Source organism: Schistocerca gregaria, chromosome X, assembly GCF_023897955.1.
Source record: "Schistocerca gregaria isolate iqSchGreg1 chromosome X, iqSchGreg1.2, whole genome shotgun sequence".
NCBI classification, from domain to species: Eukaryota; Metazoa; Arthropoda; class Insecta; order Orthoptera; family Acrididae; genus Schistocerca; species Schistocerca gregaria.
This window is the reverse complement of record NC_064931.1, coordinates 97,681,021-97,825,199: the sequence shown is the minus strand read 5'-3', so window position 1 is coordinate 97,825,199 and position 144,179 is coordinate 97,681,021. Positions and strand designations below refer to the sequence as shown.

The 144,179-nt window shown below is 40.3% G+C and overlaps 1 protein-coding gene across 1 annotated transcript; it reads right to left on the bottom strand.

Moving 5' to 3' along the window:
• Window positions 1-39,443: 39,443 nt before the first annotated feature.
• Window positions 39,444-128,421, bottom strand: LOC126298003 (vesicle-fusing ATPase 1). The gene is made up of 14 exons (XM_049989321.1): window positions 128,196-128,421; window positions 107,919-108,007; window positions 100,201-100,425; window positions 91,297-91,442; window positions 90,392-90,530; window positions 84,966-85,108; window positions 76,002-76,201; window positions 64,520-64,744; window positions 59,852-59,962; window positions 56,053-56,241; window positions 54,492-54,782; window positions 54,055-54,239; window positions 53,805-53,963; window positions 39,444-42,654 (listed from the first exon to the last, which is right to left on the bottom strand). The coding sequence occupies exons 1-14, from the start codon at window positions 128,217-128,219 to the stop codon at window positions 42,516-42,518; spliced, it is 2,265 nt and encodes a 754-aa protein (XP_049845278.1). The 5' UTR covers window positions 128,220-128,421; the 3' UTR covers window positions 39,444-42,515.
• Between the last annotated feature and the right edge of the window lie 15,758 nt (window positions 128,422-144,179).

Sequence of the window (144,179 nt, the reverse complement as noted above, 5' to 3'; positions counted from 1 at the left end):
GGGAGATGGGCGGGGTGCGCGCCGAAGAGGGCCAGGTAGGGAGGGATGTGGGAAGGAAAGTGGCAAGGATGGGGCGTAGGGTCTCAGGGGAGGGGGGGGGAGAAGGAGGAATATCCGCTCTGGGAAAAGGAGGGGAGAGGAAAAAGGGGGCCCTGGGGAGGGGGAGGGGGAAGAAGGCCAGGTTATAGTTGGAAGGAAGGGTAGATGTCATGGCGAAGTTCATCATCCGGGAGGGTGAGGCACTGGAAATTGCCCTGATGAAGGAGATGGAGGGTGTGGATGTGGAGAGAGGGAGGGATACAGCGATAGAGGCGTGGCAACAGGCGGGGGGTGGAGAGGATCTCCCTCCGATCTAAATACTGGCGGCCAAGAGGGCGCTGGTGGCGCGTTTCCTGCAAGTCTGTTTTTGGCCTCTGTCGATCTTCTCGCAAACTCTGTGTCGCATGGTGTGCTAGCACCAGCTTACACCAGCACAGCTGTGTCACCCATACTGTTTAGCTCAGCACAGTGTGGTAAACCCAAGAAATGGCGACGTGGTTGATTCAATTGCTGGGTTGGTAAAAGGGTGCCGCATGAAGATATGTGCTGCCACTCTGGATGTATGATCATAGAGACAGTATTGTTTATGTCAAAGGCTGTGATAATATTTCCTGGTTTGAAGAAATTTAGAAATGTGTATCTATACAGAATGCGAAAGCAGAAGGATGTCCTGCCCTCAAGTAGCTGAAGTAGAAGAGATACGAACAACATGGGTTTATGAATGATTCAGAAAATATACAACTATTTTTCAGTTGGCTTACTAATAAATAAACTGTTTCTTTAAAAAGCTTTGTATTTATTCATTCACTTATTATTTTCCACATCCTCACTTACAGGCTTTGGGTGAGTATTTAACTTACACATACCGCTGCACTCCTCATGAAAAGAAGAAGTGCCAGGAATTCCTTGCAAAGAAGATGTGTCATTAGGCAGGGGATATCGTACCAGCAGGCACTAGCAGGAATCAGCAAAAACAGACATGCAGCACGACTTTGGTTAGATACGCTGGAACATAACTGCAGTACCAAGTACACACAACACACAGAGGTATTGGATTAGAAGCACCATGAATACGCATGTAGTAATGTTGGATTTCACGTATGTGAGTATATGAACTACCGTTAACTCCTACCCTCATGAAGAGTGCATTCATAGTATTACATGCAAACATGCGCCTCTCGCTCTCACAAAAAGCATGAACGTCAGCGTTGCATACGCAGACTTCTGCTTCTCTTGGTACATGCATAGCTGCATCCGAGAGCATGTGCCACCTGTAATTAAATCAGCGCTGAATGGCTGCTGCTCATTGCAGTCCGATCAGCCATGACATTCTCCAGTTCTACTGTATATTGCTAATGACAATTTGTATTACACGGTCCTACCAAAAATTAAGCGTATACCATTTCAACGATCAGCTTGGCCACATTCCCACAAACGATCACAAAACACACCGCAAGGTTCCGCCGAGACTCGGACTCGGATCACAGGATTCAAAGTCCAGAGTGCTATTACACAATATAACCCCACGCTACTGCTGCCCTTAACTTCCGCACAAGATAGTGACAAAGGCTCTGGTAAGTGCACTCGTTTGTCAGTCAATGACAGCTTGATTCCAAGCATAATGTCACCACTTTTCGATGATGAGATAATACACTACTGGCCATTAAAATTGCTATGCCAAGAATAAATGCAGATGATAAACGGGTATTCATTGGTCAAATATATTATACTAGAACTGACATGTGATTATTCACGCAATTTGGGTGCATAGATCCTGAGAAATCAGTACCCAGAATAACCACCTCTGGCCGTAATAACGGCCTTGATACGCCTGGGCATTGAGTCAAAGAGAGCTTGGATGGCGTGTACAGGTACAGCTGCCCATGCAGCTTCAACACGATACCACAGTTCATCAAGAGTGGTGACTGGTGTATTGTGACGAGCCAGTTGCTCGGCCACCATTGAGCAGACGTTTTCAATTGGTGAGAAATCTGGAGAATGTGCTGGCCAGGGCAGCAGTCGAACATTTTCTGAATCCAGAAAGGCCCATACAGGACCTGCAACATGCGGTCGTGCATTGCCCTGCTGAAATGTAGGATTTTGCAGGGATCGAATGAAGGGTAGAGCCATGGGTCGTAATACATCTGAAATGTAACGTCCACTGTTCAAAGTGCCGTCAATGTGAACAAGAGGTGACCGAGACATGTAACCAATGGCACCTCATACCATCACACCGGGCGATACGCCAGTATGGCAATGACAAATACACGCCTCCAATGTGTGCTCACCGCGATGTCACCAATCACGGATGTGACCATCATGATGCTGTAAATAGAACCTGGATTCACCTGACAAAATGACGTTTTGCCATTCCTGCACCCAGTTTGAGTACACCATCGCAGGCGCTCCTGTCTGTGATGCAGCGTCAAGGGTAATCGCAGCCATGGTCTCCGAGCTGATAGTCCATGCTGCTGCAAACGTCGTCGAACTGTTCGTGCACATGGTTGTCTTTCAAACGTCCCCGTCTGTTGACTCAGGGATCGAGATGTGATCCGTTACAGCCATGCGGATAAGATGCCTGTCATCTCAACTGCTAGTGATACGAGGCCGTTGGGATCCAGCAAGACATTCCATATTACCCTCCAGAACCCATCGATTCCATATTCTGTTAACAGTCATTGGATCTCAACCAACAGGGGAAGCAATGTCGCGATACGATAAATCGCAATCGCGACAGGCTACAATCCTACCTTGATCAAAGTCGGAAACGTGATGGTACGCATTTCTCCTCCTTACACGAGGCATCACGAGAACGTTTCACCAGGCAACGCCGGTCAACTGCTGTTTGTGTATGAGAAATCGGTTGGAAACTTTCCTCATGTCAGCACGTTGTAGGTGTCGCCACCGGCACCAACCTTGTGTGAATGCTCCGAAAAGCTAATCATTTGCATAACACAGCACCTTCTTCCTGTCGGTTAAATTTCGCGTCTGTAGTACGTCATCGTGATGTAGCAATTTTAATGGCCACTAGTGTAGCATTTATCATTAGTGACTTACGCGAAGGTGAACATAATATTTTTTTCTGTATATGTATGCAATTTTTTTATGTTTCATATGATTATTACTTGTTCCTTTGTTTTTTTCTGCTATAGGCGAACGGATCGATACTGATCTGGCACAGCAGGTGTCAATGACTCCATTTTCCTCTCAGAGCCCACAGAAATGTCATCAGTCATCGAGAGGCAGGTTCATAAGTAGCAATATTACTACTTCTTCCATCAACATTAATAATTGTCTTTTTATGATTGCATACAGTCTTTTTTTGTGTTCACTTGATGCTGATATTGCAAGTGAAGTAGAAACAGAATTCAACCAAAAGCTATTACAACATATCTAATAGCATAATTAATAATGAGGATCATGAGTCACTGAAAGTACTTATCATCAGTAAACGTTGACTAAGTACCAGAATTAAATTATTATTGGTGGATGTGCTTGCCCATTGCGTGTATCTGTATGTGATATTGATCCGTTTCGTTTCTTCTTCCATTACAGACAGAGGTCGGCTCACAACACCTCCATTGGACCCATTGATGGGGCCATCAACGTCTGCGTCACTTCGGCCTAGCGGTAGCTGGGTGCCGCTGTCGACATCTGTGTCACCTCAGCTGGGGCCATTAGGCAACCGCCCCTAACCTAGCAGTAACAGTGTGGTGTCGCCAAAGTCAACACTGCCACCCCCTCTTCAGTACCTGAAAGCGTTTATCGTCAATGACTCTCAATGTAAGTATCAAAATTTAATTATTATGGTGGATATACATCTCTATTGCTTGTATCTTTGTGTGATACTAATTAATTTCGCTTCTTCTTCCATTACAGAAGGAAGTGAGCCCACAAAACTATCGCCGGCCCTTTCATTGATGCGGGCATTAACATCTGCATCACCTCAGTCTAACAGTAGCAGGGTGGTGCCTCTGATGTCATCGCCATTGCCTCAGACAGGGTCAAATAAAAATGGTTCAAATGGCTCTGAGCACTATGCGACTTAACTTCTGAGGTCATCAGTCGCCTACAACTTAGAACTAATTAAACCTAACTAACCTAAGGACAGCACACACATACCTGCCCGAGACAGGATTCGAACCCACGGACCATAGCGGTCGCTCGGTTCCAGACTGTAGCGCCTAGAACTGCACGGCTACTCCAGCTGACTCAGCCTGGGTCGTCAGGCTACTGGCCCCAGCCTAGTGGTAGCAAGGTGGTCCATCACCCTGTCCAAGTTCTAGGAGTAGCAGCTCCACACCCCATCTTGTTAACCAACAGCAGGTAAATTATGTAGCCACATTAGACTAGTCTGTGGTTGCTGTTGCTTTCAGGGATATGACCTTAATTGATTGATAACGTCAATGTTGGATTTCGAGATCTAGTTACCTTCCTTCGTGCATGCCAAGCAGTGTTGGGAAGGGAGCTCCCTGAAATCGTCAGTGCCTAGCTGTCCAACCATCAGGTGCAAAGCAGTTCTCTACTATGAGCTGTTAAACCTTCCCTGAAGGAGATAGCAATGATGCTGCAGAGGCAAGTATCGTCAACCTATGAAGAAAAGATGGTGCGATATCATGGGACATGTCAATTGCAGAGTGATATGGAACATTTACTGACAGCATCATACTAAAGCTTTTTTCTGATATGAAGGTAAGAGGACCTGGTAAGGCATTCAGCCGTATACACTAGCTTTATGTGTACTCAAACATTTTTGATTCAGTTAAGCAGGGGAGCTCCCGTTTCATCCCTCTCCAAGATGATATTGTCGCTAAACAGGTAAACAGGCATGTATTAATGTCCAGAATCTAAATGAGAAGGATGAATACTGTTTTGCATGGTAGCTTCTGGCTTGCAATAGAAATTATGCAAATGATGCATGTCATACAGATGAGTAACGGATATCTAACATCTGCAGGTATTTGAAGGCATCTCACTCCCTGTCACAATCCCAGACCTGTCAAAATTCGAGAGGCTGGACCCTGATTACTCAGTTCGCATTTATGATCTGCCTGTACATGAGAAGAAAAGCAAGCCAGAAGATGTGAAGCATAAGGTAGTTGGGCCCCTCTACTTTTCCAAAGAAGCCAATCAGTGTGCTAATCACGTAAATTTATTGCTCTTCTCCAAATGCGAGAAGCAACACTACATTTGGATCAAAAACAAGTGCCCCCCTATTTTCTGACCAAATGAGTAAATATGAGCATAACTGTCACTTTTTCTGCAGATACCTCAGTTCTTTTACTAAAGATGAATATTTAGAAAATGTCTAATTGATTGCTCAAGCCAGAAACCAGTATGTGTAGAAATGCCCACTGAGGATAAAAAGGTCTCAAAGTTTAAGAACGCCCACCACCAGAAATGATGTCCCTTTCTACTATACACCGACTCTCACATCACTTTCACACAATGGCATGTACCATGTGTGACAATGTATCAGATGGTATGCCCATATGATTCCAGTTGCAACAAATTTGATTCATTTGGCAGGGATAAACCTGCAAGATAGTTACTCTGAGGTTAAAAAACTTGCATGGGATGTTGATGGTCTTTATAGCAAAAATATTCCAATGTACACCTCACAGGAGAATGATTCCTTATATAAGCAAGCAGTTAAATGTCATATTTGTGACCACCTGCCTTTGGCTGGAAAAGCGGAAACTCCATGTAGAGAGAACTGTCATCTAATAAGAATGTTCTGCAGTGCAGCTCACAACACATGCAACCTGCAGTACAAACTGCTATGACATGTACTTGTCTTCTTCCATAATTTGAGCTCGTATTATTTCACTTTCTTGTTGAGCACTTGGATGCCTTCGGGTTGGAGAATAGTAAGATCAGTATCATACCTAACAATGTAGAAAAATAATTTCATTCTCCAAGTGAATGATGCCAAGAATATCAATCTGCTTCCTGGATTCACTATAATTTATGTAGGCATCTTTTGAGAAACTTGCCAAGACTATGCATCAAGAGGATATACTTATCTCTCGATCTGCATTTCCTGAGGATACACAGTTTCAGCTGTTAATGAAGAAATGGGTCTTTGCATTGAATACCTTGATTTGACGGAGAGACTCTGCGAAACCATATTTTCCAATATAAATGCAGTTACACATCACCAAGTCCTGTAGCCACATTGGACTACTCTGAGCTTGATGGCACTTTTGCAGACTATAGTATCCTGCCCACTTGTCTAATATAGGGTGCCTAGGAAGCTGTTTTCTCGAATCGCTAGACAACCATTCAAGCAAGTTAAATCGACAATACTTAACTTTGCATTTTCACAAAGAGGGGATGCCAGCAATTGATGACATGCAAATAGTCAATGTCTTTTGGTATATACAATTTCAATGCAAGTAAAAAACAGTTCATAAGTCATGGCTAAAGCGTTTGGATGATGGCTCGTCTTCGAGTGCCCCTGTGGCTAGGTGGAGCAGTACTTATATTCTCTTCATATAGGGGCCGCTCCTGTTGTGATGTCATCCTAGTCAGCTCACTATTAGCTGATATTGCCTCACAGCCCTCTCTGCTGTAATGTTCCAGGCCGACATGCTTGGTGTTACACCAGAACATTCCTCCCCCCCCCCCCCTACCCACCCACCCAAAGCGACAGACCGCGATACGTGATAATGGCAGGGGTGGCCGGAGGGTGGACGCTGTGCTGGACTGGAAGCTGTGGCTGCAGGGGATGTCAAGCCACCAGTTGTACCCCACCATCCGCCCTTTGCTCTGGTGGAAACAACCCCCGGAAAATGAACAGAAGGGTACCCACCTCCTGAGTACAATAACCAGATGTAGAAAGCATCAGCTGCTGTGGTGTGGGCAGGTACAGCTCCATTGGTAGGAAGAGAAGTGGTGGAGGAGGCAATGGCTCTGTCTCCATGGGGTCAATGTCTTTTAGTATATACAATTTCAAGGCAAGTAAAAAACAGTTCATAAGTCATGGCTAAAGCGTTTGGATGATGGCTCATCTTCGAGTGCCCCTGTGGCAGCTGCTGTGGCTGTGGTGTCCTTGGGATCTGTGAATCTGGAGGGAAGAGACATAGAAGGATCACCGTGTACATGACAATGACAAAGTTGACTGTGATGGCGGTGCTGCAGTCCGTCTGGACCTGAAATTAGATACATGCAAGCGCCAAGTTGACAGACAATTTCACCTTGCTCCCACCATCTGCTGCCACTAAAAACCCTGTAAAACACAGTATCATGCAGAGTGAAGTGATACTTGCAGTCTTCCTGTGGCTCTGGATGCTGAGGAGGGTGGAGCAAGTGGAGCAGTCTCCGATGGCGATAGCCGTGAAGCAATTCTGCCAGCGATCGTCCATCTCATGGGTGTGAACGATAGGAGGTGAGAAACAGTTTCCATGCTTGATCCCTGGTGTGTGCAGAGTGAAGTTTAGCCATCTGCTGCTTGAATGTTCTGACAAAACGTTCCACTTTGCCATTTGAATGTGGATGCTGCATGCCATTGTGTTCAAAGAATGTTTTAAATTCATTTGACGTCTGTCACTATGACTCAGGTAAACCTTTGAGGCAAAAATTAGAGGACAACACCTGAATAGTTCTATGTGATGTTGTTGAGTTCATTGGCTATATGAGTCAACCGCAATCAACCAACAAGTGTTCCAAAAAGGTCCTGCAATGTCTTTGTGCACACGTTGCCATGGTGATTGCGACTTAGGCCAAGCAGAGAATTTTTGTGGTGCAGCGGATTAATCTTCCACACATGCGTGACACTGTGACCTGATCTGTTCTATTTAGGTGTCCATACCCTGCCAAGTACAGTGTCAATGCGCTAACTGTTTTCCGTGAATAATCCTCCAGTATCCTTGGTGAAGTAACTGCAACACTTCTTTTTCCACAGTTTAGGTATCAACAAACATGACTGTCCACTTTCATTTTGATCAAGAATCACACCTTGCTATATTGTGAGTCTATGCTCAGGTGCAAAGTATCAGTGCACTACAGAGTTCTTTATGCTATGCAAGGAACAAGGGCAAGATGTGCAAATTTATGTTAGCAAAATGTTCAAATCTGAATCCACTTCTGTGACCTGTGCAATTTTCCTATAGTTCAGCAGAAAGTATTGAAGCAATTCAGAATCCTAAGTGTTGATGTGACAACAAGATGCAGCAGAAGCATCAAAGTCCACATCAAGCCCAATCAGAAGACCTGAAAGTGTGTCCACATACCATGTTAAGCTGTTGGATGATACACAATCTCGTACTGGTATCAACAAAGCCCACCTTTGCAATTTTTGGGCAGTTTGTACCGGAACCAGGTTCACCAGATGAAACAAGGGCTGCAAAGGCTTGTGATCCATTACTAAGTAGAATTTTCTGTCATACAAATAGTGGTGGAAGTTGGTGACACAATAGCCAATGCCTCTTTCTTAACTTGTGAATAGTTACACTGAACTATGAACAACACTTTTGATGTGAAAGTGATAGGTCTGATTTTATCACAAATTCTGTGCAAAAGCACTGCACTGATTCTGTAAGAGGAAGCGTCAACTTGCAGTACTACTGGTTTTTCAGGATCAAAGTGAACTAAGCATCAATCACTGAGCAATGCCTCTTTAAGTTTCTGGAAAGCAACTTGGCACTCATCTGTCCATAGAAAGGGGACATTATTATGATGCAAGTGATGCAATGAAGCTGCGATTTGAGCAGCATTCCGTATGAACTGAATATAACAGTTCATTTTCTCTCAGACTCACTGCAATTCTGTGACACTGTGAGGAACTGGCAAACCTTGTCTGGCTAACAAATGTGACTGAAGAGCATGTACACCTTGACTGTTTATTACATGACCAAGATACTGCAACTCAGGTTTAAAGGAATCAAGCTTGTCCAGTCTGCACTTTAGTTCTTCTCCAGATAACACATGAAACAAAGCACACAAATTTGCAATATGATCTTCAGGTGTGTGGTCTGCTACAACAATATCATCCAAACAGTTTGCAGTTTGGCACTTGAGCAGTCAGTTGTTCCAAATTGCACTGGAAAATGGTGGGTGCGGAAGCACTGTCAAAAGGCAAACACAAATATTTAAAGGACCAAATGAGTATTCAATAAACACACTTTTTGAGATTCTTCATCAAGCAATATTTGAAGATACATGTTGCACAAATCAATTTGAGAAAAGTAGTGACCAGTGCCTAATCTGCCCATGAGATCCTCTGGATGTGGCAGGGGGTAAGTATCAATCACAGTTTGTGGGTTGTCTGTAGTGAACACAGAGGCGAATGCAACCCAAAGGTTTCGGGAGCAAAACCAGTGGGCTTGCCCATTGACTAGCTTCCAATTATTTAAGTTCAGCAGCAACTTTGTCCCATAATGCAATGGGAACAATTCTGGGCCAGCAAAATTTTGGCTGAGCATTGTCTTTCAGAGTAATATGTGCAAAAAAAAAAATTATTAGGCTTGCCTAAACCTTCAGAAAATAGATCTGGGAATTCTTTCAGCAAGCTAGCCACACTGTCTTTTGCATGGATTGCAGACACTGACAACACTTTGTCCTGAATGTTAAAGCCAAACAAATCAAATGAATCAAGAGCAAATATGTTCTCACAGTCACATGATTGTAGCACCACAAAAGTCACTGTTCGCATATGCAAGGGACACATGGCAGCCAGAGTACATTTTCCAGAACGGGAATGTCTTGTCAACATTTCATATGTGTGACAATTCAGCAATGTAACAGAGGTACCTGTGTCCAACTGAAAGTTCACGTTTCCCACAAAGAAGCAAATAAACGAAAAGTATGTTGCACTGGTGCAGCAGTGAAGAAACTGCTCACTTGTTAGTTTTGCTCATTCCTGTTGCAGACTTTGAATATACTGCATTAATAACATAGGCCTTGTGACTAGATTTTTGTGAGTGGGCCAAATTCTTATGTTTGTTCCATTTCAAGCTTACAGATTGTACATGCTCTTTCTTGCCACAAGCGTAACACTGTTCTTGTTGGGGGGGGGGGGGGGGGCATTCTTGGTGTCTGTGCCATCATTAACACCAAGGACATGACTTAATTCTGTTCAACTATTTAGTGAGCTGCGTACATGGGATGGAGAGTTGTTTACAAGGCATGGCGAGTGCAAGCTGCTGCTGCCAAATGGGAAGGTTGCAAATAACGGACTCAACCTGGCAAATTGCTGGCTGCTCAGATTTATCAGCTGACAGAGAACCTGAATCCTACTGATCTAGTATTTGCACTACTTCCTGAAATGTTGGATCGGACTGTTTCAAAATCTGTTCTGCGAATTTGACATCAGTTACATTGTACACCATCACATCATGCAACATAACATCTGAACATAAAGCACAACAAGCACATTTGAATTTGCATTTCCTCATCATACCCTGAAAATCTGTCACCCACTCATGATAAGTTTGCTTTTACAATTAAATAATAGATACCTAGCTGCTACCACATACACTTGTTGGTCATAATAGTTAGTGAATCTACAACCTGATCATATGGAAGTTCACTCAGAGTGGTGTTAAGAACTAACTTCTGTAGGAGCTGGAACACTGCACTTCCTACCATAGACAAGAGATAGGGGAGTTTCAGAGTACCTGGTACATTGTGAGCAATTACATGGGCTTCAAACTGTTGCAACCATTGGGCCATTCCTCTTCTTGTTCATGAAACTGGCAGGAAGGTGGTATAGCATTGGGAGTAGGTGTTGCTTGTGCTGCATTAGTAGTTTGGTTTGCCAGGAGCTGCTGTACTGTGTTTAGCAGCAACGACATTTGCTGGCTCTGCAACTGAAACATCTGCATTAACTGTGTTGCATCTAATATGGCAGTTGTGGCGCCTGAGCAGGGGGGTGGGATAGGTGGAGTGGGCATGTTAGAAGAGACAAATGCAAGAAACAGACAAGGCAAGCACGAAAAATCAGTAGAAAAGCAAAGAAAATTTCTGCTATGCCCATCTGAAAACACTGATTAGCAAAAACACAATAAGAGACTGTTAAAGTAAGCATCCCTGCAAAGAAAAGACTAGAGAGAATTAAGGCAACAGCAAAACACAAAAGAAAATCCCATGGCCACCAGGCCCGGGACTTTTCTTATAATTGTTTCCAATGTAGTATCCTGCCCATTCGTCTAATATAGGGTGCCTAGGAAGCTGTTTTCTTGCCTCACTAGACAACAATTCAAGCAAATCATATTAATGGAGTTAAATTGACAATACTTAACTTTGTGAATTGACAAAGGTGTGTTGCAAGCAAATGGTGACAGGCAAATAATCGATGTCGTCTGGTGTATACAATTTCAATCCAAGCAAAACAATTCATTTTGTAAGTCACTGCTGTAGCGTTTGTATGATGGCTCGCTGTCCACTATCCCTGTGGCTAGGCAGCACGTTGCTTATATTCTCTTCATGTAGATGCCCCTCCAGTTGTGGTGTCATCCTAGCCAGCATACTATTGCCTGACATTGCCTCACAGCCCTCTCTGCTCTTCCGCTCTTCATCGCCCTGCCGGCACTTGTCATCACACCAGAACACATACACAACCTCACAAGCTCACATTGACAACACTAATGCAGGATACTGAAATGTTTATTTGTTCTGAAGCCATTTTGAAAAGGCACTTTCCAGATCTGTCAATGATCTACAGAATCCTGCCATTAAGTTCAAGGCAGTTCTATCTTGTGAACCCACACAATCCCCTAAAGCAGGGTAGTGACACTGTTCAGGAAAATAGCGTTGTACAAATTTGGGATACTAATGGAATGATTTTGTGGGGTGACTCAATCACACAGTGATTCAGCACTTTTACTGAGAATGTCACAACGAGCCATTTTTCTGAAATGTAGGAAAGAGGGACCTTTTAAGGAACTCAGCTGTGTACTCCATCTCAACGTTCTACACCTGATCCCTCTTCTGAAAAATATAGCCACACAACAGGCATGTATTAATGACCAGAATACTGAAGAGAGGGTGAATTTTGATTTGCATGGTCCCTTCTGGCTTGCTATAGAAAATATAGTGTTCATCCTGAATGTATACTAAAAATCAAATGTCTGTGAGCATTATAACTTCAAAGACATCTCATTTCCCATAAAATTACTGGGCATACCAAAATTCAAGCGGTAGTACCTGGATTATTCTGAGTGTATACTAAAAATCAAATGTCTGTGAGCATTATAACTTCAAAGACATCTCATTTCCCATAAAATTACTGGGCATACCAAAATTCAAGAGGCAGTACCTGGATTATTGTAGTCACATATAAGGCCTGTATTTAATAATAGGAAGCCTAAGGAAGGTACCCAGGAGCACACTGTGCAGAAAGAAGAAAAGCTTAAAATAGTTTTCAAAATTAGCCAGTCAGTGACCTAAACATATAGATTTGTTGCTATTCTCTGAGCGTGAGAAGGAACAATATATGTGGATCAATAACATGTGCTGCCTACTTTCCTCCCAATTCTCAAAAATGGAAAGAGCAAGATATTTCTCCTATAGATGCCTCGACTCCTTTACCAAGAGAGAGGAACTTCACTGTCTACTCTTGCCAAAACCAGTATGTATGGAAATGTCTGCTGAGGATAAAAATTCATAAAGTGTAAGATTGCTCACAACTAGAAGCAATGACCTTTCATCAAATATGCTGACTTTGAGTGCCTTATAGCTCCTGAGTGCATTGTGAGGTTTATCCCAATACCTCTCAAACTACCTTCACAGAATAGTATGTACTGTTTGTGGCAACATATCAAATTGCATGCTCATATGACAGGAGTCACAATAAATTTGAATTATATGCCAGTGATAATCCTGTGAGATTGTTGTGCTCTGAGCTTGAGAAACTTGCATGGGATGTTGACTGCATTTACCACAATAATATTCATATGACCAATTGCTGGAGAATGGTTCCTTGGAGAAGAAGGGAGTTGATTGTCATATTTGTAGGCTGTTGTTTGATAGAAATGTGGAAACTCAGCACAGAGACCATTGTCATCCAATGGGAAAATTCTGTGGTGCAGCCCACAATGCATTCAACTTGAAGTACCAACTGCCACAGCAAATACCTGTCTTCTCCCATAATTTGAGCAAGTACGATGCTCACTTCCTTGTTGAGGACTTGGGTAATTTCAGTTTGAAAGGTGATAGGATCAGTATTATTCCTGAGACCATTGAAAAGTATATTTCATTTTCCAAGTGAATCATGCCAAAAACAGCGCTGCGCTTCCTAGATGCACTATACATATATGGATGTGTACCTTCAAAAACTTGTGGAGGCAGTGCTTCAGGAGGATATGCATATCACCAGAGCTCCAAAGCTGATGATGGAAAATTTCAGCTTGTGCCAAAGAAGGGGGTCTTTCCCTACAAATATTTGGGTTCTATGGAAAGATGGCACAAAACCAAAATGCCGAACAAAACCACATTCTGCTGTAAATTAAGGGGCACTGCCATAACAGAGGTGGAGTGTGAACATGCAGTGATTGATTGGCAGGAGTTCAGCATCTCTGATTTAGGGGTGTATGCTATGTTGGACATGAACACTGATGTATGATTGCTCAAAGACATTTCTGAGGAATTCCAGAGTGTATGTCTGGGCACATACTCCATGGATCCTGCCTTCTATTACACCACACTAGAGCTTTCATGGGACACAATGTTAAGAAGAACCCATGTCAGCATCAAACTGTTGGCTGGTGTTGACTTGCTGCACTTCTTCAAATGTGGGATTCATTGGGAACTTTACCAGTGTTGCACAGGTATGTGAAGATGAATAACCTGTGAGTGAGTGAGGGGAAATATAGGTCATCTGATGGTTTAAGTTACATCCTGTACTTGAATGTAAACAACTTCTTTGGGTAAGCCATGCAACAAATTCTGCCATTTGAAGGAGTTTGATGCATGCACACAGGGGAAATCTCAAGACTGAAACAAAAAGTCCAAAATGTGGCTGCTGATTCTGGTGAAGGATAAGTTCTGGAAGCAGAACGATATATCATAACCAATTTCATGACATACACTGTGACTTGACACTGAATCTGGAGTGCCTAGTCCATGAAATGGTTCTGTTCCAAAGCTGTTGACAATATTGGGGAATAAGCAGCAATATATTCTGTACTACAGAAACCTTCAGCAATGTCTAAGTTTGTGGATGAAACTTGTTAGAATCACCTGTGGCATCTTCTTCAAGGAGCACTGCTTGTTGAAGGAGGACATTAATCTAAACACCTAACAGAGGGTCCTCCGCCATGTGGCTTTCAAAATGATTTTTACAAATTAACAAATAACTCAATTTTCAGAAAAGCTGTGGTAAATGTGAGGGAAAATCATATAATTATTTTATTTTATCATTAGGGGAAGGATGGGATGGTTGTTTTGACACAAGAGATTACATTGCCAGACAAAATTTCAAGTGGGTACCATTTTCAATGAAGGGCTAGTTGCTGTGGAGGAGGTCAATGTTTCAGTGCAGTACATGAAGCCTGTCTATGGAGGTATGTGTGTTCTGAACTACTCCAAACTCCACATGTACTGATTCCACTATGAATTTATGAAAACAAACTTCACCAATCCCCAATTTCATCTACTGGGTGAAAGGCTGTGATCCATATGAAGTAATTAGGTACAATCACGAAGAATTTGACATGTCCAGATATGTGGCCAACAGTCCTTTCAGAATAACTCCTGATGAAAGACTTGGTTCAGTGCAAATAACCTTACTCTGAATGCAAATAAAATAAATTACATACAGTTTGGTAAAATAATTTAGGATGAAGACATTAATCTAGAACTGGATGACAGTCTAAGAGAGCGAACCCAATTTGAAAAACTGTCATAAATGAGTATATATGAAGCTGTGAATTGAAAACACCTTGTAAGATTCCTTACACACAGACTTAACTCACCCTGCTTTGTTCTGAGAGTTATCACAAATTACTTTAGATGACATCAGAATCACATACTTTGCATACTGTTCAAATAATTACCCACAATCCTACACAAGCTTTTCAAGAAATTAGGAATACTTATATTGCCATGACACTGTATATTTAAATTTGCACTCTGAACCAAAGTAAATCTAAGCAATCTCCATACAGATGCTGACTGTCATAACTACAACACAAGGAACAGGAATAATCTCCACATAGAACAAATAAAAGACGTGTGTAATTTTCCTTCAGCTGCTGCTCCTAGTCACATTTCCCATATATTGTAAATGGAAAGAAATAAGCAGAAAGAAGTAACTGAAATGTAAATATTGTGTATAGGGACTGAAAAATATGTAAAAATAGCATTGTAAGAAATTGTAAATAAATTATTATTAACATATTGACTTGAAAAAAGTTAAGAAACCACAATTTAATATGCTACAACATTATTATTATTTTATAACCCTTTCCCGACAGAGAGAAAATTATTGTTTATAACAGACTACATCCTCTCCCCATGGTGCCCACCACTAGAATGAAGCCACCTACTCAAGTGCTCCAGTTGTAAAGGAGGAGAGGGTCATAAAGCCCATTGGTCCAGAGGGAGACCTACATTTTCCTGCTGGAGACCAAGTGATTGGTTCCCAGTAGTCCCTATCAGTGGACTGGACTGATTCAAAGCAGTATATCAGGTGGGCTGGTGGGAGGTTGGGGGGGGGGGGGGGGTGATCTTGAATATACCTAGTACAATTGCCTCATGTGTAACTTGATACCCCCTCTCAAGATCAAGACTAACCAGATACCAAAAGTTCTTATAAGGTGCAAGTGCTTGGGTACTAGCAACCCTAAATTGTAAGTAATTATACTGGTACAGGTATTAAAGACCAGCAAACATTTTGATTCATTATCTGATGTAAGTTGTAATAAGCACATTTAAAAGCTATTTTTGAAAAGTATTAGATACCAATGAATTTCATTAACAAAACTTATGTGTAAGCCATACGACAGAGATCAGTGCTGGACTGAGGAATGATAGGTGCTTTGAAATTGCCACAAAGGCATAAAGAGACATTATACATTTTAATGACAACCCTAGGCATTGCCTATTGACTGATTGAAACCAGAGAAAAGACATGTAGTCCTTGAAGTCATATATATTCACCCTGAACAGTATCTCCCCAGAAAATGGTATATGGTGAGTTCTACAAAATTGTGGCACCATAGACCATTTTATAGAGATGTGAGCATTAAATGTTTTGCACAGTCTACCAATGGTTTGAAAATCTCTTTGTATGTATGTAGATCACAAGATATCACTGCTTCATTGCTTCAGACACTAAATTTACAGGGTCAAATACCATAAAAGCATGTAAATAGAAATTGTTAACAGTGTTGGGTGATTTCACTAATAAGAAGGTTAGAACAAGCTCGGTGCGCTTTTATTTAACTGTAAGTTGCCTGGTCAGCTCTTGTGACTGTGTGGCGTGGAATGCTATCATTGGAACACGCTGGTATGGTGTGTCAACAAGCAGCTTGTTGACACACAGCTGCCAGGTGTCCGGGTGTGCCACGTGCCAAACACTGTGCAGCACAGTGCAGGCAACAGTGTGGTGAATGATGGCTGCAGCAGTCCAGGCTTGACTGAACCAGCTTTGGCTTGTGTGGATAATGCTTAGTGTCAAGGGGGACAGGTATTTCTGATGCACCTATTTGGTATTAAGAAGTGGTTTATTCAATGATGATTGGGGCTCATTAAGATTGACGTACTTAAGTCTCTCATGAGATGATAGTGATATGGACAACTGTGAACTCAGGCAAGACTTGGGGGGGGGGGGGGGGGGGGGTGAAACAAGATAATGAACCAGGATCATCAGCTGGCTGTTGCTTGTGATGGAAACAAACTACCCTGACATTTGAATTTTGTTAGTGAAAGTGTGCTGAGCATTGGAAGCAATCTCAAAAGATTTCTCAAACTTCAGAACTTCACTAACATAGGACTAGGATCAGATACGGCCAATGCTTTATCTGTGACTTACCTGTCAGGTATTAGGCATGCAACCATGTCACAAATCAGTAGGAAGCTTACAATTCTCACAAGTGAAACTGCCCTGTTGTGTGAGATCCTGAAAATCAGCAGCCCATGCTTCATAAGTCTGTCCATATTTTTTTATGACACTGATTAAATAGTAGGCTAACTGCTACAAGGTGTTTCTGATTACCATGGTATTCAGTTAATGGGGCACATGGTTCACAGAATAAAAAATGACTAGGGTTTGAGAGCAGTCATAACTTTTGTACCTCTTCATTCAAACAACTGCTAGAAGACAAAAATAAAGAACTTTATTGCCTAGCAGAAATACTATAAATAAGAAAACACTGTTCAAACTGTCAGAGGTATACTTCTCAGCTCTCTGAAGCATCGTCAAAGGGGGTGAATGGCAGTGGGGACATAGTTGTGACCATTGACTGATTTTGTTGCTGCTGTTGAGACAAGAGCTGCAGGGCAGTAGCTTGCTGTTCTTGTTACGGTTTTTGTTGTTCCCGGTGTTGCTGCTGTTGCAATGACAGCTGTAGTTGCCAAAGTTCCAGAAACTTCAGGTCTGTAATACCAACACTAGGTGTGAATGTGTTGCAGACTGCACACTAGGTTAAGTCATCAAGTACATGTACATCTACATACATCTCCACAAGCCACTGTACGGTACATGAGAGAAGGTAGCCTCTACCATTACAAGTCATGTTCTTTCCACCCCACTCACAAATAAAATGAGGGAAAACCACTATCTATATGCCTCCATATGAACCCTAGTTTGTCTTATCTTATCTTCATGGCCCTTACACAAAATGTTGCAACTTTTCTGGCCGCATACACTGTGAAAGCATAAATTGCAAACACAGCAGCAGTCATTGTAAGGTGTACACTGAATGCAAACCAATAGTGAAATTAAGAGAGTCCAGGAACTAACCAGGATTTTTGTTGTCATATTGTTATGTTGGTAGACAAAGTACTTCATACAGAACAGCACAATACAATACTACCTGGCCTGCTGTATTAGCTCCGTGCAAGAGTCATGGCCCACATGGCATGTCAGAGCTGCCCCTTCTGGCTACAGGTGTTGGTTGTCATAATGAAATAGAGGTTTCTTTGCAATTTCTATCAATACCCTCTGTAGATGGGGATACTAAAACTGAGATATCAGTTAAGAGGTATGATAGTTTATCTAACTGGAATACAAGGCTTGTTAGCTGCTGTCACTTGGGCAGTATGTGTTTTTTGATTATACAGCATAGTACTACATCCAGCTGTTGCGACCACTTTAGGTGAGTGGTTGTTCCATGTTTTGGAGAGATCAGCTATTGCTAGAGCTCTGTATATTTCCCAGTAAAGATATGAGCCCACCCTATTGTGTCTCTTGAGACATTCATTCCTTGTCACAGTGGGGCAACATGATATTATGTGGTCCATTGTATCAGAAAATACTCTACAAATTTAATACATACTGTATTGAGTAGTTTTTATTATTCCTTTTTGGTATTTCTTCACTCTTAAGAGTGGATCTTGTGCAGTTACTATTAGGAGCTTGTAATTCTGCTCTCATTCCTCCTCTTTTAAGTTACATATTTGTCTTATTTCTATCATTAAGTTTGCCAGGCACCCTGGATACTAAAAATGAAGTCATTTATGTCTATGTGATTATTTTACCTTATTCTGAATCTTAATTTTGATGTCATATTTTATAAATGAATCAGTACTAGTACCTTATGTGGTCTGTGAGATGTTTTTGCAATATTCTTAGAATGGGAAAAATTCATTTATTTCAATTTACCACCTCAGACCGTATTATTTGATGCACTGGCAGATAATTCATATGCTGGGTCACACACCTTCAAAATCCAACTATGGCATTATACACAGTCCAGTCACATTAATGTGACCACCTGTCAAAAGCCTGAATAACCACCTTTTGCAGTGCATATGTGTAGGAAGAGAGTCAGGAAGGTTCTGGAAGGTACTGATGGGGATGTGGAGCCATGCTAACTCCAGTGCTGTGACTAGCTGTGCTAGGTTCCTCAGTTGAGGATTCATGGCATGAACAACCTGATTGACGTGGACCCACAGATTCTTGACTTGGTGTAAATACAGGATGTTTGGTGGCTTGGTAGATTTGGTTAACTCATCCTGGTTCCGTTCGAACCTTGTATGTACACTATGAGCTGTGTGAGATGTTGCATTGCCGTGCTGGTACATGCCATCATGCTGATGAAAAAACAAACTGCACGTAGGGGTAGACATGGTCCCCAAGGATAGATGCATACTTGTGTTGGACCATTGTGCCTACCAGAATGATGAGATAACCCAGGGAATGGCAGAACATAAAGATGCCTCCTCCAACATGGCTGCTTCTCACAATCACTGCTGGGCCGTACACACCAACAGCCTTCTGAGTGACAGAGCATAAAATATGACTCATCTGCAAAGACCACCTGTTGCCACACAGTGGATGTCTAGCTGCAGTATTGATGTGCAAATTCCATCCATCATTGCCGATGAACAGTAGTCATCATGAACCAGGCAGCTGCTGTGGCGGCCCATACGGAGCAATGTTCGCTGAACAGTCATTGAGGAGACACTATCAGTAGCCCCTCGGCTCACCTCGGTGATCAGTTGCTCAACAGTTGCACATCTGTTCACCTGTACATATCTCTGTAGCCATTGCTTACCCCTGTGTGCACCACAATTGCTTCAGTACCAGTTTTGGATAGTGTCATGCATGGTATACTTTAACCAAGGCAGCATTCAAACATTTTGCAAACTTAGCAATTTTGGAATACTTCCACCCTTCTCACAACAGCCAATGATGATGCCATTTTAGGTGTGAGATAAATTGCTCTGTTTCCACATTAGAACAACAACTATGCTGTTTTCCATGTCCCCCTGGTGTGCTTTAGATGGCCTCCATTGATAGTGCTGTCACATACCATCTGTGAGTCATTATGGCATGTTGACATCTAACATAGGCAGTGGTTGTATTAATGTGACTGGACTATGTATAATAAAATACTGTCTGAAAAAATCTGACCAAGTATTCGATCAGGTCTTGACAAGATTTCAAAGTGATTTAAAGATTGGAAACTGGACCATGTAATGTGGTGTCTCTATTTGTCTCAGATTTTATCCTCACCCGATATGTCATGAATAGTCTGCCAATGTCAGCTCTAAGGTGCACAGCAATATTCATAGTGAGTGTACTATGTTCTTCAGGTAAAATGACTTCTTAGGTACAGTCTGCAAGATCAAAACTGTATTGAATTATAGGAATTGCCAGTGATCCTTTGACCCTAAGTTTGTTCTTGGTGTTGGACTTGGTTTATAGTACAATTTTTACTCTCCTGTAGTATTATTGAAGCATCTTTTCTTCACTGCCCCTTTGCAGTTTTGTTATTCTCTTCTGTGCCAAGGTACTTCTAAATCTCCTCAGGTTCTAGATTCCTAATACTGGTGTCTTCATCCAAGTGAATGTACCCTATCATCACAAGTTTCCCTCTAACCACTCTTAGTTTTGCACATTTGTCAGTGCCAAGATGCATGCAGATGTCATCATTAAATTTTTTCAGAATAGTTTCAATTAAGGTCTTGTCATTTCTTCTAAATAATTAAAACATCATCCATACATAAATGCAACTAATTATTTGCTGGTTGTTGTGGAGCTTATAACAAAAAGAACATCTATTCAATTATCTGGAAAGAGGAATAAGGCAAACACTAAATTAAAGTGGAGACAAAGAATCACCTTGAAATATTTCCTGCTTCATCTGTATGATAAATGACAGTAAGCATTGTTGTCCATTATTAATGTATAGCATGATGCTCTATCATTTGATGCTACATCTACAGAACTGAATCAATTTTGGAAGCTCTTTATAGAGTTCAAGACATTTCAGCATCAAATCATGTGGTACACTATCTTATGCCTTTCTGTAATCTATCCATGCCACACTTAGGTTTCACCTGTGTACATAAACTGGTAATATTATTATTATCATTATTCTTACTACATACCTCTTTAGGTCCTAAATCTTGCCAGGTGAAATATGGCAAGGTCTTGTATAATCTGTGAAGGAGTAGTGGATATGTTCCATTTCACAAGGTGTGATACCATAATGGATAAAAGTCTTTGTACACTCCTGGAAATGGAAAAAAGAACACATTGACACCAGTGTGTTAGACCCACCATACTTGCTCCGGACTCTGCGAGAGGCCTGTACAAGCAATGATCACACGCACGGCACAGCGGACACACCAGGAACCGCGGTGTTGGCCTTCGAATGGCGCTAGCTGCGCAGCATTTGTGCACCGCCGCCGGCAGTGTCAACCAGTTTGCCGTGGTATACGGAGCTCCATCGCAGTCTTTAACACTGGTAGCATGCCGCGACAGCGTGGACGTGAACCGTATGTGCAGTTGACGGACTTTGAGCGAGGGCGTATAGTGGGCATGCGGGAGGCCGGGTGGACGTACCGCTGAATTGCTCAACACGTGGGGCGTGAGGTGTCCACAATACATCGATGTTGTCGCCAGTGGTCGGCGGAAGGTGCACGTGCCCGTCGACCTGAGACTGGACCGCAGCGACGCACGGATGCACGCCAAGACTGTAGGATCGTACGCAGTGCCGTAGGGGACCGCACCGCCACTTCCCAGCAAATTAGGGACACTGTTGCTCCTGGGGTATCGGCGAGGACCATTCTCAACCGTCTCCAAGAAGCTGTGCTATGGTCCCGCACACTGTTAGGCCGTCTTCCGCTCACGCCCCAACACCGTGCAGCCCGCCTCCAGTGGTGTCCCGACAGGCATGAATGAAGGGACGAATGGGGACGTGTCGTCTTCAGCGATGAGAGTCGCTTCTGCCTTGGTGCCAATGATGGTCGTATGCGTGTTTGGCGCCGTGCAGGTGAGCGCCACAATGAGGACTGCATACGACTGAGGCACACAGGGCCAACACCCGGCATCATGGTGTGGGGAGCATCTCCTAAACTGGCCGTACACCTCTGGTGATCATCGAGGGGACACTGAATAGTGCACGGTACATCCAAACCATCATCAAACCCATCGTTCTACCATTCCTAGACCGGCAAGGGAGCTTGCTGTTCCAACAGGACAATGCACGTCCGCATGTATCCCGTGCCACCCAACGTGCTCTAGAAGGTGTAAGTCAACTACCCTGGCCAGCAAGATCTCTGGATCTGTCCCCCATTGAGCATGTTTGGGACTGGATGAAGTGTCGTCTCACGCAGTCTGCATGTCCAGCACGAACGCTGGTCCAGCTGAGGCGCCAGGTGGAAATGGCATGGCAAGCCGTTCCACAGGACTACATCCAGCATATCTACGATCGTCTCCATGGGAGAATAGCAGCCTGCATTGCTGCAAAAGGTGGATATACACTGTACTAGTGCCGACATTGTGCATGATCTGTTGCCTGTGTCTATGTGCCTGTGGTTCTGTCAGTGTGATCATGTGATGTATCTGACCCCAGGAATGTGTCAATAAAGTTTCCCCTTCCTGGGACAATGAATTCACGGTGTTCTTATTTCACTTTCCAGGAGTGTATATCTCATAAACTGAACATGCTCTGTTTAGCATCAGGTTTTTCATCTAAGGGTTTATAATTGTACACATAATGCATCATCAAAAACGTTTTCTATCAGACAGAAGCAACATAAAGAATTGAGTGACTTTGATTGGAGAATGGTTGTAAAAGACCACTAGCTTTGGCATTTGAGCAGAGAGATTTCACAGCAGTATGTTCCCAGGACTGCTTTATCACTGTTATCCTGTAGTGAAAACACTGAGAAGCATGAAACCTAACCATCTTTCTAGTAGATCTAAAAAATTAACTGATATAGACTGTTGAAATCTAAAGCATACCATATGAATTAAACATTCTAGCCAGCTATTGTAGTTGACTTACATTGAAACTCTGATACAAAAATTTAGTGACAGAATTATTTGTAGACACAAGACAGAACTTATCATTCAAGATTATGCTCCTACACAGAAGTTAATGATCACCAAAAGAATTGTGATGTTTCTTAGTATAGTGAATATTACACTGACATTTGTGGAAGAAGCTTTCTTAGAGTGACATAGCATCAAAGAGGGGCTGGCTAATTCTGGCAAACAATACTAACATTAGTGTGTTGAATGGAAGTGGTATGCACTGGAGGTTATGTGATGCTATGGAACTATGAGTACCTAACATTGTGCAGTGGTTAAAGCACTGAACTCCCCATTTGGCCATCCATACTTATGTTTTCTGTGATTTCCCTAAACAGCTTAAGTCAGATACCAGGATGGTCACCTTGAAAAAGAAGTAGAGAATTTTGTCATCTGCTGTGTTGAATTGATATGTTATTCAAAGACATTACAGTCTTTGTAGGTATAATGTGATTTCAAGTGTTTACAGTTCTTTTCTGTAATATAATTGGCAATGATATATGTCAGGTGAATCTGGAGAGGCAATACCCTATATTGTTTCCACAGTTGCTGCTTACCAATAACCAGCAAAAAAGGAAGGACTTGTTGACCAGTTGTGTGGTTCATTGTCTGCCAGGCTGCGAGCTCACAGTTACCATTATCTCACAGAATGTCCTAGCCAGATCACAACATGCTAACACCACTGAATAGGTGGAGAGATTTCCTTCACCATTTCCCATTGAACTGAGAATCACTATAATTGCAAAACAAGAAACCATAAGATAACTCTGTGCAGTGGAATTCTTATTCCCATTACACTCATTATGCTTACTCATATTGCTGAAAATAAATTAGCTCACTCTCATTGCTGAAAATAATGTCACTCACTCTGATTGCTGAAACTCAATTGTTTAATATCAGTACTCAACCTCATTGTGCTCAGTCTCAGTGTAATAAATCACCAAACTGTTCACATCAATGGCTTCATATTATTGTCAGCCTGTTGTAGTCACTTGAGCTTAAAGTTTTCTTTTTCAGTACTTAAACCATTTCTGGTTTTGGGCTATTGCATGCCCAACATCAGGTGGGATAATTTTGTGCTTTGATCCTGAGCACCATGATTGAGGGTATAGGATGTACTGTACCACTCCACCAGTGAGCACAGACTATGTGCTTTGCACTTGCTGGTGTACATCACTTCCTATGCTCTCCATCATGATGCTTAGGGTCAGGGCACCAGATGGTGGGCATGCAATAGACAAAAATTGGTCATGGTTTAAGGACTGAAAAATAAAAAAAAACCTTACACCTGAAGAGGCAATTTCAAAGTCTGCTATAATGCTGGGTTGCAGATGTTCCTCCAGCAGGATTGTTTGTCAGCCCATTGATGACTGCACTCACTTGCCAAGAAGTTACCTGTTTTCTTATAAACCCTGGAATAGGCTCAATGAGCTATTATGTCCTGCCTGTCAGTCAAGATACCATCAACTGCCTGCTGTTGTGCATAATATCAGACTGTATATCGAACTGCCTGTTATACCTAGAGCAGCATGTCAATACACTTGCCTTCAGCCCTTACCCTGACAAGAGCAAGCTCCATTAGGGGAAGGATGGTGAAGGAAGTTGGCCATGACCATTTCAAAGGAACTCCAACCCCCCCCCCCCCCCTCCCCTGCATTTGCCTTAGCAAACAACAGACAACTTTAATCCAGATGGCCTGAGGGGGAGTTCAACCACTGTCCTCCCAAATGTGAGAGTAGTATTTTATCACTGCATCACCTTGCTAGATCTGGCTGCCAGACCTAGGAAAATCAGCCTTACCTGTTGTTTTTGGTACAGGAGCAATGTAAATTCATGCAACATAATCACGCCACAGTTGGTATTGCTGAATAAATTTGTTTTAAATATAAGTCATTTTCTGTATCAATGACATAAAATCAATGTAAGAATCCAGTCATGACCATTAGTCAATATAATTGAAAGTCACGATCGCTATTTACATTTTTATTGTTTTTTAAATATGCACCTTAATGTGTTTCAGTCACACCTTCATCAGAATCTATCAGATAAACAGTACAAACGAGATGTGATACTTCTACAAGAATTACAATAATACAATTATGGAATGAAGCAAAGACATACTACATTTAAAATCTCAATATACTGTATCTCGTCAGTTCACATGTACACTTGCACCACAGACTAGTGCTCTTTATTGAAGCAGCCTACCTTATATAACAATCTATGACCATTAGGTGGTGTTAAATTCAATTGGACTTGTCATGTTAAAATCCAAAATAATGTCTGCAAATTCAGCATAAAGTCATTATATGGATAATCTCTACAAATAATGAATTTAACTTGTCATGTTAAAATTCACATCATTGTCTACATATTAAGCACACAGTCATTTCATAAAAAAAATCTATAAAAATAATAAAACAGACAACAGAGTTGATAAAAACAATTTAACTTGTGGCTTAAAATTATACACAACAGAGATTAATGTAGCTTTTCTCTCTAGTGTATACAATGTAAAGCTGTATTGCAACCCCTTCTTTTTTCTGCAAAAATTGTTAAATACATAGCAAGGGCATTAGCATAAAAGAACTATAGAGTTCAGTATCATTCCCATCCTGTGTCTGCTGCACTTACTCCTAGCATTGATGCTGCAAACATGGCATCTATCGCAGCCACCCCCCCCCCCCCCCCCTTTCAACTAACTGCACTGCTACACTAATAATCTTGGAAGATGTCAAAGCAGCAGTTTAAGCTGAAATCATTTTGTTTGTTAAGCAGGCACTGTGGTACTTTTTGTACTGAATAAAGATTGCCATTTCTTCTAGTAAATTTAGGATGTGGCTTTTGGGTGCCTTGTGTAAAATTTCTAAATTGGGTTGCATGTGGCCTGTTTTATGTTTGTCAGTGTTCAGATGATTACCAAGGCCACTCTTACTCTGATCATATGTGTGCTCTCTAAATCAAACAGCAAAGTGCCAGTTCACTTGTCTAACAAAAAAATTATTAAAGTATTGGCAGTTTAATTTACAAACACCAAAACCCTTAAATTTATAACTTTTCTCCTGTATTCTATGCTGTAGTCTTGCTTCCAAAGTTCCTTTGGTGTGAATGCCTACATTCACTTTAGCTTTTTTTTTTAATTATTCTGAGTGTGCTTCACTATGTCATTGCTCAAGGTAAAAAATATGTATCAATGATATACACTCAGGCACACTCAGAAAGAATCATACATAATTTTGAGACTACACCACAGAATCAATGAGAAACATAATAAATTCATGGATTCAGATGTTTATCAAATAAACTGCAAAGACTGTAATAAATTTTATGTTTAACATATGGGCAAGAACTTTGCTGTTCCATTTATATAGCACAGACATGATAAGAACAATACTGGCCCTGGTAATCATCTGAACACTAATAAACATAAAACAGACCATATGCAAGACAATTTAGAAATTGTACACATGGCAGCTAAAAGTTACATACTAAACATATTAGAAGAAATGGAACTCTTTTTTTGACGGCAAAAGAGAACCGCAACATCTGCTTAATGAACAACATCATTTCAGATTAAATTGGCACTCTGACATCTTGAAAGACTTATTAGTGTCGAGCAGAGACAGAACTGGCTGAAGGTGGTGCTTGCCTATCGTCCATTGTGTGTGCATTGGCCATGGGACGCAACAGGTATGATCATGTTTGCAGTGTCAACTCCAGAAGTAAACACAACCATCAGATGAGATGATACCAAAGTCTACAGTTCTTTTTATGTTAATATATTAATACCCTTTCTCTGTATTTTAATAATAAATTCATTATGCCTTACATCTTCACTTTTACAAAAAGAAAAAGAGGTTATAATACAGCTTTACATACTTTGTGGTAGAGGGAAAATTTATGTTAAGCTCTGCCTTGTATAATTTTAAGCCACTCATTAAATTGTTTTTATCAACTCAGTTGTCCATTTTATTTATTTTGTGAAACAATGGAAACACCAGATTGGAGTACTAACAACATTATAGGAAAAGGAGAGATTGCTACTCACCATACAGATGACATGTTGAGCTGCAGACAGGCACAATGAATAGACTGATACACATTTAGCTTTTGGCTAAAGCCTTATTCAGAAAAGAAAATGTTTTCTTTTCTGAAGAAGTCTACAAAATATTTTATTTGCTGAAGAAGACTTTGGCCAAAAGCTAAATGTGTAACTGTTTTTTCATTGTGACTGTCTGCAATTTGACTTACTGCTTTTATAGATTTTTTTTATGAAATGACTGTATACTTTTAACATATAGACATTAATTTGAATTTTAATATCACAAGTTCAGTTCATTATTTTTGTAGATTATTTTTCATGACATGACTTTGTGCTTCATTTGTAGACATTGTTTTGTATTTTAACATGAAAAGTCCAATTGAATTTAGTACCACCTGATGGTCATGGTTTTTTATTTAAGCTAGGCTACCTCGCTAAACAATACTAGCCTATAATGCAAGTGCACATTTGAACTGATGAGATACAGTGTATCTAGATTTTTAATGTGACATTTATTTGTTTTGCCAATGGCCTTGTGACAGTGGTAACACCAGTTCCCTTCAGATCACTGAAGTTAAGCACTGTCAGGCTTGTATGGCCCTTAGGTGTGTGATCATCTGGGTCTGCCAAGTGCTGTTGGCAAGTGGGGTGCACTGAGCCCTTTTGAGTGCAATGGAGGAGCTACTTGATAGACAAGTAGCAGCTTTGGCCATGAAAGCTGACAACAGCCAGGAGAGTAGTGTGCTGACTGCATGCCCTTCCATATCTGCATCCAATGATGCCTATTGGCTGATGGTGATACAGCAGTCCATCTGTGCCATTGCACCTTCCAAGGCCAGTTCAGATGGAGTTATTGTTGAATTATGTCATTGTTCCATTCTATAAATGTATTGTCACAAAGTTTTTAGAAATATTATGTCTCATTTGTTGTGTTTATATGATAGATTCTGATGAAGGCTTCGGCCGAAACACATTAAAGTGTTTATTTTTCAATACTTCCAAACTACCCTCATGCCCAGAAAATGCAAAAGGTAAATATTTGAAGACAATCAGACAAATATGACAAGCCAACTGCAAAAGCAAGTCTTCATTTAATAATATTGTCTCCTTCATTTTAGTAACAGTACTACATTAAATTATTTTTCAGCATGGGGCATGAAATTAATATGTTCTCTACTCTTCACCAGAGCCAATCATTGCACAATAAGGGCAATAATCAGGTAACAGCAGTGTGTAAACCAGTTGCAATCCAACATTTTCCATGTTACTGTTATGGTCTTCAGTCTGAAGACTGATCTGGTGTAGCTCTCGATGCTAGTCTATCTTGTGCAAGCTTCTTCATCTCTGCATGACTACCACAACATATGCTTTTCTTAATCCACATGGTGTAGTAACCAAAACCAACTGCGGGAACACCTTGGGCTGCAGATCGGAGCCACCAGGCGCGGAAGTCGCCAGCGGTGGAGCATGCACCACCGGGTAAACACGAGGACGAGTCGGACAACAGACCAACGACAACTGACAACTACCGACAACGACTGACTATGAACGACACAACAAGGAAGAGATAAACAATGGAGGCTTGTGGAAACCACAACACCAAACACCAACAGTAAATCCACTCGGAACCAGAGCCAGGCAAATGTCAACAACAAGCAATGGCCAGAATGCAGTACCGCTGAGAAAGGGAAGCAATCCAGAGCTAGTACCAGACTGACTGGACTAGGGCAGAGTGGGGCCCTATATACGAAACCGGAAGGAGCGGCTATTGACCGCGGTCTAGCAAGTGGTGTAGCGGTGGCGCCCTCGCTGCGCGAGAGTCGCTGCGCTGAAGAGCCACCACAGACGCGGAGCCCTCTATAGGCTGGCCACGTCCATTTGTTCTGGCGCCTGTTCGACTTCTGCGGTGGGAGGTACTAGACATGGTACGACTCCAGCCCATAAAACAAAGAACTCTGAACCATGGCTCAAATAAGATCATATGCATTTGATGAATTGGCCTTTACAAAACCAGATCTGAACATCTTTGGGATGAAATAGGCACTCTATTGTTTCCCAGATCAATTCATTAAAAAATCCAGGAACAATTCATCATGTTCCAGGAATAATGAAAACAAATTTCACCTTCAGGGTATCAGAACTTGCTAGACAGTCTTCTTATAACATTAAATGCCACACTGGTAGTGAAATGAGCTGCTATGTGACATCAGTTATACAGTGGGCACATCAGAGATATTTCATAAATATCGTCACATACTACTATTCAACGAATGAGCAAGAAAGCTAAAAGTAGAAACTTCATAAAAGGGTGATTTTGTGGTTGATTTAAGTGAATATATCTAGTGATAAGATTACAATGTGAACTGATGTTTCAGATTTTTCATAAGGTTTCATTATTTTTTCCATTATGTTTTGTATGTTGAATGATGTTCCTAATATTGAGTAAATCTGAGTATTACCCAGGAATAAGGAAGAGGAAGGGAGGGAGGGGGCAGCTGTGACAATTTACAGGCCTTTCTTGTGACATCTATGATTTTTTGATGTATTCATCCAGTTAGTACAATCTGTACACTGCACCTACTGAGTACTGCTGCATATATGAACCTTTTAGTGTGTGTTTACCTTGACATCAAGTTCTAGGATAGATACTATGGAAATTTTTTATTGAATGTGTGTGGACATCAATGCTAGTGACACCACTGACCAGAGAGTTTCCACAGCAGAGTGGAGTAACTGCAAGTTGCGTGAGTAAAGAAGTTTGGTTTAAAACGTAATGTAATGTGGTTATCTTGTATGGTGCTCTGTGCTAATAAAAATGGGTTACTGTATATTGTGTCACTTACATTTATGGTATGTCTCCTTACACCAATTAGGGAAGTCTACCACACATGCTTCCAAGATAGATAAACTCTAAATTAAATATTTGTCGGTTTTGAAGCCTAAATATGTAACTGTGTTCATCAGAATGACAGCTATTTCATTTATGTGATTTGATGTATGAGATCACGTCTCATAGACCTGAACATAAAGCTCTAACAGCTTTTTTGGATTAATTTTGACTTCCAAGGGCTACATCACTGAGTAATGTTCTCATGGAGTGTTGGAAGTCTCATGATGATGTAATTAAGATTTGATCCCAAACAAATTCTGTATATTGGTGTTTGGACAGGTCACATGTAGACAACAAACATAGAATTGGATCCCACACTAAACACAGAAGCCCAGCCTATGTGGGTTGGATAATACTGCTTGACTTTTCCTTTCACTGCAAAGAAGCCCTCATAAGTATGGTTTACGATGCAAGCTGGAGTGACACACTGTTGACAATATGATGCTATTTATGGTTGAATCTGATTCCGTGTGTAAGCTTGTGTCCTATCTCTTAAATATGTACTTGCTTCCCAGCTCAGACAGTGATGTTGTATAATATGTCTGCTGCCCTACTGTTTCATAACTGTGATGAATACAGTTCCCATAAAGATTCAGTGGTAGGTCACAAGCTTTGATTGAATCTAAAATTCAGCCCCTGTTCATTAAGTTTTCTGTCACCCTCATTATAGCAGACTCAGTAATTCTGCAGTCCCAGAAACTTGGAGTCCGAACCACAAAGTAGTCTGTAGTACTCATTTCCTGACAGGCATTTCTCTGCAAAATTTCATTTGCTTGGCTGCTTTTGTCAAGTGTCTCTCCGATGCTCAAGCTCTGCAGTAGTATCAGTGACATGGTTAAGGTTTTGTTGTGGACTTCTCCTCAGCTGTAACTTCTGCAGACTATGCAATATATACCTATATTTAAGGCCCAGGACAGTGATAATGTTATAAATTACATTTCCATTTTTTTTTTACTGATGTGAGGTACCCAGTATACCAATTTTCCATGAGTTTTCATAGATTTCTACTGATATTCCCAGTTATTGTGCCTGTATAAGGAGGATATGTGATCTATTTTCTTCCTTCAGTCTCAGTCTCTGCAATAAACAATGTTGATTTCTGAAATGATGCCAATCAATTTGTCAGCCTGAGTTTCCATTCAACAGATAACATTTCATAGGTTTGTCATTCTTCGGTAAGGCTTTCCTTGTATGACAGTACACAAGCTCTATGGACCAGGATCCAGAGTATAGCATCTCTTTGTGAAAGATGATAATTGTTTCCATTGTGTAGATAGAAATGGAAGAAGGAGATTTGTAATAGAGAAGGTGGACAAAAATATAGGAACACCAAAACCACAACACCTTACCATGCCTAATACAATGTAGGAGACCTGTTGTCATTGAAAACAGCTTCCAGCCATCTCAGAATGGTTTTCAGAGTAATATTATACCATTCTTCATGCAAAGTAGTGGCAAGTTCAGTAATGATGATGGAGGTGGACAGTCATCACCCATAAATAATGATCTCCAAAGTAGACCACAAAGGCTGAATAATATTGAGATCTAGTGACTTTGATGGCCAGGGGAGATATGAAAATTCATCCTAATGCTCACAAAACCAGGCCTGGATGATTTGAGCTGTTTAAACAGCAGCCCTGTTGCCTTCAAACACAGCATCCCCATTGAAAAACAAACACTGTAGAATGTGATGGGCATGATCAGCCAAAATGAGCACATAGTCCTTGGCAGTAATGCAACCTTGCAGAGTACCCATGGGGTCCATGAAATACTATTATATGGCTACCAAAATCATCAACAAACCCCCCACCCTGTTTCATTCTTGAAAGTAATCTCAGTCAGAAGTTGCAAACAGTGTGAAAAAGACTTTTTTGACCAAAGAACGTTCTTCCACTACTCCATGGTCCACGTTTTATGACTTCATCACCACATTTTCCTGTAATGGATATTTGCATCACTGGTGAGTTTTTTTTTTTTTTTTTTTTTTTTTTTTTTTTTTTTTTTTTTTTTTTTTGCTGTCAGTTCATGAGTGCAAAATTCTGTTCCGCCCTGCCTCTTGAAACACCTAACACTTTGGCTATCTTGGTTATAGAAGCACCCATCATACAAACGCCAACAATTTTTCTACATTTGAATTCACTTAACTCTGACATAATGCACTCACGACCACATGGAACACTGATCTGATGACGACTGACACTTAAAACATATTGAGCGACATTGTGTAGGTGCTGTTTGTTGTCAAGCACAGAAACACAAGCTGCAGGCTTTTCTAGCATATGCATTTATGTTCAGGAATGCATTTGTCATGGTCTTTCCCTATTTTTGCCCAACCCCTGCAAGCATTGTGGCACAGAGACCTGTTTCCTCTGATCTCATCCATCAAGTTGATGTTAGATAGGCGGCCCTCCTTATCAAATTCCCACATTAATTTTATATTAGGTGAGCTACTGCAAGAAATCTAAATTTTCCATTTTATATGGGTGCACCACCACAAATGTGACCACTTATAGAACAAAATGTATTAGCTTGAATGTGGCAGATTCTAGTGACTTTGTCTCAAAACATTCCATATGTGAATATGCTGCCACCATCACTGTAATGAGCTGTTAACCATCACCTAATTGTTTTTTTTTCTTTTTTTCATTATTACTTCCAAATCTGAAGTATACTGATGTGAATAAATGCCTAAAAAACTATAAAATGCATCAAATGTGTCACTAGTCAGTTTTAGAAGCCCAAACTAGTTGCTCAGTTTTCATGTCATCAGCTTTACAAGACAAAAATGAATGTAATTGTTAGAAGACCTAAACACCAACAAAAATAATTTCTATCAAACAAACCAAAAAAATCTTCAGATATCATATTACTTTTTCATAGGATCTTAAATTTCTCTACTCAGTTCACCTAGTAGCACTGATCACATATGACAACTTTTTCACTGACTTTCACCTTTACTGCCAAGCCAATACACAAAGGTTCCCAAACCATAGGCTTTCTGTGAATTGTGCTTACCTTCCTGCTAGTTCTCCCCTCACTTAACACTGAGTATACAGAAACTAGAATTGGACACAACCAGGAGGTGTTGCCACTGAGTTGGCAAAACACAGAAAGACAACAACAGTGATGGACAACCAACGAAAACACGATGATAGAATGACAAATGTGGGAAGTGAACCAAATCAAGTTTCTAGACGTAGACATATTAGGAATGAAGCACTGGGGAGTACAATGAACAACATGAGAGTGCAGTTGGAACGTGCCTGAGGTCTGGGCCTCTACACTGCTGGTTTTATAGCTCAGCCACTGGTGCTGACAGACACCTGGGATGTGGCCCCCACCTAGTGCTGAGGAGTGCCACCTGGTGGCTGTCGTCTAGGTCCATGCATTCTGATGCGCTTTCAGACTCATCGGGCTGGGATACAAGAGACTATTCGCCTGTGTATCTTTCTGTACACCAAAACTTTTTTCCCTTCTTGGGATAAATTCTTTTCCAATTGCTTGTTGACTCTGATTTTGCTTATTTAAATATTTATCTCTTCTAAGGTTGGCTTCTTTTGTCACTGAACCTAAATCAGTCTCCTGCTGAAGGCCTACTTTACTTTGTTTCTGTAATATTACTTAGTCTGCTTATCTCTTGGGCACAAGTGCCTCTGCTTATTCAAGTCCAAAAATTTTATCTTCATTTTTGTCCTGCCTTCTGCTTTTTTTTCTTTTCTTTTGAAGTACAATCTCAACTTCGTTAGTTACTCTTGCGTAATCTCTGCTTCTTGGATCATCCAGAATACAGTTTCTAAATCCTTAACCATAATCGAGTGCAGTTATTACCTTACTGTCTACAGATACCTCTTTTTCCATAGGTACGTATTCTTAAATTATCTATGAAAAAGAGATTGCTAATCTGTTATTATTACATTCCCTGGATCTACATCTACTTTGCAAACCACTGGAAAGTGCATGGTAGAAGATACACCCCATTGTATCACACATTAAGGTTTCTTCCATTCCACTCACATACAGAGCGCAGGAAAAAAAGACTGTTTAAATGTCTCTGTACACTCCATGACCAAACTAATTTTGTCTCCACAATTCCTTCAGAAGCAGTATGTATGGGGTTGCAATACATTCCAAGATTCCTTGAATTATACTGGCTTATGAAAATTTGTAAGCAGGGCTTTGCAGGTTAGTTGGCCTCTAAATTCAAGCATCTGCCAGGTTTCTCAGCAAAAGGTAAAACAATTTTATGACTATTCAAGCTGCCCTTCTCTAAATATGTTCACTATCCCCTGTCAATCTTATTTGGTATGGATCCCACACACGCATACAATATTCTAGGATGAGATATTGAACAAGTGTTTTGTGAGACATTCTCTTTACAGACATTTTCCCAATGACCTGCCAATAGACTGAAGTCTGCCATCTACTTTACCTACTACTGAATCTAAGTGATTACTTGATTCCATATTCCTACAGATAGAGAAACCCACGCATTTGTATGAGTTCTCTAGTCTCAGTTATTACTCATTGATATTGTAGTCACAGGGTGCTATGTTTTTGCATTTTGTGAAGTGCACAATTTTATATTTATGAACTTACAAATTTTTGCATCTATTTGAAATCTTATAAAGCTTTGTGGCTTTTTTTTAAAACAGTTTCTCACAGTGGAAAACTGCATCATCTGCAAAGAGGCTCAGGTTACTATTACTATTCTCTGCCACATCACATCATTAATATACAACATGATCAGCAAGGGACATAAAATTTTCCTGCACCACACCTTAAGTTACTTCCACATCTATTGATGACTTTTTGTCCAAGATAACTTCATACAACCTCCCTACCAGAAAACCCTCATTCTAATAACAAATTTCATTTGATAATATGTATAAACATACTTTCATTGTTAAGTCTTGGTGTGGTGCTGAGATTAATACTTTTTGGACGTAAAGGTGTACTGGATCTACCTGACTGACTTGACCTGTGGCTTTCAGAATGACTTGTGAGAAAACGGCAAGTTTGGTTTCCCATGGAAGAGGTCATTCTCTTCCTAAAACCTCATTATGTTTGAGCTCAGAATATACTCTAAGCTTCCATGGATGTCAAACATCTTGGACAGTACTTCTGTGGATCACTTCTATGAGGGCAGTCAAATGAAAACCCAACACCTGCCACAACAGGACCATGGAATGGTCCTATTCAAAAGTAATCATCATGCACATTCAGATATTTATCCCACTGGGAGATGAGACAATGAATTCCTGTCTTGTAGAAAATTGTCAGTCACTGACGGATCCACAACCATGCCCACTTTTGCATGTTGAGAAGAATGTTGCAGTGTTTCCCAACCAAATCACTTTGTCCAATTGTCAGTGGGGGGGGGGGGGGGGGGGGGCAGGTGTTATAGTGCAACAGGGTGATTCAGTGTGACAGCATTCTTACAGCATGAGGGGCAGGGCCTTCTGTTCAAGTTCCTCTAGTGTCAATGCGCAGCACTATGCAGAAACCTACATGCACCATTAAGTCAAAATGTTGGACAGAATCATCCTGTTGCACGATAATGCCCACCACCACACTGCCAATCAGATGGAGGCTACCTGGATCCTCCACCATGTGGTTTTCAAATCATTGGTGACATGAAGAAGGATGTGTGTAGACATCGGTTTGTTAGATGAGGAAATGCAAGAGTGGGTCCGACAGTAGCCGAGCACATTCTATGAACCCAATTGATTGTCTTGTCTACCAGTGGGATAAAGGTCTTAGCGCATGTGGTGATTACTTTTGAATGGAACCATTCCATGGTCCTGTTGTGGTAGGTTTTCGGATTTTATTTGACTGCCCCTTATAATAACCCGACAGTTTGGTGGTAGGTTTTTGGAGGTACGTGGCATAGATGTTTAAGCACAGGTCATGTAATTCACGTGAATAGTGTGCTGCTGATTTGCAGACTCAGTGATGGTGCCTGATAGTGACCCAGATGGTTTACATAGGATTTACATCAGGAGAATTTGGTCACCGAGACATCAATGTGAGTTCACTATAATGCTCCTCAAACCATGTAGCAAGTTCTGAGACACTGACACTAATATCTGTATCACACATCTTGCTGTTGAATTAAACTGGCAGGGTACTTCTGGATTCTCATTTGTAAAGGAACATTTGAAAATTGAGCTCAGCAGTTGTGTTTGTGTTTTGTTACTCTCTATATCGATCCCTGTGCCACCCTTGAGTGTCTGGACCTTGCTGTGATTGACAGCCATTACATACAGGGGCGTGTTGAAAAGTAATGCCTTCTAATTTATGTGATAGTTCTAAAAGCTTTTCAAATCAAGCAACATTATTAACATTCTGCATCTTTACTCTTCATGTCTACATATCTGCAGGCCTCTGTTTAACATGGTGGTGTGTAGCGTAACTGTTGGTGCGTGAGAAATAGCATACTGTAATTGAGTTTTGAATTTGAAGAGTTCGTCCACACATGAAGCACCCTCTCCTTCAGTATGGCAATGCCACACCACATGCAAGTGCTGTGACATCTGCAATAATCCGATACCTTGGGTTCAGTGTCATTGATCATTCTCTATACAGTCCCATCTTGGACCCACTTGATATTTTCATCAGTTTCCAAAACTGAAAGAGCAGCTTTGAGGACCTCACATTGATAGTGATGAAGTAGTGCTATCAAAGGTGAGGTGGTAGCTCAGTCAATAAAGGCAAACATTCTATAGCAACAGCATCAACAAACTGGTCTCTCATTGCGAGAAACATGTTTGTCGCCAAGGTGACTATGTTGAGAAATAAATATGTAGACATGAAGATTAAAGATGTAAAATGTTAATAACATCTGTTTTACTAAAAAAAAAGCTTCAAGAATTTTCACATAAAAATTTGGAGGCACTACTCTTCAGCACACCCTCATATGACCAGAATTTCTTTGGGTTTTGTAGGATATCTTCCAATAAGATTCTGCTATGGTTGTAGTTAAAGGCCTTAATGCACCACCCTCTTGACAGCCAAATGTGTTACACTCAGCATCTATCTATAGGCCTATGCTTTGTATTTCACCTATTACGTAGTAGTAACTTTCTTTACTAAGTTTCTTTGCAGAGTGTGTATGGTGGAGGGTCCCATCCATCACATACTGTTCTACTAGGTGCATACGAATCCAGTGACTGGTCAACTGTTATGAACCTGAGCCAGAGCTACTCTACATGCTCCTCCCGAGAGTTAAATGCTTTAAGTTCCTCCTTGAGTTGAGACTTGACTGTCTCTTTGTCTAGTTTACTGAACATATAAGTCTTTGTACGTGTTTTAGTTGCCCTTTGTACTCAATTATTCATTGTTGCTACAACCTTCTATATACTTCATTATTGCTTTTACTCTCTCATTAATTTTCTGTTGTATCACCAACTTGAAATATAAGCATTACTAATAAAATTATTGATATTAATAGATTAGTTGTAGTTCCACAATGAATAATTTCGTACTTGATTGTAACTTCCTTTGTGGCCCACTTCTACATACACTGATAAGCCAAAACAATATGACCACCTGCCTAATAGGTCGTTTGTCCATCATTGGAACAAAATATATCATGAATTCTGAATACCAGGGACCCGGCAGTTTGGTGATAGGTTTTTGGAGGTACCTGGCATAGATGTCTATGCACAGGTCATTAATTCACGTGAATAATGTGCTGCCGATTTGCAGAAACAGTGATGCTGCTCAATAGCGACCCAGATGGTTTCCATAGGATTTACATAAGAATTTGGTCACCAAGACATCAACATGAGTTCACTACAATGCTCCTCAAACCATGTAGCATGGCTGTGGTTCCAAGACACAGACAATTACACTGCTGATAGAGGTCATTGCTGTTGGGGAAGACATCAATCATGGAGGGATGCAGGTGATTTGCAGCTGTCAGCACATTTTTGATTACTACGACAGGTCCCATGTGAGCACAGGAGATTGTCTCCCATAGCATAATACTGCCACCAACAGCCTGCATCCATGGCATGCTGCACATTTCAAGCCATTGTGCACCTTGATGACAGTGTTTGTGGTGGAGACAAGCATCAACCTACGATAGCAAAAATGTGTTATACCCGATGAAGTGACATATTTCCATTGATGAAACGTCAAATCCTGATGGTAATATGCCCACCAGGTAGGTCTGCTGTGGTGCTCCATGTTCCAGAAAGTGTGATGAACAGTGTCCTCTAAAACACTTGTGCATGCACCAGCATTGTGCTCTTTTGCCAAAGATTCCACAGATCACCATCCATCCTACTTTACAGACCAGACAAGCCTCTGGACACCATGTTTTGTGAAGAGTCATGGATGTCCAACCCTTTAGTGCCTAGTGGTAGTTTCACAGTCCTACCTCTTTCCGTAGATGCCCATGACAGTAGCATGTGAACATTTGACCCGCTTTGCCATTTTCGAGGTACTTGTTCACAGGCTTTGCGTAACAACAACTTGTCTATTGTCAGAGTTACTTATCCCAATCAATTTCCCTATTTGCAGTCCATACCTTTACTAGTGTGATCTCCATTGTTCACCTGCAACACTTACAAACTTTTGTTACCATGCAGCACCAGGCAGCAGCATGATGGGCAGTGATGATCATGTTTTGGCGTATCAGTGTACATAGCCACACCAGTCCATATTGCATTTAATCTCCAAGTGTTCAGTGTTATTTATTTCAATTAGAATGGCTGTGTCAGTGAGATACCAATCTGAAGGTAGCCAGTATTGATAAATTGGTTTTAAGTGCTGACAGCAGTTTTCACCCCCCACCCCCATCCCTACATCTACTCAACAATCACTTACACAACTTGTTTAATTTGGACCATTGTATAGGAACAAATAGTGCCCAATGAGGTACAAATATATCAAATATGCCCATTCTTTGCAAACTGCTGTACATTCAAGAAAAGTTTGAGTGCCCCACTCTTTGTTGTTCATTTTTGTATATCAATCATTCAGTTAGTTAGGGAGTATCAGTACAGTTAGTAGTAGGGTAGCAGTGAGTCATGGAATAGTACACTGTAAGTTGGTGTGTTATGGTGTAAAACACTTAACTATCTGCCATAAAATTGTGGTGCTAAAGAATGGATACTAGATTTGTTACAGACGACTGGAATTTGAGTTGAAGGAAATAAAACGGCATGTTGAAATATCACGCAGCAGTGTCCTTATCTTTTACATACTAGCTTGATCATACTGACTATAAATAATATTGACGAAGATTTATGAGAACCAGGTAAGTACGTTTTTTAGTTTAAGTGTTATTTCAAACTTCCTTCTCACTTAAAATAGTTGCACCTAAAATTGTGGCGCAAGAAAAACTGATGACTTGTTAGCAATGGTGGAGGGATTTATGATAGTATGAACTGCTGTAGGGAGAACTTAAGAAAAAATGCTGAATTATTATGCTGTAGAAATTACATAAATATGGAACTTTCTTTTGCATACAACGTGGGATGGAGGATTTCTGGGTGTTTAGGTGCAGAATGTCTGGGTATAAGTATAAACAACAATTTAACATTGGAATTAAATAAATTTATTCTCCATTTCTTTAATAACAAATAAATTAACTGTATTATTTTTATTTACATAAGTACACAATGTTCCTCTAGTGAACAATACTTATACCAGTCATACTGTAACTTTTATCGAACAGTCAAAATCAAAACTGCTAAGGCCATTTCCATTGAGAAGAAACTACAACCTGTTATACAAAACATCTATAATTTATAGTTCTTTATCCAGTGCAAGTTCATTGCTACAGAATGTGAAGAATACCATTGTAACTTTAATGCAATCTTAATCTGTCATGGAGGTTGAGGGTGAGATCCAACGATATGTACTGAAGGAATTTACATTTAGTTAAGTAGAATAATTTTTCTAAGAATTTGACACATTCTGCACAATAAAACCTACCATTTAATGTGCTAGTACATCCACAAGAAGCATCTGACTAGAAGTTTAACTGGTATTTCTGCTGATAAGCAAAGCAGATCAACTACATAATCATCTGTTCAGCAGCATATATTGCATATATAACTGCAATTAACAAAATGGAAAGTACTCTGTTTTACTTAATTATAGCTTATGTTATCTATATCTAGTAGAATGAATAATACAACAAGTCAATAAAATAGCAGTGATACATTTCAAGTACAAACTGATAGGATTATATTATAAAGTATAATACAATTAAAAGCAATTACAAAATTTTTAGGACCTTTAAAATATTTTAAAGGCTGTGTGTAATCCACTTAAATACTGGTGTATTTTTTTAAAGAAATTATTAATTATACTATATATGTTACTCACTGTTTTTGTGAGTTTCTCATGGAATGTGTAAAGGAATGATTTTTTCCAAGTTACTACATCATAAAATGAGCTTTTTAGCATTACTGGACACTATTAACATTTAACTGTACATTGAGTGATATATTATTTTGAATAAATGGCACAGTCACTTTCTCTTCAGACACAGTGACAACATGAATATGAGAAATACAAAAATCAACACAGTAACCAACAAGACACATACAAAAATTATTTATACACCTGAAAAACAGTTTTAACAAAGATGTAACAATTATTTACATTTATTGGCATTTTATATATTATATCAAGAGCCAACAGTGTTGTTAATGATTACAATAAACTTCAACAAACAATTTACTATTTAATGAAGATTTTTACTCTGAAAATGAAATTGGGGACTATGTGCCAGTTTACTCTATCTCCCAGTAAAACACAATAGCACACACAACTAACAGCATGCAATGACTCAAAAACATTTGTCTCAAATGAATATAGAACAGCCTGATCTTTCATAAGCATGGATTTGCACAACATTTGCAGTGTTCATTTATTTTTTTAATTTTCTTTTATTCCTCCATTTTACTCACCATAGGAATTCAAGCAAAGTATCTAAATTACAGAGTGCAGCAATGAAAAATGACAAAACATGCTCAAAATAATTTCATGTGAGGTCTTTCTTGATAACTTAAACAACACTGGTAAGATAGCATAAATTCTTATTTCAACTTCTTTATTTGGAAAGTAACACAAATTTCTACACAATTATTCAAATTCATGGAGAGAGTACAGATAAAAGTTTTGCATTACCTATGGCAAATAAATACACACAGTGAAGACAAAGGAATTGGTATAGTGATTTTGATAAATACATGAACCCAGAACTTTATCACAGATAACCTCTTATCCCTCACATCAAGCCACAAAATGTATAGAGGAAGATGAAATTTAAGTTCTGGTGCTGGAAGACTCGCTAAGGAATACAAATGATTAATAAATATGCAAAAAACAATGAAGTAATGAGTGAAGAAATTTCACCTTGACAATGATGAAGTTAAAAGCTTCATAGTAAGAGAATTGAATCTATTAATAAAATATTGAGTACATGAGCACACAAGCTGAATGCAATTGTCAAATGATTCCTACCCTGATGCAGAATTTACCTCTCTCAATGACAAAATGATTTCCAGTTAACTAATAATAAGTAGAAGGGAGGAAGCTGACAAAATACAAAATTGTTAACCTTAGTATCTTCCTGGAAATCAAATGTACTTGTCATTGTAAATTTTAAGTAAACATTTTCAATTTTTCTTAAACACTTTTGTGAGAATGTTTTACTACACTGACTTACACAAATGTTATGAGAGCATTTCAAGTCAAACTTTTAAAAAGGCACATTTTGTAACAAATGCTGATTCTGTCTTACACGAGTGTACTCTGAACAACATTCATGTGAGATTTCTGTGACTAATGTCAAATAAAACAATCTTTTAGCACCTTTTTTGGTTACACATCACTAACGACCAGGTGTTTGATACACCTCTTGTGAATTTTAAATCAGAAGAAATGCAAATTATTTTAACAAAATTAAAATGTAATGTCATTTTGATTCAACACATTTTACCAACAGCTTTAGTAGCATAAACACAAATACAAACTAATTTAAATACGACACAGAGTAGTGGGTCACTGAGTAATTCTTCAGGAAAATGTTCTTTTCAGGTAATCTTTACACCATTTCCAGAAGTTATAATCTTTTGCATACTAATAAACAATGCATTTTAAAAAATTCAATCTGTCTGAATACCAGACATTCACACAAGCACACACACAAAATTATCACAAACATAGTACGACTTTTACATCGTTTACTATGTCTAGATTATTGGCATCTGTTGTGAGAACTTACAATAGTTAACAAAGAGTATAATCTACAGAATGAAAATCTGTAGTATAATGCTTTATGGTTTACACTTGCTTCCAAGTAAAAAGACAGTCTACCAGTCTCCATAAATTAAGTTCCTTCTACAACATTAATGCATGTAGCTGTCTCGACAAAATAATAAATTTTGTATGCTACATGGCAACTAGGATAAAAATACTGTTACACACGAATTTTACTTACAATACAGAAATTACATCTAGCTTATATATGTATGAGAAATGCACTAGTCTCCAGATATTATATGAAAAAGGGTTTGACACATTCATTATCATCATCTCATTTCTTAATGAAAATGTGATGACAGAACAATATCAACACCTTTTAATAGACACTACTGAAGACCACGAGAAGAAGATTCAAGGGCACCTTCTTCCTCCAATTTTGAAAGAAATTTTATAATTCTGTACTGTTCCTCAGTTTGTCGAGCCATATCAATTAAAGCCAACAATTTCTTAATTCCTATAAATAACCTGTGCAGAAGAGAAAGAGAGAGCAATTAATTCTTTTATTTCAAAAGGACACAGCAACAATCTAACTATGCTATGTCAGAATAAAAAATAAGATTTAATCACTGCTGTTTTATTTTTCTTGTAACCAAGAAATCAAGCAAAGCAGTTAGGTGTCAATGTCTAAATTTAAACAGCTTTGGTTTTGTACAGTAAATTGTATTTAATATCAATATAAGTTTTGGCAAGGCTGACAACACATACTCTAATAATGTATTCATACTATATAGTGAGTGAACTTTAGTCTACAGTAATTCCAAACATAGGGCTGGAATGAGTTTTTCGGTGTCTTATCATACAATATCTAAAGTAGAAAATGTGCACAGAAACTGATAAGCCAGAACATTATGACCACTGCCCACCATGAAGTTTGAGACCACTTGGCAGTGTTGTGGGCACATGACAAGGTAAAAAAAGTGAGTAAGCAGAGCAGACACAGACAGATCACCCTAGTGAAGCTATGGGCACACAATAGTGAAATCCTTTGAGATAAGTGACTTTGACAAAGGGCAAATTATCATCATGCAGACCCTGTGAATGAGTATCTTGAAAACAGTGAAGCTGGTCGCTTGTTCCTGTGCTACTAGGTGCTAAATGGTTGAATGTCCGACGACTCACAAAAAATGGGGTTTGGTGGCTTGTCTGCTCTGTGAAACAGGATAGATCATGATCTGTGGCATATCTGCTGAAAGAGCACAATGCTAGTGCACACACAAGTGTTTTGGAGCACACTATTTTTCATACATTGCTGAACAAGGAGCTCCACAGCAGACCTACATGTTTAAATTTTGACCCAACATCATCATCAAATATGACTGCTTTTGGCATAGGACCGTCAGGATTCAATAGTTCATTAATGAAAACATGTCGGTTCTTTGGGTGAACCACATTTTTGCTATCCTAGGTTGACGGTCATTTCCACAAATGTCCTCATCGAGGTTAACGATGACTCGAAACATATAGTGGGGCACAGATGCAGGTTGGTGATGGTAGCAGTAAAGACAGACAAACAAGCTATTAAGCAGGTGGTCATAATGTCTTGATTCATCTGCGTATGTAAGTACAGGGTGTTCAAAATGTCTCTCCGAAGTGCCGTATGATTGTTAGTTGCGCGTGCTGTACGATTGTTTGCCTGTTTAGGTTACTTCCCTTCAAGAGGACTCTGCCAACACTCCACTGTTTCATTTATCTCAGCCAGCGTCAGTAGTATCATTGGTGTGTGCCATTGTGTGTTGACATGAATGTTTAAGTTTAGTTCCTTTGTTTCATTTTTGTTACTGTTTAAATGCTAACCATTGAAGAACGTGAGTTTTAAGTCAAACAAGTGTTCAAAGCTGGAGGTAAATACATAGTTTCCATTTGTCAAACATTTAATTCAGTTTTCCCGGAGACAACACTCCATTGCGATACTGTGTGAGATTTGATTAACAAATTTCGAAGTACTGGTTCAGTGACAGATGCACCTTGAAGTGGTCTGAGAATAAACTACTCAGTATTTCTGATAAAATATCCATGAGTCTGAACAAGTCAGTAAGAAAACTCGCCCAGGAAATTGATGTTAGTGTCGGCACGACCCACACAGCTGTAAGGAAAAAATTTGATCTTTTCCCATACAAAGGGACAGTCATGCAAGAACCGAAAAATACTGATCATGGCAAGAGACTGCATTATTGTCAATGGTTCAAAAATTTCGTTCAACACAATGGAAGGGATATTCTTAATGAAATGTTTTTCACTGATGAGGTGTGGTTTCATTTATCCGGGCACATGAACTAGCACAATTCCCGTATGTGGAGTACTGCAAATCCATTGTGTATTCATGAGGAACCACTTCATTCTGTGAAAATAGGAGTTTGGATTGCAATTGCTAGACGTCGGATTGTGGGTCCCATATTTTTCAATGATACAATAAATGCACAACGATACTGCAGCGATATTCTGAACCCATTCATAGGAGAACTTATGTTAAGTGAAATACTAAATGGTTATTCTCAATGAGATGGTGCAACCTCACATACAGATCACATTTCAATGTCACTGCTTGCTGATGTTTTTGATGATCGCATAATTTTACAGGGACTTTGGCCTCCACGATCGCCTGACCTAACACCACCTGACTTTTTCTTCTGGGGTGCAGCAAAAGCAACTGTCTATAAAAACCGTCCAAAATCCATTGACGAATTGAGAACTGCAATGTCCACTTTCACTGCTTCAGTTACAGAAGAAATGTTACAGCTTGTGTTTGGAAACATGATTAGATGAATTGAATTGAATTGTGTATTCTACAACAGGGGGGACACTTTCAACATTTAATGTGAAAATTTGTAAGTAAAAATGAATCTTCAATAAATTAATAACTTTTATTTCATTAAGTTTCATTTCAGTATATTCACTGCAGCATACGGCACACGCGGCTAAAAATCATACGGCACCATGGAGAGACTTTTTGAACACCCCCTAGAATCTTGTTATCAGCAATCCTTAAGCATCACTAGCGGTAAGAGTACCGTATTTACTCGAATCTAAGCCGCACTTGAATCTAAGCCGCACCTGAAATTTGAGACTCTAAATTCAAGGGGAGAGAAAAGTTTTAGACCGCACCTCCAAATCGAAACAAAGTTGGTCCACTGTAACATGAGACACAATTTAGGTCTAATGAATGATGACAGAGCTACAGTAGTATGGTAAGAGTCGTAAACTTAACAGTTAAGCTTTACCAAGTAGCCATTGCTATGTGTCAGGTGCTCCGTCCGTATTTATATGTGTACCCTTCCTTTTTGATGTGCTTCGTCTGGTTTGAATTGATTGCTTATTTTGCTTTGATTTGATAAGTGTCGTTCTCTTTGTCATAGGTGTTTATGTTAGTAAGCTGAAAATGCATTATTATACTGTGTCATGCATTGTTTGTCACATTCTGATCATGATTGTTTATGACCTGTCGCTGCTCGCTGCATGGCTTGCTTTTGTGCATGCTACCACCACTATAATGATCAACAAGAACTAAATAATAAGACTATGTATGATAGAAGCTGTTCTGAACAAGAGTTTAGCGAAAAATTTTCTCTGTTTGAAAATCTTTGCAGACGTCTCTTTAGTACATTACATTCTGCACAGAAACTAGAGTCATCTTAGATTTAAAAATCTAGTCAGTTGCCGTGCATCATTTCTGACTGTATCACTATTCAGCTTAAGGATAATATGAATATAAACATGACATGATATGTATATTCTTTAGAGTTTGCTGTTGTCTCACTCTAGTTTCATAGTTTATTAGGCAGACAGGATTTAAATGAGATAGCAGCAAACACGAAAGAACACGTGGCATAATGTTAACATTCTTCTACCTTTCTTTTAATTTATTTAGGCCTACTAACGCAGAGGTTTTGGCGCCAGTATTTATCTTTGTGCCTGCAAAGCATGCCTGTGTAGCACTACATATATTCGACAGCAGAAGTTAGTTGTGGCAGCACCTACCAACATTTTTCAGAACTTCAGCTTACTTTGTACTCAATTCTAAGCCGCAGGCGGTTTTTTGGATTACAAAAACCGGGAAAAAATGCAGCGTAGATTCGAGTAAATATGGTATACACAGTTTTGAAAAGATTGAACTGTGAATTATGTGTTGCTATTTTAACACATTATCCCGCATAATATGACAAAGTACTCATATTAGACACCTATGTTGATCAAATACAATACAGTGTGAAGTAGTCCACTTGATATGTTTGCCTTTAGTATGAGTTTGTGTTTGTCCCATAACAGGTGCCAAATGATTCACTTAATGCATAGTCACAGTATGAGAGGTTGGATCTCATGTCCAAGCTACCCCTCTCCACTGTTTCACAGTAGTGCCAGAACACTGGATCTTTGACAGAAGTAGAAGTAACAGAAAATTCTCATCCGTTGTCTAGGACATGTGCCCAGGTTTTCTTCCGAGGCAACCCTGCCTTACCCAAGCTGCTGCAGGCAGCAGAATGTTTACACCTACATCTATACTCTGCATACCACCATGAGGTGCATCACAGAGGGTACGTTCCATTGTACCACTTATCAGGGTTTCTTCCTGTTCCAGTCATGTATGGAGCATGGGACGAATGATTGATTGAATGCCTCTATGCATGCACTAACTACTCTAATTATATCTTCACAACCCCTCTGAGTGATATGTAGGGGGTTGTATGTTCCTAGAGTAATCACTTAAAGCCAGTTCTTGTAAACTATCCCAAGGAAGTCTCATAATAAAGTTTCATCTTTAAGTTCAGTTCCTTCATTATCCCTGTGAAACTATCCCACGGATTAAACAAATCTGTCACCATTCGTGCTACCCTTCCATGTATACATTCAATATCTGTTAGTGCTATCTGGTATGGATTCCACACAGTTGAGCAATATTCTAGAACTGGTTGCACGAGTTATTTGTAAGCAATTTCCTCTGTAGACTGATTCTGCCAACAAACTAAAGTCTACCACCTGCTTTATCTATGTCAGAACCTATGTGATCATTCCATTTCATATCCCTACAAAGTGTAACACCCAGGTATTTGTACAAGTTGGCCAATTCCAACAATGACTCATTGCCATTATAGTAATAGGATACTATGTTTTTTTTTTCATTTTATGAAAGGCAAATTTTTCCTTTCTGAACATTTAAAGCAAGTTGCCAATTTCTGCGCCACTTTGAAATCTTAACATCTTATTGAATATTTGTGCACCTATTTCAGATAGTACTTCATTATAGACAACTGCATTATCTGTAAAAAGTCTGATTTTACTATTAATATTGTTGCAAGATCATTAACACTTTGCCATCCGCACACCTCATACAAATTTATTTGCTTGGAGCCAGCAGCGCTAACTGAGATTTCATGGCTTGTCACCAGTTTGTTTCATATATTTGTTTATTTGCATTGTCTTTGGTACTCAGTATTTCTCTTACATATGACATGCAACAAAACAGTCACCAAGATGAAATGCAACTCAACAAGACTTGCAAATTAAGTTTGTTGTGTTTGTTGTTGTTGTTGTTTTGGGAACATACATGGCAGTTTCTTCATTTTCATTTATTTGTTTCAGAAATATTTAGGCCTATTAGTTGGTGTTATTTTATGTGACCAGAAAGTCTGTTAGCCGGATCATGATGAGACATACACGATGTAGTGGCAACCTCCAAGTTTTGCTCCACACTGTCATCATAAATAATCGTATCGTCTCTTTCATCTGCCAAGATGAAAGGGCACAAGTACTTATAAGAACAAAAAACTTGTTTATGTGTGTAACTTCTAGTTACCTAAACAAAACACCACCAGAATGCAAAAGATACTAAAGTATTGTCACCGGCCACTGCATGATGCTATGCTCATGTCACCATTGTGGTGGCCATTGACCACTATTTCGCGTGTGACACCACTTTGGTGTTACCGGACAGCAGAGTGTTAATATACAACATAAGCATCAAGAGTCCCAACACACTTCCCTGGGGCACACGTGAATTTACTTCTACATCTAATAATGACTACCCACCCAAGATAACATGTGTCCTTCCTACCAAGAAGTCCTCAATCCCGTCACAAATTCCACTTGATATCCCATATGACCATATCTTTGACAATAAGTGTAGGTGTGTTACTGAGTCAAATACTTTTTAGAAATCAAGAAATACAGCATCTACCAGATAGCCTTGATCCAAAGCATTCAGTACTTCACGTGAAAAAAGTGCGAGTTGGATTTCACATGTTTGATGTTTACAAAATCCATGCTGGGTGGCACTGAGGATATTTAGTTTTGGGGATAACTTTTACTACCCTTCCCTTAGATGTGTGTGACCTGTGCCTTTTTCCAGAAACTGGGGATAGATTTTTGTTCGAGGGATCTACGATAGATTATTGTTACAAGAGGGGCTAACTCGACTGCAAAATCAGTATAGAATCTGACAGGTATTCCATCGGGTCCTGGAGCTTTGTTCAGTTTCAACGATTTCAGCTGCTTCTCAACACCATTGATACTAATACTTATTTCCTTCATCTTTTCAGTGGTATGAGAATTAAATTGGAGCAATTTTTCTGTGTTTTCCTTTGTAAAGGAACATTTTTAAATGGAGTTAAGCATGTCATCTTTTGCTCTGCTACCCTTAATTTTGGTTCCTGTCTCATTCACTAGTTATTGGACACTAATTCTAGTTCCACTAACTGCCCTTACATATGACCAGAATTTCTCTGGGTCCTGTGAAAGATCACTTGCAATATTCTGCTATGGCAGTCACTGAACACTTCACGCATTGCTCCCTTGACAGCCAAACGTGTTTCATTCAGCATCTCTCTACCTATAGCCCTAAACTTTGTTTTACACCTATTATGCAGTAATCTCTGTTTCTTTACAGTGACTGTATACCATGGAGGTTCCCTCCCATTATGAACTGCTGTTCTCAGTCCATATCTATCTATCCAGGGCATGGTTAACTATTCTTTTAAACCTGAGCCAGAGTTCCCCTACATTCTCCTGCCTTGTGCTGAAAGTTACATGTTCCTCATAGAGATGTGACACGAATATTTTTTTCTGCAATCTGGTTGATGCTGTATTTCTAGACTTCCAAAAAGCCTGCTTGTTTTAGTTGTCCTTTGTACTTTGGTCATTGATACCAGTTTTGAAGTGGACATCCTCAAAGAGGTCAGGTCTATTTTTTGGCATTAGATGCAATATATTTCCACCATGAGTGGGGCTCCTAGCTACCTGTTCTAAGCAGTTTTCAGAAAGGCATTTAGTATAGTTTCACAGGATGTCTTATCACGCCCACCACTAACAAAACTGTTAATTGTTGGATGATAACAGTCTCCACCGTATGATTGGGGAACTTACCTAGAAGTGAAATGAGGTTCTCTCTAATGTTTTTGGTTACAGAAATTATCATTTTATGCCCACACCAAATTCTGAGTCTTGCCCAAACAATCTCACATGCAGCTTCAATTTCTACCTCACTGGATCTAAGTTTCTTATCTACTGCAACAAATACACCACCTCCATTTCCCACTTGCCCGTCCTTTCAATATACACTTGAATTTTCCCCAAAAATCTCACTATCAATTTCAGGTTTACTAGAAATCCTGACAGTTTTCCAAACTTATGTTGAGCAAGTGGAAAGGTAGATAATGGCATGGTCTGCCCACCAGAATTGGGCACAGAGAGAGAGAGAGAGAGAGAGAGAGAGAGAGAGAGAGAGAGAGAGAGAGAGAGAGAGTGTGTGTGTGTGTGTGTGTGTGTGTGTGTGTGTGTGTGTGTGTGCGCTTTAAAAGTCTCAAGTAAGTAGAAAGGTAGAAGGAGTTGCATTACGACGCCTGGCAACCGTTTAGTCTAAAGCCTCTTGCAGTGATAAATGCAGGAAGCATCTCTGCCTCAAGCCTTTTTAAAAGGAATTGCTTTAAATTTGTAGCTGGGGTGAGGGGGGGGGGGGGGGGGGGGAATAAGTGTTAATGCATTGTTTGTGCTAACAGTAATAATGACAAATTTGTCAAATGAAAATTAAGGCTATAACTTTTCCTTTGGCTTTTCATTAAAAAGTAACCCTTGTGGTGAGTAGTGGGTGGTACTTCATGTACAACTATCACTTCATCCTTTCCTGTTCCAGCTGCAAATGGCGCACGAGAAGATCGACTGTTTACCAATTCTGTGTGAAATCTGTGTCTAATCTTATCTCTGTGGTCTTTCCACGAAATATGTTTAGGAGGAAGCAATATATGGCTGACTCTGCTAGGAACAGCTGGTCTTGGAATTTTAACATAAAACAACTCTGTGATGCGCAACACATCTTTTGTAGCATATGCCACTGCAACCCAATGAACACCTCTGTAACATTTTGCACTTCGTAAATGAACTGTGACGAAACTCGCTTCTTGTCTATGGATCTTCTCACTTCCTCTATCAAACCTATCAGGCATAGAGCTCAGACTGATGAACAGTATTCAAGTAATGATTGAATGAGGATTTTGTAAGATACTTCTTTTTTTTTGTGGACTACACTTCTTGGGGATTCTACCAGGTGGCTATAATTAATCTGACGGTGCTGCTGTGCAACCTATATATGTTGTAGGATGCGAAAACATTGTGGGTACATTCATTAATCAGTGCACTCGTGGAGTATGGTGAAAAAAATAGTTCCACTTTCTGCTACCAGGTGAAAATATGGTGCTGTAAGCAGTGAACGAGGGGTGTTGTGCAGGGAAAGGGCTGAAATGATCGAACACATGATAACAGTGGTTCTAGCACATTTATTAGGATATGTGTCACAACATGTTTTCAACATGATCTGTTGACTCTCCAACATGGAGAGCATTGTCAACAGTTGCTCGCAGCATATCCAATGTAATCAAAGTGATGCATCATCATATGCTATCCTTCAGATCAGAGACAGTCCAGATACATCCCTAATAGACATGACCTTTCCAATATCCCCACAACCAGAAGTCAGGGGATCTGGAAGGCCACAGACCTTGAAATTGCTTAGATATGTTGCTATCGTTACCGATGTTTCTTGAAACCAGTCTTTAACCAGGCAAGAGACATGGGGTTTCATCCTAGCTTGCACAAAAATAGTAATGTGGACACAGTTGTGATCTTGCAAAACTACAATCACGATGCACACATAGGTCCTTACAATGAACAGGTGTCATTACACCGAACAGGCCCTTGATGTGTCACCACACCACTCCGTCATATAAGCTGAGTGCAGTCTATGTTCTTGCACAATATATGGTGGAGTAGAACTAAATATGTGAAAGTTCTGTGCATTCATAGCACTGTGCAGAGTAAAGTGTGCATCGTCCATCAAAAGAATATTCCCTGGCCACATGTCAGCCACTTCCATGCAAGGCAAAAAACAAAGGGCAAAGTCATGGTGTTGCAACGTACTTTGGGCTCATTTGATGCATATTTGAATCTTGTAGTAATACCAGCGAAAATGCACTGTAAAATTCATTTGAACTGTTGACCAAGGGAGATACAGCTCTAGCACTCGCTGCAGAATTTGAGGCATGTGCTGCACAGTTGGTCATAGATACAGCATCTTCATGAACAATTGTCATGGGAATGGGCCACCTCTCTCTTCCTGCTGCCCCACCTAATTCACCCGTTTCTTCAAACATCTTGGTTGTATTCTTTAGTCCATTTATTGACATGGGATCTCTATGCAGCTGTTTCTGTCAGCGAAATTCCCACAATGCAGTGCTGCTATTTCTGCCATTCTGATAAAACAACTTTGCCAGTAGTACACAGTCTTTCCTCTCAATAGTTTCTGTGCTTCATACGGAGAACTTCAACCTTCTTAACTCTTTACAACAACAGTATGTAACAAAAGAAATTGACATGTGTCAACAAGTAACAAACAGAATACTGACATCAAATTAGGAAATATTTCACATTCTGACTACTTACAGTTTTTGCCTGATAGCGGGGAGTGGAACTATTATTTTTTTCAGCATGCTCCATAAGCACACAGTAGTGGCAGCTAACATACCTACAATGTTTCAGCATTATGCATTATATACAGCCCACACTGCAACACTATGAACACTGTCAGTTTAATTACAAGGGTTGACTGAAAAATAACACCTCCACCTTCATAACAACAGCTGGCAGCATTGGTACACGGCAAGTACTGACTTGTTCCGGAGCCTCTTCTCTACAGCTCCAGTTGGCGGGAAGCCTTAGCATTGAACAGTTGTGTTATTACAGTATGAAGAATGGAACCCTGTGCAGACGGTTGGTCAATGCGATTTAAACAGCATGCAGTCAGTGAATTCTTGACAGCAGAAGGTGTCAGCCAAAAGGAGATTCACGAGAGACTGAAAGCAGTTTATGGCGATTGTGTTGATGTGAGTACTGTGCGTCATTGGGAGAGTAAGTTTAAATATGTTGAGGTGGCAACATCTGACCTGGGTGACAAACAAAGATTTGGAAATCCTGTGACAGCAACCACCAAGTTTCACAAGCAAAATGTTGACAGATTGATTCAGGAGGATCATCGTATCACTCAGAAAGAAACTGTAAGCACAATCGGCATTTCACAAGAAGGTGTGAAGAACTGTGAGATTGTGGTTGCGGAAACAGTGTCAACTCCTTCCATGATGGCTTCAGAAAACTTTTTCATCATTGGCAGAAATGTATCCAATTGGCTGGCAATTATGTGGAAAAGTGAATATTGGTAATTGAAGATCACATTCTAAGATTATTTCTGCATTTGATTTATTAAAATAGTCCCATCCAAACCCAATTAATGAAGGTGGAGGCATTACTTTTCATTCAACCCTTATATTACCAATTATTAATCTCAGTCTCGCCTCAGATCCACCTGCAATTAGTTTTATATGATTGTTCCAATTTAAATAACTTTGTACACATACTCCCAGGAATTTAACAGCCGAAAAACCTATTTTTAAGGTGTAAGGGGTTGTTATCCTGCCCAGAGATTTACAATTGGATCACTACTCGCCATCAGGTGGGCAGAGACTAGATAGGAAGAGCAAATCTGAAGGTGCAGCATCACCATGGATTCCTTGCATCAGAAGTGCCAAAGACTTAGTCTCAGGTGCCTCAACAGCACCACAAGCCAGCATAGAGGCCTGAAGCCTGTCTTGGCATCCACCAAAACTTCAAACTGTTTCTGGACAGTGGCCAATTCTTCGCCCATCTGTACACAACAGGCACAGTCTTTATCTATCTAACCTAGGTTTGTCTATACCACAGAGAATATAAAATTAACCCAAGCAGTCACTAGATATGATGTAAGTACTTCTGCTATCATGTTTGTGATTATTAATACACTACAAAGCAGCTCAAGTAACACTGCTACTCTTCAAACATACTAACCACAGAATAAGTTTATGAGTGTTCCAGATGTTGTTCACCTTTTATCCACACAAAGATAGAAATACTAACTAAATCCTGTGTACAAATGGAAAAAAATAACAACAACAACAACAACCTCCGCCGCTACTGCAGTGCTCTCATATTTCCTTTGGCACCGATATAACTACCAACCCCGACCCCCTCCCCATCACCACTGCCTTTGCGCGGTTTTTGTTATTCTGTTAACAAGTGAAAACATGTTTAACAATGTTATCACTTACCGCTGGCCCTGTATTTTCCGACTAATCGTAGCAACATCTTTCTTCGAAAAAACATCAGTTTCTTCTAGCACAGCTATAAGGTGCTCTGGTTTAGAAAGATTTGGTACATGGAGTACAGCTGTGAAGGCAGACATCATTTCCATGTCTTCAAGAACTTGCCTGCAATAATTTCACAATAAGTAATACTTCAACAAAAGTGCCCAAAAGTTCTTCACAAATATTTTCAATCAAAACAAAGAGGTACATTTACCTTCTACTACTGGTGCACAGTATGAGGAGTTTCCTGCCTTTTGGTGGTTCTTTCTTCAGAAGCACTAAAAGTGCCTGGAGTGTCAAATTGGAATACCTGGGTCCAATAGGACCATAATCAAGTAAACGTTCAATATTATCAACAAGTATACAGCTGAGTTGTGATCTATATGCATCATCAAAAACCTGAAACACAGTGTATTCACACATATTTACATTTTTGTATTTGCACAACATTAATATCCCTCACTACAAATTTATACTTCCAACTGACATTCATATGCATTTCTGGCATAAATTAAACACACACTTCTGTAGACTATATGCCATAGCTTACATTCCTTGACTGTGGAGTATGATCCTACACGATTTTTTAAAAAAGCTCAACTTTTATCACACTTTAACATAATTTAAAGTAGTAAAAACATATATACACACCTTCCTGATTTGTAAACATTTTGCAGATTCTGTATAGCCAACCATTTCTTCAGGAGAACACACTTTGACAAATGGGAAATCTGAATCTTTTGCAAGCTGTGCAGCAATAGCAGTTTTTCCTGAATTAGGAGGTCCTTCGAGCAATACAGACACCAATCCTGATGTGTCTGTCATGCGAGCTTGTTGAATTAGAAGCATGCCATCTTCAAACACACCACTAACAGGTGTACCCCAATTGATAATACCACGTGACAAGAAGTGTTCCAGTACTTCTGCACTTGTACCAAAAGCCTGTAACCAAATAACATAATGATAATGAACGTGTTTACTACTGATAACAAATATAAAATACAATGAACTGCCTTCTAATTCCTGGTCAACTAATCTTTCTCACATAAATAAAACATTGTCAGAGACATTAAAACAGTTCACACCACAATTCGTATTTAGTGACTGGCTTCAGTTATATTACCATTCTCAGACCAATTTAATATCCACAGTGAGACAGTAGCATTAATAGTGAAATACTCTCTAGTAAGTGTCTGTCAAATGTTTAAAGGAAACAACTTCTCAGATATGCACGCCATGTTATGAGTACGGAAAATAATAGGACCATATGCATGTTGAATTCCAAGCCTTTATATTTGTGTCCTACACTTATCCCTGTGTTGGCCCTGGTTTGAGAGATCTCCAATGTAAAATTCAACTTCCTGTGAAACAATATTTTTCATTTAATCAGGACTATGGTGTACCATATTTGCAATCATTTAGAAGATAGTTTTCTTCAAAATTTATCCAAAGGAAAGTAGTCCTGTGAAAGGCTAGTTGTGTAGTGTGTTCTGTGCCTATAGAAAAGTATGAAAGAATTTTGTATGAGATCTTTTTGGTAACACAAATGCTCAACATGTTTATGTATAAAGGTGTAACAACTTCTTTGGGCTGTGACAGCTTAGCAAACTTCTCAGATAAGAAAGTTTTGGGAAACTGTGCACTGATGGACCTTTTTATCCTTCATTTCTTGCTGTTTGATGATAACCTTAGTGCTCAAATTCATTTTAATTTTTGAAGTCATCCAATGCCTTTAAGATACGTTAATATTTCCAAGATAAATATCCAGAAGCACAACTATGACATCAGTAACAGCAACCTCGAGAATTACATAAGTTGTAGAAATGTGATCCATTAATACTCTAAGTACTGACATGTAATTTATTACTTTTTCTGTGTAAGAAATCCTACAGATGAAGTTCAAGATATCAAACATTAGATCTGTTTCATCAAGGCTTGAAGCAAGTATCAGCTGCACTCTCATTGCAGAAGCGTAATTGCATAGACTGAATTAGGGGACTACAGCAAATGTATATCAGGATGGAGGCACTGACATTCAAACCTCATGCAATACTGGTGTACCATCTCAAAATCTAATTACAAAAATGAAATCTTATATTTTCCAGTTTATCTGCAGTGGAATTTGTTATGTGGAACAGACTGCTATGGCCTTTTAGAAAAGTTTTTATTCCCAATTCGCCTAAATAACCAAAAATAAATAATATTTTCTTACTGGCTTTATATCATGTTCCAATGCATGCAGAAAGTCTGATCTGTCAACCAACAGCTTCTCCATTGCCTCGGGATCAACTTCAACTTTGCTTGATGCTTTGATGAGTCTGTTCATGGCAGTTGATTGAGCAGCACGCACCAGACCTTCCAATTCAGCGCCACTGAAATTTTTTGTCAGTGCTGCAAGCTCCTGTAACAGCAAGGCAATAATTAAATAACACACTACGACACACACATTTTGCTGGGACATTTATACTTCCGATTTAAGTAATTATTTCATTCCATGACTGGACACTATCAAGCAAGCAGTATGGAAGGGTTTCATTGAAAAGTAACTGAAATGCACATTTCTGGGTTTTTTTTTAATGAAGCAAATTTCTATTTCATGTTCCTTGACAAAGCCCAAAATATTGTACTATACACTTAAAACAAGCCGCAACAAAAAAAATATTCAAACACACAGTTTTAATCTGCCCGGAAGTTTCATATCAGTGCACACTACACTGCAGAGAGAAAATCTCATTCTGAAAAAAAAAAAAAAAAAAAAAAATATTCGTTTCAAAGTTCATCATCTGGCAAAATTCAGCCAACACCTGTTTTGCCAAGGTTGTTCATCAACCTCCTTTTGAGAGGTCACTAGTCAAACAGCATTACTGAACAAGCCATCACATACAAGGGTAGGTAAAATGAATACACACTGAATTAATTGTGGAGGCTGAGTATACAAACTGTTTGATACATCCCAAATGGGTTCTCTCCCCATGCAACTAAGTAAAAAAAAGTGGGAGTGGGTGAAGGTCACACAGTGCTATGAGAAAATTGCAAAATAGCTGCAAGAATATGTTTTCACAACAGTGTTTATTGAGATATGACCGTTCAATGTGCATCATATACATTATTACATTCATAGTACACTTTTTTTTACATTAAGGACACCAATAGTGGCTTTTGGGTGTTCTGATGATTCACCTCAACATACCATAAGCTTAAATACAAAAATACAGAAAGGAGAAAAACTTCCTTGGAGCACTACGGGCTTTCAATTACCTGTCTTTTTCCATAACATTACTACATTGACCCCCTTTCATAAGCCAGCTTTCCTGCAATATCTTCACATCATATTAGATCATTTGATTTCTGACTGTATCCCAAACCATTCTGGGGTGGAAACTAAGTTAGAAATTTTTTATGCACTAGTAAATATAGTAAAACCCCTTTTTAACAAATCTATGGGGACCCAAATATTTTTTTCCTTCAACAACAGTTTGCCTTAAATCTTCTTCTTCTTCTTCTTCCATAGAAGGAGTGACCCCGAATCAGAATTCAGTCATGTTTAGGTACGGTAAGTGCTATTTAATTACAAGATTACCAATATCATGTGCTGCACATGTATAATTATTATACTTATCACGCAGCACATCCTTCAGTTTCTTTAAAAACAAAGATGACTTTTTTTTTTGGTCCTTCCAGCAAACTGTGGTGAAAGAAGTTCTAACTTTAGTTAGTTGATATAAGTTAAAACTGATTTAGTTACATTATAAGAGGAAAAATTTCTAGCAGCATGAAGTTGTTGCATCATACTAATTCTCATCCTTGGCATCATCACCAGCAGCTCCTAAGTCACTGTTGCTCCACATATATTTCACACATTTCACTTGCATCCATTTTGGATGTGGAAATAAGGAGATCAACATCATTAAGTCTTAGAATATCGCATTTTCATGAATACCAGTGATTCTTCACCATTCTCGTGGAAAAACATTGTTCTCAGCAGCAACTGATATGCTGCAGACAATGTTTGCGAAAGAATTTAACACAATCTGTAATGTTGAACAACTCCACGCAACAACCTCCTCAGTTACTTCCTCTCAAGAAATGGAATCTACTTCGGCACAACTGCTACTCTGTATTTGGCATTAACGAGTGTGATTCCCACAGAGACTTCTGAAGTTTGGAGGAACGAACATGACATTTATATGCCTCAGAAAATACAGGGCACCTGTCAATAATAAGTACAATTTTCCTTCCTACTGCACTAATCTTTTGATCTAAATGCCTAAAAAATCTCAGATTTCTGATGTCATCCAGGCACTGTTGTTGTACATGTAGGTACAAAGTAGTGTTTCTGCATTGAGGTGACAAACGTCATGAGATGGCAATACGCACATATAATGATGGCGACAGTATCACATACACAAGGTATAAAAGGGCAGTGCATTGGCAGAGCTATCATTTGTACTCCGGTGATTCATGTGAAAAGGGTTCTAATGTGATTATGGCCACACAATTGGAATTATCAGACTGAGAAGGAAATGATAGTTGGAGCTAGATGCATGGGACATTCCATTTTGGAAATCTTTAGGAAATTTAATATTCTGAGATCCACAGTGTCAAGAGTGTGCCGAGGATATTTAATTTCAGGCATTACCTCCCACCATCAACAATGCAGTAGCTGACGGCCTTCACTTAATGACCAAGAGTAGCAGCATTTGCGTAGAATTGTCAGTGCTAAGAGACAAGAAAGACTATTGGAAATAACTGCAGAAATCAACGTGGGATTAACATTGAATGTATCTGTTATGACAGTGGGGTTAAATTTGGTGTTAATTTGGGCTATGGCAGCAGACAATTAAGTTCCCAAACAATGATGGAATTTTTATGGATGGCAATGTGCCATGTCACTGGGCCACAATTGTTCACAATTGGCTTGAAGGACATTCTGGACAACTCGCGTGAATGATCTGACCATCCAGGTCACCCAACGTGAAATCCTATAAACATTTATGGGACGTAATCAAGACATCAGTTCACGCACAAAATCCTGCATCAGTAACACTTTCACAATTATGGACAGGTATAAAGGCAGCCTGGCCCAATATTTCTGCAGTGGACTTCAATGACATTGTATCCATGCCACACTGAGTTGCTGCACTATGCTGGGTGACAATATTGGGAGGTATCTTATGGTTTTTGCCACTTCTGTGTATATTTTCAAAAATCTGGGAATTTAAAATTTTTCTGTTATTAGTGGACATCAACACCTCAATAAACAAACAGCTGCACTTTTCACACTTCGTAGACTCACTTTTTGTGGAAACTAATTTCTGATTGGTTCCATGTATCTGCCAGTACCACTACAAGGGAGGTCAATAACTTTACTACAATCTAGGTATGTGTCGACTGAATGAATCTATTACTGTTTACTCCATCACACAACACACAGTACGGCATGTGTGAAACCGAAGTAAATCAGAGATTCACTCTGACATGTTAGGAATTGCATGAAAACTGGATTTTAATGTGTAGAATGTTTCATATTTATTTCTTAAAAACTGACTTTTTCTTAAAGCAGTGTTGAATAAAAGCAGAGAGGAATAACACTGTTCTTATGGGAGTTGCATCAGCACCAATGTAAATTTTCATTAAAGGCTGGTTTGTTAATTTAGGGTTTACTATAGGTCTATATCCTAAGCTCCAAGTGATGTAAACAAAATTTAACTGACATACAGACATAGGAATGAGCCTTTCTTTGTTTCAGTCATGCTCCTCTTTTCCATTCTCAATAACACAAGACTATTATTGAAACACTCACGAGCTCATATCCTTTTAGCAGCACAAATATCTAAAAACAGCACATACATTAAAGCATTGGTACATCATACACTTTTCGGGATAATATATTATGAGACTAAGTCTCTAAAGGAAATGAGTTATGGATTACACATACTAAGTAATGTATAAAGATGTAGATGGATGCATTATTAATTCTTTAATTAGAATTAACAACCCAATATGCAAACCTTTATGTCCACATCTGGTGCAAGCTTCTTGTGATCCTTCATTCTGCTTGTATGTATACTGAGGATCTGAAAACGCCCATTCTCATTTGGAAGACCTATTTCCATCTGGACCTACAACAAAAATAGATAAGGAAAAAAATTTAAAAATGCAGCAAATGAAGCAGGAAAAAGGTAATACAAACGTTTAAAAATCAAGACTGACAGGAAGTGTAAAATGGCTAAGTAGGAATGGCTACAGGACAAATTTAAGGATTGACAAGCATATTTCACTAAGGGAAAGCTAGATAACACAACAGGAAAATTACAGAGGCCTTGGGGGGGGGGGGGGGGGTGAAGCAGCTGTATGAATATGGAAAACCAGTCTTAAGCAAAGAGGTATAAGCTGAAAAGTGGAAGGAGTATATAAGAGTGTCTGTACGTGGGAGAAAACTTTAAGACAATACTATAGAAAGGGAAGTGGACACAGAAGAAGATGAGATGGGAGATCTGATACTGCAAGAAGAATCGGACAGAGTTCTGAAAGATCAGTAGATCAATGTTAGATAAAGACCCCAGGAGTAGATGATTTTCCATCATGATTACTGATAGCCTTGGGAGAGCTAGCCATGACAAAACTCTTCAATCTGCTATACAAGATGCACGGGACACGCGAAATACTCTGACTTCAAGAAGAATGTAGTAATTCCAATTCCAAACAATGCAGTTGTTGACGTGTGAAAATTACCAAACTATCAGTTTAATAAGTCATGGCTGCAAAATACTAACTGAATTCTAAAGAATTCAGAAGAATGGAAGAACTCTTGGAAGGTGACTTTGGGGGAAAGCAGTTTGAATTCCGAAGAAATGTACGAACGTATGAGGAAATACTGACCCTATGACTTGTCTTAGAAGATAGGTTAAGGAAAGACAAACCTATGTTTATATCATTTGTAGACTTAGAGACAGCTTTTGATGATGACTGGAATACTCTGAAGGTATCAGGGGTGAAATACAGGGAGCAAAGGGCTATTTACAATTTGTACAGAAAGCAGATGGCAGTTATAAAAGCTGAGGGGCATGAAAGGGATGCAGTGGTTGAGACGGGAGGGAAACAATGTTTTAGTATGTCCACGATGTTATTCAATCTGTACTCAGGACAAGTAGCAAAAGGAAAACAAAGAAGAAGTTGGAATAGGAATTAAAGTTCATGGAGAAGAAATAAAAACTCTGAGGTTTGCCGATGGAATGGTAATTCTGCAGAGACTGCAAAAGACTTGGAAGGGCAGTAGAATGGAATGGACAATGTCTTGAAAGGAGAATAAATGATGAACAAAAAAAAAAAAAAAAAAAAAAAAAAAAAAAAAAAAAAAAAAAAAAAAGGGGGGGGGGGGATAATGGAGTGAAGCTGAATTAAATCAGGTGATGCTAAGGGAATTTGATCACGAAACATGACACTTAAAGTGGTAGACGAGTTTTGCAACTTGGGTAGCAAAATAACTGTGAAGTAGAGAGGATATAAAATGTAGACTGGCAATGGCAGGAGAAACCTTTCTGAAGAAGAGACACTTATCAAATACAAATTAAAACATTAGTAAGTCTTTTCTGGAAATATTTGTCTGGAGTGTAGCCATCTATTGAAGTGAAATGTGGACGATAAACAGTTTAGAGCAAAAGAAAATATAAGCTATCAAAATGTGGTGCTGCAGTACAATGTTGAAGATTCATTCATCTACATAAACATCTACATCGATACTCTGCAAATCACATTTAAGTGCTCACACAGATGGTTCATTGAACCACCTTCAAAATAACTATTATTCCTATATTGTATATCTAACAGAAAAAAACCAACACCTACACCTTTCCGTGCAAGTTCTGACTTTCCTTATTTTATTATGATGATCATTTCTCCTTATGCAGGTTGGGGTCAACAAAATATTTTTGTAAGATTCTGCCACAGTGGTAAATGCCTTTGTTTTAATTATGTCCACCTCAAATCCTGTGCCAGTTCAGTGACACTGTCTTCTCTATTTTGTGATAATACAAAATGTGCTGCCCTTCTTTGCAATTTCTCAATGTACACTATCAATCCCATCTGGTAAGGATCCCACACGGTGCAGCAGTAGACTAAAAGAGGATGGACAAGCATAGTGTACATTACATTATCGTATTTACTCGAATCTAAGCTGCACCTGAAATTTGAGACTCTAAATTCAAGGGGAGAGAAAAGTTTTAGGCAGGCCGCATCTCCAAATCGAATCAAAGTTGGTCCATTGTAATATGAGACACAATTTAGGTCGAATGAATGACGATACATCTACAGTAGTTTGGTTTGAGTCGCAAGCTTAGCAGTTAAGCTTTACAAGGTAGCCATTGCTAAGCGTCAGGCACTCTGTCCGTATTTATACAGGTACCCTTCCTTTTTCACGTGCTTCGTCTGGTTTGAATTGACTGCTTATTTTTCTTTGATCTGATATGTGCCGTTTTCTTTGTTATAGCTGTTTACGTCACTCTAAGCTGAAAATTCATTACTGTACTGTGTCATGCATTGTTTGTCGCATTCTGATAGCGCGTGTTTACAGCCTGTCGCCACTCGCGGCATGGTTTGCTTTTGTGCGCGCTATCGCCACTTACAATTTAAACAAAAAATTGTTACTTACGCTGCTGCTTTCTTTGATAATGATCAACAAGAACCAAATAATAAACTGCGTATGATAGAAGATGTTCTGAACGAGAGTTTAGCGAAAAATTTTCTCCGTTTGAAAATCTTTCCAGGCGCCTCTTTAGTACATTACATTCTGCACAGAAATTAGCCATCTTAGATTTAAAAATCTAGTCAATTGCTGTGCTTGATTTCTGACTGTATCACTATTAGGCATAAGAATAATACGAACATAAACATGACATGATATGTATATTCTTCCACGTTTGCTGTTGTCTCGCTACAGTTTCGTAGTTTATTGGGCAGACAGGATTTAAATGAGATAGCAGCAAACACGAAACAATACATGGCAAAATGTTTATATTCGTATTATTCTTATGGTGAAGAGAATACTGCATGTGATTCAAAATTCATAAAAGTTCCTATTAGCAACCATCTCTTCTCACAGGTAGGAAAAAATTCAGAACGTAGAGCTGGCCATATTGACGAGTAGAGCTGGCCATATTGACAAACATCCCAAAGAGTCTTGCCAGTCGGATTTTCGTAGTACATTGAAATTCAGAATTTGAAAGAGTATTCCAGTCAACATTGTCAAAAGCTTTCTCTAAGTCTACAAATGCTAGAAACATAGGTTTGCCTTTCCTGAATCTAGCTTCTAAGATAAGTTGTAGGGTCAGTATTGCCTCTCGTGTTTCCATATTTCTACGGAATCCAAACTGATCTTCCCCGAGGTCGGCTTCTATCAGTTTTTCCATTCGTCTGTAAAGAATTCGCGTTAGTATTTTGCAGCCGTGACTTATTAAACTGATAATCCAGAGAACGCATTTAGCATAATTTTGGATTATATTTTATGCATACCTCCAAAATTAAATAAGTACTTTCACCAACATATCAAGGGTACATTAAAGTCACCACCAAATAAAATTGTATAAGTCAGGTAAGTGTTTGACATTAGATGGGTCAATCATATAACTATTGAGGAGGCACTGTATAGAATTGGGGAGACAAGGAAAGAAGGAATCAGTTGATAGGACACAGTCTGAGACATCACAGGACCAGTTGTTTAGTACTGGAGGGAATTGTGTGCATTAAAAATCTTACAGGGAGACCAAGATATGAGTGTAGTAAGCAGATTGAGAAGGATGTATGTTGCAGTTGTTATTCAGAGATTAAGAGGCTCACGCAGGATAGACTAGTATGGAGAGCTGCACCAAACCAGTCTTTGGACTGAAGATGACAACGACTTCCATAATAAATTTTTATGCACAGGTGGTGGTTTTTACATAGGTTTGAATATTTTGAATGACTTGTCTTGATTTAAATGTAAAATGGTTAATAATGTGTCTAATTTGAAGTTTTGTCAATAGCCTTTGTCAAACTTATTTTATACATCTTGCTGCAAAGATTTTATTTATTCCCTTTTTCCTTTTAACGCAGACCAGCTGAATCAGACTGTAGCTTCTCCACACATCACGTGTTAAATCTTCTCCACAGGCCTGAGGTAGCCTGAGAGCCCCAAACAGTGTAATTAACAGCAGAGGGAAATAATTATCAAGGTCTTATCACCCATACTCAGTCTAACCAGGTATGTTACACTACGTTCCTCACAGTACTGATGCAAACTTTGGTTGTTCATTGGGCACCAGTGTTTGCATATGCAAGTTTGGTTTATTGTGGAACTGGGCGAAAGAAGACAATATCCAAACCAAGCCTATACACACACACACACACACACACACACACACACACACACACACACACACACTATCTTACTACAATTATTTTTATTTTTATGTGTCTTCATTTCTTTCATTCAGAACTTTCAGATTCATGATTTGGAACAGAAAAATTTCATAAAATAGTAAGTAAATGGCAACAAGCACTTAAAACATTCAATTTCCTGTGGATACTATTGTTCAGAGATGAAATATTGCTGTGAAAAGAATGGAGTACACATGCAAAGTAAATGAAGGCCACCTTAAAGCCACAACTTAATTTTCAAGTAATATCTCAAAATTTACTCTTACCTCTAAGCGTCCAGGTCGAAGCAGTGCTTCATCTATCATATCACGTCTATTTGTCATTCCAATGACTAATATGTTGTTCAATTGTTCGACACCATCAATTTTAGCCAGCAGCTGATTTACAACAGTGTCATGAACACCTGTGTTCCCCGCGACAGACCCACGGGACTTGCAGATAGCATCAATTTCATCAAAAATAATTATATGAAGACCACTATTTGGACCTAACTGAAAAAAAAAGGAATAGTAAATTTAACACCAATACTAACAAATTTCTTTGGAAAAAAAACTATAAATTCTGGATATGTACAATTCAGTTTATTGTTAACTTCACAACAACTCAATAGCTTGTACACATGCTAGGGTTGCCACACACCACTATGAAATGGGCCAAAAGCCAATATGTGATAATGGCTTCGAACTGGGCATGTCACACACTGTTGACATACTGTAGTAGTAGTAGTAGTAGTAGTAGTAGTAGTAGTAGTAGTACCATATATACTCTAATAATCCGCGCATGTTTTATCCCGAATTTTAGGATGAAATACTGGGGTGCGTGGATTATTCGAAACATTGTTGGTACTGCTCCGCTTCCAACAACAGATCCCATTCTACTATTGCATTGTTGCGGCCTCAGTCTGACACACATCAGTAGCATGTTAGGACTGAAGTATTAACATCTTCAAACTTGTTAATTATGGCTACAAGTTCTCGTTATTGCTCGTACACTGCTAAAGAAAAAGTGAAAATTATTGAAGAAGCCAAGAATATTTGAAACCGTGCAGCAGGAAGAAAGTACAACGAGAGTGAGAGTTTTATTAATGACTGGTGAAAAAATAAAACACAGCTCCAAGAAACTAACAGTAATCGCCGGGCATTTCGCGGCCAAAAAGCGAAGCATCCGGACCTTGAGAAAAGGCTCTGCGATTATGCAGATAAGAAGCGACAATACCGATATGAGGTGACGAGTGAAATGTGCCAACTTAAAGCATTGTCTTTAGCCAAAGAACTAGGCATTACCAGTTTCAAAGCTATCCGTGGCTGGCTATCGAGATTTTTCAACTGAAATGGTTTAGGATTCCGGAGGAAAGCTACTGTCACTCAACGGCTTCCAGGCGATTACAAGGAAAAAATAGTGAATTTTCATCATTATGTGATAAATCTGCACAGCAAACAGTCCTATATATCATCGCAAATTGGTAATGCAGATCTAACGCCAGTCTATTTTGAGATGCTGCTCGACAACACAGTGAACAGGAAAGGAGAATCCAGCATCATGTTACGAACTGGCGACAGTGAGAAACAAATATATACAGTGATGATGTGTGTAACTGGTGATGGACGAAAGCTACCACCTTACGTGATATTTAAAAGGAAAACTACTCCAAAAATATCAGTAAAAGGCATACCGGTATTAGTGATAGCGAATCCTTATAATTGACTGGGTGACACATGTTTGGCAATGACATCCTGGTACGTTACTGAATTTATACACCATGTTGGTCCTGGACAGCTTCCGCAGACATACAACTAAGGAAGTGTGAGAAAAATTACAAAAAGGGAAAACTGACAGTCATTATCACTGGAGGCCTAACATCCATCCTACAACCACTAGATGTGTGTGTAAATCGGTCATTCAAAGCTGCGCTTAAACAGCAATATATGCAACGGATGGCTGATGAAAACCGTAAGTAAGTGGAAAAATCAAACGGCCGGATTTGTCCCTGATTTGTGAATGGGTGAAAAGTGCATGGGACTCCATTCCGCAACCACTGGTGGAAAAATCCTTCAAAAAATGTGGAATCACAAATTGACTGGATGGAACAAAGGACGATGCTCTACAGGAAGATGGTGAAGACAACAATGATTCTACCGCTAGTGATGACGACGAAAGTGATGAATAGAGTTGTAAGAGAGGAAACGCACCGGTATTGACTAAAATATTTTATTGTACATACCGTATTAACAAATTCTTAAACAAGATAATTCACATTTCTTTTTTTGCTATTGTAGGTACGCGTAGAGTCCCAGCTGGTGGTGATAACGTTCCCCGGCCGCCCGCCTGTCTAATAGGCCAGCCGGCCAGCTGCATGCTGCTGGCTGCCCACCCGCCTGCTGGCCAGCTGCACGTCACTGAATCAGTTGTGTTTTAATGATGTATCAACCTGTACAGCAGCGTTGCTTCAAGCCAGTAGTTATTATACATACTTCTGAACACATCATAACGTTGGAACTTTCTTTTTTTTTGTAAATAAAATAAATTAAAGCAAAAAATAATTTTTTCTTCCTCTTCCTCAAAATTGGGGTGCACGGATTATTCGAGTATATATGCTAGGTAGTATGCAGCATCAAATCAGTTGTATTACTCTGCTGTCACCAAACTTCTGATACTGATATCTATAAAACCAGAGAGATCAACATATATGCTACTTAGACCCAGCCAGAATCTGAATGGTAAAACCAAACATTAAATGAGTATGAAATTCTTAAATATAATCTGGAAGTGGAACCTTGATAAATTTACTGAAGCACACACAGTACAAAACCACAAAAGTAAATGTTATTCAATAATATTGGTGTCTAATTGTATGTACCTTTATTGTATCCAACAATATTGTTAAAAATGCTAACAAAACCATTTGACTGTGCAGTTCAAACTATTCTCTAAGAGAAACTCAAGTTATGGCACCAGAGATCTCACTGGTAACTGGTTTTCCTGTTCACAGTGAAGAATAATCAGTATAAGTTACCACACGAATCAGTATTGGGTCCACTCTTGTTTTTGTCATGTACAAATGATCTTCCTCCATTTATCCAAAAAGCAGAAATATTTCTCTGTTGATGATGCCATGGACTAACTTCGACATTTGAAAATGGAAACAACACTTTATCAAAAATTAATAACTGATTCTCTGCAAATGCCCTGCCCCAAATAAGAAGACATAAAAACAAATCACAGATTAGACCATATGACTTCCGACTGCTGCCTGCAAGGCAGTATGAGCAGCAGTCTGATCTTTGGACACATGATCTGCATTTCAACAATCTCTCCAGCCATTATTACCGATAGAAGAATTCTGATGGTACATCTGCTTCTTTATTCAAATAGTTCCTCATTAGGCTTCACAAAGCTAAATGGATCCTGTTCCACGCCTCTCTGCCTCAGAAAAAAATATGAGGTGGTACTAGGAATCAAACCCGGGTATTTCCACACTGAAGGTAGCGAGCAAAATCCATATCACTTCAGGCAGCGGGGTTACCGTCATAGTCTCAGATGTTATTGTATTTAGCATATGTTAAAATTCAGGACTAAATAAGAAATACATACATTTTTTTTGTTTTCTCCAAAAAATTTCTGCCCTGAGACACAGGCCTCTAAAGATGACACTACGAACACCATTTTGAAGATGCGAATTTTTGAAATATTTTTAAAATTTTCATTTCTAGATCTTTGCTAGAGGGGTATTTTTATTTGAAAGATAATTGCTTTATGATTACAATGGTATCCTCCGTTTAGACATATCTGTCAAAGTTATTTTACTGTTGCCTTTTGATTTTTTTATAATTTACAGAAATTTTTTTTAAAGAAAATGTCAATCCAGAAAAGTTAGATTTTTTCTGTTGATTAGTATCATGTAGGACTATGTTCGGTGTACAGGAGAGCTTCCACTTTCAAGTTGGAGAGGTTTTGTTTTTAAAAATCTTTTTTCTATCTTTCAAGGGTAACATATATCTTCACTGAAGTTTCTTACTAATTTATTAGTTACAATGTTTATTTATATTGTCTTTGTTGCAGTTATTTCTTACATTTTGTTCTAGTTTCTTGTCAGATTCTTTGTCATGGTTGTTAACTGCAGGTTCCTGTATTGTAGTTCTTCAGTGCCAATTTGTTTACTGACGAGTATTCTAAGAAATATGAGACCATCCAGTGTGTTCTGTGTTTTCATTAGGAATTTGTCAGTTGACACGGTTGCATAGTGTTTTGTGAAAAGGACTGTTTAAATGTCTTCTGACTGGGGCCACAAGAGAGTGAAGTGTGCTGACTATTTGCATATCAATAAAAGAGTGATATATAAGACAAACAAAAAATTAAATTTGTTCAGGTTGGGAATAAATGTTCTAATTTGAAGACTATTTCAAAGTGAAGATGCTTCCGGTGAGGACATTTTGTGTTCTAAATGCTTTGACAGAATAACACATTGATAGTATCTGAACAAGTTGAAACCTCTCATGATGCAGATGATGCAGATTTTGCATCAGTAGAGGAAGAATTAAATACCTTTAATCAGTCAACTACAGAGGTAAGTGTTAGTTCCGTTGAGAAACTGTGGTCAGTGAAGTCGAGTCATAAGCTCTATGTATCAAGAAAGCACAGAGAAATTACTAAAGCTATGGATGAATGCACTACAGCAAAACTGACCACACTCTTCAAAGTAGAAATTCCATCTTTAGAAAAAAATTAACCAAAGCACTCTTGCTCCTCTTTCCAGGAATTTTTCACAAATATCAATTCAGCTATTGAATATTGTGCATCCTATAGTGAAAAGGTGTAGGTTTTAACTATTATTCCAGAGGCATTTTCAAAGAACACAATTTTGAACAATGTTCCATCAGTATCAAAGTACATTGTAGACAAATCAAGAAATGCGAGGTCTGTAAAAGGAGTCTTTGGAAGACCAGGTCACTATTACAGTCATCCTGTAGAAGCACACCTGAAGTTCAAATAGTGCAGTCATTTTATCTGAAAGATAGATGGGTCTGTTCTCACCAGAGTGCCAACAAAAAAGACACTATACCTGTAACAGTTGAAGGTCAAAAAGTTTTGGAAGTGAAGAGGTACACGACTCTCAGTACTAAAGAAACTTTTGCAATTTATAAGAGCAACTATACAACTTCACATATCGGAATATCAAAATTTTGTGCACTACGACCTAAGTGGGTAGTTCCACACCCACCTAGAGATGTCGGCCTGTCTGTGTGTGTACTGCGCGAATTTTGATCTTTTGTATGGTAACTTTGAAAAACTTACAAGAGCATATGACACCACGTCTGTGATGTAAAGTGAGAGACTTGTTTGTTTCAAGAATGTAATGACTGCCCTGAAAAGGGAGGACTGTCATTACACACACTTGGCTTGGAAAACGTAGCAGACAACTCTACAGAAATTACATATGCGACATGGGAGAAAAATAAACTAACTAAGAAAACTGTTGCCTTGGACAGTTTCATTAATGAACTTGGTAAATGGTCAGTGAAAGCAGTGACAGAACAGTATCTGAAGAAACTGCAACAGCAATACATTGCAGAAGTGAAAGGGTGTGTACAGACTGAAGAACTATGTTTAGTACTTCACTGTGATTTTGCTGAGAACTGGTCTGTAGTTCTCCCACAAGAAGTACAAAGGTGTAATTGGAGTAATGACCAGGTTTTAATTTTTACAGGAGTGACATTTTCAAAACAAGACCACAGGTGTTGCAGTTATAAGTGATGACACAGGACATGACTCAGCCTATGCTTTGCTAGCAACGCGCAAAATTCTTCAACTGCAAACAGAGGCGGAGAAGATGCTCATTATTTCTGATGATGCTCCCAGTCATTTTAAAAATAGTTGCCAGCTGTTTGATTGAGTAAGTTGTTTGTGCCAACTGACTGGGTATACAGTGCTACTGGTCACGGGAAGGGGCCTTGTGGTAGTGTAGGAGGCCTGCTGAAGCACCATGCTACAAAATAAACTTTCCAGACCAAATGCAGCTGTGATTCAGAACACTAAGGATTTTACAAGAGTCGTGAAATCTTACACACCCACAGCCCTCATTCTTTTGTCAGAGAATTCTGCGAGCAGAAAAAAGAAGAGTGGTCTAAACAAACTACTCCTGAGGAAGGAATTCAGAAGACACACTTTTGGACTCAAAGTGATGGGCGAACTCGTATTGCACACACTTTAAAGAGCAAGAAGGAAAGAAATTTCATTCGTTCAGCCAACACCTCAGAAACAGCAGGATAAAATTCAGATTCACAATCTGAGAAGGGGGATGTTTGTGGTGTGTGTGTATGACTGACTGATGGATTGCAGATATTATAGACACCAGTTACGAGTTAAATGAAATTGTAGTGAACTTTATGCTAGCACATGGACCAGCTGCTGGATATAGGTTTCCAGCTTAAGGGCAGCAAAAAAGTCATCAGCACTCACTTTCTGTTCACAATGTTTTGAAGATTCCTATTGGTTCAAAAGGAAGGCATCACACTATATCAAAGGAAGATACCGTGAAACACATTTTTAATTTATTGACTGGCTGATTTCAGTACAAAACAGAGTCCATACAAGTTGCATAAATTGAAAGCTTTAAGTCTTTGGACCTTTCACATTCATTTTGGAACCATTTAAAATTCTTGAAAACTGTCTCTCTTACTCATCTTTCAAAACTAAAATTATGTTAAATAAGGCTAGGTTTTGATTTTTACGAGCCTGTTATGTGATGATAAACAGGTTTTATGTGTGGCAAAAATTTACAATTCTATAAAACCTGCTCCACCTAAAAGTGAAGCTCTCCTTTTCAGGGAATGTAGAACTAGATGGTACTATTCAACAGGAAGGGAAAAAAATTTATGAATGTGTGTTTTGGAAAAAAAAATTCCATAAATTATAAAAAAGTTCAGAACGCTATAGCAAAATAAATTTGATAGTTAAGTCCAAATGGAGGATTTCTTTGTAATCATAAAATAATTATCTTTAAAAAAAAACACCAACAAAATACCTAGAACTTTTCCAGAGATACAGCATTTTAAAATTATTTCCTAAATTCACATTTTCAAAATGGTATGCACAGTGTCATATTTGGAGGGCTGTATCTCGGAGCAGAAAGCTTTCTGGGGAAAACAAAAAAATGTGTGTTCTTTACTTAGTCCTTCATTTTAACATTTACATCTACACTCCCCTAGCTACTAAGCATTGTGTGGTGGAAGGAACAATTTGTGGCAAAGTCATATTTCTCCCCCTCTGTTCCACTTGTGGAACGCATGAGGGAAAAACGACTGTCTGAACGCCTTCAGCATGAGCTCTAATTTCTATCATCTTTGAATGGTGATCATTGCACAATTTGAAAGTTGATGGTAAAAACATATGCTCTACATCCTCGGCAAAGATCAGATTTCAGAATTTAGTGAGCAGCCCCTTCCGTTTAGCGCATTGTCTATCTGCAAGTGTGCCCCACTTCAAACTTGCTATGAGATTGGTAACGCTCTCAGGCTGGCTAAATGTACCAGCCACGAATCTTGCCACTCTTCTTTGGACCTTCTCAATCCCGTTAATCAGACTCAACTGGTAAGTGTCCCATATAGATGAACAATACTCCAAGACTGGGCAAACTAACGTATTTTAAGCAATTTCTTTTGTTTAAGGACTGCACAGTTTCAGGATTCTACCAATAAACTGCAATCTAGAGTTCATCTTGCCCATTGCTTGTGAAATCTGATCGTTCCATTTGAAATCATTTCAAATAGTCACACCCAGATACTTATGCTACCGATTCCAAAGACTGGGCATTTATTTCGTACTCTTACATGAATGGGGATTTTCACCTTGTTATATGTAGTAGGTTACACTTAATAATATTGAGAAAAATAATGCATGAAAATGAATCAGTAAACGAAACAGGATATTCCAAATTCACTGGTGTTTATGTTGATAAGAATCTGGACTGGAATACACATTACAAATCTTCAAACATTTCTGCTCTGCAGATTTGGTGTTATATTAGATTTTGGGGATAAAAATTTTAAAAAAATTGATTTTTCCCACTTTCATTCATTTGTGTCTTAGGATAAAATATTCTGGAGTAACTTACTGAGGAAAATATGTGTTTCAGAGAACCATGCAATAAAGATAATATGTGATGTCCACTGTAAACATTTTGCACACAGCTTAGGCATGCATATTCAAACAAAGAGATATATAAAAAGGCAGAGTGTGGTGTTGCAGTCGGCAATGCCTATGTAAGACAACAAGTGTTGGGCACAGTCAGATCGGTTACTGCTCCTGCAATGGCAGGTTAGCAAGATTTAATTGAGTTTTAATGTGGCGTTACAGTTGACACACAAGTGATGATACACAGCATCTCTGCTAGCGATGAAGTGGAGATTTTCCCATATGACCATTTCAAAAGTGTACCATGAATATCAAGAATCCAGTAAAACATCAAATCTTCGACATCACTGAGGCCAGAAAAAGACCCTGCAAGAATGGGACCAACAACGACTGAAGAGAATCATTCAAAGTAACAAAAGTGCAACCCTTCTGCAAATTACTGCAGATTTAAATGCTAGGCCACCAAAAAGTGTCAATGTTTGAACCATTAAACAAATCATCATCAATATTGGATTTTGGAGCCAGAGACCTTCTTGTGTACCCTTGATAACTGCACGACACAAAGCTTTACACCTCACCTGGGCCCGTCAACACCAACATTGGACTGTTAATGACTGGAAACATGTTTCCCAGTCGGATGAGTCGACTTTCAAATTTTATTGAGTGTATGGACGTGTACGGGTATGGAGACAACCTCATGAATCCCTGGACCCTGCATGTCAGCAGGGAGGCTCTGTAATGGTGTGGGGTGTGTGGTGTGGGCACTGAGTGATATGGGACCCCTGATATGTCTAGATACAACTGACACGTGACACGTACGTAAGTATCCTGTCTGATCATCTGCATCCATTCACGTCCATTGTTCGTTCTGACAGACTTGGGAAATTCCAGCAGGACAATGCGATGCTCCACATATCCAGAATTGCTACAGAGTGGCTCCAGGAACACTCTTCTGCACTTAAACACTTCCACTAGCCACGAGAGTCCCCAGACATGAACATTATCGATCATCTCTGGGATGTCTTGCAATGTGTTGTTCAGAAAAGACCTCCATCCCAGTGTACTACAATAGATTTATGGAAAGTCCTGCAGGATTCATGATGTCAGTTCCCTCCACACTACATCAGACATTAGTTGAGTCAATGCCACGTCATGTTGTGTCACTCCTGTGAGCTCGTGGGGGCCCTACATGATATTTAGACAGGAGTACCAGTTTCTTTGGCTCTTCAGTGTAATACTAAAAAGATGAATGATTTACACTGTTCATTATGCAGCCTTAGTATGTGAGATTTAACTGATGATAAAATTAGCTCTGAACACGTACAGACACTATGTGGAAATTATGTAAATGGCCAGTATGCTACAACATTTTTCACGAAGAGAGTGCTTTATAATTTTGAAACTGACTAGTTCCACTTCATAGTGTTCACAATTACAATCCACAGAACATGCAAGTAATGAACTTGCTTTTTTTTTAAAACAGAGTTTCACATTGTTTTCAATTTTGTAGAGTCAGGTTTCTTTCCCATGTTACTAATAATCTGACTATATTTATTCTTAATACAGTAATAACAACATGTCAACTTGTGGCATCATTACATTTGTAAAGACCCACACTAGATAAAATACTATATTTCAGTTTTAGATGTCAAAATGGTTACATTTGGCCAAAATTGGCAATTACAGTTAAATAAAAAATGTGATCTAGACTAATTTGTGCATAAACTACAAGCCTGGAAATGGAAAAAAGAACACAATGACACCGGTGTGTCAGACCCACCATACTTGCTCCGGACACTGCGAGAGGGCTGTACAAGCAATGATCACACGCACGGCACAGCGGACACACCAGGAACCGCGGTGTTGGCCGTCGAATGGCGCTAGCTGCGCAGCATTTGTGCACCGCCGCCGTCAGTGTCAGCCAGTTTGCCGTGGCATACGGAGCTCCATCGCAGTCTTTAACACTGGTAGCATGCCGCGACAGCGTGGACGTGAACTGTATGTGCAGTTGACGGACTTCGAGCGAGGGCGTATAGTGGGCATGCGGGAGGCCGGGTGGACGTACCGCCGAATTGCTCAACACGTGGGGCGTGAGGTCTCCACAGTACATCGATGTTGTCGCCAGTGGTCGGCGGAAGGTGCACGTGCCCGTAGACCTGGGACCGGACCGCAGCGACGCACGGATGCACGCCAAGACCGTAGGATCCTACGCAGTGCCGTAGGGGACCGCACCGCCACTTCCCAGCAAATTAGGGACACTGTTGCTCCTGGGGTATCGGCGAGGACCATTCACAACCGTCTCCATGAAGCTGGGCTACGGTCCCGCACACCGTTAGGCCGTCTTCCGCTCACGCCCCAACATCGTGCAGCCCGCCTCCAGTGGTGTCGCGACAGGCGTGAATGGAGGGACGAATGGAGACGTGTCGTCTTCAGCGATGAGAGTCGCTTCCGCCTTGGTGCCAATGATGGTCGTATGCGTGTTTGGCGCCGTGCAGGTGAGCGCCACAATCAGGACTGCATACGACTGAGGCACACAGGGCCAACACCCGGCATCACGGTGTGAGGAGCGATCTCCTACACTGGCCTACACCTCTGGTGATCGTCGAGGGGACACTGAATAGTGCACGGTACATCCAAACCATCATCGAACCCATCGTTCTACCATTCCTAGACCGGCAAGGGAACTTGCTGTTCCAACAGGACAATGCACGTCCGCATGTATCCCGTGCCACCCAACGTGCTCTAGAAGGTGTAAGTCAACTACCCTGGCCAGCAAGATCTCCGGATCTGTCCCCCATTGAGCATGTTTGGGACTGGATGAAGCGTCGTCTCACGCGGTCTGCACGTCCAGCACGAACGCTGGTCCAGCTGAGGCGCCAGGTGGAAATGGCATGGCAAGCCGTTCCACAGGACTACATCCAGCATCTCTACGATTGTCTCCATGAGAGAATAGCAGTCTGCATTGCTGCGAAAGGTGGATATACACTGTACTAGTGCCGACATTGTGCATGCTCTGTTGCCTGTGTCTATGTGCCTGTGGTTCTGTCAGTGTGATCATGTGATGTATCTGACCCCAGGAATGTGTCAATAAAGTTTCCCCTTCCTGGGACAATGAATTCACGGTGTTCTTATTTCAATTTCCAGGAGTGTATAAGAAAACTTATACCTTACCACAGTATTGCGGGTATGGCACTAAGTATTTACAGTCAGATGACTTACCTGGTGTAGCAGTAATAAATCATATACACAAACCTTTCTCGTGCGTCTGTTAATGAAAACAGAATCAAAATCCCTACAGCATCTTCCAAGATTAGTATTAAACACAGACAGAAAAATACAGCAGGGGACTTTAGTTTCTACTGTGCAGTGGTAAATATCTCAGTTTCTTAGCACATATAATCTTTCATGAGTCTGCATTCAATGGGTTTTAAATAAAGAGGAATCACAAGACGAACGTACACCTCAATTAGTGACAATCTAACTGACATAATATTACAGAATGGCAATTACTTATATTTAGCATATATTTTTTAAGCTTAGGAATTTCATCTTAGGAATGTCCCAAGACATGAACTAATAAGAGTTATCTTCATGTTTTACACAGTATATTCTACTCACTCGTTTTTCCTCCTCCTCAGCATCTGCAAATAAACGTCTAATATTGGCCTCTGATTCACCAACATATTTATCCAAAATTTGAGGGCCATTGACTATTTTAGGCTCACGAGCATTAAGCATTGTGCCTATCTGTCTTGCCATCAGTGTCTTTCCTGTACCTGGAGGCCCATATAACAGTATGCCTTTCACATGTTTGCAGCCTGTAAACATGTGAAATAATGTAGTTCAATTTTGAAACAAAAATTAGGTTTCCAAAAACACATTATACTAAGCACTAGGACTAATTATTTTATTGGTGGGGAATATTGTCTACTACGCAGATTTTTAAGTACGTAAAATGTATGGGTAATTACTCAAGCAGGCAAGAAACACATTCTAGAATAGTGGCTTTCTGTTTCTTCTACATTTCAAGATTTACCTATTGGATTACAGCTCCTACCATTGTATTATAATGAAATACACCCACAATACTGCTACAGAAACTGTGACCAAATTCAGTACAGAACTCAAACGTTAAGTGCCTTCAGTTTAACATCCAGGGAAAAAAATTGTGAATAATTTTGTAATAGTTTATCAGAACTGATTACTGTCAAAATTATTTAAGGCTATTTCATATGACTCACTTTTTAATACATCATTTTATCTGAATGCATTTTAAATGGTGTCATAACTTCAAATGTATTAAAACAATTGTTACTTCCATTGTTAAAAATTATGTATCCACCTTCATGCACAATTTTTAGATTTCCTGTGTCCCAAAACACAGTAATAAATTTTATTTCAGATTACACAGTGATGACAGTGAAATTTAATTTTAAAAAAATCATTCAAAATCTACCAGCACAATGTGGAAGAGCTTCTTGTTTAAGCAAAATATCTACACTCACACTAAGGAGAAAGTCCACTAAAGAAAAATAGTCCTGCCACTGTTGAGAATGCAACTCAGTTAAAGATAAGACATCTTAAAGAGGCAACAAGTGAATCCATTACACAGTACCTTAGGTGTGACACAAACCACTTTACTTTTTGTACAAATATGTCTGGTCCTAGGACATTAGACCAGTAGAAAGGAATGCAAATGAAAGACAGGCTTCTACAAATGTGTGATGCATCTATAAAGGAAAACATATACAAAATGATAGCATGACTTATTCTGGAGTAGGCCTATTAGTACAGTGTCTTTAGTACTAATGTTCCATGATAGCAGGCATTAAATGAATTTGGGGCATGATGATGACATGACAGTAACAGGTTGCCACAGCCCATGTTCACATCAGTGAATCTGATTGGGAATGTGAGACCCCCTAGGTTTATGGTCTTCCAAAGGTCCACAAGGAAGAGGTTCCTCACAGACCAATTGTGAGTAACACTGGTGCTCCAACATATTGTTTAACTAAACACCTTACTACTCTGTTTGAGCCCACCATTAGGTCGGTGTGAGCATTATGTTCGAAACTTGGCAGATTTCTTACACCAACTACATGACTGATATTTTTGTAAGTTTTAATGGTGGTCTCTCTTCACTAGCGTTCCTGTGTGTGATTCATTACGATTAATTGCCGTTAGGTTTAGTGTTCAATTAACAAACCCATTTCAACATGTGTAGACTTCCACTTATGTTTTATTCAATGACCAGTGCTCTGGGCAGACAAATGGAGTCACAATGGGAAGTCCACTGGGACCTATTTTTGCCAATTTGTTTATGGAAGACTTCAAGGAATGTGCCTTCAAGTCAAGGTCTTTAAAACCTGTGTTTTTCAGACATGTAGGCAATACTTTTGTTGTTTGGCCACATGACAGTAAGAACTGGAATCGCTTTTTAGAACACCTGAATTCCATGTTCACCTGAATATTTGCTTCATGATGGAGATGGAAAAGGATGGCTGCTTTCCCTTCCCCGATACATTGGTCAAGAAGAATGTTGATGGTACATCAGCGCATGCCATTTACAGGAATCCTATTCTCACTGACTTGTATGTAAATGCTGATAATTGTCACCATCCAGCTCAGCATAAAGGGGTACTTCATACCCTGGTTCACAGGGCCAAGGTCATCAAACCCTGGGAATTTGTCAAGTGAGCTAGCTCCTCCTGAGGTCACCTTTAGTCAGAATGGTTATAGCAAACTACAGATCAGATATGTGTTGCACTATCTACAAAATGTGCACACCATGAGAGATGACAATACCACAGTCACACCAAAGTCTATAGCCTTTTTGCCTTATGCAAGGAGCATTTCCAATAGGAGTGATTGCATTTTGCAGAAATATGGTGTGAAATGTGTTTTTTTGACCATCATCAAAGATTAGAGTCCTCTTGGATTCCATTAGCACTAGTCACCTTATGGAATACAACACAGAGAGACTGGTCTTACTGGTCTGCACTTCCAGCTATTTGAATAGTGTTATTAAGAAAGCAGTTGAAATTACATTAGCAAGAAATCTTATAAACACAGACAGGAGTTTTGTTTAGATTATATGTGGATTCCTGCTTTCTCCGTTGCCAAAACATAGAGGAACACAGCTAATGCTAACTGACACATTGGTTATTAATTTTCAGTATCGTTAACTTCTGAAATCTACCTTGTTTGGTTGTTTGACAGAGAGAGAGAGAGAGAGAGAGAGAGAGAGAGAGAGAGAGAGAGAGAGAGAGAGAGAGAGTGTGTGTGTGTGTGTGTGTGTGTGTGTGTGTGTGTGTGTGTGTGTGTGTGGCCTTCCCAGAATCACTCTGCTAACCTGGGGTTTTAAATTTTCTTGCATAGCACTTGCTGCAGTTCTGCCTTGAAAAATGAAAGGGTGTGCACCTGTCAAAATATTGACAGTTGCCAAACATGTCACCCAGCTGCATTACCATAAATTATTTGATTGGGAATATTTGTAAGAAAGCAAATTCTACCCTCACAAAACCAAGCTTGGTAAATTTAGATCTCCATTATTTCAGAAACATTGTGCAACAATTCTCCTGCCATCACTGTATATCTGACATAGGGATCATGAGAATAAGATGAGAAATTAAGACATGTATGCAGGTATGCAGACTATCATTTTCCTTGTTCCACACACAAACAGAATATAGTCAAACATCACTAGTGTTTGTTTGAAGCATACTCCATGATTCACTGTCGATACGTTGCAGATGTCTACAATTACTTTCTTGCAATATTTTGCAAGCACTTCAGGACATTGCTGTGCAAAATTTTAGTAATGGGGTCTCGATACTTCATTTTGGCATGAGATCTCTGAACATTATTAAAAACTATGAGGCAGCCACTCATGATGGTTTATAGTAAGGAATGAGAAGAGTGTTGTAAATAGAAAGGGAAAGAGAAAGAGGGTCAAGGAGATGAGACACATTTGTAACTAGAGAAAGTGACAATGATCTAGTGTAGGCTTAAGTGGTAAGAGAACAAGAGCTGGCATGGATTCAGTAAGATTTTGGCAGCAAGCAGCTTTCTGCCTGACAAACTGGTAAGGCAATTAATCATTTCATCTTAATTTGATGTGTGTGGGGGTAGCAAATTCTGTGAGGCATTCTTGCTTAAGGATGAACTTAGTAATGAGGAAAATAATAAAAATATTTCCAGATAAACAGCCTATTGGATTTTGAAAAGACTGGAGTCAGGTGCACAGCCACTTTGAAAATATATTCAAGTGGGAGATATTTTCACCTGATTCACTTTGCATTTTTAGTATGTATATTCATTTTGTTGGGGGGGGGGGGGCAATATTTTTTGATTTATGATACATTTCACTGATCCAATTAGCAAACTGGGCATCTTGTTGGGGGGGGGGGGGGCAATATTTTTTGATTTATGATACATTTCACTGATCCAATTAGCAAACTGGGCATCTTTTAGAGATAAATAGAGGGAGTACAAATGAATTTGAAGTGAACATTCCACATCCTACAAGGTTTCCTACCAAAGTGAGGCCCATGACCCTAACCTGTAATATACTACATATGCACAGGAACAAGCAGCAGGCTGATAAATTAATGAGTTCTGTTTCTGGCATCTCAGGAGGGAGCTGGTGTTAGTGACAATATAGGGGGAGAGGAGGGAATGAGGAGGGAGGTGGGGGGGGGGGGGGGAAGGCCATTAAATTTTCTTTTATAGGCATCAGATAAGAATACAAGGGAGAGCTGTTAAGTCTGGCAAATTTTGATTAGATAACAGGAAATTGCACTGAGTGGCATGAATGTTCAGAAGAATATTTTATTGCTGAAACTTCCCAATACTCTCCAGACATACACTGGAAATCTGACATCTTCTGCATGCCTGAAAAATTTTTCTTCTGAAGTAAATGTCAATAAAGTTAATGGTATTATGAGATTCTTGAGAGATGATAGGTCTCTCATATAAATGGGCACCCTATATTCTGAATGAAATACTATGTATTAAATTACTGACCAAAAAATCTAAAAGAATGACATTTAAGAATTTTGAGTTTAATTCAAACAACTACTATTTTCACATGTTGCTTCATATGACAAACTTCACATAACTTTTCATCCTGTCATCTTGTTAATATCAACATTCATTTATTCATCCACAAGGCCAGATGTGTCATGAATAGGGTCTCAGGTATACCACACAATACACTTTAATAATTAGCCCCACACAGCATGGGGCTCTGACCTCAACCCACTAAATCCCAAATTTTCATGGGACCAAAATGTGGAACAACACAAAACAAAAACTGAAGGACTTGATGAAACCTCACACACCCAAGCACCAGGGTTGGAACTGGTGACAGCTGTTCCCACAAGTGGATTAGATGATACACCAGTCCCAGCAGTGGAAATTGTCACAGAGAAGTTGGACAAGGTCAAGACCAAATCCTGGTCTGAAGCACAGAGGAGAAAACTTCTGAAAGAAGAAAAAGAAAAGAAAGGCAAAGAAAGGCTTCAAGAAAACAAAGACTGTCAAAGTGAAAGTGAAAGTAGTAAACATTCAAGAACTGTTCATTGTACGTTAATGATTTGTGTACGTACAAGTTCTCTTGGAAAGGGGACTGGTTTCTGTCTTTGCTGACTTTCAAGATCGTGCCTTTTTCTATAGTGCTTAGCATATGGTGCTCCTGTTTAAGGTGGTCTGTAAACATTGAATTGTTTGTACTGTATTTCAATACCTTGATGTGCTCTTCATATCTCGCATCAAATGAACTGCTAATCGCTGGATGCAGATTTTTTAACAGTCCCTGAACTGAACTGGTAGATAGCAGATTATTGGTATCTGTCTGGTTTTGATTTTAGTTTAGAGATGTGTTTATATATAGAATTATTTGTTTTGTAGGTAATGTTTATGCCCTGTCTTTTGAATATATCACGTATTTTGTAAGTGAATTTGTTGTAGGTAGGCCATTTTCTTGTGATTGTGCTGCTTCTATGTGACAATGTGGTTTGGTTCATTCCATCATTTTTGTTCTAATTTTTCTGTTAAATTTACCTAATATTTTCTTTGTATCCATTTTGGAATGTAGTCGAATTAAATCGGGTGATGCTGAGGTAATTAGATTAGGAAATGAGACACTTAAAGTAGTAAAGGAGTTTTGCTATTTGGGGAGCAAAATAACTGATGATGGTCAAAGTAGAGAGGATATAAAATGTAGACTGGCAAAGGCAAGGAAAGGAAAGCGTTTCTGAAGAAGAAAAATTTGTTAACATCGAGTATAGATATAAGTGTCAGGAAGTTGTTTATGAAAGTATTTGTATGGAGTGTAGACATGTATGGAAGTGAAACATGGACGATAAATAGTTTAGACAAGAAGAGAATAGAAGCTTTCAAAATGTGGTGCTACAGAAGAATGCTGAAGATTAGATGGGTAGTTCACATAACTAATGAGGAAGTATTGAATACGATTGGGGAGAAGAGAAGTTTGTGGCACAACTTGACCAGAAGAAGGGATCAGTTGGTAGGACATGTTGTGAGGCATCAAGGGATCACCAATTTAGTATTGGGGGGGGGGGGGGGCAGTGTGGAGGGTAAAAATCGTAGAGGGAGACCAAGAGATGAATACATTAAGCAGATTCAGAAGGATGTAGGTTGCAGTAAGTACTGGGAGATGAAGAAGCTTACACAAGATAGAGTAGCATGGAGAGCTGCATCAAACCGGTCTCAGGACTGAAGACAACAACAACAACAACATCCATTTTTTATTCTATCTGTTTCATCTGACTGCAGCTTTTGTAGTATTCTTGATAGAATTCAAAATAGTTTTGTTGTGTTGTTAACAGTAAAAATTCTACTGTTTCATCTCTGTGTGTGTTCATGAAGTAGCTGGTTTTGTGTTTCAGGTTTTCTTCGGTGATAATGGTTTCGTTAACAGCAGTGCAACTGAACATGCTTTCTACATTAAAGTCTTATACTGGGACTTTTATAACTATATAGCCTACTGGCTGAGTGGTATTTCTTATTGTCCTATCATTTTCAAGGTTATAATATTAGTTGAGTTCTGTTTCTCCCTGTCTGACAATGCATGCTCTGAGTGTTTTTAATGTGTTTAAAATCTGTTTGTTGGGTTTGATTTTAACCATTTGTTTTTTTATGAAGATTTCCTCTTTTTCTGTGTGTAGTTTTTCTCTTCTTTCTTTCTTTTTTTCTAGCACAATGATATTGTCTCTGTTAGATATTGTTATAATAATGATTTCTGCTTGCAATTTTTTCTCTAGATTAAGTTTTGATTCACCACAATTATTTTGAATTTTGTTTCCTTATTTAATCTGTGGTGGTATGTTTTTAATTTTTTCGTTTATTAATTCTCTATTTATCCTTGTATTTAAATCACTGTGGTCTTTTTTCTTCTATTGTGAGAATATATTCAGATACTATAATGAAATCATATTTGTTCATTTGTGGGTGAGTCAACATAGTGTTTCAAACCTTTTTCTAACAGCTGCTGTTTGCTGTCACTTTCTGTTATGCTTATAAGAGTGACAACCCTTGGATGGAAATTTGTGTGTGTGTGTGTGTGTGTGTGTGTGTGTGTGTGTGTGTGTGTGATGAGATTTTGTGCAATTTGAGAAATTTTCTTTTTATGTTTTAGTTACATTTTATCTATAGTGGTGCATGCACAGTATTAAACTTTTTCTGTGAGGGAAGACCTCTGGACGTTTTCTAAATCGTTTCACGCAAATGCCGGGATGGCTCCTCTCAAAGGGCATGGCTAATTTCTTTTCCCATCCTTCCCTAATCTGAGCTCATGCTCTGTCGCTAATGACCTCATTGCCAACACGACATTATGCACTAATCTCCTCCTCCTCTTCGGGTAGAAGGACCAAATAAATACTTTTAACACTGTATAAAATAATTGAAAAATCACAGAATGAATAACAAACTTTCCTTTCCCATCCTTCACTACTTCCAACCCCCACCCCACCCCCCCTCTCATTCTCTCTCTTGCTCCTCACCAATTTCCTCTCACTCACTCTCAATCACACTACTCTGTACTCACTTTTCACTTCTCTCTGCCTTTCCCCTGCCAGTTGGACCCCACACAAAGAATATATGTTGCATGGTGAAAGATGCTTTATGTGCACTAGCCTATAAGTTGTGAGACTATTGTATTGTAGAATAAAGCAAAACAAAGTGGCTGCTACAGAATTTTTTAAGGTGCAGAGGTTGGCCTGCTTAGCCATAAAAGGTAGAATTAGCAGCACACCCACTGCTGGGATGGACACCAGCTTCAATTACACAATGGAGGCAGCAGCAGCAACAACAACAACAGCATGGGCATATAGGTTAAGAATAGGAAATAACTTTAAACCTTTACGTAATTCCGAATCCCACACCAATATAGTGAATGTGGTAAATATAAGAATGGTCAGTGATATGCAGACTGATTATACAACAACTTCCAGCTGGTTCAGTAAACCTTTCAAGATAACATCTGGAAGAAAGGAGTAATGGAAGAACAAACCTCAATACTGCACAGGAGTCAGTCTGGTTTATTGGTAGACTCAAAACGGACAAGGGCATTGGGGCATGGGTGTATGATGTACAAACTAGAATAGGGAGCAGTCTCTCTACGGAAGCTTGCCACATTATTCCAGGTGTAGATAATCACTGACTGTGCACAGAGCAGAATTTGCATAGTGCTGAAAGGATTGTGGCATCTAATTTCATTCAGACAGCCAAGCAATTCTGAAATCTCTATTAGTTCCTGCAACGAGCTCAAAGATAGTTGCAGAATACCATGAAGCCCTTGTAGGATTACATGAAAGCAACAGGGTAAACTCACTGTAGGTTCCTGGCTACTCAGTAATCAGTTACAATGAAAAGGCTGATATGCTGGCCAGGAAAAGTGTGACGACTCCGTCTGTAGGTCCAAAACCTGTCAACCTTCACTATGGTGATGGTAAAAATAAATCTACATAGCTGGATTACGAGGCAGCACACAGAACATTGGAATAAAACAGAAACATGCTATGCTAATGATACTGAAGTCATATTTTGAAAGAATTTCTGTAAACATAACTTATGTAGAGAAAGAAGTTCCTATATGCAGGCTGCACAGTGAGGGGAATCAAACTGGACAACACTGAATCTTCAAATGTGAAGTGTTGAAAGCCAAAAAACACAGCATATTTGGGTCATTAACTCCTGAAGAAATTGTGTCTAATGAAGAATTAGTAAAAGATCTCTTATTACTCTAAAGGTACTGGCTGGCATTACTAAAATCACAGGAAGAGAAACCACACAACAAGCATAGTTTCAGTGTGGATAACTCTTTAGTCTCCCTGTGTAAATTCATCAACCAATCATCAATCTGATTAAAACCTGTATTCCTGATTTACAGTATAACCTTGTACCACATGAGATATGATTAGGCTCTCAACTATTTTTAATTACAGTAGAATGCAGCATCCTCTTCTGTTCTTAACGCAATGATGCTATCAGTGTAAATGCTGCAGAAAAATTTCACAATCTATTTATAGGCAATGAACATGGCAAGTATGTAGTATTTACCTAATTGTTCAACCACTTCTGGAGGAAAAACACGTGATGCGAAAGCTCGTCTGAATATAGCATTGAATTCTTTATCCAGACCACCAATTCCCATTTTCTGAAAATCCCAGTCTGGGTTGATAATAGACTGCCGTGGCTGTTTACTGTAAATATAAAGATAAAATATGAACACTACTAGTAGTCAATAAAAAATTATTTTATTCTAGTCACTTTCATTATTAACAATTTAAGAGCCTTCTGAAATTTATTAAAGTACTTCACTCCACCTGAGAAATGTTTGGGAAAAAATACAGGAAAAAATCTGCACTGTGACTGTCTTGCACGACACAAAGTAGTAGAAAATATTCCATAGTGAATGTGTGTGTGTGAGAGAGAAACAAATTATCGTCAACACAGGTACTACTATTTGGTATTATTAGTGTACTATTATCTTGCATACAATATAATTTATATTTATTTTAAAATGAATGTGTTGCAATTGTTCGAATTTTTCAGGTAACTAATGCCAAGCTAATTGGCTGTGAATGGTCTATTCAGTACTACATTATACGGTTAGACTTTCTATTCATCAAATTTACATTTAACTACCAAACAAACATTAAGGAAACAGCAACCTATTCTTGCATACCAGTGCTACAGAGACACACACAAGCATGGGTGCTGCCAATGTTCAATTTCAGCACAGTGACTGGAACTGTAGCTTAGTTGCTCACATGCTGATCTTCTCTAAATGTGCACAGATACTTTATAATGCAGGAATCTCAGCTTGAGCTGATGTAATAAAATAAAGTATCCTTATTTGTAATGTGTTTGCTTCTCTTTGAGGTCACTGAATCATGCTGGGTATGGTATTAAATATAACAATGGATTAAGCCACCAACAGACATTTCTTTGCTACACTGACCAGTCACATTAATGTGACCATCTTTCAAAAGCCTCTATAATCATATTTTGCAGCACAGACCACTGCTAGATATGCAGGAATAGAGTCCATGATCTTCTGGAAGGTACCAACAAGGATGTGGAGCCATGCTGACTCCATCGCCATGGCCAGCTGCACTAAGTGTATCAAATGAGGATCCAGGGTGCGAACAGCCCTATTGGCATGGCCCCACAGATTCTCAATTGGGTTTAAATCTGGGGACTTGGTGGCGAGGGGAGTACAGTAAATTCACCTGGTGCTCTTCAAACAATGTACACTGCAGATTGTGTGACACATTGCTTCATCCTGCTGGCAGATACCATTGTATCGACTGCGTGTGGGGGTGGTCGTAGTCCCCAAGGATACATACATACCTGTGTTGATCCACTGTGCCTTCCAGAATGACAAGATTACCAAGGGAATGGCATGAAAAAATTCACCAGACCATAAAGTATTCAGGGTGTTCACTTTCAAATCTTTTATGCTGTACATGCCAACAGTGATCTGTACAATGGAGCATAAAATGTTAATTTATCTGCGGAGGCCATCTGTCCCCACTTAGTGGATGTCCAGTTGCAGTACTGCCATGCAAATTCCAGCCTTTGTCACAAATGAAAAGCAGTCAGCATGGGTGCGTGGAGCAGGCATCTAATGTGGAAGCTCATGCACTTCAACATTAACTGAATGGTTGTTGAGGAGACATTGTTGGTAGCTCCTTTGTTCATTTGAGCATTCAGTTGCTCAACAGTTATAAATCTATTCATCTGTACACATCTCACAGCTATCATTCACCCCAATAATCTACATCCTGTGGTGCACCACAGTTGCCTCTGTGCCAGTCTAGGACAGTGCCGTTTTGCCCTGCACGGTATACGTTAACCATGGTGGCAACTGAACAGTTTACAGACTTAGCTGTTTGGGAAATACTTTGCCCAAAAGCCAGTGATCATGTCCTTTTGAACATCAGACAAATCATCCAATTTCCACATTATGATACTGTAGTAACAAATGTCTGCCACACTAGTATGTGGAAAATTTTGTAAAGACTTGTCATAATTTTGTACAAACAATTGCAAAAACTTTAACTATTCCTGGCCAAATCCAAACATTTTTTTCAAATATATACACAATGTTAAGCAAGTAGCAGTTTCAATTTGTTATCTAAATGTTTCAGCAACAGTAATGTTATCAGTTTACTACAAAGAAGAATAATGGGAAAGAAAATGTGAAGGAAAAATATAAATAATAATAAAAGGGAAATCACTCCCAAGTCTGGACCAAAACACTTATTCCTAGGTAACTTCTTTACCTCCAGTGCCCATATATCTTTATTTTTCTCTATGTCCCATCTGCATTTTTACACTCTTAAATCAACAGCTTTGAAAGTGAGACACTCTGTCTCTCTCTCTCTCACACACACACATAGATGCCTCCAAGAAAATTGAAAAATATGGGTAAAGCTGTTATCAGCCCAAAGGATGGTTCGAACACCATGGTGCTATTGAAGGTGGTATATTCCTTCCTTCTTCCAACCATTAAACCATCTGAGCCAGAAAGTTTTAGAGCAATCCACAATCAAATGTGGACACAAATCACAATATAACTCAGCAATTTTTACTTATACAAATCATTGTTAGAAGTGAAAGAAGTGGATTTAGATGTGCTGAACACTAATATTAAGGTTAAAAGTGTCCTAGCTCAGGGTTACAATTAAATAAGGTGTTTATGCTTCACAGACTCACTTATGGAACATTTTAAAAGTTACATGGTAAGGCATTGTGAGAAGGATTCCTCTGCCGAGAGTGAGTTTCCAGTACAATTTGGCAACACTGCTTTACACCATCCAGTCATGTAAACCTTGTACAATGCAGAAACACGACACAATTTTAATTGTTTGTCATGGCTGCCTGCTCTTGTGCTACATTAGTTCTCTTGTAACTGGAATGAGTGTTGTGATGGTTGGCAGTGAGTATATGAGTGGTAAAGTGTTGAAACTGATGAATTGTGTTATTGTGCATGTGTATACTCCCACAAAAAAAAGCCTTGCACCTGCAATGACAAACCCAATAACTTGTAACATCTGAGATGATGATATTTGTGGTTCAAGAAGGTGACCATTGACTAAGGCAGTGAAACAAGCATATGCCTTGGATTTCAGGTGTGAAGTTGGCAGACAAAGATAAATTGTGGCTCCACACTTATGTTGCACCTTATGTTCATCTGCATTGAATGCTTGGATGCATGGTAAAACATCTGCATAAAGTTTGGTGTACTTGTTGGCACAAATCCACACATCACGCATCAGATGGTTATTTTTGTATAGGGTCAATACCAAGACAAAGAGGAATTCAATGTCCTGACATTCCATCTGTCATTTGGCCTGTGGCTCATTGCAAAGGATTGCCAGGTCCTGTTCCCTCATGCATACCACCATCAAGCAGTGATACTGATGATGGTGAACTGACACATCAGCCAAAAAAGTGCAATCATCTGCCAGTGATACTGACCCAACATGTACAACATCATCTTGAGAACCACACGAAATCACACAGTGTAAACTCAGTGATCTGTTTCGGATTTAGATCTTCCAAACCATAAAGCTGGACCCTTGGCCTCATGATTGTTGCAGTGTAATCTCCTCACTGGCCAGTACATTTTGTCTGTGTTTCAGGAGCATCAGAAAAAGCTCAAGTGCAATTTCAGTAATGAAGATGACATTACATTCTGCAGTGGCACTGATGGCTTCTTGGAAGACCTGAACATTACAGACAAGCCAGATCAGTGGAGACTCACTATAGATGGCTCAAAAACAAGCCTGAAGCCAGTACTGTTACACAATGGTTATGAAAGCCCATCCATCCCTGCCACATATGCTGTCACAGCTAAAGACATTTACACCATGTTAAGATCCATTGTAAAATGAATTACACGAAGTGTGAATCACTGATACATGGAGATTTGAAAGTCATTGCAATTTTTGCAGTGTGCAAGGGGGTTACACCAAGTATTGCTACTATTTGTGTGAGTGGGAAAGTCACACATGAGAAAAACACTACACAGAGAGAGAATTACCTACACCAACAGCTCTGGTGCATAGGTCAAAAAATATTGCCAAAGAACCTATAGTGAACTCTTAACAAAATTGTTCTTCCACCACTGCATGTCAAGTTGGGACTCATGATAGTAGTTGTTAAGGCCGACCATAGGAATGAAGCAGGATTTCAGTATGTGTGTAAGAAATTGCCATGACTCAGCACAGAGAAGATCACAAAGGAGATATGGGGGTATTCACTGGCCCACTGGTATGCCAGATGTTGGAGGACACACGCTGAGTCCACTATAACCCCTGATCAAGCTGCAACCATGGTATTGTTTTTGTAATGCGACAACATTGTTTGTTCTTGGGTAACAGGAGAGCTGAAAATTACAGGGACCTTGCAGAAGAACTCATTTATACTTGTAAGGCAACTGGCTGCAACATGACCCTGAAGATGCACCTCCTTTACTCCTGCCTCAAAGGCCTCAAAGCGTTCCCAGAGAACTGTGGTGCATTCAGTGATGAGCACAGCAAGTGGTTGCACCAGGACATTTCTCTCATGGAAAAGTGATACATGGCATAGTGGAGTACTCCTATGCTGGCTGATTTCTACTAGATTCTACAGATAAATACTACATATGCTATCCACAAGAGGAAGGCAAAGAAACGGCATGAATGAACCATGTAAGTTCAATTAATGTGTATGTCCTGTTGATTATGGTAGCAATACAAGTGAGAAAATCCAATCTCACTTGTAACCCTGAGCTAGGAGACATTTTTAATCATGATATTCATGTTTAGCACATCAGAACCTACTCTGGTTTCTGCAAAAAATCCACTGTGGACCACAATAAGCAGAAAAAATCCATGGACAAACCAAAGAGTGAAACTAGATCTTTGGATATGGTAGTTAACACTAATACACAACATTACTTTTACCCTTGACTAATAATTCCTGTGAAAAGGATAGTGCCTTGAAAGTCTGCTTCAACCAAAAAAAAAAAAAAAAATTAAGAAAAAGAAAACTTTCATTTCAAGCAAGAATGGCAGAAACTTATGCTACTTACAACAGCCTTATATGGGTGTGGAGAAATTTAATGTTAAAAGAAACAATTCTTTTGAAATTTTTGTTTGGAGACTGAAAAATATGCAAAAGAAAAGCTAAACTGTTTTTGGAAAGGAAAATACTGTAGATGAAGTTGAAATCTTTGGGACATAAGGTCAAAGAAACATTGGAGAAAGTGAACGAATAGGTCACATACACAGTAAAATTTATGGCATTTGCTAGATGAGTTGGACAAAATACTAGAATTTTGTAAAAAGAGCTGTAGAACCACACATTCTTCAGCGTTATGGGGAAAGACATTCTTAATACCATGAGTTGGAAACAATGGGTTACAACAAAGTGACTAACAGTTACAATAATGCAACACACACAAACACTGAATGGCGAAATTAAACACATACCCTTTGGCTTTTCCAACTAGATTAAGAGAAGAGTTTTCTGCCTTCTCAAACTGGACAATTGTGTCACCTAAGCATCTTCCCAGCCTGGTTTTCTTTGGTTTAGCATCCTGGCCAGCTTTGATAGCATTCAAATCAGCAGCTGAAAAATACATTTGACAGTTACCTTATGAAGACAAAAAAATGAAAACGTAATCCTGTTATATTCTACACTATTATTTTCTCATAGTATCCTGGATGTTCAACTTGGCAAATAATCTGACAAAAGCCTTTCCTACACACAGAACTTACTATAGTTTTCAGCAGAGGTCAATAGAAATACACAGAATAAATTAAACATGTGGTATAAAGATTCATTCCTGGTTCACAATAAAGGAAGTGGAATTGTTTTAAAAAATGAAAATTACACATGTAATGTACTTTGTGATGACATGTGTCAAAGGAATGTGCACAACATTGTTTAGGTTGAGTAAGAGAAGCAACAGCAGATTGGGCAATCAAAAGATATTGCAATAGGCCTGCCCTTAAAAGTATTGCAGACAGCTTTAGTGTGAATACAATCATGAAACACCACCAATTACCTCTACATATGGCCACTGTTAGGTTTCCTTAAATATTTTCAATGTTCTTACATTAATACCACAAGATCAAAGATATTTCAGTTTCATGGCTCAGACTAAGAGACATCATACAGTCACTTAGTTGTAAGAAATAGTACAGAGTTCATTCAGTAAAATCTCCTCTTCCTTTCCCATTACAACCCCAAAACTTAATAACAACACTTTGTAATTTTATTTTTGAATGAATTATCCACACTTCACACTTATTTTTTTTGGAATTGCATAAATGGAAAATTGGAAATCCAGATGAAACTGCTATTATAGAAGACAGTGTAAAAATTAACATACCTTCAAGGCTTTTCACTACAAGTCCCAGTAGCTTTTTATCTTGAAAACTAAATGCCAACTGTTGGCCCACTGTGAAAGCTTGGCCAGAGAACTGAAGCAAGAACTCACGAGCCATCAGGTCTGTGTCGTATGGCTCCAGTGATACACTGTAACATACACAATTCAAAATATTTCATTCTGCTACTAGACATCTATTGTAAAATCTTATTGATAATCAGTGTGTTGATTATTAAATTTTTCAAGACTTATAAAAGGGAATATGCTGTTAGGTCTTACACGCATAGCATTTAGTGAAATGCTATGTTTCTCCCTATTACATTTACATCTGTGCTCCATTAATCAATTTCTCTAATTCTGCTGTCACAGTCAGACCATAAGATGTATTTTTAGAAAGTATATATCTGTTGACATTTACTGGAAAACGAGGTTTTGGAATACGTAAGTATAACTACATCATGCACTATGTCTTTCTTGTAGTGTATCCAACTGCAGTTTTTTCAGTAAATTTGTAGCACCATCATGCTGCCTAAATGAAACAGTGATAAAGCTTGCTGGTCTTCTTTGATTTTTTTCTTTCAATTCAAGGTGGTAAAGGTGCCAAACCATTCAACAATCCCCAGGAACTGGCCAACCAAGGGTTTTGTAAGTGTTCTCTTTGTGTGTGAATTACACTTCCTTATAATTCCTACAATAAATCTCAGTCTGGAGTCTGCTTTCCATATACCTTGATTCAAGTGGCCTCTCCACCTTTACTTGTTCTGGACAGACTTAACAGTTGTGATTTAAGAGGCTTATCAGCGATTGAATCTTCAAACAACATGGGACATTTTCATTTACTTAAATAAAAGATAGCTCTATAGATATAAAATCTGTTGCCAAACTCTGCACAGGCACTGATCAACTTCAAGTATATCTGCATTTTTTCAACAATTTCCTATCAAAGACACTTTTCTGTATGCAACACCATTGTCAACAAACTGCTCCATACAGAAGTACATATTATCTGCCAGGTAAAACTCTGGCATTTACAAGAGTGAAAGGCAAATAGCATAAGTGTTTAACTGCCTCTTCGCTTAACTACTATCGACTGTTTCTAAGACCGCTACAAATTTTTGTGTCAATATATTTCTCACACCCCTGCAAATCCACGACACTTCCGTGCACCTTCCTATTGGCTGACAAGCTACATGTGCCAGCATTCTTGCATTGTTGCTGCAGTTTTTTTCCTAATTATTAGCCTTCAGAGGTCTCACAGACATACCACAGTGTTTGCGCGCTGCGTTTTTGTTGCATCCTACTGTTTCTCCATGGCAGTGAAAGCTGGACCTTCTATGCAATGTGTGTTATGTGAGACAAATGTGGATGTTCAAGATCACCCCGTTGAATCTCCGGATGAAGACGTTGATGACAGCGACAATGACCCTGATTTTGAGATATTTAGTAATCCCAACACTAATTCAAAGCAGGAAACTGAAAGTGATGAAGATGTGACAGCTGATGATGATGGAGCTTACTTCTTCGGTAAGAACAGATGTTTTTCAATGGACAAAAATCCAGCCACCAGCTAACGTAAGAACAAGGCAACACAACATTGTCTTGCAGCTTCCTGGACTGCGACAGATGGCAAAAAGTCTTTGAGGAAACCCTGCTGTTTTGGAGGTATGAAAACTTCTTTACACTAGACATTCTAGACAAAATCATTCGATGGACAAATCTGAAAATATCTAAACTTAGAGCACAGTATGCCAATGATCACTTATCCTATCTACAAGATGCTGATGTCATTGAATTGAAGGCTCTAATTGGTCTATTAGTGTATTCAGCCATTTTCAAGTTGGGGAGCGAGTCTGTTTACAGCCTGTTTGCAACCGATGGAACAGGCAGAGATGTTTTCAGATACACTGTTAGCAAAGAAAGATTTCTGTTTTTATTGTCTGCATTACGATTTGACAATCCAGATGATCGGGATGAAAGAAAGAAAATAGACAAATCAGTATCAATTTCACAAACATTTTTGAGTTTCATCAAAAACAGTCAACTTTCCTACTCTGTAGGTGCAACAATGTGTGTCGACGAAATGTTTGTCCATTTTCGTGGAAGGTGTGGGTTGAGTGTACATGCCAAACAAACCGGCAAAGTATGGCCTCAAAGTTCAGTGTTTGACTGACGCTTGTACAAATTACTTTTACAATACATATATTTATTCTGGAAAAGGCAGCAATGGTCACACCCTTCCCAGCCATGAGAAAGGTCACAGTGTTCCCACACAGGCTGTTCTTCAACTGGTGAAACCCATTGAAAACAAGGAGAAATGTTATAGGTGACAACTGGTACTCATCAGTAGAGCTAGTCAATGACATTTCAAAAAAAAGTCTAACATACATTGGTATGCTGAAAAAGAACAAAAAGGAGATTCCACAGAACTTCTTACCTAATAAGAAACATGGTGTGAAGACATCTGTTTACAGTTTTACAGAAGACATGACTCTGGATTCCTTCATGCCCAAGAAGTCCAAAGCTGCAATACTGATCTCTTCTATGCACCATTCAGTAAACAATTACCCTGAACCAGGAAAACCTGAGATCATCATGTTTTATAACACACCAAAAGGTGGTGTGGACTGTCTTGACCAAAGGTGTGCATCTTATTCGTCAAGTCACCGGACAAGAAGATGGCCTTTGGCCATTTTCTTCACATTAGTGGATGTTGCTTGCAGTGTAAATTGTTATGTGGTACATCAAGCTTATCCAAAGGCAGAAGTAACGAGATTGAGCTTCATGAAGAATCTAGCAAGAGACCTAGTTGAACCTCATATGAAGCGTACAATTTCTATTGGACACTTGTGATGAGAGTTGAGTGACACCATCAGGAGAATACTTCACTTACAAGATGAGCCTCAAAAAACAGAAAGAAGGATCTGAAAATAAAAAAAATGTGTGCCTTTTTCCCTCCTCGTCTGAAGAGGGAAACAAGATATCTGTGTCAACAGTGTGGTGTTCCGATTTCTTTGGAGTGTTCCAGGAAGGTCTGCGTGAAGTGTTTGCAGGAGGAAATTGACTGAAGTATGATTCAGGGGCACATGAGAACACATACTACGTTTTTAGTTGTAATTTTAGAAGTAAAATGTGGCAAAATTTCTCCATTCATAGAATTATGGACTGAAATATTCGCTCTACATTGCAAAGATGGGTCTTAAACTGAAAGTTGACTTCACACACAATCTATAGTAAGCCAAGTTGGATTTTTTCACCTATTTATATTGCCTATTCGTAATATAATCTCTCCGATGATAATCTGCGTGTGAGTAGAGAGCTAACTATTTGCTGTTATTTTCATAACTCATAAAATAAAAATATACTCCAAATTTCGCTTTGTTTCAGTTGTTGAAGTGTTTAAAATACTGCCTTGTTTAAAAAAATCAAATTTCTACAAAGTCCATGTCTAACAAGTGTAATGAATGACAGGAATTCAAGAAACTTTATATATTCAGCAAAATTCTGGTTTGATATATAAAATATAAAAATACGGTCTGTGAGATCCCTCCAGAGTGATTGTGTTCCTGTGAATGACCACACTAGTTAAGGGTTAATGAAGTAGTTGTATGCTCATCATACTTGGTATGCATTTAATATCCATATAGAATGCCTTACAACATTCCAATTTAATCAGTAAAAAAAAAGGCCACCATCCACACATACTCAATCTGCTATTCTGTCATGCACACATTCCTTAAGGCAGTATCTAATATGTAGTACTGTTTTTCTGACTGACCATACATTTGCAGAAGATAATTCAAATGACAGTAACTTCTGGATACATGGGATATGTGAATGCAAGGTGTATCCAGATAAATCCTAAAAACTTAACTCTTTAAAGAGATAAGTGATTTAATGTTAACAAAGCAGAAGTGCAAGCACAAAATTTTCTTCACTCACTAATAGCACAATAGGTGTTTACAGATAGAATCAAAATATTAGTTAACAGAACATGCACCAGTTAAACTGGACAAGGTTGGACAATTTTTGAGCATTTTATCACAACAATTACCCAAAATATTTTAGTGTCATCAGAATATTTAAACCAAGATTGTGAAACCAGGTCTTGAACAGATTGTTCCCAAAGAGTCGTCTAATGTCAGTTTGACATATGCAGTTCCATCCAGTGTTATGACAGTTACTCTCTAATTAATGCTCTATAAGTAATGCAATAGGTCGTTCTCTCTTTCGCTAGTATTCAATAAATCACATGACTAAATATGCCACTTGTAAAGTGCTCATACTTATTACCAAAGCTAGAAATGTGAAAGCAATGCAGAATACTCTGTTGTTCCGCTTACAGTGATTTGTGCATGCACTTTCAAAAGGCTGTGTGTGAGGCAGTGTTATGTCATCCAAAAAGGGTGCCTCAGAATCTGTGTATGTATCACTGTCAAAGCCCACCATGGCCCTAGTCTATTTAAGGTTAACCAAGCTACACTCAGCCGCAGTTCTCTGTGTACTTGACTGGTTCTCGTTGAATGTTACTTAAATACTCTGTTCAAGTTGTTAATGCTTTCAGGGAATAAAGTTGTGTTCAGTCAACCAGTCGTGTTGTAATTACACCTAATTACAGTACAATTAGCAACGAGTGTGGGCCTGTTCGACACAAATTTCTCATCTGGTTGATCCCCCGTTTATTCTCACAATGGCTGTTGGTGTTACAGAGGATATTTTACATTGGTTGGTTGAAAAGCAACAATGATTCACTAAGGCACTACACCAAGAACTACAGGTGCTGGACAATCAAACTCAGGTACTTAAATCATTGGTTTCTGTGTTGTCTAGTCAGCTGGTTTGCTCCCCACAGCCTCCATGATTTATCTGCCTCCCTTTTCTACATATGATTACGTCCACTGAGGAATGGGATGCATGCTAGAAACATCTCCTACAACACTTAAGCTTTTGGGATTACTGATGCTATTTTGTGTCGTGGTCAGCTCAACTCCGTGGGTTAAGTTGTCATCATTTTGTGTCCCATGTGCATAAGGAGCTGTATGCTGATCAGATGGTATGAGATGCTATCATACTTCTAGCACAGGACAGTGAGGTGCTACAGTGTGAAAATCCATCCCTCTCCAAGGTTTTAGCTATTGCACAATGATTAAAGTGTTGCAAGATGCAGGTAACCAAATTGAGTCACGGTGTAAGGTATCAGCAGTCCAACCCTCTTCTCTGTACCAAGTTTCAGATAGTTTGCATGGGGAAGACATGGTCACAGCAGCCCACACACAATCACAGCATTACGGCAGACAGTCTCGCTCCAAGCAGCAGCCACACAAAGTAAACAGACCAGTAAACAGCAACACGCGTGATCCACACTCCATTCCTGCCCTTATTGTTTCATTAACCATGAGCACCCACATTGCCAGAAATGCTAGGCTACCTATCATAATTGCAACAAAAAAGGTCACACTGCTGCTGTTTGTTATGCAAAAATTCAGCACAACGATTCTGATGGAGATATGGACATATACATTGTATTGGCTATTTCTGTTGTGCCAAACAAGCTTTTCATTGACGTTTTAGTTTTTTGTAAAGTTCGGCACATGCAAGTGGATACAGGAGCTGTGGTAACCTTGATAAAATCATAAACATACATGGACTTGGGCTCCACTCCAATTCTCTTTGTGACAGAAAAGTTAGTAAATTACAAGAAACAGAGTTTTTCTATTCTCAGCCAATTCTCTGCCCCAGTAACCCACAAGTCAGTAGTCCGGTCACTTGCATTTCTTGTGATACATAATGCACATACAGAGAAACTTTCTGGATTAGATGCTTTTAAGTTGTTTGATTTTACCATTTCTGATAAAGTGAATTTAGTGTATGAACAAGTGCCATGTACACAGTTAGATGCATTATGTTCCGAGTTTTCCTCTTTGTAGTCTCCTGGAATGGGGCGTGCCAACAATATTCAAATGCACATTACCATGAAATCATCTGCTCATCCTCTTCCCCCCCCCCCCCCCCCCACCCCTCCACCCCGGCCCATCTGGTTCCAGAGGCACTCGGGGAACAGGTCAAAGATTAATTCGACCGCATCACAGAATGCAGTGTTTTTCAGCCTATTGCACCAAGCGAATGGTCTACCCCCTAAGTTATAGCAAAGAAACCGATGGTCCAGCTATGCCCCTGCAGTTCTTTTGAAGTTTCTGCAAATGCACAATCTACAATGGATGCAAACCCAATACCACACCCAGACAAACTCTTTGCATAGTTATCAGGTGGTCAATATTTCTCAAAAATTGACTTGTCGGATGCTCATTTTCAAATCCCTTTAGATACAGAGTCACTATGTATGTTAGTTGTCAATATCCCTTTTGAACTGTACCAACACTTGCGGATGCCTTCTGGATTTGCCACTGCTCCCACTATTTTTCAACATTTTTTGGGACAACTTACAGCCTCTGTACCAGGCTGTGCGAACTATTTGGATGATGATTCTGGTGCCTCTGCTGAGGAATATTTCAGAAATCTCTGTATTCTTTTCTGTCCTCCAAGCAGCCGAGTTAAAGTGTAATTTAGAAAATGTCAATTTTTTCAGCCTTCTACCGTTTATCTTGCGTTTGAAGTTTCTTGCGAGGGTCTCAAACTCCTGCATCAAGATGTTTCTGCTAGTGTTTTGCTTCCACACCCTATGTCAGTCAACTTCAGGTTTTTCTAAGTAAAGTCACCTACTTGCATAAATTTTTGCCTAGGGCAGCAACAATCACAGATGTTACATGTGTTGCTGTGCAAAGGGACTCGGTTTTGCTGGTTTGTGAAACGGCGGTTTCCACCCTCAAAACCAAGTTGCAGTCTGCGCCCTGCTTAGTGACATACTGACCAGGTCTCCACTTGGTTCTTGCAATGGATGCTTCACAGTATGGATTGGGGAGGGGGGGCGGCAATACTGGCTCTTAGACATGCCCACGGCTCCAAATGGCCTATTGCTTATACCTAAAAAAAAAAAAAATGCGAACTCCTGCTCAAACTAGGTACTCTCAGGTAAAAAAGGAAGCTTTGGCCATTGTATATGCTGTGAAGAAATTCCATATTTTTCTCTATGCTACCAAATTCCACCTGGGCACCAATCACAAACCATTGGTTTCCTTATTCAGTCCTCCTGTGTCATTACCAGTTTAAGCAGCACATCACAATCGACATTGCCCTTCTTTTCCTTTCACATTACAACTACAAGATTCATATCTGCCCTACAAATTAAGAGGAAAATGATGATGCTTTGTCCCACCTGCTGGCTGATCCGGTTCCAGAATTTCGTCAAGCCGAACTCCTTTGTTCCGAAACTGATGTTGCCGCACAGCAGAAAGTCGATGGTTTTCCTGTATCTGGCACACTGATTTTGAAGCCTGTAGTTTTGGATCCCATTTTGCAGAAAGTCTTAACACTCATACAACATGGTTTGTCAGATCCACCATCTTGTCGTGCGTCCAACTCCCTCCATAATTATTAGATCTTTTGACATCAATTCTCTGTTGTGGATAGAGTTCTGCTTCTTCAGAAGGATTGCACTGCCCCTTGGTTTGTCATCCCCTCAGTGCTTCATTTGGAGGTTCTCCATTTATTACATGCAGATAATTGGGGTGTATTGCACACAGAAATGGTGACCCATCAACCCATGTTTTGTTCCGGTTTGGATGGTGACATTACCTGCCTTGTTGCCTCATGTTCACGCAGCCCCCAGAGTGTCATTGTCTCCTTGGTTGATACTATTGCCTGTGTGGGAGACTGTACACAAGTCAATTTTACTGGCCCGTTTCTCAATTGTTATTGGCTGTTGGTGTTTGATGCATATACTCTCTTTCTGTTCATAGCTTGTTGTGTTTCCACATCCAGAACTGCCACCATCACACCCTTGTCCAAATTTTTTCCAATCGAAGGCTTGCCCACGATGTTAGTGTCCAACTGCAAGAGTTTGCAGCATTTTGTGATTCCCATGGTATCCATCACCTAACTGCCCCACCATTCCAGGCACAGTCTAACGGTGAGGTGGAATGCCTAATGCAAATATTTTCCTTCTAACACACTGGGGCATTCCTGTACACCTAAGTGAAATAATGATTCAGTGAAGAAGTTAGCATCTATCAACTGTGCCTAATCACATAGTGTCACTGTTAGAGAACCAATGTCAGCTGGTCAGCTGTAAAATAACCCTAGTGCATCGCTCACTGACAACACTAAGTCAAAACATTATAATTCATTTATTACCTGCATTTTGATCAAGGTAATTAACTTTTACTTAAACTTTATTTCTGCTTCATATGCTTCAAAATTTCCAATCAGGGTGCAAATTAGTGTTTCAATGCCAACTTCATTTCTGCAGCCCAAATATTTAATGATAGCACTAACACTTTCAATTTAAATGACATATTTATTTATATTAAAGAAAAGCAGCTGGAAATATGGGACACAATGTCTGTTAGTTTTATACCACAAATAAAATTGAAGATACTGCATGCAAAATATTTTACAGTTTTCAGTAAATATGAAAATGTTTCTAATATAGGACAATCTTTAGCAACTCAATATTTACACAGTAAGGGCTAATCTTCCTGAGCACATTTAATAGTTTACAAAATAGGTTTCATATTTATAGTACAGTGTCAATTTCCATGAATGAGAGGAAAATGGCAAGAAAATTCTGAACAGTTTTAAATAATGACTAATTTACAGTGTTTCTAAATATGCCCAAATTGTCTTGTTCTTTCTGACTCCAGTACTTTCACCAATATAAAAAAAGAAGTGAGGTCTTTCTCCCAGAAGCAAGCTGTCGAACTTCCAAACAGAAATAACACAGATTATGTATAGAATATTAAAATACGAAATTGCATCATGATAATGCAAGATGAATGCATGTGTTACACTCACGATTTCTTTTGCAGAAAATCTGCTTCTAGAACAATGGTGCACAAGCACTCTGAACTGGAAGTAGGATCAAAATAATATGGTTTCACCAGTATTTCTTCATTTAGTGACAACATCGCCCACTTGCGTTGAGGTAAGCTGAAGCCAACATTGCCCCGAGGTACATCAGGATGGAACCGCACACTGAATATAAACTCTTTCCCATTCTTCGGTGTGACTTCTATATGTCTGCAATTTATAATTCCCAAAGGTTATAAGTAAATGTAGCATGGTTATAAAAATAGATTTACAAATTTGTAAAAGGAAGACATTTGTAATTGAAATAAATATCATCAGCTTAACACAGTAGGGAAAGCATTTATTTATAATTTTGTAGTGTACGTTCTGAAATTTTATTTTCCACATAACATGGCAACTTAGAAATAATTAGATCTGAAAGTTTATACTTTGCAATTTAAACAATGGAATGTCCAGGTTGAAAAATCAACAATATTATGACAAGGATAGATTGCTATTCACAATAAAAGTGACATGCTGAATTGCAGGTGCAACAGAAAGACTGTTACACATTTAGCTTTTGGCTACAGCATTATTTACAAATGTGGGTGCACACACCACTATCTGGCCACTCCACCCAGAAGGCAGTTGATTCTGTGATGAAGCAAGCTGGGATAATTTTAATTCCTCTCTTATTTTGCCATCTGCCTCATTAATTTTGTTTTATTACTTTTAACTATTTACTATTAGCATATGTGAACAGAATCTGCATTTTCATGTAAGAGAAAGGTTGGCCCTCAGTTTTAAAGAATTTAACACCAGATCTAATTTTGTGGTTAGTTTTATGTATGTAACTGATTTTCTAATTTATTTCAACCATGCCTAGTTAGTATCTTTCATTATAGGGAGAAATCAGTAACTGTTTTGTAACTTAATTGCTATTGTTGACATATAAACAAATACAAATTCTATAATAATTATAAACATTTGGAAGACAAAATGCTAGTAATATTAAAGTATCTATTTGGGTCTATTCGAAAATATGTTAGCAAAGTCAGCACTTAATTCCAAAGTAATTAACAGTTTTGTTTGTATTGTTTATGTAACAACATTTGTTAATTTCATGATTTAAACAAATAATTTGGCCTAAACCTTGTAGCAGAAGAAACTGTTAAAAGGAACAAATTTTTTGATATATTCAGTTAATTTAATAAGTAAAGTTTTAATTTATTTATTTATGCATTTATTTTACCTGGCGAGATTAGGGCCTTCAGGCCCTCTCTTACACCTAACCAGGCACACTCAGATTGAACGAGTTACAGTTTCTACAGAACATTAAGGACATATAATGTATTATGCAGTATTGATGTTAAAGAAAAAAAAAATAGAGATTATAACAGTAGTACAATGATAACTATAACAATAAAAATAATTATAACAATCAAGAATAATAATAATAATAATAATAATAATAATAATAATAATAATAATTATAATAATAATAATAATTATTATAATAATAATAATAATAATTATAATAATAATAATAGTAATAATAATAGTAATAATAATAATAGTGATGACTATGTATATGAAAGTAAAAATAATTTTCTTTCGTGAATGTCAGTCCTATTGTTAGTTGGGAATTTTCTCGTTATGTTCTTGCAGCTTGTGAGTTATTCTCATCGAGCAGAGACATAAGACGATAGAATGAGGTAAAAAGAGATATATACAACCGAATATTGCACATGTATCTAACGCAAGCATTCATCACTAGCTCGAGGCATCTAGAATTTTCACTATTTGTGCCGTGTTGAACTATATCACAGTAGTAAAGATTAGGCAAGACTAGTGTTTGGACTAATTTTTGTTTAACATGGGTTGGGAATATTTTTTCTAAATTTTTGAACTGCATGTAGGGAGGAGAGCGATTTCCGGCAAGCTGTGACTGTTTATTCTTCCCAGTTCAGGTGTTCATCCAAGATTATTCCAAGGTCTTTTACCGTTTTTTGGTATGGCAGTTGGGTACCATTGAGGAGTATTTGAGGGACTGTTTCGCGAAAGTACTGGCTGATTAACTTGGGATGAGATAAGTATGACCTGGGATTTCTTGGGGTTTAGTTTCAGACCTAGGTTCTGTGCCCATCGAGAAACAGAGCAAAGACCTGCGTTCATACTCACTACTGCGTCAGCAATGTTTTTGGGGCTTGCGCTTATGTACAGTTGGATGTTGTCGGCATAGAGATGGTAGTTGCAGGAGTGAATCACTGAAGAAATATCATTAATGTATAGTGAGAAGAGTAGTGGACCAATGACGGAGCCTTGGGGAACTCCAGAGCGCACGTTTTTCCATGATGACTTTTCCGACCCACAAATGACTTGTTGACTTCTGTTTTTGAGATAGTGTATTGCGCTGTTTGAGAAATTCAGCTGTTTCATTTTAATTAGTAATATATCAAAGTCAACTGTGTCAAAAGCCTTGCTAAAGTCAAGCAGTGTTAGGATAGTAGCTTCACGTCAGTCCATAGCATGTTTAATGTCATCAGTTACTTTGATTAATGTAGTTGCTGTACTATGGTGCTTTCGAAAGCCTGACTGATATTCGTCATGGATGTTATGAGTTTTGAGGTAATCTGTCAGCTGTTCATGGACGATATATTCTAGGGCTTTAGATATTGCAGGTAGTATGCTGATCGGCCTGTAGTCACCTGGCGACTTACGGTTGTCAGTCTTGGGTATAGGTTGAATTAAACTTTGCTTCTACTCAGTAGGATATGTACTACTGACAAGAGACAGGTTGCAGATGTCTGTGATAACTGGAATAATAGTGTCTATGACTTTCTTAATCATGCCAATGCTCACTCCATCATTTCCTACTGCCTCGGAAGAGATTCTCATAATTGCCTTGTGTACTGTGCCGGTAGTGACATGTTTTAGGAAAAATTTGTCTCTCGAGAGATTGATATCTTGGGACTGGTAATTTGTCACTGCGTGGCAGTTTACAGCTGTTGAGAAGAAATCGTTTAATTCTTCTGCAGACGCTTGATAAACAGCGTCGGATCTTCACTTCCCTATACCGAAACTGCGCAGCTTTTTCCACAATGTAGCAGGTTTTGATATGCCGGATACGACAGAGCAGGCATGTCTGGTTTTAGCATTCCTCACGCTTTGCTTGGTTCTGTTTCGGAGTTTCCTAGAAGCTTCGTACACCTCGGGAGTTGGGTTACGCTTTAAGGCCCTATGTGCAGCATCACGTTTATTCATTGACAGGCGTAATGCAGTGGTGAGCCACGGAGCGGGAGCTCTCTTTACCTTGACAGTGCGTTGAGGAGCATGTTTATCATACAGTACAATAATTTTGCGATATAATTGCCGAATTTTTCTGTGTAAAGTCGGTTCATTGCTTATATCATGCCAAGGGATGTCTGAGCAATCCTTTTGAAGAGCGTCATGGTTAACATTTTTTAAGTTTCTGTAGGTTAACAGGTGAGATTTTTCTTTGGTAGTATGCATTGAGTAATTTAAGAATATCACGTCATGAGCAGAGAGTCCCGAAGCGGATGTCTGACTGGCGCAGATTATTTTATCTGGTCGCTTTGTTGCTATTATATCTATGAGTGTGTGGCGTGTGATGAGTTGGGTCCAGCGGTGTTAAACTCATATCATTGGAGTGGAACAGTCACCTCAGTTTTTCGGCAGAGGGAGATTTTAACTGTAAGTCAATGTTTGTGTCGCCCATAATGATTATGTGTTCATACTGTGTCACGAGTGAGGACAGGGCAGACTGAAAGGAGGACATGGCACAGACGTTTGGAGGTTTATAGATTACTCCAATTAGCAGTTTCTGATTTGATGTATTTATTTCGAAAAACAAGAACTCTGCTTCTCCTTCGCCCTTTGCATCCGATGTGCATAGTACAGTAGGTGTCAGATCAGAGCGAACATAGGCACCCACACCACCCCCACATCATGTTTCGCGATCTGCCCTTAGGAGAGAGTAACCAGTGATTCGGATAGCGTCGGAAGAAATGTTTGGTTTCAACCAAGTTTCAGAGACGAGGATAATATGGAACAGCGATTGGCAGAAGAGGTCACAGAACTCGTCGAAGTGAGCCGTTAGCGACTGCACGTTCGCGTGGGCCACAAAGAGCCCACCGCCGGAACCGGACGTCCCATTGTGGCCGCCTGTAGGACCGAGCGCGCTCCGTTTACCTGCTGGCCGGAAGAGGGACAAAAGCTGGATTCCGCTGGGGAAGACATATTTACAGGTGTGTCCAAGGTCGTGACTGACTCAAGCGTCTGTGGACTAAAGGTGAAAAACAGGCTGGAAGTATCGGAGAAGGGAGCGAAAAGAAAGATGGAAAGTGGCAGTAGTGGTTATGAAAAAGATAATAGTAGTAGTAGTAGTAGTAGTAGTAGTAGTAGTGGTAGTGGCGAGGATGAAAATAACAGATATAGAAAGGCAGTTGTAAGGAGATTCCTGTTAATGGAGAATGTTAATTCCCATTTGACTGACAATATGAATATACATGAGCACTTATGATAGACAAAGAAACAATATCTATGTGAAACAATTGACTGATTTTAAATAGAGTACTTATGGTACTTATAGAAATAACAGAGCAATATTTAAGCTAAAAAATGAAAAGAAAGAATAAAAATTAACTTATATTAGACAGATTACAATATGAGACTGTGTCTCGCGAGATTTCGCTCAGTCTTTCAGTTCGAACATGTTTGTCACCGTTTTCCTCCCTCCTTCTGTCTTGACTACGATCCTGCCATCCTGGGTCCACACATTTTGAAGGCCGAACTGTGTGATCACAGCATTCAAAACTTTTAGTCTTTCGCGTGTCAGATCTTCCCTCAGGGTAACCCCACTCTTGGCGAGTTTTCTTTTCTGAGCAAACACTTCAGCTCTTTTCCGGTAAGACACAAATTTAATTATTATGGGCCTGGGTTTCATAGCACCTAGTATCCTGCGCCCAGCATGGTGGCTTCTGTCAATATCGGCCACGTCGATCTGCACGCGAAGTTTCTCACGCACGAGGCTAATGGCCAAGTCGTCGGTGTTTTCGCGATCGTTTTCAGCTACCCTGAACAAGCGCAAGCTGTTCCTTCGCTGATACTGCTCAATTTCATCAGTGGCAGCACAAAGTTTAGCTTCTAGGTCGGCGGCTTTTTTCTCTTGTGCGGCCAGGGACTTTCTAAGAGACTGTATTTCGGTGCTGTTGCGCCCGACAGACTCTTGCAGTTTGTCCATGACCGCGGCCGTCACAGAGCCCGTGATGGATTGGACGATTACGTCTAGCATGTCTTTGCTGTGCAGCGCTGCATTCACCTGAGACCGGATGAGCTCCCCGATGTCGGGAAGCGGGGCCTCACCTGCCGCCGGAGACCAGGCGCCCGCGCTGCCTGTGCCCCTGTAGCCTCGCCTGCTGCCGCTTACTCGTGCTCTTCCCATTTTTCACTCACTTATCACTTGTGGTAATCGATGGAAAACAATACACCACGGCAAGTAACACTTGTTTAGTCGGATGCACACGTTGTGGACTGCCGCACTTCTCTGTAACACCTTCAATGAGCGGAAAAACTCGCAAGCCGAAGAAACGCGCGTCACTCAGTGGCCGCCATCTTTGCCAATGTAATTTCTATAAATTTAACATCGAACAATGAGTAGTTTCTGTACCTATTATTGTGAGGATATATAAGGGCCTGATTTTTGGTCATGAGGCAACCAGTCCACGGCCGAGTTTCAGACGAGAAAACTGTGTTGGTTAAAACAACAACAATGCTTCAACTTAACTGTGGAATAAGTGTTAAACAATTAGGCCATGTGTAAAAACAGTGACAGTGTCTGCTCCATATGTACCTTTCTATTCTTCAAGAACTGTGAACTTTATGGTTATGTTTTTACTGCTCGTAGATGTTTAACAGTAAACTATTATAGCCGTATGTGGATAGTTCGCCTGCAAACTATTAATGAGGCTTATGGAAAGTTAAACAACAGTGCACTGGCCATATAAATGTGTATATGGGAGGTTGTGAGAAGTGAAAATGAAAGACAGCCAAACAACAGTGCACGTGTTGGCAACATTATATACAGTAATCAGTGTCCAAATTACAACACAATTTTTCAGCCAGTACATCAACAACAAACAAAGAAATAAAAGCAAGCAGAACCCCAACAAAGTGTTGAATAAAAGCAGAAATCCAAAGTGAGGCAGGGAAGGGGAAAGAATAGCAGAGTATGGTTAGAGGGAAGAGCATGCAGGGACTAGACTGCAGGAGGACAACGCTGCCAGGCAAAGCGTAGAGAGGCTGTAGAGGGAGGGGGAGGGAGGAACAGGGAGCACGACAGGAAAAAGAGCAGAGAAGGGGAAAATGCCACTGGTTGCATTGGCAGATTGTGGCATACAATGAGGATGAGGGAACATGAATTGGGAGTAGATGTGGGATAGAGGGGGTGGAGGACATCGGAGTAGGTCAAGGTAGGGATAATAACAGGAGCAGAGAATGTGTCTTAATGGTAACTCCCATCTGTGCAGTTCAGAAAAGCAGGTGGTGGAGGTAAGGATCCAAATAGCCCAGGCTGTGAAGCAGCCACTGAAATGAAGTATATTTTCCTATAGGGTGGTCCACTTTCCTCTTGACCACAGTTTGGCATACCAACATAAAAAGCTGTACATTGACTGCAGCACAGATGGTATATGATATGGATGCTTTCACAGGTGATCTGGCCACTGAAAGAATGGGATAAGCCTGTGACGGAACTGGAATAGGAAGTGTTGCATGGGTGGATTGGGCTGGTCAGACTACCTGCCAAAGCAGCCATGTCATATTTGCTCTGCTACAATCACTGTACAGCTTTTTATATTGGTATGACTAACATCATCTGTCCACTAGGATTTACCAAGCATCTGTCCATCAGGATGAATGGCCACCTCAAAGCTGTGGCCATGAGTGAAATGGGCCACCCTGTGGCACAAAGTGCACCTCAACATACTGTGCTTGATTTCAACAGCTGCTTCACAGCCTGAGCCATCTGGATCCCCTCCTCCACCAACAGCTTTCCTTAACTGTAGAGACAAGAGTTATCCTTACAACACAATCTCTGCTCCCTGAATTATCCTGACCCAATCTATGGTAACCAAAGGTTCCCACACCCTCCTCCGAAGAATTTCCATCCTGTCCCACACATAACCTGATTCGCGACCTCTCGCCCTGACTGCATGCTGATCTCTGCCAATGCACCCTCCAGTCTTTTCCCCTTCTCTGTACCTCCCCTTCTCCACTCCCCACTCCTCCACCTCCCTCCCAACACTGTACCTGACAGCGCTGTCCTGCTGCCATCTAGTCACTGCTTGCTTTGCCAGACAGCCTCCTCCTCTCCCTCACCAGTACGTTGCTATCCTTCCCCTTCTCCGCCCCACTCTGGATTTCTGCTTCTGCTCAACATGTCAGTTACATTCTGTCCTGAATGGCTGGAGACAGCAGTCATGCGTACATGAGGTGTGCTTGACTGTGTGTTCTCTTTGAAGAAGGCTTTGGATGAAAGCTAATTGTGTAACAGTCTTTTCATGGTGCCTGTCAGCAACTCAGCTTATTTGTAATTTAATAATTTGACACTAGCTGCAAGGTAAACAATTCAAGAAAAATTTAGAGCAGTTTCTCATTCCATCTGGGTTAAGTTTATTAATATAGTATCTATATTTTTTACTTACTTTACATCATTGGGAAAATCCCCTTCATTCAAAATTGCACAATTTGTCAGCGTCAGTTCATCAGTCGGACAGCGGAAGACTTTCATACGCTGAAAGAATTACCATAATAGTCAAATGCAGTGAAACTAGAAAATCTTACCAAACAATATTTTCTAAGCCACACTAAAATTTTTGATCCCTTTTCATAAATAGATAAGAGAGAAAATTTTACTTTTTCTGTAAGAATCAATAAATGAGGAAGATATGGTGAAAGAGACAGGAGAATGATGCCAATAACTAAAGCAACAACTATGGAAATGTGGGTGAGAGAAGGTCATTAAATGTGTTCTACTCATTCTAATCTGAATCTGGTACCTGCTTCTTCCTGTTATAAAAAAGTTCAGCATACTTCTTTGACAGGCTTATGAATGAAAGGAGTGGTTAATGACATACTATGTACTTTCATCTAAGATGAATATTCTAATAAACTATTACTTTTTGCATAAAAACTTAAAATCTGTTTAACTTTTATTGTTTATTCACACTGAAGTAATGTGCGCATTAGCACTTTGTTGTCATCCACAAGAGTGCACTGTAAAAGATCAATACTGTGAACTTATTGATTTCAGTGTATGTCATGGTGATTGGCATACATGTCACAGTCTAATAAAGTTATACAACATTCGTGGTTGTGTTGTGTATCCAAGTGACAACACAAGTGGTGGCAAGGATGCGATTGTTCTCCACATGGTCTTCAGTCTCTGGTCAGTCCTTTGTTGCATCTACATTGTCTGACGGTGCTACTGATGAGTTTTCATGCTGGATGGTTGATCAGCAAGGGGTTCTTCCTGCTGCATTGCAGCATCTCAGCGAACAGCAGGTGGTGTTCGCCACAGCACAACACAATCAAACCAAGGTATTGCACATGCCTGTCTGTTTTGGCCAGTTCAGGACCGCCTTCGATCTACATTACCTGCTGTGTCACCCCTTGATCCTCCTGTTTTGCCTGTAGCTATCCCGCTCATTTATCTCCCACCGTTTCTGGCTTACGATGAGTCTGTTGTAGAATAAGAAGCCTACAAAAAACAGTTGAGGCATAATTTTCATGCGTTTGGATTGTCCATTACCATATGCTGTGCTTTCTTTTTGTCTTGGTTATTGCCTTGTATGTATCAGCTACCTTACCAACTGACCCCCTGCAGAATTCATCTTTATTCTCTTTTCATAAGATGTGTGACCTTCTTCCAAAATACTACTCTAAATGGACGCACATAATTGCTGCTCAAGTTGAGTTCTATCAGCGTCGCAAGAAACTGGAACATTCCTAAAAGACTTGGGTAATTGAGCTTCATAGTTTAAGTCGTCCTCGTCAATTTGTCATTGATGTCTGGTTGAGACCAGATTGTGAGGTTTCTGAGCAGGCCCTTCAATGTGACAACCCTTCCCTCTCTGACGTTCTGACTATTCCACAATCGTTTGAGGGGGGCCTTGCTCCCAAAGTAGGTACTTGGGAGCAACAGAAGGATATTTTCCCCTTCCACCAAGGGGCAGATGTATTCTGGAGGCCCAGAGGGCACACTGTTTGCAGCACAGAGTATGGTATGACTGGTACTTGGGATGGTGATGGTAATGTAGCTGCAGCATAAGTGGACGTCAACCGAACAGGGTGTAATTGTTCAAATTTACTTTTAGCCTCCTGTTGAGTCAACTGGTCCAGGGTCTTATACTTCATGATTTTCCACTGTTTTTGGAGTACTGTGCAGTCTGGCAAGCAGACTGCTCTCCGCAGTTGATGCAAGTGGGAGGAGGTGCACAGGGAGTATCTGGATGGAGTGGACATCCACAGTCTCAACATGTGGTGATGGAAGTGCAGTGGGAAGACATGTGCCAGAATTTCCAGCACTTAAAGCACCGCATAGGGGGAGGGACATATGGTTTTAACATTACAGCGATAAACCATCACCTTCACCTTTTCAGGCAATGAATCACCCTCACAGGCTAAGATGAAGGCGCTGGCAGCAACCCTGTTGTCTTTGGGTCTCCTGTAAACGCACTAGATGAGATGAACACCCCGCCATTCTAGACTGGTGCAGAACTTGTCAGACTGCAAGACGAGGTTACAATGGAAAAGAATCCCCTGGGCCATGTTGAGGCTTCTATGGGGAGAGACGGAAACAGAAATATCACTGAGCCGGTCACAAGCAAGTAACACCCAGGACTGGGCTGGGGCTGCTGTCTGAATCAAGACCACACCGCTTCTCATCTTTGTCAGCACTGTCACTTCCCTAACTTATCCTCAAGCTGTTAAACAAAAAACTAAGGCTTCATATGTAGAAAGGAGTCCCCGTCCATTCTTCTACAGATTAAATACCGAGGCAAATTTGGCTCTCTTCTTTCTGTAGCCCTACATTCCTCCCACGGTGTAGCGAGGGAGGGAAACAATTTACAGTCATATCTGTCAGCATTGTACTCTACCTTGCCGATCTTAGTGACTGCTGGTGCTGTACGGTCACCAGCAAGAGAGGACTTAGTCCACTTCATTATGGGTCATCTGCCCTGATGCCACCCACTCCAATCAGGGGCTCTCCCCATGGGCGCCACCCACCCACAGCAAAGGGCACCTGTTTTGTTCTTTGTTTTGTTTTGCTTTAGGGTGCAAGAACAGCTACAGTCAATATGCGCCCAAGTCAAAACTATAGAACACAGACAGGAGTTAAACGACTATACGTCAGTCCCTATGGACAGAATAGGAGACAGCTAAAAACAGGCAACGTGGAAAAGAGGCTAAAAATCATCATACAGAAATTGAGGTCCAAAACTAAAAATTAAATGGCCTTCAACATATTGCTTCGGCAGATAAAAAGCAAAATTTGGTCGACAAACCGTGCACCATTCGCTAAAACGGCTGCTAAATTAGATGGCAAACCTAAGCTGAAACAAACTTAAGAAAAGGGCATTCCAGTAGGAAGTGGTGGACAGTTAAAATTTGGGCGCAGTGTGTACCAAGTGGTGGGGTAGAGCCACTTAGCAAATGACGATGGCTAAAAAGGCAGTGCCCAATACACAGTCGAGTTAAAATAATCTCCTCCTGACAGGAGTTCCAAGAAGAGGTTGTCTAAAGTGCTGGGAGAGGCTTAATAAGCTGCAGCCTTGGCACGAGCGTCAGCAGCCTCGTTATGTGGCAGACTGACATGACCAGGGACCCACAGAAATGTGACAATGGCTCCACAAAAAGTGAGTGAGTGACAGTTTGCCTGGACCCACTGCACTAAGGGATGAGCAGTCCATAGCACACAGACTTTGGAGGGCACTGAGTGAGTCTGAGCAGAGAACACAATTGGAAAGGCTGTGTTGGTGGATGTACTCCATGGCCTGATACAAGGTGAAGAGCTCAGCTGTAAATACTGAGGCGTGTGCTGGAAGCCGGTATCAAAAGACACAGGTGCCAATGACGAAGGCACACCCGACTGCATGGTCAGTCCGAGAGCCATCAGCGTAGACAGAGGTACTATCACAAAGTTCCATGCAAAGGTCGTGAAACTGGAGACAATAGATCAAGGCTGGAGTAGTGTGCTAAGGAAGTGAATGAAGGCCAAGGTTAAAATGGGCTGCTTCACGAAGCCAAGGTGATAAAGGGTTCACATCCACTGCGAAAGTTGCAGGTAGTCTAAAGTTAAGCCACTGTAGCAAGTGGCAATGGGGGTTTAAAAGGTAACATAGCAGAGGAACGAGCCCAATACTGACGGTCAAAGGAACCATCAAAGGAGGAGGCATAGGACGGGTGACCACTCATGGCAGACAAACGGCATGCATACCTGCTGAGGAGGAAGTCAGGGCTGTAGGACAATGGTAGTTCAGCAGCTTCAGCATACAGACTCTCAACTGGGCTAGTGTAAAAGGCACCCATAGGCAAACGGATGCCAGGACGGTGGATAGTGTTGACGGGTAGAGGACTGGCGTGCAGACGCATAAACAAGGCACCCATAGTCAAATTTCGAATGGGCAACAGACCAGGACAAATGGAGGAGGGTGGTTCAATCGGCACCCCAGAAAGTGCCACTGAGGACACTTAAGACATTGAGGGACCAAATTCAGCAGGCTGCCAGGTAAGACACATGGGAGAACCAAGAGTTTCCTACAGAGCATGAGCCCCAGGAATTTAGTAGTTTCAACGAAAAGAAGGGCAAGAGGTAGAGATGGTGGAGAAACCATTTGCGACGCCAGACGGTTTTGTCAGGGGAAAAGTGAAAGCCATTGTCGATACTCCAGGAGTAAAGACGATCAAGACAGTGCTGAAGATGCCGCTCAGTGAGACAGGTCCGTGGAGAGCTGCAATAAATGACAAAATCGTCAACAAAAAGAGAGCCAGAGGTGCCCAGTGGGAGACAGGCCATGTTAGGGTTAATGGTAATAGCAAAGAGGGTGACACTCAGGACAGAACTCTGAGGCACACCGTTTTCCAGGACAAAAAGGTGTCTGACAAGGCAGAACCCACACGCACCTTGAAAACTCAATCATGTAGAAATGCCTGATGGAAAAAGGGCAGGCGGCCACGGAAGCCCCACGTATTGGTTGGTTTGTGGGGGTTAAAGGGACCAGACTGCTACGGTCATTGGTCCCTTTTTCCAAATACTAAAAACACCCACAGAGAATAAAAACGATCAACAGACGATAAGACAGACGACACAGAACAAGAGAAACGTAGACGAAGACCAGACAAGATGAACTAAAATCACACAGAGTGTGACGGTGGTTGGCCGACCATACAAACAAAAAGGGAAAAGCCAACCACCGAGAAACACATGAAAAATCAGACAAATCTTAGGCCATAGGCCAGAATCAACACAAAAACACACACACTTACATTAAGCGATAAAATCCCCCTGCCCGAATAAAACGCAGAACTATGTCCGCTATGGAAGAGTCATCAGATTAAAGCGCAGAGAGTGTATCAGGCACAGCAAAAGTCTGCCTGAGCACAGTTAAAAGGGCGCACTCCAACAGAATATGGACCACCGTCAAGGACGCCCCACAATGACAAAGAGGGGGATCCTCACGACATAGTAAATAACTGTGTGAGTCGGTTGTGGCCAATGCGGAGCCGACAAAGGACGACTGATTCCCTGCGGTTGGCTCGCATGGATGACCGCCACACAGTAGTCGTCTCCTTGATACGGCGGAGTTAGTTTGGCACGGGCAGGTTGCGCCAATCAGTGTCCCATAAATCGAAAACTTTGCGACGTAATAGTGCCCGCAAATCAGTCGCCGGGAGGCCAAATGTCCAGAGATGGTGCACTAGTGGCCTCTTTCGCCAAGCGGTCAACAGTTTCATTTCCGGGTATCCCTACATGGCCCGGCGTACAAACAAAGACCACAGATCTGCCGCAACGGGCAAGAGTATGCAGGGACTCCTGGATAGCCATCACCAGACGAGAACGAGGGAAACACTGGTCGAGAGCTCGTAAACCACTCAGGGAATCGCTACAGATAACGAAGGACTCACCTGAGCAGGAGCGGATATACTCTAGGGCACGAAAGATGGTGACCAGCTCAGCAGCGTAAACACTGCAGCCAGCCGGCAACGAACGTTGCTCAGAATGGTCCCCTAGAGTTAGTGCATAACCGACACGACCAGCAACCATCGAACCGTCGGTATAGACAATGCCAGAGCCCTGATACGTGGCCAGGATGGAATAAAAGCGGCGTCGCAAGGCCATCGGAGGGACTGAGTCCTTCGGGCCCTGTGCCAAGTTGAGACGAAAAGCCCCATGTGTAAAGAGTACAGAGGATACCAGTTCTCCAGCAGGTGTCGTAGGCCTTATCCAAATCGAAAAATACGGCCACAGTGTGGGTTTTCTGCAGAAAGCCATTCATGACATGGGTGGACAAAGTAACGAGATGGTCAACTGCAGAACTCCGTGCTCGAAATCCACACTGTGCATTCATCAGTAAATTGCGAGACTCTAGCTACCATACCAGCCGGGCATGAATCATATGTTCCATCACCTTGCAAATACAACTGGTAAGAGATGGGGCAGTAGCTATAAGGAAGGTTATTGTCCTTGCCAGGCTTAGATATGTGTATGACTGTGGCTTCACACCAGCGTCCAGGAAATGTGCCCTCTGGCGAGATGCGGTTGTACGTATTAAGCAGAAAGTGCCCACAAGAAAAAGGTACTGCAACATCTGAATGTGGATGGCATCCAGCCCTGGGGCAGAAGATTGGGTTGAACTGAGAGCATGATCGAGTTCCCTCATAGTAAAGGTGGAATTGTAGCACTCACAATTCAGAGAAGAGAAGGGTATCACCCAAGCTGCCTCCTCTCCTTTCCGTTGGAGGTAGGCAGGGTGATAGTGCAAAGGCTTCGAAACTTCCACAAAATGGTGGACCAAGGTGTTGGAGATAGGAATAGGGTCCACAATAACATTGTCTGCTACTGTCAGGCCGGAAATTTGGGAATGGATCTTGGTCCCAGAGAGCTGTCGGAGGTCGACCCACAAGACAGAGGAAGGGATGGAATTGTTTAAAGAACTAGTGAATAAAGGCCACCTAGATCGTTGGCTATCCTGAAAGATGCAGTGACACTTTCCACACATGTTTATAATGAATGCAGTTTACCATTGCAGGTTGATGGTTAAAACTGTGAAGAGCACGTCTCCGTACACGAATTTCATCGCAGCATGCCTGTCTACCAAGGGACTGGAACACAACGTGATAAAGAGGAAGTACAAGGAATGGAATGTTCTGCAGCAGTGAAGATAACATTGGTGATATAACCAACCTGGTCATCACAACTGGGGAAATATTGTTCTCCAAAGGTCACCAGGGAGGAATGAAGCTGCCAGTCAGCCTTAGTAAGCTGCCATTCGGGCATGCAAGCGGATGGGATAGGAGTCAACAAACGGAGAGCACATGGGAAATGGTCGCTCAAGTAGGTGTCAGAAAGAACAGGCCATTCAAGATGATGGGCAAGGTGGGCAGTGCAAAAGAAGAGGTCCAAGTGGGAATAGGTGTGCAAGGAGTTGGCAAGGAAAGTGGGTGCTCCAGTGTTAAGGAAGAAGTAGTTAAGTTGGTTAAGAAGGTCTGCAAAGAGGGCACCTCTCTGACAGGTCCTGTGAGAGCCCCAGAGGTGATGGTGCACATTAAAGCCACCAAGTAGCACAAGCAGGGGAGCTAGCTGTCCAATATGCTGAAGGAAGTCTGTCCTGTTGACATTGAAGGACGGAAGTACATAAATGGTATAGAGGGTGAAAGTCAGGCTGGGAAGAAAAAGGTGAACTGCAACAGCTTGAAGACGGGTAGTCAGGGAAATGGGCTGACTATGAAGGTCATCCCGTATGAGCAGCATGAAGTCCCCATGAGACGGAAAGCCGATCTCAGGGGGAAGGTCAAAATGAAGCAGTAAGTAATGCAAAAACTCAAAGCGGTTATAAGGGCACACTTTCATTTCCTGTAGGCAGAGTACAAGGGGATGCTATGATGCTAAAAGCAGCTGTAAATCCTCTTTGTGGAACCAAAGGCTGCGAACGATCCATTTGAGGACAGTCATGAGGAGGAAGAGATGGAGGTGTGTCAACTCGGCAGACATCAAGTGATAGCCGGTGTAGAGTCGCTACTACAGGGCACAGGAGCAGGAGGATCCTGCTCCATTGGGTCCGCAGAAGCATCAACTTGCTTGTGCAGTTGGTCCGAGGAGTCCAATCCTGAAAAACAGTTGACAGTGTGCACCAGTGAGACACAGGTCGGCCGGGCTAAGGTACCACGTGGCGCCACTATGAAACAGGATCGTCGACTTGGGGAAGCAAAAGACCGTTTGCCTTTCGCGGACTTCAAGCCCTTCTGGTTAGAGGAAGACTCTAGTGTTGTTTGGCTGGAGGGATGGAGGAAGTTTTCATGGGAGTACTCCTCCTGTCCTTTCCTGGCTACTGGTTGTGTAGTCAGTGGCTTCGCCACTTGAGGCGAGAGTTTAACGGTATGTTGCACAGCGGGACATGGGGATGGTGATGCTACCTTGACACTGGGCAATTTCACAACCTCCAAGTTGAATTTCAAGTCACATGTCTGCGCGGCCATGTCCTTCATGGGGCATGGGGTAATAAGAACAGAACTGTAGGTGCCAGATGGGAGAACACAGAGTTTGCGACTAGCTAGTAACTTGCGATTTACTGGGTAAGGCACTTTTAACTTTACCTGAACCTCTTGAACAGCCCAGTCATCTAGATACATAGGACAATCCCGAGAGACGGCAGCATGGCCACCATTGCAGTTTATACAGCGGGCAGAAGGAGGCGGACAATTGCCCTTGTGTGCATCCCTGCCACAGGTTACACACTTGGCTCGATGTCGACAAGATGATTTAGTGTAGTTAAAATGATGACACTGGTAACAGCGCATCGGGTTTGGAATGTACCGCCTGACTGTGATAATTTTATAGCCTGGTTTGAGCTTTGACGGCAGCACCACCCTATCAAAGGTGAGGAAAAGACTGTTGGTGGGCACTAAGGAGGAATCCACCTTTTTCATTACATGACTGACAGCAATGACACCCTGATCACAGAGGTAAGACTGTATTTCAGCCTCAGTTAGGCCAGCAAGCAGTCTGGTGTAAAGGTGTCTTACCGTCCACAGCTGAGAGCAGTGGGGACAGAGTGGGGGAGGATCGCCGCTTAAAAGATGTCTATGGCTAAAAAGACAGTGCCCTATCCAAAGTCTAGTTAAAATAACCTCCTCCCGACGACGCGTTCGGGAGGAAGAGGTCCAAGTACAGGGAAGAGCTTTCACGTCCCGCAATTTATTATGGGGAAGTGTCGACCAATGTGCATGCCATAAAAGAACAACACGACGACATAAAACACTCCGTAGATCGGCGAAGGGAATCGCGCAAACAGCTGGCCGAGGAAGAGCGACTGCAGCCTTGGCTTCTATATCGGCCGCCTCATTTCCACAGATACCAACGTGTCCTGGGATCCAGAGGAACACCACCGAGACGCCCCCCAAGTGGAGCAAGTGGAGGCAGTCCTGAATCCGATGGACCAGAGGGTGGACAGGGTAGAGAGCTTGGAGACTGAGGAGAGACATCAGCAGTGTGATCCCTGTGTTGTCAGGGGGCCACCAAATGGGTACATGATGGCCCCATCACGAAGGTCTGGCTACCATACTGGGTTCAGAGAAATCCAATACTGTCATGGGGGCAAAAGAGGGCAGGAGACAATGGAAGACGATGAAATACCCCGGAAAGTGTCCTCGCCCAAATAGTTGAATTGCAGGTGGAGATGCAAAGCCATGACATGAGGTTTAGGAGATCGAATCTAAGGGCACTATGGATACTCATGCACCACATAAGGTGTCCTTCCCCATATAGCCAGCACTTCTGTAGAATATGTGTAAAGTGGCAGGTCAAACCATACCATGGGACCTGAACTTATAGGGCTGAAGAGTGAGAGACTCCTTTTAGTCACCTCTTATGATAGGCACGGATACCTCAGGCCTATTCTAACCCCCAGACCCACAGGGGGACAAGCCATGGAGGTTGATGCTATGTCTACCTGACCACAGGCGACAGTGGAGGAAGTTGCAGTTTTGAACATTCTGAACATAGTCACTGTAGGCATGAAGCAATTGTAAACTCAGTTGTGAGTAGTCATTGTGGAAGGGGGGGACTCGCTTCCAGGGAAAAGGACATGGTAGATGGGATGTTCAGAGAAGCTACCAACACATTTAGCTTAATTCTGCAGCTGTTGTTGGTGCCCGACAGGTAATGGACAGGCTCGAGCCTTGACCAGTGGGCTGTTCAGGACTAATTCTGAAGGCTCCTGTTGCAAATCAGATCCCACCATGATCAATGGGGTGCATTATCCGCAATGCTGAAGGTGATGCTGAACCTTATGCAAGACTCCCATTATGGGGGACAAATGGGACAGGATCAGGGCTTTGTAGAGTAGTGAAAGGATAGAGTGATCTGCACCCCAGCTACTGTTACTGAGGCAGCAGATACTATCAAGGTATCGCCAGTACTTTCGCTTAAGTTGGTGAAGATGGGAAAGCTACATCAGCTGGGAATCAAAGACCAGTCTCAAAAAGTAGTGTGTCCCAACTAAAAGAAGTAATTGATCATCTAGGTAAAGCTCTGGGAGTAGGTGGGCAGTACAATGGCAACAGAAGTGAATGACACTGGTCTTTGTGGCCGAAAACTGAAAGCCATGTGTGCCTTTTGTATGGCACCCTGTAGGCAACACTCAGCAGCACCCATACTAGAGGAGCAACAATAAAAGCAAAAATCATCAGCATTCAAGGAGCACAATACCGAAGACCACACAGCCGCTGCCAGACCATTGATAGCCACCAGAAAGAGGGGGACACTCAGTACAGAGCCCTGTGGGACCCCATCCCCATTATTTTGGATATGGGGGGGGGGGGGGGGGGGGGGGGAGGTGCTGAGTGAACCACCCACTTGAACGCAGAAAGCATAGTGCGACAAAGTTCTTGACAAAAACTGGGAGGGTGTTCTGGGGACCCCACTCATGTAAGGATGTAGTGATGTCATGTCATGTCCTGTCCTAATTCATACATCCGTCGAAAAAGACAGTGATGAGGTGCTGATGATGTGCAAAGACCATCCTGATGGTGGATTCCAGATGAACCAAATTACCAGCAGTGGAGCAGTCTTTGTGAAAACCACCCTAAGATGCAGTCCAAAGATTCCAAGACTCAAGGAGCCAGCATAGCCACTTGCTCATCATGCATTTAAGCAACTTACAGATGACACTGGTAAAGCTGACTGGGTGATAACTGCCGATCTCTATGAGGTTCTTACCTGGTTTCAGTACCAGGACTATCACACTTTCTTGCCACTGAGAGGGGAATGCACCCTCATTCCAGATCCAATTAAAGAGGGCAAGGAAGTGATGGTGACAATCCACTGACAGATGTTTCAGCATTTGGTTGTGGATACATCTGGCCTTGGGTCCTCCTCAGGCCAATGGGCTATGAGGCTGGAAAGTTCCCCTTCATTGAATGGAACATTATATGGCTCCAGGTGGCAGGCAGTAAACGATAAGTGCATTCGCACCATTTGCTGTTTTATGAGCCAGAAAGCAGAGTGGTAGTTCTCAGATACAGATCTGTGTGCGCATTGCTCAGCAAAATGTTCAGTGACAGCATCTGAATCAGTATAAACAGCATCATTTAAGAAAATACTTGGTATGCCTGCAGGGAACTGGAAGCCACAAAGGTGTCCAGTCTTTGTCCATACCTGCCATAGAGAGGTACATGATCCAATGGTGGAAACATAATGTTCCAAGGATTCTTGCTTTCATTGTTTTGTGAGGTAATGGACACAGGCATGGAGCTGTTTAAAGGTAATGAGGTGCTCCAGCGAAGGGTGGCACTTATGGCATTAGACAACCCACCTAAGATTTCTAATGCCTGCACCGACCTCTGGGGTTGATGAGGGTACCATCTTCCAAAGGAGGGGCAGAGATCCCATGGAAAACAGAATGGTTTGGTTGGGTTAAAAAAAAAAAAATAGAAATAGGCAGCTGTTGTATACTGAACAGCTGCATAAATATTGCCTTGCAATGAGCAGCTAAGGACAACAGCAGAGGTGAACCCATCCCAGTCAGCATTACAGCACACCCATCTGGGTGGGTGTCCAGGGGAACAATGCTGAGGGAGGGACAGGAAGATTGGGAAATGGCCACTACCACACAAGTTATCGTGGACTCTCCAGTGGATAGGTGGTAAAAGACCAGAACTGCAAAAGAAAGATCAATGGCCAAATAAGTTCAGTGTGACACTTTAAATGTGTGGGGGCACCACAGTTCAAAAGGCAAAAATTGGGTTGTACCAGTAAATGTTTCAGTGTCTTTACCACAGCCAGTGACCAGTGTTCCATTCCACGAAGGGTTATGGGTGTTGAAGTCGCCCATGACTAGGAATGGTGGGGGAAGATGAGGACTAATGTAGACAGTACTTCCTGCAACACAACACCATTGGAAGGGAAATAGACATTACATAAGGGTAAAATCCCAATGTGCCGTAACTATTTTTTTTTGGGGGGGGGGAGGGGAGGCGGGGTTTAAAGGCGCTCAGCTACTGAGGTCATTAGCGCCCAGTCACAATTGTAAGAGCACATAGAATCTAGTAAAACTCAAGGAAGGGGGGGGGGGGGGGGGGGACACCAGAAAGTTCTTACAAAGATGCAGAGAAAATAACCGGCAATGCCCAATCCGCAACCTGGTCAGCAGGACCTCTTCTCGCCGAGATGGTCGGGAGGAGGTTGTCCAAGCAGTTGGGAATGATTTTACGGCCCGGAGCTTGTTTCCTTGAAGTGATGACCGAGTATCCCACCACAATGACAAGCCTCTTACAAACAACCCCACTAATGTCAGATGATGGGACACAATGGGAGGCTGGCCGAGGCAGGAGGACTGCAGCCTTGGCTGCAGCATCAGCAGTCTCATTCCCAGGCACTCTTACATGGCCCCAATGTGCCGCAAAATGTACAGCTACAGCTTCCAAAGGTATATCAAGAAGCACAAGTTCACTATGTACACATGAGTCCAGCACATAAATACAACCCCCCCCCCCTCCCATGATACCCTCTCATAGTCAGTACGATTCTTAAAATAATCTCGGTAGCCATAAAGGGCAGGGGTCCGAGTTGCTGTAAACTATGTTTCCTGGACAACAATACAGAATACAGAGTAAGCACTAAAAAGCTGCCGTAGCTCAGCCAGGTGGTGGAAAAATCCTGTTACAACTGCAATGGTCAAGTGCTGCCACCATATGAGACATCTATTGGCATAGGTTCGGTGGAAATGTACCGCACATTGTCTGGGGAGATCTGGTGCCTCAGGGACCAACAGGATCTCCACCCTTGGCACAGAAGGAAACAGGCAGAGTCCAGTTGCATGGGGGCCACTGGAGTTTCCTTCATCTTTGAGGGCTTCCTTTTGTCCTTCTCCTGAGAAGACGAGGACTAGCAAGATTCCCCTGAATTAGTTTCAGAGCCAGAGGTATAATGGGAAGTCCAACAGCCAGCAGGTTGTGGTTCCTTCAGCCACTGGATGGTGTCTAGCTGTGAACCAGCAAAATCTGTGGAAGGGAGAGTGCCAGGGACCTCTTCCTAGCTAGAGAAGCCAGAGGAAGATGACGTGCCTCCAGCTGGAACCAGTGTCCCTCGCAGGTGAGCCAATGCTCCCGAAGCAGGTGCGGTGGAAGCACCAGAAGGGCCCACGAACACCTGGAGAGAGGGGGGGAGGGGGGGGGGAGGGGGCATCAGCAGGTGGCTAGCACCATCAACAGAGAAGATGATGACCTTGAAGCTGTAGTGCAAGACTGTCATTTGTATGTGATTAAGCCACACATCCTTTTTTCTGCCTTCCTGATATGCGAGCTTGTACAGGGTCTTATACTCCTAGATTTTCTTCTCACATTTAAAAATGGACCAATCCAGGAAGGGGGCAGAATGGAGTTCTAAGTTTACACACACACGGAAGGGGGGGGGGGGGGGGCGGCACAAGGAACATTTATGTGCAACAGATATTCACAAGCCCTGCAGACAGCAATCCAATGGGAAGACGTATGTCTGAATTTCATACACTTTAAGGATCTCGTAGGAGGAGGAATGTAAGGTTTCATGTCACAGCAGTAGACCATCACCTTGATTTTCTCAGGCAATGTATCAACCTTGGAAGCCACAATGAAGGACCCAGTAGCAAGTTTTCCCTTGGTACCCTATGGACATGATGGATGAATGCACACCCCGGCACTAAGATGGCCCATAGCTCATCATCAGATTGCAAAAGGTCACCGGAAAAATGATGCCCTGGATCATATTGAGACTCTTGCAGGATGTGATGGTCACGAAAATGTCACCCAACTTTTCACAAGAGAGCATCATCTGTGACTGGGCAGGATATAACATTTTAATCAAGAGGGAACACTCTCCATCTTAGAGGTGTCTGGAACTTGCCTGTATTTGTCTTCAATATGTTCAACAAAAAATAAATAAAGGCTTTGTGATCAGAAAGATGTTCCCGTTGATCTTAGTATGAAACAGGTATTGCGAGAGAGTTTTAGTCCCTGTCTAGACCTATGTTCCTCCCACTGCGTGGCAAAGGAAGGGAATGCATTACAATCATATTTTGTTTCATCATACGAGGCCTTTCCATTCAAAGAGATTGCTGGGGCCCTGTGAGCCCCAGTGGGAGAAATTTTAAGTTGGTTCATGTGTGAATTATCCACCATGGTGCCACCAACTTTGGATAGGGGCTCTCCCCATGGGTGCCACCCAGCCTCTGCAAAAGCTACCTGACCAGTAATCTGCTGCTAGGAGACCTCAAGCCCCGACCATGACAGGCACGTACACCACGGAATATGCAGGGAGTGTGCAGCACAGATACCTACAGTGCAATCCCAGCATGGTCAAGCAGTTACCATCATTCATGTACTTGACAACTCCTTCCCCCCCCCCCCCCCCCCAATAACAACAGGATGGCTACCATACCAGGTTTTGGGCATACTATGATGACAGGAAGGAAGGGCGCCAGGGTGGAACGGCTCAGAGGTACAGCATACACCCCAGTGGGCGGCCTTCCCTGCATGACACGCACTTCTGTAAAATGTGGAAGCGATGGCACATCAAACCCAATTATGGTGACCATATAATTGTTACAGGAAGGTGAAGATAGAGCTGGGAGTGAAACTGGAAATGACGATCAAAATCATGAACCAAGTCCATGCAGGGTCTACACCATAAAGATCATATGGCAGAAAACCAGAAGAGGTAAAGTCTAAGTGTAGGTTTGCAGCACTGAAAGAGAAGTATGCTGAAAATGCTGGGGTCCCATTGTAGCCAAGCATATAGGTACTCACAAGAGAGTGGCAAGCCCCCTGGGGGGGGTAATGAAAGTTGCACATGATTTCTAGCCCCATAGTTGTATACTGTTTCCTGGCAGGATTCCTAGAAATCAATCACTGTAATTGTATAACATACTGCTCATATCATTATTGTGGGTGCTAGGGCTGTTGCAATGACATACTACACATCAGAGTAATTACCAATGAAAATAATATCCTGTAATGATCCAAGAAAATTACTGCAAGCCTTGAGTCTTATTCCTACAACAGTTACACAGAAGATTTCGTGCACTCTTGTTAGTGAGAAAATGCAGTACTTTCTTTGCATAACTTAAGAGAGTTTTGCTTTAACGTCAGTTGCCATGAGAGAGTCAATACATCACATCAGTTCTCAGCTGCCTGAACAGACTTTGATATACAGTTTGAATTAAAGACCTTTTACAAAATGCACCTGTGCTAAGAATATTCTTGTTTCTGAGAACTACTGATGTAGAATATTTCAATGCCCGAGAGCATAAAATAAAATCAGACTAAGTAAACAAACCCCCATAAATTTATGCCTGAAACTACATGCAATTCTCTGCTGGCAAGAGAGGTTAATTTCAGCCCCCACCCCACTGTGTAAACATTTAATTTATTTTGTTTTAGTCTTATATCCAGGTAGTGAGTGTATCACAAGGATAATATGGAACTTTCAAAATTGTAGAGATCGAAAATAACTTAATGACAATAAAAGACTATTAAAAATAAAATATTACAGAAAACATACACTATGGAAAAAAGTTGTACTTAAACTTAAGAGCTTAAGTCACCAGCTTCATAACATTTAGCAAGATAAAAATATCATTTCCAACAAACTTTAAATTAAGATACGCTATTGATAGTGTTTTAATGTCACTGAGCTTCATTCTTCGCCTCTGCTCTGCACTGTCCTTAGTTCTACTTTGACGTACTACCATCAAATAGATAAGCTTCTACACAAGTTATTTTTAGTATGTGTTATAACCGTATGTATATAACAGGAAGTAAAGTATGAAAAATGGTGTCCACTGGAGCAACTAGAGGAAATTCTGTGATCCATGAGAGAGTAATTCAGTTCCATATTCCACGTGCCATAAATAGGAATGAAATTTTCTCCACGTTCACTGAGATCATATCTGGCAGCATACTAGAGTCTATCCAGATAATTTTGCGAAGACAAACATATCAACAACACACATACTCGAATCAAAATTACTGTTTGCTAAACGTTTCTGTGAGTCAGGTGGTAGGAGCCATCCACCAAAACACCATAGTTCTTTATCAAATGCCATGAGTTCACTGTGTTGCCAGTTTTGTCAGCACATGCAGGGCCTTGGCCAATATCACTGGTTCCCACTGACAACACTGCCCCCCTGCTACTGCAGTCTGTCAACTATGAAGTTATTTTAATCTGATTATAATTTTTTAACAGATGCCTACACTCTCTTGTGAAAATGTGAAGTGACCCACCAGTTAGGTATTTATTTTCAGAATCACAGTAAACATCTTAAATTACTGCTTTCTGAACACGTGTTCTACATGTATCTGTGTGCCAGTTTTTGCCCCATAATTGTAAATTTAAACACTGAATAATTAATCCCAACAGAGGAAGTGTTACATTAGTGAAAAGATACACTGACTGTCCCAATTTCATGGCTTCAAAGGAAACAAACTACTTCAGTCTCAGTTATTTATTTTCTGAAGATTTGTCTCCAGTGGCCACAACAATGGAATCAATTCTGCAACATTTCAAAGCGGCACCTTAATACAAATCACAAAAAATAAATAAATAAATAAATAAATGGAAGAATAAAATGTTCACACTATAATGATGGTAATTTAGTTTTAATACACCTTAAAGGCAAAATACTAAAAATACTGCACACCATACGAAATAATTCTGGTGGGAATAAGCTATGAAGCAGACACTCAAGCAATGAATTATATCTACCGACACTTTTGTACATATATTTAAATAAGGAATTTAGTAACTTAAAGAAGAGGTAGCTTTATATGAGAAATGTTTTAGCTGTCAATGTTCATTGTAAGTTGATTTCATGTTCCATGGATAGTTTGCATGATATGGCCTACATTGTAATTATGTGGAATGAGTCATTTTATATTCATATCACAAATTATTTTGCAAATATGCCTACATGCTAACCATTTACAAGATTTTTTTTTAATGATGTAAACATGCTACTCAGTAATTCCTACTACCCCTTTTACACATAACAATAATAGATATTCTTCTACAGAATAGAAGGAGTCGTCATGAAGGAAGTTTGTTTTTGAATTTTACTTTTCTCTTTGTCGGATATTTTATGTCACTGGGCAAATTATCGGAAATTTTAGTTGCCACATTGTGCATCTACTTTTGTACTGAAGACCACCTTAATGTGGAGGTAATTGATGTCATTTTTCTTCTGGTATTGTAATTATTTACATCATTGTTTCTTCTGAAATGCAGTGAATGATTTACCATATATTCCATGAGGGAATAAATACACTGTGATGCACTAGTCAAAATGCTCAACTCAAAGATATCTATAAGTTGATTGTGGGTGAATACTACATCTTCTTCTTCAGGTTTTTAAGCAACAGAAGAAATGGTAAACAAAGTTCTTAACAGTATCATTGACTGGTTTTCTGCAAATGGTCTAACCCTCAATTTTAAAAAGAGAACATATTCAGTTTTACACATGTAGGGGTACTAATCAAATCACTCTAATGGTAAGGTAACACATGGCAAGGAAGTAATAAATAGGGTAGAAACTTCAAAATTCCTACATGTCCATATGATGAGAATTTAAACTGGAAAATGTACACTTTTGAACTTTTATACCAAAACTTTGTTCAGCCACATTTGTGTTTGCAATCATTGCAAATCTGTGGGAGAGAAACCAGTAAGTTGACATTTTCATATAGTAGAGTGATATGGAATTATGTTCCAGGGTAACTCATCTTTAAGAAAGAAAGTCTCCAGTGCACAAAAACTATTATAAAAATAATATGTGGTGCTCACGCATGATCATTCCACAGACATCTGTTTAAAGAGTTTGGCATTCTGACTATTGCTTCACAGTATATCTATTCCCTCATGAATTTTGTTGGAAATAATCCACAGTAGTTCAAAAGGAACAATGATGTACATAATTACCATACCAGGAGGAAGAATTACATCTGTTACTCCACATTACAGTTGTCTTTAGCACAACTACGAAACTTAAATTTTTGATCATTTATCAAGTGATATGAAATATTTCGCAGGCACCAAAGTAAAATTTGAAAACAAACTGATGGAGTTCCTGCTTGACAACTCCTATTCCATAGAAGAACTTCCATTACTATAAGGTGTAAAATGTAGAGTGTCAGACTTACTAACTCAACATCTGTATACCTTTTTCTTTTTGTAAACAAAAAAAGAAACTTGAATATGTTAACAATGTAACCATATGTACAAATTAATTTGCTGTGTGATTGTAAAATAGCTTGATCCCATTATTCTGACCTATCATGCAAAAAGATCCATAAAAGATGAATCAAAACTACCATGAAAACCTTCTTCCGTAAAGATGAGTTACCCCAGAACATTATTCAATATGACATTGCTGAATGAAAATATGCAATATATGTACGCTTACTGATTTGTCTCTCACCAATATTTGCAATGATTCAAGGGCAAATGTGGCAGAACAAAGTTGTTTTATGAATGTGCTGCTTCTCGTTCAAATTCTCATTAATTTGGGGCTCCTACAAACTTTGAAGATTTTACCCTAATTAATATTTCCTCACCTTGAGACACTCTTATTGGTATAATACCTCTAGATGTAGAGGAATAAATATGGTTTGTCTTTTTAAAATTGAGGGCGAGACCGTTCACAGAAAACAAGTCAATGATACTTTTAAAAATAACTTCACCATTGCCCTATGTATGCTTGGACCAATTACAATAATAGTACTAACTGCAAAAGAATTACCTCTGGTTGCTGTATGTTAGATAGAAGATGGTTTACATATATGAGGAACAATATCGAATCTAAGACTGAGCCTCGGGGACCCTCATTTGTGATTGCTCCCCAGTCAGAGTAATGTCCCCAGACTACATTGGTTGAGTTACTAAGTTCAACTTTCTCTATTCTTTTGACTGAATATGACACCCACTGGTTTGTTATACCACCAATCCTATAAAACCAACTGTCTAAACAAAATATGCCGATTAAGGTCCATGGCACTTTACCTAGCTGAGAAATCAGCCCCAATTACATACAGCTCCTATAAACATATTTAAGGCACATTTAAAAACACTAATCTCTCAATATATTACTTACCAACATGAAAGTATCAGTCACAAATAACAAAATGTTGAATTATCTTCTATTACAGTGGATTATGAATCAATGACCATTTTCATGCGGACTAGCTTACAACAATTAAAATCTATACTACCCATAAAAAAAAAAAAAAAACGCATCTCGGGAATTGTTAAACTGATGCAATACATTAACTCATGTGAATCCACTTTTATAGATCATGGCTCTAAGGGTACAGCGAAGAAAAATTTCCAGACAATTGCATTTTTCTTGTTGCACAGATGAAAATACGTTAAAAACTTACGGTTCGTTATCAAATTATGGTAACGTTCCATAACGAGTCGAATGAACATAATATAGATACATTACAGCAGTTCCCAATTGGTCGGGTGAGGTTTAACTAACCACAATGGTAGTTACTACTACTACTACTAGTACAACTACTAACAGCAGTAGTAAATAAAAACAGTAAGAGAAGCGGTAACAGCAATAGTAGTAGTAGTAGTAGTAGTAGTAGTAGTAGTAGTAAACAACAACGTAACAGTTACGTGAAACTAATTCACCTGGAAATCAAGTGTTTCAATTTCTGCAGGAACGATTTGTTTGGATATAAATGCATGTAAAAAACGACTATACAAAAGATAAAATATTTCACATTAGATTAGTAGAGCTAACATTTTCTCACAGGAGAACGGAAGTGATAAGACATCGTTTAATATGTAATCTATATGGCATTCGTTTAGTACACTTTAATTTTATCTTTTATAAGGAATCTACAAAAGCACTATAGCACACTTTCTTCCTTCCATAAGAATCGGACAGTTAACTTCACGCCGTTCCAATATTCATTATTCGCCAACGTGATTGCTAAATTGAACATGGGCGTCTTCATTATTAAAAATGTACAACTACAAGCGGCCTATAATCTCGTCTACTTTAACTATATTAGCATTTAAATTTCATTTTCGTCCAACTTTGCAAGGGTAAGCGGGCCATTGGGTACTTTTAACACAAATTAGTATTAATTATACTGCAGTTTGGAACAAAGCTTATTATGACGATAAACAAAACATTGATCAGATTTTAGGAATGTATATTTACCGCGCCAGACGACATGTCTAACATGCCCAGGAATATCAATACACGGAAAACTGCAATGCAGAACACGTAGCTTACAGTGACACAACACTAGCAGACAGCTCACAAAACGCATCCGACCAAAGAAGTACGTAAAGATAACACTAAACGTGCCACCCACTACGAAAGATTAGTGAGATATCTTTGACTGCTAAAGGATAAACGTGGCTCCAGCGAGAGACGCTAGATTCACCTAGGTAATATTTATCTAGAGCTCATATACATTAGGACGAATTGTCCGCCATGTTTCCCCTAACTTTGACGATTCGTCAGTGTTTACCCTGTTACCTAGTCACGCAAGTTTTATACAATATTTCTTATAAAATAGTTGATGTTGCATGTATGCATTGTACCGGACAGTAATTAATGCGCATAGAGAATGCCCTTTTCATATAACAGAGAAACTGAAATATTATGTTACTCGGCTGTAGAAATGTAGGCTTAGAACTTGCGTGGATTAAGTCATGAGTTAAGAACTCAGTACTAATGTTCTCAACTGTGAGTGTTACACAGTAACAACCTGTGCCTATTTATTAGTTTTTGCCTGTATACACTTGCAAAAGTGGTGTACATTTTTTAACCATAAGTAGGTTCTTTAAAAGATGTAACGTTTTTATTGTACAGAGGGAGAAAAAGTATAGTTTCACGATACAGTGAAAGAAATTTTCACCAATAATTCCATCTGTTATTTATCCAATATTCATTCTGTATACTTCCAGCCACGTTAAATCAACTTAGTGAAGAACTGTCAGAGAAGTATCAGAAAATAATTTGTTGCCCTAACTTCTATCTAGGCATTACGTAAGCAAGTAGTAGCGGTTCTGGAGCACATATTGTCGAAATTAACACACTTATGGTATCGTAAAAAGCTTAGATTCCGTTTCCACAGAGTAAATGCCTATAATTTAGGTAGTTAGACATTCAAGATGTGAAACTTCCTGACAGATTAAAATTGTGTGCCTTACCGAGACTCGAACTCGGGACCTTTGCCTTTCACGGGCAAGTGCTCTTGGAAAGTAGGAGACGAGGCACTGGCAGAACTGAAGATGTGAGGTCGGGTTGTGAGTCGCGTTTGGGTAACACAGATTGTCGAGCACTTGCCCATGAAAGGCATAGCTCCCGAGTTCAAGTATCGGTCTGGCACACAGTTTTAATCTGCCAGGAAGTTTCGTATCAGCACACACTCCGCTGCAGAGTGAAAATCTCATTCTGCTATCAAGATGTGATTCCATTGCTTCTGTTGAAAGGGAAGTCTGCAGAGTTAGTGTAAATTTTGTGTATCTGTAACTCATGCTGCTGTTAAATGTCTTTATTGTTAACATAAAAAGAAGACAGAAGATTTGTTGCTTGTTCAGTTGTGCTTAAAACTTCATTATTTGAAAGTTATGTTACTTGTGCAGATTCCCTCACAGTGACCAATCTGCTATAAAAATACCTTAGTTATTACTCTTACTACCAAACCTATGTAAGAAATGGGGTTAACTAATTTTCAGTTTTTGTATGCATGTTTCTGATAATTAGTATTAAATTCATCACAATAAATATTTGTCTCCACTTTTCCAATTGCGAAAATATTTCCAGAATCTAAAATTTTTTTGAAACAACTGTTTCAGTAAAGTCTTCGAGTGGCAGAACGAAAGCACTTGTATACAGCTGATTTCATGTTTATAGCTATTTTTATTAACATATACTTACAATCAGTGCTTGATTTGTAAAAAAAAAAGAGAGATTTCAGTACTGTGACCTAAAGGAAGGCTGTTTGAAATTTAGACCACTGCATACATACAGGTAAAGTCCAATCTAGTTTAAACCTGTCTTTGACAAGAACAGGATACAGGAGGGTGATCCTTTGAGGGGGTCAGACTTGACTGCAGGATTCTGGTGTGGAAAGATAGCTAATAATGTAACGTGCCATTTATTTTACCAATATGCTTACACAGGCATACACTGATCTTTCAAAATTTCACCAATTATATGAAGTTCTTTAAATCTCAAAAACACTTAAATCAACCTACTCTGATATCATAAAGTAAATATTTACACTCCAGCAAAACTGTGGTAAAATAACTAAAATTTTAAATACTCTTTCTTAGATTGCCTGATAAGAGTCATAAATTTAAATAACACGATAGGGGACTCAAAAGTAGCGGGAATTGGGCTGCGGTGGGGAGGGAGAGTGGGGGAACCCATTGTTCGACAGGTGTCCGTTATGGTCACGCCACCTGAGTCAGTGTGCAAAGTTGTGTCGCTGTGAGTGCATCGGTTCGCCAGCGACAGCTTTTTTAGCAAAATAATTTCTTCCATTTCGGCGAAAACGTGATGGCGTGGCTGTGAAATTTTGTTTTTTGTTCCGTAAATCGGCTGCGGAAACTATTGTATGCTTAAGACAGCTTATGGGGATGCTGCCCTAAGTAAAACAAGAGTCTAAGAGTGGTCTTCACTTTAAAAATGGAGAAATGTCAATTGAATACCAACCCCGTTCAGGACGCCCCATCAACATCCAAAAGTGAAGACCGTCGCCGAACCATTGATCAACTCTGAGAGATGTCTGGAATATCATGAAGTTCAATTCAGAGGATTTTATCAGAAGATTTGCACATGAGAAGGGGTGTAGCCAAATTTGTCCCTCCCCTTCTCACAGACGAGCAAAGGGAGCTCCGACTTCAGACATGTTTTTAGCTTCAGAATCAACTCAAAGAGGACTCTAATTTTTTCCATTGTAATTACTGGTGGCGAATCGTTGTGCTATGGATATGACCCTGAGACAAAGCAGCAGTCAAGCCAGTGGAAGACAAATGTCTCTCCTCATCCCAAAAACGCTCATCAAGGGAAGTCAAAATCAAGACAATGCTCAATTGTTTTTTGCGATTGCAGAGGTGTTGAGAGAGCGGAGTTCGTTCTCCCTGGTCAAACTATCAATCAAGAGTTCTACTTGGAGTTTTAAAAAAGATTGATGGAGAGTATGTGGAAGGAAAGGGCAGATCTTTGGTGCACAATTGAGTTGTTTTTCTGTCATGACAAGGTGCTGGCCCACACTGTTCTCTCTGTAAAGTAGTTTTTGACCAAAAACGGCACGAAACCAATTGTCCACCCTCCCTATCCACCAGAAGTTTGGAAGAGATCCCCCTGAAATATCTCTTGTTCCCCAGATTCAAAAGGGACATGAAAGAAAAGCGAGTTGCCTCTGTGGAGGAGATAAAATAAAAACTGCTGGAAGGCATAAAGAACATCCCAGATAGGCAGATTTAAAAACAGATTTGGACAATGGAAGACAGTTTGAAGAAGAGCGTTGCAGTCAGTGGAGGATACTTGGGAGGTGATCAGAATTTAGTGTAAAAATATTAAGAAATAAAGACATTCAGATGAATTTCCCGTTTTTTGCCCCCCCCCCCCTTGTACATTAAAGAAACACAGTGTTGTGATTTCCACCCCAAACAGAAGTTCCAAACATCAATTTAATTAGAATGACTAACAACTCAGACTCCATAACCAATACCGGCTTTAGTCACCAAATTACAATGAAATTTAACAGGGAATTAAAATGAGCTCTCATAAGAATCTGATTAATTAATTATAGTAGGATAATTTTAAACACTCATAACCAATAGTATAAAACTGCCCATTTAATATACACTCCTGGAAATTGAAATAAGAACACCGTGAATTCATTTTCCCAGGAAGGGGAAACTTTATTGACACATTCCTGGGGTCAGATACATCACATGATCACACTGACAGAACCACAGGCACGTAGACACAGGCAACAGAGCATTCACAATGTCGGCACTAGTACAATGTATATCCACCTTTCGCAGCAATGCAGGCTGCTATTCTCCCATGGAGACGATCGTAGAGATGCTGGATGTAGTCCTGTGGAACGGCTTGCCATGCCATTTCCACCTGGCGCCTCAGTTGGACCAGCGTTCGTGCTGGACGTGCAGACCGCATGAGACGACGCTTCATCCAGTCCCAAACATGCTCAATGGGGGACAGATCCGGAGATCTTGTTGGCCGGGGTAGTTGACTTACACCTTCTAGAGCACGTTGGGTGGCACGGGAAACATGCGGATGTGCATTGTCCTGTTGGAACAGCAAGTTCCCTTGCCGGTCTAGGAATGGTAGAACGATGGGTTCGATGACGGTTTGGATGTACCGTGCACTATTCAGTGTCCCCTCCACGATCACCAGAGGTGTACGGCCAGTGTAGGAGATCGCTCCCCACACCATGATGCCGGGTGTTGGCCCTGTGTGCCTCGGTCGTATGCAGTCCTCATTGTGGCGCTCACCTGCAAGGCGCCAAACACACATACGACCATCACTGGCACCAAGGCAGAAGCGACTCTCATCGCTGAAGACGATGGCTCCATTCGTCCCTCCATTCACGCCTGTCGCGACACCACTGGAGGCGGGCTGCACGATGTTGGGGCGTGAGCGGAAGGCGGCCTAACGGTGTGCGGGACCGTAGCCCAGCTTCATGGAGACGGTTGCGAATGGTCCTCGCCGATACCCCAGGAGCAACAGCGGCCCTAATTTGCTGGGAAGTGGCGGTGCGGTCCCCTACGGCACTGCGTAGGATCCTACGGTCTTGGCGTGCATCCGTGCGTCGCTGCGGTCCGGTCCCAGGTCGACGGGCACGTGCACTTTCAGCCGACCACTGGCGACAACATCGATGTACTGTGGAGACCTCACGCCCCACGTGTTGAGCAATTCGGCGGTACGTCCACCCGGCCTCCCGCATGCCCACTATACGCCCTCGCTGAAAGTCCGTCAACTGCACATACGGTTCACGTCCACGCTGTCACGGCATGCTACCAGTGTTAAAGACTGTGATGGAGCTCCGTATGCCACGGCAAACTGGCTGACACTGACGGCGGCGGTGCACAAATGCTGCGTAGCTAGCGCCATTCGACGGCCAACACCGCGGTTCCTGGTGTGTCCGCTGTGCCGTGCGTGTGATCATTGCTTGTACAGCCCTCTCGCAGTGTCCGGAGCAAGTATGGTGGGTCTGACACACCGGTGTCAATGTGTTCGTTTTTCCATTTCCAGGAGTGTATATAAAGGTGAAGACATTAACACACTTATTTAATTTAATTTACACTTGGCAGGTATCTCAATACAATAAAATCTCTCTTCCAAACTTTTCTTGGAAGTAGTATAGCAAGCCTCATCAGTTTAACAGATAAATTTGTCTTTGAAGAACAGCACCAGTAACCTAGACCTTGGGAACTGTGGCTTCACTGACACCATTTGCAATTAGACCCATACTATCGAAAAATATCTCTGTAGACTATACCTTCAGTTACTTCCTAGTTGAAAGCATGATACAATTCAAAAACCGAGAACTCAACTCGTTCATACGTCAAACTATTATCTTAACTGAGTGTGCAAAACAATCACATCACATCATAAAGCACTTAAACCAGAGCAACTTCATATTAACAAATATAATTAATTCTGTTGCCCTTCTGGGCGTGTTTTGGAGCTGCCCAGGAGCTGAATCAGCAAGACCACAACTTCATGGCTGGCACCTTGCACACCACCACAATATCTGAACCCAGCCCCCTCCTTCACATTCTCCCATTAATACCAGAGCTGCATCAACCTCAATGTATAAACTTCTACAACAGTAAAACGTCCAGTTAATCACATGCCAATTAAGGAACCTCCGACTGCTGTGGAGCCAGCTAATAGGCATGCATACTTTCTAAGGTAAGTGTAACCCTGCACAACTACAGTTAGAGATTAAATGTCAACAACACCTTTCATTAACAGGAAATTTCAAGCCGACGAAATGGTACATATTAACCTAGCTGTCTCAACCAAACCTGCAAACATTAAAGAGCAAGGTTCACCTCGTCATAAGAGGCACATCATCATCAGCTATTTCTATGAAATGGTCTGACAGTTTAACAGTCAAAACCTGCCACAATTTAAACAGTACCTCTGCTTACAAGAAAAGGAAGTTCAAACATCACCTTGGTCACAGCAGCTCGAGTTGTACCTCTGTCAGGCAACAATATTTCCACTGGCTGTCCCATCAGTGAACTGTACTCTGCTCCCCTTGCACTGTACAGGTGTCTTCTTTACAACTTCCATGGTGTTGGCTGTCCAATCTGTTCTCAATTAGCGTCCTCTCTTCTTCGTACCAAGACCTCCAAGAGAGGCCACTACTCCACAATATCAGCTGCTTAAAAGCCCATCACCCACATACCTCCTCTGGGCCGAGCACATACTCTTTGGACCTACAGTACGCTCACAGTAAAATCGGTATGGGTGAAAAGAAATGAAATGTCGTGTGACGAGGGCCTCCCGTCGGATAGACCGTTCGCCTGGTGCAGGTCTTTCGATTTGACGCCACTTCAGCGACTTGCGCGTCGACATGGGTGTATCACTAGTATCACACTAAGCAGGAATAAATGCTTTGAGCACTATGGGACTTAACTTCAGAGGTCATCGGTCCCTTAGAACTTAGAACTGCTTAAACCTAACTAACCTAAGGACATCACACACATCCGTGCCCGAGGCAGGATTCGAACCTGCGATCGCAGTGGTCTCGCGGTTCCAGACTGTAGCGCCTAGAAACGCTCGGCCAACTCCGACTGGCAGGAATAATTTTACATTGTTTGAACGGGAGCAAAATTTCTATCGAACACATGTCAAAATTATGGTCCTGATTTCTTTCGAAAAAAAGTACTGGTACAGAGTACTGACACACTGTCACAAATCAAGCACTACATAGTATACACATGTGGACGCCAGGTCCTGGTTCCTTGTCGTCCCTGCAGCAATTTATAGTTGATCTAAACCTGCGTAAGCCATTTTTGCGATGGTTAGTATAGTTCATAGCTCAGCAGCCACCTATATTTTTGACAAATTCTTCAATACATTTAGTTAGAAATCTCTGCTCGCATCGTGACTGTTATGCCAAGATGCTGGTGAGTGACAATAGTAATTCATGTGTAAAGTGCAAAAAAATGTAAAATCACGGAAATAGTTTGGATGTGTGCACTGTGGTGCAGAAAATCCTCCCACAATGACGGTATAGACCTTAGTGACAGTGAAGCTCATGCTGTGACGTGTTCAAAAATGCAAAAAAGTAACACAGGAACCTAAAAAATTGGAAAATTGTGCCAACAACTACGTTAGCTTACTGAGTTAGTACAAAATCTTGTCAAGCTAGGAAGTGAATTGTATAGATCACCACAGAATTTCAAAAACATAGATCTGCTGCCAGTTTTCAAAACAAAACTAAGAGAGTAGTTAAAACAACTTGTTTGTACAGAGTTAAGTGATACTGTGACACCAGTGAAAAAAAATTGAAAAAATGCAGTACAGAAGCAATACTTTGAGAACTGTACTATATACATTGTCTCAGTTAAAAGTACATTCGAAAATTTCTTATGTCTCAGCTATTGCAGCAGAAATTGAAACTGGTTGCCTATACGTAGTACACTATATCAACATTAAAATTTGGGATTTGACTATGTGTCCCTTAATTGTTTTACATATATGTGTATAAGGCTACTGTAAAATGATAATATATGTGCTCATCTTGTAATTTATCCTGTAACTATAATTGTAAATGTATACTGACATATTCAATATTGCTGTAAACAGTAATAAAAGGAGGAATAAGTGGAAAAAAGTAAATAAATATAAACAAGTTGGAGCATCCTATATTTTGGGGAAAACAGGCTGGATAGTTCAATTCAGGTTATAGGAGACTTACACTTCTCCATGATGTCACTATGATGTGTATATGTCTAGTTATGAGTGTTGGCCATATTGAATCTGAGCAGTGTGAACCTGCCTTGGAATGGCAATCCATTTTATGCTTATGGAGAGGCATCACTGTACAGATTTGACTCAGGAGATTGCAAGTCAACACTGATGGAAAGTTTTTGTAACAGCAGTTTACCAGTCTGAAAGAATGTGACTGGTTGCTGTTTTCAATACCTAATTATTTCCAAGCATGAAAGTAATGTGTGATGACAAGGTTATGTTCTTTTCAGTAATAGTTCGCAAATATTGTCACATAGAGAAAGGTGTAAGTAGATGAATGACGAACACTAACTTCACTTGTTGTTGTTGCGGTCTTCAGTCATGAGACTGGTTTGATGCAGCTCTCCATGCTACTCTATCCTGTGCAAGCTTCTTCATCCTACTGCAACCTACATTCTTCTGAATCTGCTTAGTGTATTCATCTCTTGGTCTCCCTCTCGATTTTTACCCTCCACACTGCCCCCCCCAATACTAAATTGGTGATCCCTTGATGCCTCAGAACATGTCCTACCAACCGATCCCTTCTTCTGGTCAAGTTGTGCCACAAACTTCTCTTCTCCCCAAATGTATTCAATACTTCCTCATTAGTTATGTGATCTACCCATCTAATCTTCAGCATTCTTCTGTAGCACTACATTTCGAAAGCTTCCATTCTCTCCTTCTCCAAACGATTTATCGTCCACGTTTCACTTCCATACATGGCTACAGTCCATACAAATACTCCCAGAAATGACTTCCTGACACTTAAATCTATACTCGATGTTAACAAATTTCTCTTCTTCAGAAACGCTTTCCTTGCCATTGTCAGTCTGCATTTTATATCCTCTCTACTTCGACCATCATCAGTTATTTTGCTCCCCAAATAGCAAAACTCCTTTACTACTTTAAGTGTCTCATCATTTCCTAATCTAATTCCCTCAGCATCACCCGACTTAATTCGACTACATTCCACTATCCTCGTTTTGCTTTTGTTGATGTTCATCTTATATCCTCCTTTCAAGACAGTGTCCATTCCATTCAACTGCTCTTCCAAGTTCTTTGCTGTCTCTGACAGAATTACAATGTCATCGGCAAACTTCAGAGTTTTTATTTCTTCTCAATGGATTTTAATACCTACTCCGAATTTTTCTTTTGTTTCCTTTACTGCTTGCTCAATATACAGATTGAATAACATCGGGGAGAGGCTACAGCCCTGTCTTACTCCCTTCCCGACCACTGCTTCCCTTTCATGTCCCTCGACTCTTATAACTGCCATCTGGTTTCTGTACAAATTGTAAACAGCCTTTCGCTCCCTGTATTTTACCCCTGCCACCTTTAGAATTTGAAAGAAAGTATTCCAGTCAACATTGTCAAAAGCTTTCTCTAAGTCTACAAATGCTAGAAACGTATGTTTGCCTTTCCTTAATCTTTCTTCTAAGATAAGTCGTAGGGTCAGTATTGCTTCACGTGTTCCAGTGGTTCTACGGAATCCAAACTGATCTTCCCCGAGCTCGGCTTCTACTAGTTTTTCCATTTGTCTGTAAAGAATTCATTTTAGTATTTTGCAGCTGTGGCTTATTAAACTGATTGTTCGGTAATTTTCACATCTGTCAACACCTGCTTTCTTTGGGATTGGAATTATTATATTCTTCTTGAAGTCTGAGGGTATTTCGCCTGTTTCATACATCTTGCTCACCAGATGGTAGAGTTTTGTCAGGACTGGCTCTTCCAAAGCCGTCAGTAGATCCAATGGAATGTTGTCTACTCCGGGGGCCTGGTTTCGACTCAGGTCTTTCAGTGCTCTGTCAAACTCTTCACACAGTATCGTATCTCCCATTTCATCTTCATCTATAGCCTCTTCCATTTCCATAATATTGTCCTCCAGTACATCGCCCTTGTATAGACCCTCTATATACTCCTTCCACCTTTCTGCTTTCCCTTCGTTGCTTAGAACTAGGTTTCCATCTGAGCTCATACAAGTGGTTCTCTTATCTCCAAAGGTCTCTTTAATTTTCCTGTAGGCAGTATCTAGCTTACCCCTTGTGAGATGAGCCTCTACTTCCTTACATTTGTCTTCTAGCCATCCCTGCTTACCCATTTTGCACTTCTGTCGATCTCATTTTTGAGACGTTTGTATTCCTTTTTGCCTGCTTCATTTATTGCATTTTTATATCTTCTCCTTTCATCAATTAAATTCAATATTTCTTCTGTCACCCAAGGATTTTTACTAGCCCTCGTCTTTTTACCTACTTGATCCTCTGCTGCCTTCACTACTTCATCCCTCAAAGCTACCCATTCTTCTTCTACTGTATTTCTTTCCCCCATTCCTGTCAATTGTTCCCTTATGCTCTCCCTGAAACTCTGTACAACCTCTGGTTCTTTCAGTTTATCCAGGTCCCATCTCCTTAATTTCCCACAGTTTTGCAGTTTCATCAGTTTCAATCTACAGGCTATAACCAATAGATTGTGGTCAGAGTCCACATCTGCCCCTGGAAATGTCTTAAAATTTAAATCCTGGTTCCTAAATCTCTGTCTTACCATTATATAATCTATCTGATACCTTTTAGTATCTCCAGGGTTCTTCCATGTTTACAACCTTCTTTCATGGTTCTTAAACCAAGTGTTAGCTATGATTAAGTTGTGCTCTGTGCAAAATTCTACCAGGCGGCATCCTCTTTCATTTCTTAGCCCCAATCCATATTCGAAGATCCAGACGAGGTCACCAGGCCGGTAGACAACAGGGCATTGGCTCGCGTCATACCTTCGGCGATCATTTTCTTGATCCTGCAGGGTGTGGAGTTGAGCTAACTGCCGAGCTACCTCAGCTCTGGTTAACACCTGACCGATGTAGTCGTCGTCCACGTCATCAGGATGTAATGGAAACACAGTGCCCATCGTCGTCGTCGCCTCATGACCATGCACCAGGAAAAATGGCGTAAATCCTTGTGGTGCCTTGTTTGACAGTGTTGTAGGCAAACATCACAAAAGGTAGCACCTCATCCCTGATGGTCTGCTCAACATTGAGAAAAATTGCTAGATAGAGAAGCAATAGAGATTCAGAAACACTATAACAATTTTAATAGGAAAGAGGAAGTTTTAAAGTTAGACAAAATATCGATGTCGACGTTGCGCCAGCGGAATGACAATAGATTACGCTTAATCGAGAATGATGACGCCTTCCAAAGATAGGCATACCGTTGGCATCACGTGACAAACGGTGGTGCCCTCTATGCGCTGTATAAATGCGAGAGTAGCTGGAGCCTCAGTGGCAGTAGCCGGACGACCTCAGAAGATGTCTCCCGCAAATGGAGACGAAACGTTAGGTGGAAATTTTATACATCGACCATCGACCATGGCCTCTCAGCCCATAAGTTTCAACTAAAGACAACACTGGCCGTGAAAGCCTACATTGTTTGATTCTTCGCGAATTATTCGACGTTCCATTGCTGACACACCATATACTCTCTGGCTTATTGGTTGATGGTCTCTAGTGCTAATCCGGTGCTTCACCATCGATTTGTCTAATTTGCTCTTCACCTGTTGATTGAAGCATTCAGAGAACTCTTAAAGAATGGCAAGTAGCTTCGTTTGTTGTTCCTTAGTGAGATCTGGTGATAGTCGTGCTACAAGATTTTGTCTCGTGATGGTAGCGTTAATCTCGCCCACAGACTAGGCATGGGAGGTTTATATGACGCTGAGCTCTTCTGTAATTAAAGGTTCAGCGTTTGCTATGCACATGCATCTTGGAAGGATCTGCAGTTCTCGGAGACACTTAAATATCCACAAATCACTGAATCCGTTCTTCAACGAGACGACAGAGGCTGGGATGACCAAGTTATTCTTCAGTGGAATGCTTCTCTTACATTCCACTACAGATCCATGGCTTGATGGATGGCATGTCACATGACAGCTACCTTTCTAGCGTTGACTGCAGGAATGACCACTTCATCCAGCACAGATAGTCTCCACACACTTCAGTCTCCTCAGCAACACATCTTCCTGTCCACAGTATCTCATCTCGTCTAGCATAATCTTCGAGCGACCACAATCTATAATTGCTTGAGAAACTTTCAAAAAGTCCCATCCGAGAATGACGTCATGACTAAAGTCTTGTAAGACAATGAATTCTAAGGGCTGTGTATGGCCACTTGTACCCACACAAATGATACATCTTCCTGTAGGTTTTACATATTTTCCATTAGCCACCTTCAGCAGAGATGTTTCGCTGTTGGCAAACCGGTTTTCTGCAATTGGCGACGGTACTTCTCCGAAATGACTGAATATGATGCTCCAGAGTCCACAAGAGCTTGGGCTGGTCGGCCATACATGAGGATCCGACGTAGTTTCTTATCATTTTTGTAGTGATCGACTGATCGACGACGGACGATTTTTCTCTTTGGCGGCCTCACCTCCAAGGAATGTCGTACCCTGTGGTTTTCCAGGTTGCGGCGGGAAGGTGATCGGCTGGATCTTCAAAAGGGCGATGGAGACCTTTATCGGCGTGTTGGGGAGCGTCCTCTCCAGCGGCTAGCTTGCGGCGATGGTGACCTACGTCGTCTTGCACCAACATCTTCTTGTTCATCTTCGCCGTCCCGGAGTTGGCGTCGGCTAGGATCGGTCTGCTGTCTTCTGGCGCGGACGTCATCAAACATCAGCTGCCTTTCTCGACAATAGCGCACCACATGTCCCGGTCGTGCGCAGTGGAAACATACTGGTTGGTTATCCTGGGTCCTCCAGACATCAGTCTTCCTTGGTGACCAAACAGGTTCCTCATGCAGCATTGTAGGAATGTAACTTCGCCTGGGTCTCGACTTTTTTACCGTTTTAAAAGGAAATGCAGGACGAGAGATTGGATTCAATGTCTGTTCCTTTTCTTCTCTTATGACCTCTTGAAGCGTCTCGGTTTTCTGCTCGCCGTGCAATCCAAGTGCCTTCTGAACTTCCTCTCTCACTATTTGACTAAGAACAATTGTGAAATCAGTTTCTTCCTCCATCACAGACAGCGATACGGCGTTTGGAAGCCATTCAAACTTCTTGCATGTAACTCTTTTTTGATGCATTGTCTCGATATACTGCACGATTTTATGAAGTCGTCTGCTGTCGAAACCTCCTTTCGCAGTAGGGCTTGATATATGTCCTCAGCAACACCCTTCATGAGATGTCCAACCTTATCTTCCTCCCTCATTCGAGGATCCGCTATTTTACACAGCTCCAAGACGTCTTGAATGTATCATGCTGTGGTTTTTTCTGGATGCTATGACCTGCACTTTAACTTATCTTCAGCCAGTTCCGCCTGGAATACTAGCCAGCTTGCGAACTTGTCCTCATTGTTTTCATACTATTGCTTGGCAGTGCCCTCCAAGTAGAAAAATACGTCAGCCAAACACACAGTGTCATCCCATTTGTTAAATTTGGCTATACCCTCATATACCTTCAGCCACTTGTTTGGATCTTGGCCATTGTCACCAGAGAACCAGGAATAATGTCTCATGTGGTGGCATACGGTTGCTGTCATGGTGATGTCCTCTTATTCTTCTGTCTCCTATAGTTTGCGATGTGTTGAATATGCAACGAACTCGGGTTTCTCGCCACGTAAACGGCAGTTCTGTCGTGGCCCGATGGGAGCCACTGTGCTATCATAAGTCCCAATACCCAGCGCGTCCACCAGACTAATGTCACGTAGAGGAAGGTGTTAATAGATGAATGACGAAGACTAACTTCACTTAACGAAAGTTTATTCAGCACTTGCACATATAAGAACGCGGAGCGAACTGCCTCCAGCCAGAACACATACTGTACATATACAGCTAAAGAACATTCCAGTATGATGATTCTTTCCCTTTGTGGATACTTCTAGAACGTACTAGAACCGAATATAAAAATTAAAATTCTGCAGTCGAGATGAGTTTTGAGCTCAAGACCTTCGACATCACAGTTTAGCATTCTATCCACTACAACACAGTGCTACGCAGCTTCTGCTTTCACTATATTAAATCGCTGTGTGTGTCTCTTTAAGTATTAAAAAACTGAGTTGGATCTATTGGTTGTCCACTAGGTCACACCTTCTCTCATCTTATTCAATTTGATATTCATATTGGCTTCAATTTAACTGATCTGTTTATTTATTTGAGAACCATATGCATAACATAATTTTCTATAGTTACATATACAAATTTATATGTGCATCACACACTAGAATAATAAATGTAGTACTGTCATAACACTCTTAATGGTAAAAGTGTATAGGTTGTGTGAGATATGTCCTAATTTGTGCACAAAATTAAAATTCACTGTGAGAAAAATGAAATTCTTTCTTTGCACTTGAAATTAATTGAAACAATGACAAAAAACAGCAGCAGGCACATTTATGTACAAGTGGAAGAGTACATTCCGTCTGCATGTGTATAAGATGTTATTGTTTGGAAAAGATTCTCCTATAATAACTAGCTTGTAAATTTTGTTTTATACTTCACAGACATCTAAGTTACCTTTTATTTCTTTTCCAAATGTATCACTCTCCTCTATGCATTTTTAAGTGGTACTTAATTTGTTGTACCAGATGATCAATATATTTCGAACATTTACTGGCCTTCTCTTATTTCATGTTTAATTTGTAATTTATTGATAATGATAACTCATTCCAGGCAGAGAGCACTCTTATATGTGCATAATATTGAATATTACAGAACATATTTTCCTTAAATTAATAGGGTACCAGAATCTTTTAAAAAAAGCAAAGGAAAAAATTGTTCATAACTCAAAATTCTATCCATTATGCTACTACCGATACTTGCAGTGTGGAACTTGTAATTAGAGATGCTGAAAACTTCAACTGTCATTATGTTTTTACCTTATATTTAATCATAACAAATCATATGCAAAATGGGCCATCCTCAATATTTGAAGGAACATATTCGTGGGATATAAGTGGTAGCTAATGTGGTGCTGCAGCTTATGACTTTCTGTAGGGGCATCATCAGCTACCATTCACACAGGATTCCACAAATTCTACATAGTTGCAGAACTTTCAATATGGCATCAATTGAAATCATATGGCTGGGTATGAATGTTATATTGCAGTTCATGCCACTAGAGCTGTGACAAGAGTCAAAGGCAAGAAGATGAAACACAAATGTTGGATCTGCAAATAGATTTCGCACAGGGGTTAATCAGGGGCCATAAACACATTTATGTAAGAAATAAAACTCAGAGACGAAAATGCTGTCTGCAGTGTCAAACTAAGCAACAACAGGATTTCAATTCTTTAGAATCTTTAGTATTCATTGATACTGGCATTTTAAATAATTAATTTTTATATTAGCAGCTGCCACATCATACTTGGGAGCTATTTCCTGCCCATAATCCACAATTTATAGACTGCTTGGTCTCACAAATCACGAAGTTTACAGAACTCGTTTTTTTTTATTACAATATTAAGTTTCTTTATTTGTTCATCCAAAAATCTTTTAAAGCTGTGGGGTACTTCATTGGTTTACAAATATTGCCCATCCATCCACCTGCACATACAGACACACACACACACACACACACACACACACACACACATACACACACACACACACACACACACACACACACACACACACACACTGCTGCAAAAAATCAAACACAGGTTACTGTTCTCCCAGTTCCAGCAGCTGCAGAGGAGGAGGAGGAGATTAGTGTTTAACGTTCTGTCAACAACGAGATCATTAGAGAGGGACCACAAGCTCGGATTAGGGAAGAATTGGGAAGGAAACCGCCGGTGCCCTTTCAAAGGAACCATCCTGACATTTGTCTTAAACGAATTAGGGAAATCACGGAAAACCTAAATCAGGATGGCCGGCCTTAGGTTTCAACCGATGTCCTCCCGAATGCCAGTCCAGTGTGCTAACCACTGCGCTACCACTATTTTCACTTTTTTCAGTAAGAAAATGAAAACACACTCTTGCACAACAGACAATTACTCCATGATAACTGGGACAGAATTCTTGTGTTTCGTATTATTGCCATTAGGGAGCAGTGGTGGAAGAAAAGTGGTGCAACAAAGTACAACCAAGTTGATTTTTTGAGGCATGACAAAAGTTGCTCCCTTAAGTTGTGACACTAAAAACTGGGATTTCACACATGCAACTGTGATCCAATTGCAGTAAGCCACTAACTGTGGGGACACTTTTCTTGTATGTT

Excerpts from the sequence above, each read along its gene's own strand:
- LOC126298003 (XM_049989321.1), bottom strand. The coding sequence starts at position 128,219 with ATGTTAGACATGTCGTCTGGCGCG. Across the intron at positions 100,426-107,918 it reads GATTTTCCCAATGATGTAAA|ACATATAGAAGTCACACCGA; the intron begins GTAAGTAAAAAA and ends TATAAATTGCAG. Across the intron at positions 56,242-59,851 it reads CACCAGATGTGGACATAAAG|GAGCTTGCAGCACTGACAAA; the intron begins GTTTGCATATTG and ends TTGCTGTTACAG.